The sequence below is a fragment of the Oreochromis niloticus genome, linkage group LG14 (assembly GCF_001858045.2).
Source record: "Oreochromis niloticus isolate F11D_XX linkage group LG14, O_niloticus_UMD_NMBU, whole genome shotgun sequence".
Classification (NCBI taxonomy): domain Eukaryota; kingdom Metazoa; phylum Chordata; class Actinopteri; order Cichliformes; family Cichlidae; genus Oreochromis; species Oreochromis niloticus.
The window spans coordinates 39,146,205-39,287,808 of NC_031979.2; the positions used below are offsets into that span (position 1 = coordinate 39,146,205).

Here is a 141,604-nt window from a genome sequence, read left to right on the forward strand (position 1 = left end):
TTTAAGTTGTTTGTTGCTGGTTTTTAGTTTGTTTGTTGTCTGTTTGGGAGCTGACACAGTCTCTATGGAGATGGGTTTTTGGGGGGGTAGCAGGAGGAGAGAAGCTGCAGAGAGGCGTGTAAGACTGCAACTCTGCTTCCTGGTCCCAACTCTGGATAGTCATATTTTGGGGGGTTTAATAAATTGGTCCATATTTCTAGAAATGAGAGCTGCTCCATCCAAAGTGGGATGGATGCCGTCTCTCCTAACAAGACCAGGTTTCCTCCAGAAGGTTTGCCAATTATCTATGAAGCCCACATCGTTTCTGGGACACCACTCAGACAGCCAGCAATTTAAGGAGAACATGCGGCTAAACATGTCACTCCTGGTCTGATTGGGGAGGGGACCAGAGAAAACTACAGAGTCCGACATTGTTTTGGCAAAGTTACACACCGATTCAATATTGATTTTAGTGACCTCCGATTGGCGTAACCGGGTGTCATTACTGCCAACTTGAATTATGATTTTACTGAATTTACGTTTACCCTTAGCCAGCAGTTTTAAATTTCCTTCAATGTCGCCTGCTCTGGCCCCTGGAAGACAATTGACTATGGTTGCCGGTGTCTCTAGCTTCACATGTCTGAGAACAGAATCACCAATTACCAGAGTTTGACCCCCGGCGGGTGTGTCGCCGAGTGGGGAAAAATGGTTAGACACATGAACAGGTTGGTGGTGTACCTGGGGCTTGTGTTTAAGACTATGCTTCCTCCTCACCGTCACCCAGCCGCCCTCTTTCCCCAGCTGCTTGGGGTCTGCCGGGGAACAGCTAGCGGGGCCTATGCTACCTTCGGCTGCACCAGCTACAGGGGCCTGGCTAGCTACGGGTGGATGAAGGGTGCGAAGCCGAGTCTCCAATTCAGTAATCCTGGCCTCCAGAGCTGCAAATATGCTACATTTGTTACAGGTATCATTACTGCTAAAGGAGGCTGAGGAGTAGCTAAACATCTGACACAATGAGCAGGAAAGTGCAGGAGGGACAGGTGAAGAGGCCATGGTGCTAGCGAGTTGGCTACAAGCTAAGCTAAGCTAACGAAACAGTAAAAACACAGTGAGTGAATACTTTGGCTATAAATTAAGTAGTGAGTACACAGAAAGTGTGCTTCGGCTGAAGCACGTGAAGATTATACTATGAAAAAAGAAGTTATCTAACAGTTTTTAAGTAAATTGCTAAGCAGATAAGCTACTCAAAAGCACCACTGTGTTTGAGCAGGAACAGGAAGTGATACTCTACCGCAGAGCGAGCGAACACCAAGTGACAGCGCCACGACTCTCACTTCGACCACACCACAAATTAACTCCAGGCCTTTTATCTGCTTAACTGATAAGGACAGGAACTGCCTGTTCATGAAATTATCCAATAACTTAAGGTCCATTTAAAAAGAGGGTGGCACATGTTAAGCAGCTGAAACTCTTAAACCTTTCATCCAGTTTTAATGTGGATACCCTCAAATGATGATGAAAGCTCAGAGTCTACAGATTATGTCCATGTCTATTATATTCAGTAATATGATGAACATGGATATTACTGAATTGGAATATGTTTCAATAAACAAGTAAATAAACAAAAGTTCTATCATTGTCCGGATATATATGGACCTAACTGTATCTTTGGCAATGGGAGGTGTGTAGTTGTTCCAATGACCTTTCCTGCCTTTCCAACCTGATCAACCTGAAACAAACCAGCTGTTAATGTAACATCACTCACTGTAACACTTCAAAATGAAACAGATTACCAGAGTTACTTTACCACATATAAAAACTCTTATTTGTAGCACACCTGCAGAGTTTTGCCTGTTTCTGCTTTGTTTTTGTTTTTTTAAATATGAAGACATCAAAGGTTTTACTGTGTTCAGTTCATGAAAACACAGAAATCTGTTCATACATCGAGATTTGCTGCAGTTAGTTTTACTAATAGCACAGATATAATAACAGTGTTGTTCTACATGTCAGCACAGAGTAGTTTTTTTACAGGTGAGAGAGATTTTGGACAGGGTCAGTCCATACATTAAAGGGTTGAATAGAGGTTGACATGTTAGAAAGTATAATGATAAAAATATTCTCAGCATGCTGGGTACACTGCTCATGTTAAACCTGCTCTGCAGAATTTCAAAAAAGCAGCCGAAGGAAAAGTTGAGCAGAGAAGCAAGGTGAGGCGTGCAGGTGCTGACGGCTTTCTGTCGGGTCTGTTTGGATCCAGAAAAACAGATTTTAAGGATCCTCATGTAGGTGTAGAGAATCAGAGATACAGGGCATAGGATCGTGAGACAAGTGGCAATGAGGCCATAGATGTTATTGACTGTGATGTCAGAACAGGCCAGTTTAACAATGGAGTAGTTGTCACAGTACACTTTGTTAATGATGTTCCCACACAGCTGCAGAGGGACAAGTAAGGACATCAGAACAACAATTGCAAGAAAAGGAGACAACCAACTTAGAGCAATAAGCATGGCCACCTTGCAGGATGTCGTTCGCATGTTATATTCCAAAGGATAACAAATAGCAAGATATCTGTCATAAGACATGACGGCTAAGCTGGCAAATTCCACAGAGCCATAAGAGTACACAGAGAAAACCTGCAGGAAGCACAAAGGAGCAGAAACAGTGTGAACATCAGAGAGGATCTGAATCAGGAGGGACGGAAACAGCCCTGTACTACCATACAGCTCATTCACAAACAGGCTGCACAAAAACATGTACATAGGTTCATGTAAGCTTCTGTTCACACAGATAACAACAATCAGCAGGACATTGGCAGTAATGGTTAAAAAATATAAAGACATAACAATCACAAAAAATAAATATTTCAAATGCCCGCAGTCAAAATAGGCGCTGAACACGAAGAATGAACTCTGAGATGAGTTTACTGTCATCCTCCTCTCCACTCAAAAAGCAAAGGTAATACTGTTTGCAGGATCCATATTATTAATCATCACATCACATAACCACAGGGTTTCAAAACAGTGAAACTCCAACAAAGCAACAGACATGAAACAGTTCGGGAAGAATTTCACTGACGATAATCCATCATAGTAAATGTCCAGCACTTACCATTCAACAGAGTGCTTAGGCAACATGGGTTATGACATTGTACTCAGACCCCTGAGCTGAAGTTCTGCTTCTGCTTCTTCATAAACTCTGTTCTGAAAACACGCCCACTGTGGCACACTGACCTCATCACTGAAAGAATGCCCCAAGAGTCAGGAAAAAAAAATCCTTCATGAAAACACAGGCGGAAAAATTATCAGGTCGCTCAATCAAGAAAAAGTATAAACCAAGAGAGGCTGATTTTCCAAATTCTGATTTTGTTCACTAATTTAACACTTTTAACATCACTTTTAAGCTGTGAGTGTTTACTTCACCTCCTCAGAGACTGCATATGATCACAAGAAATCAATGTGTAAACTACAAATCAATAAATATTTAAAACTAGATAAAACACATGTGAGACTAGGAAAAGTCAAACAATCAGCTGTACTCAGAAATAAAGGAACAAAAATGAATTCACACAGGTCACTGAAGATGACATCACGACATTTGCATATTTATTGTACAGACTTTTTTCGAAATGGCGCCATGAAAGAATACTTGCCTTTTCATTTGGTCTGAACATGCCATTCAACCTCAGTCACCTGACCTCTCCGCTGATGCTGTTTCACTATAGCTTCAGTGTTTTTAATGAAGCCGTGCAAAACACTCAGAACACATTAGAGCATCTCCAAGGAATAATTTTTACCATTTGTGACATCAGGATCATCTTCTAGCAGTGGATGGTGGTCGAAAAGCTGGTGCTTTGCAAAGGTAGGAAAGATGGCAGAGAAACTGGCATCCTGATGCCGGAAGGGTTTGCTGCTGCATCTTGTGGAGGAGGGAACAAAAAGAAAAAACTGGTGTCAGGAATCGTTACTGCTATGTTTGCAAATGACTGATGTGGATACGATGTCTGGCAACATGGTGCCGGGAATGTGCACTGTTATATCTTGTGAAAGATGGATAGATGCAGGGAAACTGGCATCTCAGTAGGGAAAGCTTGCTGCTACATTTGTGGAAGAGGGATAGAGGGAAGAGAAACTGGCATCCCAGTGCCAATTTTTCTTTCTACAAATTGCAAAAGAGAAATAGCAGAAAAATAAAGTGGAAACCCGGTGACAATAAGTTTTGTATTTTGGGGGCAAATGGTTGATGGCAGAAGCTGCCAATCCAGTGCCAGAAGATCAGGGAAGAAAGAACCTGGCATCCCAGTGCAAAAAGATTTCTTTTGCATTTGCAAATGAGGAATAGAGACAGAGAGCCTGACATCTTAGTGCCAAAAGAAATGTCTGCTGCTTAGCATATGTGGGCTAGATGTGGAGAAACTGGCAACCCAGTGGTAGAAAAACTTGCTTCTGCATTTTGCAAATGAGAAACTGGCATTCCGGTGTCAGGAAGTCTGCATATTGCAAACATGACATCCTAAAGGCAAAAGAGTTCCCAGCTGCTTTTTGTAATGATAGATGCAGAGAAGCTTGTTGCTGCATTTTCAAATGATGGATAGAGAAAGAATCTGGCATCCCTGTGCCGGAAGGGTTCACTATGATGGACCAATGTGGAAAAACATGCATACCAGCAGCACAAAATTTGCTGCTGCATATGCAAAGGAGGGATAGAGAAAGAACCAGATGTGAACCCTTCTCAGTGCCAGAAGGGTTCACATCTGCTTTTTCCAATGACAGGTGCAGGGAGACTGGCAACTCAGTGCCAAAAGCATGCTGCTGCATTTGTAGAAGATGAGCTTTTTTTTTTTTTCCAATCTATGCAGAGAAACCGGCAATTTGGTGATAGGAAGCTTGCTGCTGCATTTGTGAATGACGGATAGAGAAGGAGGGATAGAAAACATCGAAAATGGCATCCCGTGGCTAGCAGAGATAAACTAGAATGGAGGAGCAGCAGAGCATGGAACTAGCAACTGATGTCCAAGCTCCACATTAAATGGTGTTAGGAGGCAGGTGCACAGAACTGAGCTTGTCCATGCTACCTGGCACTGACGAGTGAGTGGAGCTACAAAGTACGCAGTAGATTTTGCTATTGGAGCTGCTGTTTGCTTCTGCATGAAGAAGACTTTGGATTAACATTTGGTTAAGTAGGTTAAGAAGCAGTTGAAACCGTACTAGTCTGGAGATCTTACGTAAGCGTGGGTAAAGCATGGCTTCTGGGTCCTGTGCTGACATCCGTTGGCTTTTCGGCTAACTGGCCCGGCCAGTGGGCCTTTTTCGGAGCAACGTGAGTGGAGCTGTGAGCTTTGCTGGTGGTTGATCTTGCTGAATTTCATGGAGGTGGTGAGCAGCTGGAGTTACTTCATAACTGGATTTAGCAGAGAGAAGATGACTAGATGGAACAACGAAGCAGCTTGGTGACATTTTCTTGTGACACTACCAATAAGTTTGATGTGTCACATGGCCCTCTTCCTATTGAAAAAACAAAAGTTGTATCCAAGATGGCCGACTTCTAAATGGCCACCATGGTTACCACCGATCTTGAGGAGTTTGCCCCCTCACATATACTAATGTGCCACAAACAGGACTTTAATATCACCAACCATTCCCATTTTATTACGGTGTATCCATATAAATGGCCCACCCTGTATAACTGGTACGCTTGCGATGACCATCGGCCCAGGAGCTTGATTAAGTGATCGGGGATTCCTTTGTGGGAGGAAGAAGTCGCAGCACCGATGCGAAAGGAATGGCCAGAGAAGAGATTTGGAGGAATCCCAGAAGACGAGAGCACTTGGCAAAAGTGTGAGAGAAACCATGTCCTGGTTGGGGCGTGGCCAGATTCAGTGATGAACAGTGGATCTAAAGGTAAGGCGTGCTGAGATTTTCTGAGGTGGAGGTAATGAGTTAGCGATTTGAAGTGACTTAAAGGTGAATTTATTTTGAAGCAGTATATAGGTGTGGGGCTGCCCGATTGATTGGTTTTGCTTTGTTTGAGGGTGAAAATGAGGCAGTCTTCGAAGACTGGGTGAATGTCGCTCAAGCACGGGTGAAGATCTGGATGGGATTTCAAAGATGAGGAGGTGAATTCGGAACAGCGTAAGAAGCCAAAGAAGGCGAACAGGAACATGGCTTCGAGTGTGCGTGCCAGGAAGTAATCACTTTACTTCAGCTGGAGGGTAGAGATGCAGCGATGTAGATGATCTGAAGTTAGGGGTAAGCGGTGTAGGGCTGCGGCAGGAGACTGACGCTGGAGACCATTGATGAGTAATGATATCTGGGACAACGGAATTTTGATGCTCAGAAACCGGAAGGCATGAGATATGAAGCTGGAAACAGTTGCTATGTCGAATGACGGGAATGGCAGGTTGAAGTTATTTTGGAACGAACGGAACGTGTTCCAAGTGGTCCAATAGGAGGACAATGTGCTTGCTGCAAGACTATTTATAATCACTTCTTGGGAGATGCTGATGAGTTCTGCGATGCTAGGGTTTAGATCTCAAACGTTGTTGCTGAAAATGGAGGAACTGGGGTTGGAGCTGCCTCTACATGGGGGCGCCAAGGCTCTGAATGTCTGGAGGGAGAGACGAGACAGGGAGTCAGCAATGGAATTGAAATGGCCTGGAATATGTTCTGCTCTGATTAGGAACTGGTGGGTGACTGATAGCCACGTGAGCCGCCGCATGAAGGGCATGAGGCGAATGAGGATGAATCTTCTTGACCATTCGTGGCCCCAAAGGCAGGCAAATGAACTGAATCATTTCTTTAATAGATTTGATTCATCCATGAGGCAGTCTTCAACATCGGCTGCAGACTCATCCACCCCCACTACTGCTGTTCCACCTCTGACACTTCACACCTCCTCTACTCACCCTGCTCACTCCTCCCCACCCCCAACAACAGCATCCAATACACGCTCAACACAAGGCTCCAGCCTGTCTCTCTCAACCACCCAGGTTAGGAGGGAACTGAGGAGGATTAAAGCCAGGAAGGCAGCGGGTCCAGATGGCATCAGCTCGAGGGTTATCAGGTCCTGCGCGGATCAACTGTGTGGGGTGATGGAGCACCTCTTCAACCTGGGCCTGAGGCTGGGGAGAGTCCCACAGCTCTGGAAAACCTCCTGTCTTGTACCAGTTCCAAAGACTTCACGCCCCAAGGACCTCAACAGCTGTAGGCCGGTGGCTCTGACATCCCACCTGTTGAAGACCCTGGAGCAGCTGGTCCTGGCTCAGCTTCTGCGCCTGGTCAGCTCATCACTGGACCCACTTCAGTTTGCCTACCAACCTAGCATTGGAGCGGATGATGCATTCACCCCATGCATCATTCCCTCTCTCACCTGGAGAGCACTGGGAGCACTGTGAGAATCATGTTCTTTGATTTCTCCAGTGCCTTTAACACCATTCTTGGACCATCACCTCACTACATGGATTCTGGACTACCTCACCGACCGACCACAGTATGTGAGGACTCAGGGCTGTGCGTCGGACAGGGTCGTCTGCAGTACGGGTGCCCCACAGGGAACGGTTCTGGCACCGTTCCTCTTCACCATCTACACTGCAGACTTCTTCCACAACTCCACCCAGTGCTTCCTGCAGAAGTTCTCGGATGACTCTGCAATAGTCGGCCTCATCACTGATGGGGACGACAAGGAGTACAGAGAACTGACCCAAGGCTTTGTGGACTGGTGCCAACAGAACTTCCTCCAGATCAACACTAGTAAAACCAAGGAGCTGGTGGTAGACTTCCGCAGGCACAAACATCCTCCACTGCAACCATTGAACATCCAAGGTATGGACATTGAGGCTGTGGACAGCTACAGGTACCTTGGTGTTCATCTGAAGAATAAACTGGACTGGACTCATAATTCAGACGCCCTCTACAGGAAAGGGCAGAGCAGGCTGTACCTGCTGCGGAGACTCAGGTCTTTTGGCGTGAAGGGCCTACTCCTGAAGACCTTCTATGACTCTGTGGTGGCCTCAGCCATCTTTTACAGTGTTGTCTGATGGGGCAGCAGCATCTCTGCTGAGGACAGGAAGAGACTGAACAGGCTTATCCGGGGGGCCAGCTCTGTTCTGCCCTCTGGACCCAGTGGAGGTGGTGAGTGACAGGAGAATGGTGGCTAAGCTGTCGTCCCTGTTGGACAACATATCCCACCCAATGCAGGAGACTCTGACAGCACTGAGTAGCTCCTTCGGTGGCAGGCTGCAGCACCCACGGTGTGGGACGGAGAGATTTCGCAGGTCTTTCCTCCCCACTGCTGTCAGACTCTACAACAAAGACTTCAAGTGATCAAACACACACATCCACACATGTGCAATAGCAATAACAGTAAGTGCAGTACTCTTTTCTGGGATCATTGTATTATACTCAATTGTATATAGCATTTGTATTCTATTTTATTCTATTTTATTCAGTTGTATATAGTATTTTATTGTATTCTATTCTATTGTGTACAGTTGTGTAAAGTATCTTATTGATATCTTATTCCAGTTTTTATTTTATTTTTTTCTAATCTAATTGTGGGGCGATCGTGGCTCAAGAGTTGGCGGTTCGTCTTGTAATTGGAAGGTTGCCGGTTCGAACCCCGGCTCTGACAGTCTCGATCATTGTGTCCTTGGGCAAGACACTTCACCCGTTGCCTACTGGTGGTGGTCAGAGGGCCCGATGGCACCAGTGTCCGGCAGCCTCGCCTCTGTCAGTGCGCCCCAGGGTGGCTGTGGCTACAATGTAGCTGCCATCACCAGTGTGTGAATGGGTGGATGACTGAATGTGTAAAGCGATTTGGGGTCCTTAGGGACTAGTAAAGCGCTATACAAATACAGGCCATTTACCATTTAATTTTTCTCTGTAACTTTGCACTGTCCAACGCTGTAACAAAACTAATTTCCCATGTGTGGGACTAATAAAGGTTATCTTATCTTATCTTATCTTATCTATTGACAGAACTCGGGAGGCCAAGCTGAAGAGAACCACCTTCTGCAGTAATAGTCCCCAAAGACTGCAGAAGGGGCAGCATCTGTGTAGAGCTGAATGTCGTCGAGGTGGTACAGCTGATCGTCATAGAAGAAGGTAATGCCATTCCAGTTAGCGAGCAGAAGTTGCCAGAGATGCAGTTTGGCCCTGGCAGAGCTATCCAGTGTGATGGAGTCAAGAAGTGACGGTTTAGATGCAGCAAGTGAAAGCAAGTGTGAGATAAAGGAGCGGCCTTGAGGCATTATGCGTAGAGCAAAGTTTAAGTGTCCCAAAAGGGAGAGCAGCTGCCATTTGGAGCAAGTGGGAGGAAGGAGAACGTTTTGGAGGAGAAGGGTGACGTGATTGAGCTTTTCAATGGGCAGGGAGGCCTCTAAATGTTCGGTGTCAAGGGTTATGCCAAGGAACTCCAGGGATGTTGAAGGTCCCTCTGTTTTCTCTTCCGACAATGGAACGCCAAGTTCGGAGAAGACTGAACTCAGAGTGGATAACCCGTGAGCATGTGGTGACGTGGGAGGGAGAGATGACTAGGAAATCATATAGAACGTGGACCAAAAATGGCAGCTTTTGTTTGTTGGAGAGGATCCAACATAGAGCTTCAGAGAGTGAGTCGAAGAGCTTGGGGCTGCTTTTGCAACCGAAGGTCAGCCTGACTGCGAAATAATAGGCATATCTCCACTTGACTCCGAACAAGCACCAGAAATCGGTGTGAATTGGCAAGACCTTAAAGGCACTTGTGATGTCGGCTTTAGAAAGCCATGCGCCTCTGCCGGTGAGTTTAATGAGAGAAATGGCGTGATTCACTGTGGAGTATTTGAGAGAGTAGTCGTCGCTGGGAATTAGGCTATTTATGCTTGGAATCTGACTGCCGTGAGAAGCAGAAAGATTGATGATGTGCTCTTTGCCTGGATATTTTCTGGTAGCGATGCCCAGAGGGTTGATGCAAAAGAGGGGAAAGGGAGGTTCAGGGAAGGGTCTGATCATAAAACCCTAACCCTCTCGGTCTTTGAGAGGGTTAGGGTTATTGTAAGTGATGCGGCCTCCAAGATGCATGATGGGCCTGCCCCGCTTGTGTGAACCTTGAGGCAAAGGCATGCTGGGGATAGAGGTTGGAGGTTTAAAAAGTTCTTGTATGGGAGCTGGGGTCAAGCGGGTAAGAACGGATGAGTGGCACGAGGGCTGTGAATTGTTTTGGGCTGGGACGATGCAGGTGGAAGCAGGATATGACGGGGCACCGCACGTTTTGCAGGAGAGAGAAGACCAGGCGGCGAAGATGCAGCAGTACCTTATCGAGACTACCCCAGAAGGTGTCTTGGTTAAACTGCTGAAGGCGAGCAGCTGCCTGAGAAGCAAACTGGATGTGGTACTGATAGAAGCTGGTGCCGCCAAATCGTAACGCAAGATCGAGAATAATAGTCAGAAAGGAGTCGAACTTTTGTCTTCAGGAGGGAAAGGTGGTGCAGAGAACGTCTCTGTATAACGAGAAAGCAAAAGCAAACTCGAGTGGAGTGAGCTCTTTTGCCCGAGGAGTGACCGATTGACCTGATTCCGCCAACACTGTACTCAGCAGGCCGTGCCATGTTGATAGACACCCAACAAGGCAGGGTTCGGAGTCATCATATGGGACCGAACATTCTTTGTCAAGTCACCGATCGGTGTCAAGTGACCCATCGACGGATGCAGAATCCAACGCCGATTCAAAAAGTGTGATTCCTGTGCGTCTCCAACTTTCCTGGATGGAGATTTAACATTGTAAGGAGGTGGGTCAAGGTGTCATTGTGTGTCCTAAAGTGTAAGCCTGTGTTCCGAGTTTCGTACGTGACTGTGTAGGGCATATTGTACGAGGTCAGAGTGTGCTTGAGAGTGTGTGGTGCAAGTGTGTGTATGCGAGTATGTGTCAGTATAATTCCACAGGCCTTAAGGTAAGAGAAAAGGTCATGTCAAGGTGTAAAATGTTTAAAATGTGCCAGCATGAGTGGGTGGAGATGTGTGTTTGTGTGTGTGTGTTGTGTGACTCTGAGTCAGATGGACCCTAGTGTGTGGGACCCTAGTGTGTGATACCCTAGTCAGTGGGACCCTAGTGTGTGGGACACTTATCAGTGGGACCCTAGTCTTGTCAGTGGGACCCTAGTGTGTGGGACCGTAGTGTCTGATACCCTAGTCAGTGGGACCCTAGTGTGTGGGACCCTAGTCAGTGGGACCCTAGTGTGTGGGACCCTGGTTCCACCGACCTTAGGGTAAGTGAAGAGGTCATGTCAGGGTGTAAATGTGGGGCAATGTGTCAGGATGAGTGGCAAGAGAGTAGGCCAGTAGTCGTGTCAGGAGTTAGGTGAAATCTGACCGAATCAAAAGTTGCAGACATGGCAGAGTTTGGAGTCACTATTATGGACCCATTTTCAAGTATCTGATCGGTGTCATGTGACCCAACGTCGGATGCAGAATCCAACCCCGATTCTAAAGGTGTGACCCCTGAGTGCCTGCGACTTTTGTCTGTCGAGATAAAGTTGTACGTTTGTGGGTCAAAGTGTCATCGTGTGTCCAAAAGTGTAAGTCTGTGTTTCACGTGTTTGTACGTCACTGTGTGGGGCTTATGGTGTGATGTTTCTGACTTGTTTCCCCTAGTGTTTCCCACTTGTTTCCCACTTGTTTCCCCTAGTGTTTGGTGATGTTTTATGGGGGTTTCCCACTTGTTTCCCCTAGTGTTATGGTTAGGGTTTGCCACTTGTTTCCCCTAGTGTTTCCCACTTGTTTCCCCTAGTCACAACGGTTCCACCAGGTATGATGATGGAACTGCCGTGGCCGTCAATTAGCCTGGGAAGAGCAGGCTGCATGAGAGGAGGGAGAATGAGCTCAGCCAAATCTACATATTTACCAGTGATGATTTGTTGGTGAAGATTAGCAGATACGGGAGAAGGTTTTGGGGCCGGTGAGTTGGGAGGAGGAATTGCCGAGGCCAGCGAAAACTGGGCAGTGCTAGCTTGAAAAAACTGAGCCTAGGCTAAAAAGCTAGGCCAGGTGCAGCTCAGAGCTTCACCAATGGGAGGAGGAAAGATTGCTGGGTTGGAGGGATGAATGGTCGGACGGATAGTTGTAGGGATGTTGGCAGAAGTATATTGGGAAGGAGTGGTGGCAAGCTGTGGCCGTGGCTGGCTGGGTGAGGCTGAAAGGAGCGAGGAAGCATCATTAATGGAGGCGCTGGCTTCATTTATGCCCGGAGGAGGATTAGCTCTGTTCGGTGAATGAGAGCAGGAGCGCTGAGATGTTAAGAAGAAACTGAATAATGTAGCCTTGTTATCGGATTGGCGAAAGCTGATACCTCTCTTTCAAAACTCGTTGGAGACGGGTGACAGTCCAGTCATAGATCTCTGTCGGCAAAGAATCTTCAGGAGACCTCACCGGAGCGTGGGAATGGCGGTACGACCTTGGAGTTGACGCTGAGATGGGTCGGATTTCCAGAATGCTCCGTGGGGCTGGAGATGTGCCTCAGGGCTGTGCGGAGTGGAGCTCTGCCGTGAACTTTTGCTGGGAGTAGATCGTCCTCTAGTAGCGAAGGTTGTAGTCTTGCGGGGATGGGGACCAGAGCTGCTGTATTTTTGAATGGAGCGGAGAGAGGAGTTCCGGGGGATGGAAACGGCAGGCCTGGCAGCTGCGCGGAGACAGCGGCTGCTGGAAGGCACCCCAGAAGGGCCGGCGGTAATCAAGCTCTCCGCGGCGGCTCCACTAGGAAGTTTAGGTGGCGGACTGCCTGGGGGAGTGAAGGAGGAGTGGTCCCGCTCCTGAAATTCAAATGATATCTCTACTATAAAATGAGTAAAAGTAGGGTGGACATTAGGTAAGGCTGCACTTTTTGCAGCGATCTCGTACAGAAAACTATTTCTGTATAAGTAATATGTTTTCTTTCTGTCTGTTAATAATCATGTGGAACTGCACATGATTATTTGCAACTAGCAGGTTGTTAATGCTATCCATCAAGTCTAAAAACAGCACGTTAATACGTGGAGATCCTGAAAGCTGCTCCAAAAAGGATCAGATTATATTTGAAATATTTGTTCAGGGCAATCGTGGCTCAAGACTTGGGTGTTCGTCTTGTAATCGGAAGGTTGCCGGTTCGATCCCCGGCTCGGACAGTCTCGGTCGTTGTGTCCTTGGGCAAGACACTTCACCTACCGCCTACTGGTGTTGGCCAGAGGGGCCGATGGCGCGATATGGCAGCCTCGCGTCTGTCAGTCTGCCCCAGGGCAGCTGTGGCTACAACCATAGCTTGCCTTCACCGGTGTATGAATGTGAGAGTGAATGAACAGTGGTATTGTAAAGCGCTTTGAGGGGTCCCGAAAAGCGCTATTATAAATGCAATCCATTATTATTATTGTTCGATTCTCCTCCAAACCCCAGCAGCTGTCTGCTATAAGTTTTGACTGTTTACTAAAATAATAATAAAAGTGTTCCAACATCTCACTGGTTTTTGTTCAGGCATACATGTGTACCGTGTTTATTAAAAGAGATGAAGCTTGCATTTCTGTCATGTAGTGATTATGCTTAGCTGTATGACGCTTATTAGACATTATTAAACGGATGATATAGAAAAGTGAATTTTGCCAAAGTGCTTAAGATTCTTTTTTAAATTATCTTTTTTTTTCTTGGGGAAATCTACTACATCATGTGTATTTTTTTTTTTTTTGCCATGTGTAATTTCCATTGCAAATATTAATCACAGTTAAATTGAGAGGGGATGGAGCTGTGATGTCATCACGTACACTGTCGTTCCAATTATATAAGGATTACGCTACATTCTCGGGAAGTACGGACTCCCATGTGAACTTACGGAGTCTGGACTAGCGAAAACTCAAGTACGGACTCACGGACACGAGTATTTAGAAATGCCCTAACACTCTGCAGTTTTACCTCCTCACTACGTACGACTCTGGATACTGTAGCTCCTGTGAAAACTAAGGCCTCAAATCAGAAGTACCTGACTCCGTGGTATAATTCTCAAACACGTAGCCTAAAGCAGATAACTCGTAAGCTGGAGAGGAAATGGCGTGTCACAAATTTAGAGGATCATCATTTAGCCTGGAGAAATAGTTTGCTGCTTTATAAGAAAGCCCTCCGCAAAGCCAGAACATCTTACTATTCATCACTGATTGAAGAAAATAAGAACAACCCCAGGTTTCTCTTCAGCACTGTAGCCAGGCTGACAAACAGTCAGAGCTCTACTGAGCCAACCATCCCTTTAACGTTAACTAGTAATGACTTCATGAACTTCTTCACAAATAAAATTCTTATCATTAGAGAAAAAATTACCAATAATCATCCCACAGATGTAATATTATCTACAGCTACTTTTAGTACCATCGATGTTAAGTTAGACTCTTTTTCTCCAATTGATCTTTCTGAGTTAACTTCAATAATTAATTCCTCCAAACCATCAACGTGTCTTTTAGACCCCATTCCTACAAAACTGCTCAAAGAAGTCCTGCCATTAATTAATGCTTCAATCTTAAATATGATCAACCTATCTCTAATAATCGGCTATGTACCACAGGCCTTCAAGGTGGCTGTAGTTAAACCTTTACTTAAAAAGCATCTCTAGACCCAGCTGTCTTAGCTAATTATAGGCCAATCTCCAACCTTCCTTTCATATCAAACATCCTTGAAAGAGTAGTTGTCAAACAGCTAACAGATCATCTGCAGAGGAATGGCTTATTTGAAGAGTGTCAGTCAGGTTTCAGAGCTCATCACAGCACAGAAACAGCTTTAGTGAAGGTTACAAATGATCTTCTTATGGCCTCTGACAGTGGACTCATCTCTGTGCTTGTCCTGCTAGACCTCAGTGCAGCGTTCGATACTGTTGACCATAATATCCTATTAGAGCGATTAGAACATGCTGTAGGTATTACAGGTACTGCACTGCAGTGGTTTGTATCATATCTATCTAATAGACTCCAATTTGTACATGTAAATGGAGAGTCCTCTTCACACACTAAGGTCAATTATGGTGTTCCACAGGGTTCAGTGCTAGGACCAATTCTGTTTACATTATACATGCTTCCCTTAGGCAGCATCATTAGAAGACATAGCATACATTTTCACTGCTATGCAGATGACACGCAGCTCTATCTTGTCAGTTTTGGCCGGCGGTCACAGGTTCTGTCCAATAATATGACGCGAGACTGGAGTAAAATACATCCATGGATTGGCACTTTATTCAAGAATGAGCATGATAACAGCACAAAAAACACTAACCTCAACTAAACAAAATGGCTTCCTTTTATACTCTACCTTTTCAGGTGAGCATCCGGCATAGTCCAAGTATTGGGGTTAACTAATCAAAATGAAAACACAACTCTCCACACAAACAAACATACAATAACATTAAAGCACATCACAAACATATACATATTTCCAACACGTACTATAAACAAACCAATAACATAAGCTTCACCCATTACTATATAAATTAAAACCCTCTTAATCCATACTCCCTAACCTGGCACACTGGTCTGCTCCAAGAGCTCTTAAACAGGTGATCGAGCTGCTTTCAATCTTTGCTCCACATCCTGCAAGAAGCAACCCGGACAGGTGAGTACCTTTATAAGTTCTCATTTCACATATATTTAGGTTGACAAATGATTAACTGCAAGCAGCTCTAACTTTGGCTCTTCTCTGACACAGGTAGGATGGCCAGTCCCACTGTCTCTTCACCGTTACAAGCTGTCAATTTAATCGTATGTCAAATAAACCCAATAAAGACTCCATAAGAACTAATGTGTTTTTCTTTATTATACTAATTTAAATTCCCAATCCATCAATTAATTACTAACAATACAAACAAGGTAATGGAACCCCTGGTCTCCATTACACTGTCCATGAAGCCAGGTAACACACACCAATTAGTTAAACTGCAGGAATGTCTTAAAGACATAAAGACCTGGATGGCCGCTAACTTTCTGCTTCTTAATTCAGATAAAACTGAGGTTATTGTACTCGGCCCTGAAAATCTTAGAAATATGGTATCTAAGCAGATTCTTACTCTGGATGGCATTACCTTGGCCTCCAGTAACACTGTGAGGAACCTTGGAGTCATTTTTGACCAGGACATGTCCTTCAACGCACATATTAAACAAATATGTAAGACTGCTTTCTTCCATTTGTGCAACATCTCTAAAATTAGAAATATCCTGTCTCTTAGTGATGCTGAAAAACTAGTTCATGTATTTATTACTTCCAGGCTGGACTACTGTAATTCTTTATTATCAGGATGTCCTATAAACTCCCTGAAAAGCTTTCAGTTAATCCAAAATGCTGCAGCAAGAGTCCTGACAGGGACTAGAAAGAGAGAGCAGATTTCTCCTGTATTGGCTTCCCTTCATTGGCTCCCTGTTAAATCCAGAATTCAAAATCCTGCTTGTAGCCCAGTGGCAAACAGATGCAATTAGAGACTGTTTATTGTAATTATTATTAAAGGTGTTTTATTCTGTTCAGTTAAAAACACTCATAATTGGAGAGAGACTCTAAAGAAAAAAATCCAAATGATTTTGTATGGAATTGCATTATTTGTGTTATTTATTTATTTTTGTTTCTCAAAGATTATTTTTTGACCTGGATACAAATGCGGTCCAACCAATGGGATTGTTTGTCCCGCCTTGTGTTTTCATGTTTGGTTGCGCTGCTAAGGCTGCTCAGACCACGCGCCATAGCTGTACCTGTGGGGAAAACGTGGTAGCTGTTTAAACAGCGAAGCTGTTGTCTGCTTGATTAGCGCCAGATTTGGATAGCCGAAGCTAGTTTTATGAATACGAAGTGCTTTGCACTGGTGAGTAACCGAACTGTTATAGCCGCTGATCAGCATCCTGAAATGTTAATGTTGTTCGCTTCAAAAACAAACGCTAATAGTGACGGTACTATGCAAGTAGCTAGTGGGTACTAGCTAAACTCACACTCCCGTTGCTAAGTGTTAGTTGAAAACTTATTAGCTGTTGTTAGGTTAAGGAAAAACAGTATGTCTATCCGTTGTATTGAAATATTTTATTGTTACTTTTATTCATCAGTGTTGTTACTTGACAGTGAGCAGAGTATATTGAGTTTGCTGCTTTTAATGAGCAGTGTGTATTGCTTTAATGATTGGTGATAGCTACATTGCCATGTAATGAAAACCCTTTTGAATTTGATCAGTTGTACAAGATTAGAAATAGGACTTGAATTTGAAATGGATTTTGTTCATGCTTTATACCTTAAACAGAAGTGTTGTTAGTTAAGTGTGAACAATGTTCATCTGAAGTAATTCTGACCTCACTCTTAGGTCAGGTTTTTTGAGTTGGAGAAAGGAGCCGAGACTCCCCGGAGAACTTTGGATTACAGACTTTGTGGAAATCCGCAGAAGAGGAATAATTTTCCATTGCAATGGATGGCGAGCCACAGCCCATTTGGAACTGAATCTTGAAGTCTGGTTGCCTGAACTGTGGTAGGACAAAACTGTGCAAACCATACACCGATCGTGGACTGAACTCACACCAATAACTCACCAGATCACCAAACAGGCCTGGGGTCCGTTCTTCGTACCTCGCTAAGTAAGTTAGCCGGATTTGATTGTTGACGATTTCGCGTGATCTTGGATCGTTCGGTTCTCCGAAGCTCATCTGGGACTTGCTGTCATAGCAACAGATCCGTAAGCGTAAACCTGCTCGGGAGCAGGTTTACTTTATGTAAACAGGATTAGATCGCGGCCACTCAGGTATGTCCGCTGCAGTTATATGAAAGCAACAGCGATATGTCGCCACTGTTTTACCATAAATAAATATTATCAATGTAACTAAAGATAATGCAGTATTTGATTCTGTTATTGATTTCATACAGATACATACAGGTCATTTCCGAAAAAAAGGGAAATGTACTATTAATCATTCTATTTCATGTATTTGATTATTTCAGATGTAATTCATATTTTAGAGTAGTAATAGTAAATTACTACGTGCAATCAAGATGAGAGACCACGGCTATAAAAGCGAAGGTGGATTTGGGAAGTCTGTCGCAGCCATGTCCTGTCCGTTTGTACGCAAGCAAGGAAGGTGCAAGATTGATAAGGAGAGTTTACAGAATTTAGCGTAGATTGCGGGATAGACAGGATCCTTTAGCTCAGCGCGACGGTGTGCTCATAGAGAGATATCGATTCTCCCGTGAGGGTATTATTTACTTATGTTACGGGTTCGAAATTGAGGATGAGAGTAAAACAATGATAGTCCAGAAAAGGTCAATCAAACAATTGATTTTTAATGAATGCACGCAGCGTGGAGAGGTGTAAACTGCCAAACAGTTGTACATCTCTGCCCAAAATACACTCTAGATTGCTTTTATAACATCAGGGTATTGTAACGCCCCTTCTTGCGTTTACAAGCACATAATTTGCATGTACAGAACATTCATGTATTTTAAGAATTAAATGCAACATAGAGGTTCCTCCTTGTGGCATACTCTTCCGAATATGGTGATGACCTAAGGCCTTTGAGGTCACCATGGACTGGACATCCTTACGTCACCTGTAACTAAGCAAACTCAAATACCACAAGAAGCTGAATACATTCAGGCCTTTGCTCAGCTACTATTTTACTGTAACCATGTACTCAGCCTATGAGTTATGATACATATATTTAACTCAATCATTTTAAAGTAGTTATAACTGCACCTGTAATAAACATGTTAATATTTGATTATGATAACCCCTATAATATAAATTATAACATAATGCCAGCAGCTTCAATAAACACTTTGATGAAATAATAATTACTGCAATGATAAGATGATGGTTATGTAAAATAATCCCTGTAATTCCACAATTAATACTCTCTCTCTCTCTCTCTCTCTCTCCATATATATATATATATATATATATATATATATATATATATATATATATATATATATATATATATACTTACTGTACTGTATATACTTACTCCCGACTTACTGTGCATGCTTCAGTCACCCCTTGCATGGGAACAGGTAAAAGTGATGGAGTGTTATGTCAAACTACACACAAAAAACCCCACAATGTCAATAAATGTCACAGTACAAAAAGGGGTGTGACGAGGGGGTGCAGGACCACCACCTGTCTTTATTTGCTCTGCCCTTTTCTTGGTTGCTGTTATAAACAAACAAACAGATTATTCCAGGGTCTCTTGTCATAGACTAAAAGCAATATAAGTGATAAATATTACCATTCTGTAGAATATTCTTATATTTCACTTTTACTTTTTCCCATGTTCTAGTGGGTCCTGTTGTGGCTCTAATGTGAAAGAGGATATGATGTAATATAATATAATGTGGTATAATATAATATCACATGATATAATGTAATATCATGGATCACTTACGAGTTTAATTTGTCAGCAACTTTCTGCCAGCCCTCTCTCCTTGCTTTTGCAGCCTTTGCAGTGTTCCCCTGCGTTTTAATTAAACTCTGAAACTCCTGAAATCCCTCAATCAAGAGTTCTTGCTCTGCTGCCGTAAAATACTGAGCGCGCTCCTTCGACATCTTCGCCGACCAATCACAGGGTTGCCGATCAATGTTTCTACTATCGATGCGTAGCCCCTTTTAAGCCACCCAGTGATCTCAGATTACTTCATCCAGCTATACTAATCGTCAACAACAGGTGTGTTCGGAGAACCGGATTAGCGAGCTCAAAGTTAGCGCGATGATTTGATCTTGGATGTGTCATTTGATCTTGGATGTAGTAAGCGAGGTACGAAGAACGGGCCCCTGATCTGGATCCTATTGACACTTTAAAAGACCCAGGTATAACATTCTTTTTTTTTATTTTGGGTATCTGTGCGCGCACACACAGTTTTGGGTATTATTGTAAATGCAATACACTGCACAAATTTCAAATACAGTTGAACCATTGCTTCATCATTTGTGGTTGTGTTTTCATTGTGGTTACCCATCCTCTAGGCTCCTGTCGTTCCTGGGGCCTGTTCTTCGTACCTCGCTTACTACATCCAAGATCAAATCATCGCGCTAACCTTGAGCTCGCTAATCCGGTTCTCCGAACACACCTGTTGTTGACGATTAGTATAGCTGGATGAAGTAATGCGAGATCACTGGGTGGCTTAAAAGGGGCTACGCATCGATAGTAGAAACATTGATCGGCAACCCTGTGATTGGTCGGCGAAGATGTCGAAGGCGCGCGCTCAGTATTTTACGGCAGCAGAGCAACCTCTTGATTGAGGGATATCAGGAGTTTCAGAGTTTAAGTAAAACGCAAGGGAACACTGCAAAGGCTGCAAAAGCAAGGAGAGAGGGCTGGCAGAAAGTTGCTGACAAATTAAACTCGTAAATAATTTATTATATCATATTCCATTATATCCTCTTTCACATTAGAGCCACAACAGGACCCACTAGAACATGGGGACAAGTAAAAGTGAAATATAAGAATATTCTACAGAATGGTAATATTTATCACTTATATTGCTTTTAGTCTATGACAAGAGACCCTGGAATAATCTGTTTGTTTGTTTATAACAGCAACCAAGAAAAGGGCAGAGCAAATAAAGACAGGTGGTGGTCCTGCACCCCCTCGTGTGTGTGTGTGTGTGTGTATATATATGTGTATGTATATATATATATATATATATATAAGGAGGAGGAAGGACAGGAAGGATCCCGTCTATCCCGCAATATACGCTGAATTCTGGAAACTCTCCTTATCAATCTTGCACCTTCCGCAATGGGTTGCTCGCGTATACGAACAGACAGGACATGGCTGCGACAGACTTCCCAAATCCACCTTCGCTTTTATAGTCGTGGTCTCTCATCTTGATTACACGAAGTAATTGACTATTACTACTCTAAAATATGGATTACATCTGAAATAATCAAATACATGAAATAGAATGATTACTAGTACATTTCCCCTTTTTTAGGAAATGACCTGTATGTATCTGTATGAAATCAATAAAAGCATCAAATGCTGCATTATCTTTAGTTACATTGATGATATTTATTTATGGTAAAACAGTGGCGACATATCGCTGTTGCTTTCGTATAACTGCAGCGGACATACCTGAGTGGCCGCGATCTAATCCTGTTTACATAAAGTAAACCTGCTCCCGAGCAGGTTTACGCTTACGGATCTGTTGCTATGACAGCAAGTCCCGGATGAGCTTCGGAGAACCGAACGATCCAAGATCACGCGAAATCGTCAACAATCAAATCCGGCTAACTTACTTAGCGAGGTACGAAGAACGGGCCCCTGAAGTCTTCTGATTTGCCCATTGTTTATATATTTTGTTACATACTGGTTACATGCTCCTCACATACAAGGTCTTAAATAATCAGGCCCCATCTTATCTTAATGACCTTGTAGTACCATATCACCCTATTAGAGCACTTCGCTCTCGCTCTGCAGGCCTACTTGTTGTTCCTAGAGTATTTAAAAGTAGAATGGGAGGCAGAGCCTTCAGTTTTCAGGCCCCTCTTCTGTGGAACCAGCTTCCAGTTTGGATTCAGGAGACAGACACTATCTCTACTTTTAAGATTAGGCTTCAAACTTTCCTTTTTGCTAAAGCATATAGTTAGGGCTGGACCAGGTGACCCTGAATCCTCCCTTAGTTATGCTGCAATAGACGTAAGCTGCCGGGGATTCCCATGATGCATTGAGTTTTTCCTTTCCAGTCACCTTTCTCACTCACTATGTGTTAACAGACCTCTCTGCATCGAATCATATCTGTTATTAATCTCTGTCTCTCTTCCACAGCATGTCTTTATCCTGTTTTCCTTCTCTCACCCCAACCGGTCGCAGCAGATGGCCCCGCCCCTCCCTGAGCCTGGTTCTGCCGGAGGTTTCTTCCTGTTAAAAGGGAGTTTTTCCTTCCCACTGTCGCCAAAGTGCTTGTTCATAGGGGGTCATATGATTGTTGGGTTTTTCTCTGTATGTATTATTGTAGGGTCTACCTTCAACAAAGTCCCAGTTCGTGGGAAGGACAAAAAAGAAGGAAGGCACATGTGATATTTTAGCAAAGTGTTTAATTAAGATATCCACAGCAAAATAATCTTTTTTCAAACCGTGTTTATTTCTGTTGTTCTGATTTATCTGTTTTTGTTTTACCATAATTCAGTGACAGTAACTAGATCAGAAAGGATTCCTCTCTGGCTTACGTTTTTACCTAATGCTTGTCTTTTTGTGAGATTTATGTCAGTTCACTTCATAAAAACAAATCTTTAACCATTAAGATAAAAAGAACTTTATTAACATGAAACTGATATGACAGTGGCGTGGTTATGTATTAAACTGAACATCTTAGACATATATAAAAAAATCACAGCTACACAGACGGCTTAAATTTTAGAGGAAGGAGACATGATCATATTGTTTTCAGATGCTGGGCATTTGTATACATGATCAGAAGTACAGAGTGATTCAAAACACAGTGGATGCACTTGTCGTGTGAAGTCTCCTCAGCGAGTTTTTCAAAATCCAAAAGAAAAGTTTAGGACTTCAAACTTGAATTTAAACATCCTACAGGTGTAAGAATCACAGCTACATTTTATAGCACAGCACATGTCTTATTTTAGACATTTGTGTCCCATACATGATCGGATTCAAAAGCGGTTGAATGATGAGGAAATACAGAGACAGAAAGATTCGCAGAGCACTGGGTACACTGGTCGTATCAAACCTGCTCTGGAGAATTTCAAATAAACACCCAAAAGAAAAGTTTAGGAGGGAGGCCAAGTGAGGCGCACAGGTACTGACGGCTTTACATCTCATCTCTCTGGACCCAGAAAAACACACTTTGAGTATTTTCATGTAGGAGTAGAAGATTGGAAGCAGAGGAACTAAAACAGTGATGACAGTACCAAAAAGCCCAAAAAGATTATTCAGGTTGGTGTCTGAACATGCCAGTTTTACAACCAGGTAGTTATGGCAATACAGCCCATTTATGATTTTCCCACACCACGTCAGACGGAGGGTTAAACACAACGTGATCGTGAATTTCACAAAAGAGTACAACCATATGACGACAATGAAGATAACTACTTTGTTATCTGTCATATGTGATTTGTAGTGCAGGGGATAACAGACAGCGAGATATCTGTCATAAGACATGACAGCTAAATTACAAAACTCTACGTGTCCATACGTGTAGAGACAAAAGATCTGCAGGAAGCACAGAGGAGCAGAAACAGTGTGAACATCAGAGAGGATCTGAAGCAGGAGGAACGGAAACAGCCCTGTACTACCATACAGCTCATTCACAAACAGGCTGCACAGAAACATGTACATAGGTTCATGTAAGCTTCTGTTCACACAGATAACCACAATCAGAGATGTGTTCACAAAAACTATACTAAAGTATAACAGCGCAATTAACACAAAGAACAAGTATTTCAAACTTCCTACATATATATATGTGCTGAGGATAAAGTAAGGCACAGTTGAGTTCACCATTGTTCTTGCTTTAAGTGACAAAGCAAATGTTTGAAAACTAGAAACAGGTTTGCTTCTCATGTCTCATCACACACTCAATCTTCTGACAAATGCTGCTTTGCTGGGTTTGAAATGTTCAGGTTAAAGTGAAACAGTGAGAGCAGAAATAATCCAACATTTACCCTCATGCCTGCCTCCAGTACTCTGAACTTGTTTCTGCACTGAGGCTTCAGTAACATCAGCTGCTTTATATTTCCCATAATAGTCCCCATGAGAGTATCATTAATGCATGTCAGGCCAAGCAATCAGTACAGCACAGAGTTTCCTGTAATAGATGTCTGTTACTATTCTGATGTTAAAATATGATGGTAAAGGTAAGGTAAACTAGAAAACTGTGATAATCCTGTGTGGAGTTTTAAAAGTACAGTGTTCGAACCAAAAGCTGAGTTTTGATATTTAAAGGATGAAATAAAAGGACAGTGTGTGCCCATTTGTTTCTACTTTGAATTTTTCTGCCAGAAAACACACTCATACAAATATATGATTGCTTCAAGGATTAAAAAAGCATCATTATTATAAGTATTACTATACAGTGTAAGAGGTGCGAACCATTAGAGAAAAAAGCTACAGCTACTTTTAGTACCATTGATATTCATTTAGACTCTTTTTCTCCAATTGATCTTTCTGAGTTAACTTCAATAATTACTTCCTCCAAACCATCAACGTGTCTTTTAGACCCCATTCCTACAAAACTGCTCAAAGAAGTCCTGCCATTAATTAATGCTTCGATCTTAAATATGATCAACCTATCTCTAATAATCAGCTATGTACCACAGGCCTTCAAGCTGGCTGTAGTTAAACCTTTACTTAAAAAGCATCTCTAGACCCAGCTGTCTTAGCTAATTATAGGCCAATCTCCAACCTTCCTTTCATATCAAACATCCTTGAAAGAGTAGTTGTCAAACAGCTAACAGATCATCTGCAGAGGAATGGCTTATTTGAAGAGTTTCAGTCAGGTTTCAGAGCTCATCACAGCACAGAAACAGCTTTAGTGAAGGTTACAAATGATCTTCTTATGGCCTCTGACAGTGGACTCATCTCTGTGCTTGTCCTGCTAGACCTCAGTGCTGCGTTCGATACTGTCGATCATAATATCCTATTAGAGCGATTAGAACATGCTGTAGGTATTACAGGTACTGCACTGCAGTGGTTTGTATCATATCTATCTAATAGACTCCAATTTGTTCAAGTAAATGGAGAGTCCTCTTCACACACTAAGGTCAATTATGGAGTTCCACAGGGTTCAGTGCTAGGACCAATTCTGTTTACATTATACATGCTTCCCTTAGGCAGCATCATTAGAAGACATAGCATACATTTTCACTGCTATGCTGATGACACGCAGCTCTATCTGTCCATGAAGCCAGGTAACACACACCAATTAGTTAAACTGCAGGAATGTCTTAAAGACATAAAGACCTGGATGGCCGCTAACTTTCTGCTTCTTAATTCAGATCAAACTGAGGTTATTGTACTCGGCCCTGAAAATCTTAGAAATATGGTATCTAAGCAGATTCTTACTCTGGATGGCATTACCTTGGCCTCCAGTAATGCTGTGAGGAACCTTGGAGTCATTTTTGACCAGGACATGTCCTTCAACGCACATATTAAACAAATATGTAAGACTGCTTTCTTCCATTTGTGCAACATCTCTAAAATTAGAAATATCCTGTCTCAGAGTGACGCTGAAAAACTAGTTCATGCATTCATTACTTCCAGGCTGGACTACTGTAATTCTTTATTATCAGGATGTCCTATAAACTCGCTGAAAAGCCTTCAGTTAATCCAAAATGCTGCAGCTTTCTATCTGTCTATCTATCTATCTGCTTTAGGCTACGTGTTTGAGAATTATACCACGGAGTCAGGTACTTATGATTTGAGGCCTTAGTTTTCACAGGAGCTACAGTATCCAGAGTCGTACGTAGTGAGGAGGTAAAATTATTAACAAGATGATCGACCTCTGTTGGAGTAGCGTTCAGATAGCTGCTCTGCTCTATGTTGGTACAGGGCATTGAAGATGATAACAGTGGGTGGATTATATTCTTAAACTTAGTTACAGCACTTTCAGAAAGACATCTACTGTGATAAAGTCTACTCTCCACTGCTGTGTAATCAATTATTGTAAATGTAAATATTATCAGGAAATGATCAGACAGCAGAGGGTTTTCAGGAAACACTGTTAAATGTTCAGTTTCTATGCCATATGTTAAAACAAGATCTAGAGTGTGATTAAAGTGGTGGGTGGGTTCTTTTCCATTCTGAGAGAAGCCAATTGAGTCTAATAACAGATTAAATGCCATGTTGAGGCTGTCATTTTTAGCATCTACATGGATGTTAAAATCACCCACAATAATTATTTTATCTGAGCTGAGCACTAAATCAGATAAAAAGTCTGAGAAATCAGAGAGAAACTCTGTGTAAGGCCCAGGTGGACGATAGATGATAACAAGTAAGACTGGTTTCTGAGTTTTACAGCTGGGGTGGACGAGGCTAAGCATCAGCCTTTCAAATGAATTAAAAGTCTGTCTTGGTCTTTGGTTAATTAATAGGCTGGTGTGAAAAATTGCTGCCACACCGCCCCCTCGGCCTGTGCTTCGAGGTTTCTGGTAGTTAGAATGACTCGGGGGTGTTGATTCATTTAAACTAACATACTCATCCTGCTGCAACTAGGTTTCTGTAAGGCAGAGTAAATCGATTTGTTGATCAATTATTAAGTCATGTACTAACAGAGACTTGGAGGAGAGAGACCTAATATTTAATAATCCACATTTCACTGTTTTACTCTTTGGTTCAGATGTGGATACTGTATTGTTCTTTCTTTGTGATTTTTTATGTTTAAGTTGTTTATTGCTGGTTTATAGTTTGTTTTTTGTCTGTTTGGGAGCTGACACAGTCTCTATGGAGATGGGTTTTGGGGGGGGTAGCAGGAGGAGAGAAGCTGCAGAGAGGCGTGTAAGACTGCAACTCTGCTTCCTGGTCCCAACTCTGGATAGTCATATTTTGGGGGGTTTAATAAATTGGTCCATATTTCTAGAAATGAGAGCTGCTCCATCCAAAGTGGGATGGATGCCGTCTCTCCTAACAAGACCAGGTTTCCTCCAGAAGGTTTGCCAATTATCTATGAAGCCCACATCGTTTCTGGGACACCACTCAGACAGCCAGCAATTTAAGGAGAACATGCGGCTAAACATGTCACTCCTGGTCTGATTGGGGAGGGGACCAGAGAAAACTACAGAGTCCGACATTGTTTTGGCAAAGTTACACACCGATTCAATATTGATTTTAGTGACCTCCGATTGGCGTAACCGGGTGTCATTACTGCCAACTTGAATTATGATTTTACTGAATTTACGTTTACCCTTAGCCAGCAGTTTTAAATTTCCTTCAATGTCGCCTGCTCTGGCCCCTGGAAGACAATTGACTATGGTTGCCGGTGTCTCTAGCTTCACATGTCTGAGAACAGAATCACCAAATACCAGAGTTTGACCCCCGGCGGGTGTGTCACCAAGTGGGGGAAAACGGTTAGACACATGAACAGGTTGGTGGTGTACCTGGGGCTTCTGTTTAAGACTATAGCTGTGTCCCAAAACGTCGGCTGCATCCTTCGGAGGACCCGGCCTTCGCAGTCTACGTGGGCCGGGTCCTTCGAAGACCGAGAAGGCCGGAAGTGCGAGGCTGTGAAATGGGACGGTCTAGCCTTCAGATCTGCGTCACCGCTGTCTCGTGGAGTTTAATAAACTCGGCCGTCTGCTCCTTGCTATCTAAATTATAACAGGACACTGTCGTAAACTCTCGACCGTCTCACACGTCTGTTTAATCAGTTTTCTGTTTGACGTTTATTCAGCTGTGTGAAAATCCCGGAGGAACCCACCCGATGGATTAATAAAGTTTTATTTATTCTAATAATCTAATAACTTTGATCTCAGCCAAACCGATTTACTCCGGAACAAATAAAACACCGAAAAAAGGCAAACAATTACATTTTTAAGTTATCCGAGTGACTAATGTTTAACCTGAGTAGCGAAAGAGCGGGGGTCTGAAAACGATGAAGCCGGGAGTCCCCCCCCGGTCTGCTATCGAGCGGGTGGGTAACAGACGTCTCCGAAAACGTCGGCGCACTTTTGCTATAAATTAGGTAGTGAGTACACAGAAAGGGTGCTTCGGATGACGCACGTGAAGATTATACTATGAAAAAGAATGTATCTAAAAGTGTTTAATTAAATTGCTAAGCAGATAAGCTACTCAAAAACACCACTGTGTTTGAGCAGGAACAGGAAGTGATACTCTACCGCAGAGCGAGCGAACACCAAGTGACAGCGCCACCAAGAGTCAATATGTATTTTAAATACACAAACGCTAGTACATGTATTCTGTTACTCCCCAACACTGGTAACAGTGCAGTGTGAAGAAGAGCATCACTTAATTCAAATCAGTTTTATTTATATAGTGCCAAATCGCAACAACAGTCGCCTCAGGGCGCTTTATATTGTAAGGTAAAAAAAACATACAATAATAATTTGCATTTAACTCGATCAACACTTATGAGAGTGAAGTCTGATAACAGCAAACTTTTACCCTTCAACACTCGAACGTCGTGCTGAGAAGGTTTTCTAGAAAAAAGGACTTTTAAAACAAAGACAAACACTGTTTGCTTCATTTTGTGTCGGATCTGATGGGATGTGACATGATGTAAGAATTTCCTTCAGGATAAATAAAATTCTATTAAAATGAATGATTTTTTTATAACTCCTGTAAAGAAGTTGACCCCTCCCTGCCATGTTTCCAGGGGAATCTGAGATGATCTGAAGTCACGTAGAGTAACCAAACTAACTTGTTGATCCCTATTATACTATATAATCTGTGTGTGTGTGTGTGTGTGTGTGTGTGTGTGTGTGTTTATTGCCTGAAAGATACATTATATTACAGCATATATTTCTGTGGCACACAGGTCCTCTCTGGTCTCGGCAGGTGTTTTTCTTCTGTTTTGGTTAAATACAAATCAGCTAAACATTAATTCATCTCCACAGGAAGACACTTTCTCATAATTTAACAAACACATTTCAAGGTCAGCTGCTGTCAATCACTCTGTGAAACCTTACTACACCTACATGAAACTTTAGAGGACAGCACATGTTCATAAACGCCTCTGATCTTTGACATCTGTGTTCCATACAAGATCGGATTCATGAGCGGCTGCATCATGAGAAAATACAGAGACAGGAAGATTCTCAGAGCGCCGGGTAAACCCGTCGTATCGAACCTGCTCTGAAATATTTCAAAGCAACAACCAAAAGAAAAATTCAAGAGAGACACCAGCTGAGGCGTGCAGGTGGTGAGGCTTTTTTGTCTCATCTGTTTGGATCCATAAAAACACACTTTGAGGATTTTCATGTAAGAGAACAAGATGATAAGTGTGGGGACTATGATGGTGATAATAATGTCAAAAATCCCATAAACATTATTCACCTTTGTGCCAGAACAAGCCAGCCTAACCACCAGGTAATTCTGACAATACAAACTGTTTAAGAAGTTTCCACACAGCCTGAGACGCAGGTTTAAGGATAAAGCAATAAGAAATTTTACTAAAGAGTACGCCCACGTCACCATAATCAGAACAGCTGTACTGTTAGATGTCATTCGGGTGTTATACTGTAGAGGACAACAAATAGCGAGGTATCTGTCATAAGACATGATGGCTAAGTTTGAAACTTCAACACTTCCATAAGTGTGAATGCAGAAGATCTGCAGGAAGCACAGAGGAGCAGAAACAGTGTGAACATCAGAGAGGATCTGAAGCAGGAGGAACGGAAACAGCCCTGTACTACCATACAGCTCATTCACAAACAGGCTGCACAGAAACATGTACATAGGTTCATGTAAGCTTCTGTTCACACAGATAACCACAATCAGAAACGTGTTGGCAGCAATGATCAGGATGTATAATATTAGAGTTAATAATAAATAGAAGAATTTTAAACTTCCAACATTCATAAAAGCTCCAAGAATGAAATAAGACAGAGGAGGCGTAGTTACATTTAACATAGTTCACAAAGTACAAATGTCCCAAATATGTCATGTGCACAGTTGTTGTGTCTGATCTGACAAACACTGCAGCTCACCTGTTCACCTGTGACGACATAGTCACCTCTGCAGCCTTTTTATACCTTCTCAGCACAAATCCGCCTTCGTCGTTCCATGTGACGGACTAATGAGTTTAGTGATTGACAGGAAGGTTTGGATTTGTTTTGTTTTGCGTCTGTTGATGATCAGCACGTCTGTGTGGTTCAGTGTAACAGCCTGTCTCCTGAGCACTTACTCACTTTCAGAGTGAGCTAGCTCGTTGCTTTAATAGCACAGGGTGAGCAGGTGACCAGAAGCCTCGAGGGCCCGGGTTTGACTCTACCGGAGGCCCTTTGTTCAGCTTCAGAGGACTATCTCACAGTCACGCAGCAGTCCTCCTTTGAAACCTGGTTAGTTGCTGCCTCGCTGCATCTCGACTGGGCGGCTTGGAGTTGACCTGTCAGTAAGCAGTCATGTGTCTCACACTGAACCTGCTCAGACCTTTAGATGCTGGCCTCGGCTCAGACTGCGCCACTAATATTGCAAACATGCATCTGCGGCAACACGTCACGGACACACTGATGAATATGGGCCCACTTCAACAACAGCCCAGGCTCAGCATGAGTCGAAATTTCTGCACTTTTCGATTATCAACATGAAAGTTTTTTTGTTTTAAATAAGATATCACAGGCAAATCCAGCCTATTTCACACCGACCACTTCCTGCTCAGCAGAACATCACAGTTCAGAGGTTCCGATGAAAAAAAATCACTTTTATTATGCTGTGGGTGTCATACTGTGGACAATGGATGACTCATTCTGATCCAGTCTGCTACATCTAAATCTGAGTGTTTCAAGCAGGTGAATAATGAGTAGTAGGTTAGCTGAGCCCAAACCCTAACCTCAGATGGGTCACCTATGACCTGGTAAATGGATTTCATCCCGATACCCAGTGACAGTCAGGGTGTCGCTGCCTGTAGAGGTCTGTGCAGCCCTCTGGATATGCCTCCCCAGACCATCACTGACCCCCCACAAACGATGTTACAACGTTCTCCACAGCTTCTCCAGACCCCTTCACATCTGTCACATGTGCTCAGAGTGAACCTGCTCTCGTCTGTGGATGTCTCAGGCACCATTGGTGGACCTGCCAATTCTGGTATTCTATGGCAAATGCCTGTCGGGCTCCACGGTGCCAGGCAGTGAGCACAGGGTCCACTAGAGGACGTCGGGGCATCAGACCACCCTCGTTAGTCTGTTTCTGATTGTTTGGTCAGAGACATTCACACCAGTGTCCTGCTGGAGGTCATTTTGTAGCTCTGGGAACGCTCCTCCTGTTCCTCCATACACAGAGGAGCATTTACCGGTCATGGGTTAAGGGCCTTCTATGGCCCTGTCCAGCTCTAACTGCTCAACTACTGAAAACTCCTGCACGCTCCTGAGACTGTGCTGGAAGACACAGCAAACCTTCTAGCAATGGTACGTATACATCATCCTGGAGGAGTTGGGCTACCTGTGCAGGGTCCAGGTATGGCCTGAAGCTTATTAACACCCCCCTCTGATCCTTACCTGACCAGTTTAGCAGACTCGATGCTGTAGTCTGATTAAAGTGCTCCTTTAATTTTTTAGCAGTGTGTTTTGGTACCACCGTTTGGCCTGACTTTGATCAAAGTGGGTCATTTGATTGTATTATTGAGGAAGTGCTTACAATATGAAGCACTTGAGAAAAGGTCGGTCATCCCGAGCCAGCCGACAGTCATGCTCACAGTCTTCATGGTGGCGCTTCTGAAAACATGTCAGGTGGTAACAGGACTGATGGACGCCCGAGTTTGGTGCACGTGAACACTCCCTGCTTTTAACCAAGAATAAACTCAGAAGCTTTCAATCAGATTGTTCCGCTGAGCTAAAATTAAACTTAAACTAATCATTAAAAATAGTTTTAGATTCATGAATCTGGACATTCACCAGTACAGCACATCTTTATCTACCTGAGGTGTCTGACTGTGTGTCACATATTGTATTTTTTGTATTTCCTAATGTATTATAATCTTAAAATGTGACAGAGACCACCTGCTACATGTTAGCTCACTATAGAAAGTGATATGAGTATAGATTACTTTTTTTTTTTTAAATAGAACAAAAATAGAAAGTAGTCTTTATAGTTTTTTATGTTTATATGTTGTAGAATGCAGTGGATGGTAACGGTACAGAGAGGAAGAAGGTAAGGACCAAACCTTTCTTGTGGAACGTTTTTCATGGACTGTTCATGCGATCCACTTTGATTTTCAGAATTCGCTCAAAGTTTTACAAAAGTTCTTCAGATTGAACATCAGAGTTAAAGTTCATATTAGTTTATTGAAGAAAGCAACTAAAATCCGTCCTGGGGGGGGTCATTACAGAGCGGTCTGAGGGGATGTCGTTATCATCCCGAGTCCTCAGCGGACCACTGAGGCCAGAGCTCAGGTCCGCTCACTTTGATTGGTCGGCTCGGGACCTCTCTGGTCTCTTTGGTCTCTCAGGTTTCCAGCTCTGATTTGCTTCAGAGGGAATTAGAGGAAACTATAGCTAATGTGAAGATGCCTCAGGGACAAACATGATGACACACTGAAATGACCTTTGACCTCAGGGACTTCATTAATGAGCCACAGTGATAGAGAAACAGTTCAGTCTCTGAAGGGTTTACATTAATTACAAGTTTCTCAGGTTCCTGATTTTCCAGTGAATCCAACAGTACAGTTTGAATTAGAACTTTATCAGTAATTAACATTCGTCTAACACCTGCTGAAGTCACGCACCCTCACATCTAAAAACAATCGTACAGTTTCAGAGTTTTCCAGTTAGTCTCGGTGCCGGAGGGAAATCGGACTGATCTGGAAACTAGCTTTTCCAGATCAGTCCCTCTGATAGAAAATGGATTTGGACTTTCACTCCTTCAGGAATCCAAATACAGCATAAACTAAACCAACCACAAATTTTCTTTTGTGGGAAGGTTAAACAATCACCTATTAAATGAAGTACAAAGTTCAAAGTCCAGCATCTTCCACCAACCCTGAGTTTTCAGTTCCAGTAAAGCTGATCAGAGTTACCGTGGTAGCTTCACCCTGAGGGTCACCATGGTCTCAGGATGGGGAATATGGAGGAACATGAATGGTCCACTTTAAACCACTGTAGTTCACTTTAAAATGTTCACATCGATGGCATTATTGGACGGATTTGTGACATGTATTTTTTCAAAACTAGCTCAATATTTCTGCATTTTTACATGCAAATAAAAAGATCTGACCAATCAGAACACTGCATTTGGTCCAAGTCTGTTTAAAGGTCAAAATATGCACATGTACTGAATATCCCGTGAGATGGAAACAGTGAAATACTCTTGTTTTCCTCAGAAATATGCAAACGTATATGTATGTTACAGGAGAATTTGCCTGTAAAAACTTTTTTTTGGCCACACCAATTTTTGATAAATCAGTTTTTACTGACCCTGTGAGTGTTAACCCTGAGTCTGCCCATTCAAAGATAAAACTATCTTTGCCTGCTCCTTCATCTACCTTTGTTACTGCTCCCAGGGCAGCTCGGGCCCGGCTTTTCTCTGCACCCGTTTCAGTTCCTCGGGTGGGGAAAGGTGAGGTTCAGCTGGTCCCTACTCCGGTTCCCAGGCCGGCTGAGGCTCTGTTGGTCCCTGCACCCGTATCAGCTCCTTGGGTGGGGGACGGCAGCTGCCCCGCCGTTGCCGTTGCCTGTTCCAGCCCAGGGCAGCCATGACTCAGCTGCGTCCTGCACCCGTTCCTAGTCCTTGGCTGGGAGTGGTTCGTGTCCAGCGGGTGCCAGCACCTGTTCCTGTCTCTGCTGGAAGCTCAGGCAAGTCAGTCCAGCCATCTTCCTTGTGTTTCAAAGGCTCAGGAAGGTTAGCTCAGCCACCATCCCAATCCCCACCACTCCCATCACCACAACACCCACTAAAACATGTATTACGGTCCTTTGCTCAGTCATTAGCCCAGTTCTTAGCTCAGGCATCAGCTTTCCCACCAGTTCATACTCCTGCTCAGCTCCCCGTAGCTCAGTTAGAGCTATGGGGAGCTGAGCAGTCAGTTCTAGAGACACACTCTGGACCCAGTGTTTTGAGTTTCTTGTGCCTCAGTGTTTTTGTATTATAAATTTATGTTCTAAGTTTTCTTTGTTGCCCTAGTCTATTCAGAACCTAGTGTCCTAGTTTGAGTTTCTTGTATTCTGTTTGGTTCCCTGTGTATTTAATAGGGTTCCCTCATGTAGTTGAACTGTGTGTCTCCCTTTGTGTAACTGTGTTTATATTGTGATGTTAGTTCTGGTGCCTTGTGTTCCGTGTTTTCCTCACCCCATCATGTGCTGCTCCTTATTCTCTCTCTCCCTCCAGGTTGCCTCTGTGTAAGTCCTGTGTTGCTTGGAGGTTCGTGTCTGGTGTCAGCATTTTCAATTTCCATGTCTTTCCCGTCCTGTCACTTGTAATTATCCTCAGCTGTGTTCCCCCGTGTGCTTCCACTTTCCTTGTTACCTTCTGGGTATTTATGTCCGAGTCTCCCTCTGTTCCATGTCGCGTCGTCCCTCATGCTGTGTGTTTCCCAGTGTCTCTTCGTGTGCATTAGTTTTATTAGAGTTTCCCTGTTTAGTTTAGTTTTGTATGCTTTTTCCGCTGCCAGCCAATAAAGCTGTGGCTTTTTGAGTTTATTCCAATCCCTGCCTGCACACAGCCATAACATGACACAGACAGAAAGGGCAGCACTTAATGCTCAGGAATTCCAGATGTGGCGAGCAGTCACTGGGGAGAGCAGAAATGCTCCTGGCATCACACCGGAATCCGACGGAGTTACGACCTGGTCCGGCTCGGTGGGGGTCAGCCATGTCTCTGTGAATCACAGAATGTTGCAGTCCCTCATGTCACGTTGGAAGGTGACTCTTGCTCTTAGGTCATCGAGCTTGTTCTCCAGCGATTGTACGTTGGCCAGTAGGATGCTGGTAAAAAAGTGTCAAAGATTACATGATCAACCTTGTCACCAATGTTTAGAAGTGATCTGCTGTCGTAGACTATAAAACTAGAGGATTTGGGGATGTAAAACAGAGCAAAAAATAAGTAATCAGCGGAGCGGTCAGGAAGGTGTCTGGACGTGGCCGCGCCATCTTATCCAAATGCCCCTCCCTGATCGTGGTTATGGTGAACAGAAGCCCCTGCCTGATCGTGATCATGTTTGATGGATGCCCCGCCCTGATCATGGTCGTGGTGGATGGATGCCCCGCCCTGATCGTGGTCATGGTGAATGGAAGCCCCTCCCTGATCGTGGTCATGGTGAATGGAAGCCCCTCCCTGATCGTGGTCATGGTTGATGGATGTGTCTACCTGATCGTGGTCATGGTGGATGGATGCCCCTCCCTGATCGTGGTCATGGTTGATGGATGTGTCTACCTGATCGTGGTCATGGTGGATGGATGCCCCTCCCTGATCGTGGTCATGGTTGATGGATGTGTCTACCTGATTGTGGTCATGGTAGATGGATGCCCCTCCCTGATCGTGGTCATGGTGAATGGAAGCCCCTCCCTGATCGTGGCCATGATGGATGGATGCTTCTACCGGATCATGGTCATGGTTAGGATGTGTCTGAGTACAGAATGACCGCTCAGGTCTCATAAACTCATAGGAGGACACAGGAGGCACTGTAGAGGTTCAGTGCTTGGAGGATTGGGTGGCAGTCAGGGGCAGAGGTCTTGGCATTCTGATCCCCAGATTACAAAAATGGCTTGTGATACATGGGTATCATGTCACTGGTGTGGAAGGAGGCTGAGCTGGTGTGTGAGGTTGGGAGATCAGGGTGATCATGTGGATGGAGGGCTTCCTGCTGGCGCTGACCTGTTCATCTATGACCTCAAACTGCCGACGTCAGCAATAGCTTGAGCGTGCGTGTCCTCTGACCGGCCCGACCCTCAGGGCTCTGAAACTGTTTTATCTTGTCCGGTCCCTCTGCATGCTCTCTGTCTCTGCATCACATCTAAACTCTGATTTTATTTTCCTTTTTTCACTCTCTGAGTTTAAATCTGATTTTTATTTAATCAAGTTTCAAAAATGAACATTTCCACTTTTGTGTTTTAAATTTCTGCTGTTAAATCAGAGTTGTGACACAGTTATTAGAGCAGACGTCCAGCAGGATGAACTTCTTTATTTCCCAGTAAACAGCTCTACCTGCTGGTCACAGAGACACAGTGCAGTTGAGCGAGCTGCTGTGAAGCGTGTGCACTCAGTTGCTTTTAGACTGTGAATATGTGAGAAAAACATCTGCTGAGTTTTTCAGACAAAGCTGTTTGCCTTCAGTCGCAGGTACATACACAGTTAACCTGAATATTACAAGCAGACAGTGTAATGTTCCCATAATTCAGTTTAATTAGTTCTGTCACAACGAGTAAAATTATCAGGAATAAACAACATCTCAACATGACAAACACTTGATTTTCATCGTTTTGTTCATCCTCCCTTTCAGAACACGCTGTGGGTAATTGTTGTTGTTGTTTTACTGTTTCATTGAAATATCAGTTTTTCTGTTTTTTCACAGGAAAGTTTTCTAAAATTTCTTTAATGTGAATTTTGTCAAAGTAAACAGATGGAACATTTTTTGCTTAAACAGGTTTCAGACAATTATTTTTTTTCATATTTATTGTAAAGCTTTTATATCTGAATCATGTAGATTTACTCCTAAACACTTTCTGCTCAAATGTTTGATTTTTCATCGCTTTTATCCCGTTAGCTTTCACCGGCAGCCCATCAAGTTTTGTATTAGACTCAAAAGAAAAGTTTCCAGGATCTAGAGAATGTTTTGTTTGAAATCATGTGTCTTTGTGTGTGAATGTAGGTCGGGTGGATGTTAAGAAGATTTTTTTTTTTAAAAAAAGTTTAAATGCACAGCTGAAAACTTCATCCTGCAGTTTTCCAGGATTTGCAAAATCTGAAACGTTAAGATAAGATAAGATAAACTTTATTAGTCTCACACGTGGGAAATTTGTTTAACGTTCCTGCGTCACTGCCTTCGGTGGATCTGCAGAGGCTCGCAGGATGCTTAAACGTGAAGAACAGAATTCGAGCGTTTAGTCAGGGAATCAGGCCCTCTGTGCTGCTCTCACCTTTGACCTCAGCAATAAACTAAAAAGCAGAAATGTCATCATCCTGCGATAGCAGAGGCTTTTATTATGAAAAGTAGTCAGGATGTGGCATGGTGATACTCCCAGGATACAGAAGACCAGCTCCTGGTCCCGTTGCGCCTCCATGAGACCATGAAATCTACCCCTGTGGGCCTGTGGCGTCCTCACACGCCATCTCTTCTTCATGTGTTTTTTAAGAGAGAGTCAAAGTGGAAACAAACTGGACAGCTGCTCTTCGGCGTCAGGGCTTTTACTCTGCAACTCCTCCTCTTCCTCCCGGCCCCGCTCTACCTCTCAGAGCTGATTTTGTACCGGAGGACAAAATAAGCAATGAGTCTCAGAGAGAAAAAGAAGATGGCGAGGACAATGAAGTCTAGGTAGAGTTTGGCGTCCAGCATGTCCAGCTCCTTGAGGATGGCCTCAGACTTCTGGAAGTGACACACCTCATCTTCATCGCAGTGAAGATCTACACGGCCCAGGCCGTAGATTGACAGGATGACGCCCTCAAACCCGTACCTGAAACACACAAACATGTTCAGAGAGTGCAGCAGCACCCCCTGCTGTGTGGATACAGCCGCAGGCTCACCAGCTAACAGCTCCCCCACCTGACGTAAGAGATGTAGGACATCCACTGCAGGTACCAGGGGATGGTATCGAAGCTGACGAAGAACCCGGAGAACAGCAGAACCGGGATCGCCGTGACCGGGCCCACAAACGTGGCCACCTGTGGGAAACAAACACACCTGAGTGATGTCAGCACCAGAACACACCTGTGAGCGGACAGGAGGTGATGATGGAAATAGTGAGCGGACCTGCAGGGAGGTGGAGGCGGCTCCGATAAGCAGACCCAGACTCTGAGCCACCAGAGATGTCAGAATCCCCAGAGACAGGAAAAGGAAGAACCGGCCGGCATCCGGAGGCTGAGCCGTCATCCAGTAGACGATACTGCAGTACACCACCGGGAACACTACCTGTACAACAGCGACACTGCAGGTCAGAGGGTTGATACTGCCAGGTCTCAGTGTGCTACTTTAAACTGAAGCTTTTAAATCTAGCGCTGGGTATTGTCACTGATTTCTACAACCAATTCAATTCTGTTTCACAAGGTTCGATTTTGACTCAGAAATATTATATTTCTGATCAATTATCTTGGATATGTGCAGCATGTCCGTGTACGTGCCGTCGTGTTGACATCGCTTTGTGGAATCTGTTTGTTGCTGTTTTCAATGTTTGGTTATTGTTGAAATGGTTTTGTGAGACTGTAGCTGAGATTCTGACATTTCTGGCAAAATACATCAATTTCAGGATTTCATGAGTCGATATGGGATTATTAAAATTAAAAGCTACTTTTTAAACCCACCCCTACTTAAATCTACTAAGGTTTAAGTCTTGCATTATTAGGGGCGTGGCCTCTTAGACTGACAGGTAGCTGTAGCTGCTAGCTGTCTGCTAGCCTTCACCTCAGCTAACTGGAGTCCCTGAACTGGACCTCTGGACCATTGCTGTTGCAACTTTTTTTTAGAACATTTCTAATGACATTATCAATATCATTATCAGTTACCAGTAATATGGCTGGGGTGAAGTTACTGTACTAACAGACCATCCGTGAAGTGTGAGCTCCAGGTTTACTGAGAACCAGCTGATAACTTGTGGCTGACGCTCCAAAATCCAGAATCCAGAAATCAGTTCAAAAGTAAGTGGACGGATAAAGTTTCTAACAAGACAGCACAGTTGTCAGAAAAATGACAGTAAAACAAGATCTTTCATCATCTTTCATATTCTTCTTTTTTTTTTTTTGCCTGTCCCATTTGGATCTTTAGCCATCAGAATTGTTGTCTGAAGGCCAGGAAAGATGCCAAGCAGATTTACTTTACCAAGTGGATTATCACGGCCTTGCCATATTGGTCCATGTGATTGACCTTTATTATAATTATGTATTTATTTGATTTGATTTTTCGGTTGTTACAGACGGGACAGACATGACTGGGGCATAGGACAGGGAGAAAAAATGAAAGGAAGAGAGGGAGAGAAAGAAAAATAGAGGGGAGAAGAGATGGTGAGAAAGGGGAGAAGAGAGAAAAAAAAGAAAGAAAAACAAACAAAACACCTGGATCACCTGTATGGGGATAAGAAAAAACAGACGAGAAAACAAACAAAAAAGAGCAACATAATAAATACAACACCATCACAATAAACTAGCTAACAGTAGATACTAAATATTACATGTTATTGTGCAGTAAGCAAAATCAACAGGGCACAATGTGCTTTGAGGTAGCAGCCAAGAAAGGTGTAGCTTGTGTCTATGAAAACCCGTGTGTACACCTGTGTGCACACCTGTGTGGATTGGCACGCTTGTATTCAAAAGGTTTCTCCATGTAACGATCTGCTAGGAGGTGTGGGGAGCCACAGCCCCGTCCCCTAGGGCATGAAGCAGGTATGGAGGAGATCCAGGCCCCAGACATCCAGAGGGCCCAGAATACAAGGACCCAAGGAGGACCACCGGGGGGCAACCATGCCACCCTCCTGGGAAGAGCTGAGGAGAGCCCCAAACGAGAGGTCATCCAGCAGCCACGGAGCAGAGGCCAGAGGGGGTTGCAGTGACGTGCCCGCGGGCTCTGCCAGCAGCCAGCTGTGCCAGAGAGGACCGGGCCTCAGGCCCAGAGGCCAGAGGCCTGAGGGCACCCCACCCCCGGAAGGGGCCCCGCCAGGCCACAGGCGCCAGGCCCCGCCAATCGGCCACCGGGAGTGTGCCAGTACATACATGAGCGCCCAGCCCCAGACACCAAGAACTGCCAACACACCAACGTCTGAGGGCATCAGCCACTGGCAGGCAGTGTGGTGAGGGGAGATAGGCCTCCATACCTCGGAGAGCCTGAGATGTTCCCAGAGAGGTGAAGTCTAAGACCCAAGCTGACATATAGACACAGACGAACAGGCGCACGCAGACACAAACGTGCATTCCCACCCCCATATACACAAACAAATACTGGGCACTCACCCGACGTGGAGACAGACATAAATAGACACTGTACACACAATCACACTCCCCAAACATACTCTATATCCCAGGTCCGGGTACCCCTGCCCCCAGAGGGGTAAACCGTACCCGGACCCAGGAGATGTAACCCTTCTTTCTGGGGTGGAGGAAAGCAGACCACCCCTGTATCTGCAGTAGCAGGGAGGCCCCCAGACCCCAATCCGACGGCCAGCACCTCCTCCCAGCCCCCCAGCCCCGACGGTTAACAGAACGGGGGTGAGTGAGGACCCCAAACCTCCCTCCGCCCACTCATATGTAGTGTTGCTGCGTGCTGTTCTAAAGTGCATTTAAAACACAGGAGGGCATGGTGCTTCCTGCCAGAGAGCAGCACGGCTCCTTCCGAAAACCCTCAGTGTCTATATGCATTTAAAATTGAGGATAGGGCACCAGCGCCAGAGGTGGGTTTGAATACACAGACCATCCTCTGGACACTGTATAACGTGCCCACCCCCAAGGCCCTATATGTATGTGTTATGAGAGTATGAGTAATGTGGATGTCTAGGTTGCGGAATAAAATTGAGGCACAGGTGGCCAGAAGGGGACAGAGGGGGAGTGCCTCCCCTGCACCCTGGTGACAGACCTGCACCCCAAGCCCTGCGTGTGTGTGGGTGTGGTGGAGCGGGAAGAGGGAGGCAGCTGAGGATGGGGAGGGAAGAAAGGGAGGGACAAGCGGCCTCCCTGGGGCCAGTGCCCCCGCTGACCCCAGTAGGCACCCCCACACTGTGGAACCCACCAGGGCAAGGGGGCCCAGGCCCATCCGGACCGGGGCCCACAGCAGCAGCACCACCCCGCCCCACAGAGTCCGGTGCAGCCCACCCGACCCCACTGCAGAGAAAACTGCACCCACTCCATCATCCAATCTTCTCCCAGACTACACAAGACAATAGACGCCCAGGTTGAGTTCATTCTCCACCTCTCCAATATCTCCCCCTCCTGCAGAGTGAGTTCCTGGAGAGAGGAGACCTCCTGCAAAGATATAACAGCCTCCCCACCAGTTAGAGAGCCTTCCAGTTGGGCCGATGCACCAGAGGTCCCCGCACCGGGGCTGAGCCCCATTCACCCACCCACCCGCCCACCACCCCAGCGACACAGCAACCAGGACCCAAGGCCCCAGGGCCAAGCCAGAGCCCCAGCCCGGGGCAGAGCACCCCCAGACCCCCAAGCCTCCACGCCCGTCCTGGACCCACCCAGGGGCAGCCAGGCTACCAGGCCAGTAACAAACGTCTGGCAGCACAGACCCTCCCCCATCGCCGCTGTACGCAGCCACAAGGAAAACACCATCTAAGAGCCACCAGAGCCCCTAACCAGGTCATGGCCACAACCCCCGTGTTAGGCCCTCCAGGGAAAACGTCCCTAGGGAATCCCCAGACACCTTAAGGCCGTCCCTATCCCCATATCAACCACAATAGCGAAGGCAAACCATGACCCCCCAACCCCACTAGGTGATGGAGCCGATCAAAGGAGCCCAGAGGGATTGATCAAATGTGGTGGCAGAGGCTGTATCAAGACTAATGTGATCTATTAGATGGTTTTTATATTGGTTAGAATTAAGATTATTTTTATTTTTCCAGTTAATGAGGACCATTTTCTTGGCAATGCAATGTGGGCTGTGTTTATTTCTGTAGTGACCTCATCCAAGCTGCCCAACAAGCACACTAAAGGGGAAGTTGGAATGTTGCATTTCAGACACTTTGATAAGTCTTCACATATCTCACGCCAAAACTTCTGAACTGGTGGACAGAACCAAAGAGTGTGGATATAATTGTCCGGTGTATTTGTTTGACAGTGTGAGCAGTTGTTGGAAGACGTAAAGCCCATCTTGAACATCCGATGACCTGTATAGTGCACTCTATGTAATAATTTTTATTGTATTAATTGCAAATTGGGATTCTGATCCATTGAAAGGTTTTTAAGCATATCTGAGACCAGAAGTTTTGGTCTAAGCTGATCGATAAATCCATTTCCCATTTTGCAATAGGAAGTGATATTGATTCATCTGTTTTAGAAAGCATTCTGTATATTTTGGAAAGTAATTTTGGGGTTTTAAGAGTAAGAAATTGAACCACACTTGGTGGTGTTTGTAGTTCAACTTGACCCGGTTGAAATTTCTTTTTTAATATGGATTTAATTTGTTGACATTCTAAAAATCTTTTCTCGTTGATCCCATATTGTGTAACTAGTCTGTCAAATGGAATAAATTCTGTTCCTTCTAATATATGTTCTAAGTATTTGATTCCTTTACAACTCCAATCTGAAAAGTTGATCATATTATTGTTTTGTAATATGTCAGGGTTATTCCAGATAGGTGTACGTTTGCATGGGATTAATGAAGACTCTGTCAACTTCAGAAACTCCCACCATGCTGTCAGAGAAGAGCTGATGTTGATGCTTTTAAAGCATTCATGCCGTTTGATGTTTGAGCTGAAAAATGGTAGGTCTGAAATCTCTAGATTATTGCAAAGTGCCTGTTCAACATCTAGCCAGGGTTCATCTAAGAAGGTGTGTTTTAACCATCTAGAGATGAACTGAAGCCTGTTGGCTAAAAAGTAGTGATTAAAGTTAGGCAGATCTAGTCCTCCTTTATCCTTGGTCCTTTGTAATGATTTTCAGCTGATATGCGGGGGTTTGTCTTTCCAAAGGAATTTAGAAATATACGAGTCTAGAGATCTGAACCAATCTTGTGATGCTTACTTGGGATCATTGAAAACAAATAGTTTATTTTTAGCAAAACCATCATATTTATAGTGGCGACCCTTCCCATGAGTGATATGGGTAGAGATTTCCATCTAGCCAGATCGCCTTCTACTGTCTTTAAAAGAGGGATGTGGTTTAATTTAGTTAATTCTGCAAGCTTAGGAGAGACATTAATACCTAAATATTTAATGTTTCCAGATTGCAGTCGAGTAGATGAAGAATTATGGAAGGAGCAATTAATCGGAAGAACTGTAGATTTTGACCAGTTAATTGAATAATCTGATATTCTTGCAAAAGAGTTTATAGAGATTGGTTTGTGAGTTTTGGAGAAAGAGTAACACATCATCCGCATAAAGGCTGATTTTATGTTCCACGTTCTTGCATTTTATGCCCTTAATTACTGAATTCTGTCTAATTGCTGCCGCTAGTGGTTCGATAAAAATTGCAAACAGTGAAGGGGAGAGTGGGCATCCCTGCCTGGTGCCCCTCAGGAGACAGAAGCTGGAAGATGTTTGGTCATTTGTTCTGACACAAGCTGTTGGGGAATTATATAATATTTTTAACCAGCTTACGAAAGAGTTTCCAAAACCAAATTTGTGTAAAGTTGCAAATAGAAATTTCCAGTTAACTCTGTCAAACGCTTTTTCTGCATCAAGAGACAATATTATGGTTTCAATGTTTTTACTGCATGAGTAATCTATTAAATTAAGTCATCTACGTGTATTTGTTGATGAGTGCCTACCTTTTATGAAACCTGTTTGTTCAGGATGGATTAAAAGGGGGGTTATTTTCTCTAATCTCTTTGAGAGAGCTTTGCAGATTATTTTAAGGTCTACATTTATAAGGGATATTGGACGATAGCTTCAAGGAAATACAGGGTCTCTGCCTGGTTTTAGTAAGAGACTAATATTTGCAGAGTTTATATTTGGTGGTAGTCTGCCATTTTCTTTGATTTCCAACAACGTTCTGTAAAAAACTGGTGCTGGAATCGTCCAGAATTCTTTGTAGAATTCTGCAGGAAAGCCGTCTGGACCTGGAGGCTTATTATTGGGCATACTTATCAGGGCTTCCTGGAGTTCACCTGGTGTCAGTGGCGAATCCAGTGCAATTGCTTGAGAGTCTGATAATTTTGGAAGAGTTACGTTGTCAAGAAATTGATCAATTTTGTTTTTAGATGGGTTTATTTGTGGTGTATATAAAGTTTCATAGAAATCCCTAAAAAGTTTGTTTATTTTTTTAAGGTCATATATTGTATTCCCAGATAAATCTTTAACAGCACATATAGTTGCATATCATATTTCATCTTCAAATGTGTCATTAAAGAAAGAGATTTAGGAGCTGGAACCAGGAGCTACCACTCTAGGTGCCTGATAAAGCTGTGTCTTTGTTACCTGGAAGGGGACATCAGCCATGGTTTTGGCCAGGTAGTACGCTTTCAGGCTGTACCAGTAGTTGAGGTGTTCTCTCAGAAAGACGCCCATCTCCAGAGGAACTGAAGCACAACAACACAGCAGCAGTTTTTCAAAAGTTGAGATGAATAAAACTTGTCCTTATTACAGAGACATAGTCTGATGTTCTCTGACAGCAGCTCCCAGACCGACTGCTGGCTCATTAAATCCCAGAAAAGCTCAAATTTAAAGACACAATTTTACCTTCATTAATCCTGACATTTGTGGGTGTCAGTTTAAGGATTTTCCCACTGCAGCCTGGATAGGTCTGGCCCTGAGAACATCAATAAAGGTTTTATTGTGTATGAGACGGAGCATTCCTGAGTCGGAGCCGGCACCTTTGGTGCTGTTCAGGTAAAAGTGACGCACCTGTTGCTGAGCTGACATCTGAACACTCAGCTCTATGCTTGAATCTCTGTGATGTCAGAGAGGCTAACCCGTCAGAACCTCTGTTTACAAGAGGAAGCCAATCAGAACAAAGTTGTCTTTAAGGGGGAGGGGCTAAAACAGGTTGTATTCCAGGTAAGATAAATGGAGGTCTGTTGTTCTGTCCACCTTTGTAACAGCAGACCTCATGTCACACAAGCCGATGAAGGACAGATAACAGCTGCTCTCCAGCTTGACTCTGTGATGTATTTGTTACGCCGATGACACCCCGATCTCACTCAAACAAACGTCACCTGTGTGCAGGTAAAGTGACACAGCAGCTTGAGGCGGACTCACAGGTGAGCACCGTGGGCATCAGAGCGGCGAACATGAGGAACAGCATGGAGAAGAACAGGAACCCTGAGTTACTCAGAACCTTCTTGGCTTCGTTCCCGATGCCCAGATACAACAGACCAATCAGAACGCCGATCCCAATGTGAGACAAGATCCTCAGGTGAGTCAGCACCTGCCAATGACAATGCCTTACTACAAACTGCAATACTGCACACTAATGTTACCACACTGACAGCATGTTTTATTTAACAAATCTGTGCTGGAAACCGTCACCACGTGTTTAAGTTACAGTGAAAAACTTGTTTTTGTGATTGAAAACTAGTCAATAAAATGATGTCACTATATATCCGACCAATCAGTTAGCTCAGACCAGAGGTTTAGGAAATTAGGAAGAACATTGGCAAGAAATTATCTGTAAACTAGTCTAAGAAGCTTGGAAAGAAAAGCATCTGGACTTCTTTAAGTTTCTTGAAGACATTTCATCCGGGAAGCTTCTTAAATTCTAAGAGCAACTGGTGGAGAGTCACAGATTTTTACGCCCAGCGCCCTGTATCAGGTTTATCAGAAAAACTCAAGAGATTCTTCCCCACCACAACATCCCAGTGTCCTTCAGACCTAGACAGAAACTAAACAACATAGTGTAGCTGTGAAGTGCAGCGAGGAGTGCTCAGACCTCTACACTGGAGACACCAAACAGGACAAGACTAGGTTGTTCATCTGCATCTAAAGGTCAAAGGTCACTCTTTGAGAATGCCAGTCTTCACATTTTGGACAGAGAAGACAGATGGTTTGAAAGAGGAGTGAAAGAAGCATCTATGTCCACTGTGAGTGACCATCTTTGGACAGAGGCGGTGGCTTGCCACACCAACTATCTGCCATCTATAATCCAGTTCTGAGATCCTTCCCAGACGCCTTAACGCCCACGCACATCCTGGGCCATCTGACATCAGGAAATCACATGATAGGGTGGGGCTAGGTTTCACATTGGGTTCACCCAAAACCTTGGCTAATTGTGACTCACACCTGTTTTCACACCTTGGCTCATGTGATTAGGTAGAGGATCAATAGGGAGTCCATGACCCTCTTAGGGACACTCCCAATAGGGCTTAAAATCTGGGAGTGTCCCCCGATTTCTCTTAAAACTCAAGAAGTTTCTCGGATGAAACGTCTTCAAGAACCTTAAAGAAGAGCCAGTTGCTTTTCTCTCCAAGTTCTTTAGATTACCATGACCTAGATGACTGCCTACACAGACATACAGTAGATCATAAGATCCTTTAAGACATCACACTGTAATCCAATGAAGTTCAAGAACAAATGTGGAAACAAAGTAGTTGAGATCTCTCAGTCTGGATAATGTTTAAAGCCATTTCTAAAGCTGTAGGAATCCAGTGAACCACAGTAAAAGCCTTTATACACAAATGAAGGTCAGTGCTCATGACTCCAGAGTTCCAAGACAAAAACCCCTGCTGAGCAAAAGGAACATAAAGGCTTGTCTCATTTTTGCAAGAAAACATTTGATGATCCTTAAGGCTTTTGGAAAGTTGTCCAAAATTCCTCCACAGCTGTAAATGACTCATTTCCACTTATCGCGAATACTTGTTTGCAGTTGTTACCTGCAATAAATCAAGTTATATTTTATCAGCCCATCACAGCACAGAAACAGCTTTAGTGAAGGTTACAAATGATCTTCTTATGGCCTCTGACAGTGGACTCATCTCTGTGCTTGTCCTGCTAGACCTCAGTGCAGCGTTCGATACTGTTGACCATAATATCCTATTAGAGCGATTAGAACATGCTGTAGGTATTACAGGTACTGCACTGCAATGGTTTGTATCATATCTATCTAATAGACTCCAGTTTGTACATGTAAATGGAGAGTCCTCTTCACACACTAAGGTCAATTATGGAGTTCCACAGGGTTCAGTGCTAGGACCAATTCTGTTTACATTATACATGCTTCCCTTAGGCAGCATCATTAGAAGACATAGCATAAATTTTCACTGCTATGCTGATGACACGCAGCTCTATCTGTCCATGAAGCCAGGTAACACACACCAATTAGTTAAACTGCAGGAATGTCTTAAAGACATAAAGACCTGGATGGCCGCTAACTTTCTGCTTCTTAATTCAGATCAAACTGAGGTTATTGTACTCGGCCCTGAAAATCTTAGAAATATGGTATCTAAGCAGATTCTTACTCTGGATGGCATTACCTTGGCCTCCAGTAACGCTGTGAGAAACCTTGGAGTCATTTTTGACCAGGACATGTCCTTCAATGCACATATTAAACAAATATGTAAGACTGCTTTCTTCCATTTGTGCAACATCTCTAAAGTTAGAAATATCCTGTCTCAGAGTGATGCTGAATCCCCCCTTAGTTATGCTGCAATAGGTTTAGGCTGCTAGACCTATAGGAGACTCCCATGATGCACTGAATGTTTCTTGTTTATTCACTTTGGTTTTATACACCTCTCTGCATTGTGTTATCATTAGTTATTATTAATCTCTGTCTCTCTTCCACAGCATGTCTTTATCCTGTCTTCCTTCTCTCACCCCAACCGGTTGCAGCAGATGGCCCCGCCCCTCCCTGAGCCTGGTTCTGCTGGAGGTTTCTTCCTGTTAAAAGGGAGAATTGAAGTTGTTGTTGCTGAGGGTGGCCCAAACTGGTTGTTAAGTTTAGGGGGCCATCACTTTTTCCACACAGGGCCATGTAGGTTTGGATTTTTTTCCCCTTATAATAAACACCTAGATTTAGGTGTTTATTATATTTGTTTATTATTATTTGTGTTAACTTGTGTTATCTTTGTCTAATATTTACATTTGTTTGATCTAAAACATTTAAGTGTGACAAACTTACAAAAAATAGAAAATCAGGAAGGAGGAAAACACTTTTTCACACCACTGTAAATGTTAATGATAATTTTTATGTCAGAGTGTTGGAAAACGGGGTCATCAGTGTGAATCTGAGGAGACATGTGCAGAGGTGTTTGTCACCGAGTCTCTGAGGATGCTGAGAAAGGTCCTCCTGAACAGGATGGAGAACTGCGTCATGCAGCTAGCAGAGAAGCTGTGACAGCCTTCAGACGATGAGCTCTCCTGACGGGAGATCACCACAGGTACATGTTAATTTTCAGAGAACTAATTTGTCGTGAAACATTCACAGGAGGTAATGCGAAAATCTGCATCTCATGGACCAATCACAGCAGAGGGCGTGCTGTTTTTTTACCTCCTCGGTGCGCTGCCACAGGAAGGGGTGGAGGGTGCTGTCTCCATTGAGCTCGGGCTGATGGTCTTTCTGAGACTTCCTCTCCTGAGCTGCTGTCACCAGCCTGATCATCTGGTCCCCATACTCTCCGGACGCCACCTCCATCACTGTGCATAGAACATGTCGGTCAGTCTGAAGCCCTGACGGCAGAGGGGGAACGGCTCGCCGGGTGAGTCTTACCGAAGTCAGCGGGGTTGTGGTACGTGGGGCAGTTCAGCCCGAGGTCTCTCAGGTACGGGACCAGACTGGACACCTGTCCCCTGTAGATACACTGACCCTGACTCAGCACGTACAGCTGAAACACGCACAGAGACAGACACAAGTGAAACCCGTACCGAATCATGTTTATCATTTTATAGACCCACACCAAGTTTTTCAGCCCCAAACACTTTTGTAGAGCACTTCCTGTTCTTCTCTCCATCCTTAAAACCTGAGCAGGAGGAAACTGATTTCATCCCATCATACAAACTGTTACAAGTGCTCATTCGAAGCTTCTTTACACCACATTTACTCCTCTACACAAATTTGATTTTATCCCCTTTAAAAGCTCTTTGCCTGCCTCACACACTGATTAGCAGATGACCCTTTAATCCACTGAAGGAAATGTTACCGTTCATTTATTGCTTCTGACATTAGAGCTGCTTCTGTAAATGTTTCAAACAGTTTCAGATCTTAGGAAAAAGAACCGCTGCTAACACTTCTGTGCATTGTCCAGCCACATGTTCATGTCATACCACTTTACACCACTAGATGGTGTAGTGAGTCAGTGTAACGTGGAGGAGGGTCACCTTGTCGAAGAGCTCGAACAGTTTGGCGCTCGGCTGGTGGATGGTGCAGATAACCGTCCGTCCTCCTCGAGCCAGAGCTTTGAGCAGAGACACCACCTGGAAACATGACGAGCTGTCCAGGCCACTGACACACACACACACACACACACACACACACACCTTCGTAGAAGCTCAGCATGAAGCAGAAACATGACTAAACATCACTCACATGTAGAATTTGAAGTGCAGCTTGTTCTGATCGAATGTCTGAAATAGTTCGAGTAAAATAAAACAGCAGTGCTTTGGCACGACTGATCTCTGAGGCAGCGAAACCATTTCACACAGGTGAGTGGCGGGACCAGGAGTTGAACCACAAATCTCCGTGCATGATGCCACGTGTCAGGTATTATGTTTAAAATGAGTCTCCACAGGCTGAACATCTCTAAAAGCGTTCCGCCTGTGCGATTCAAATGTTGCTTTAGTGCAAAGATTTAAAGCTGCTTCTCATTGGCTGAGGACAGAGCACCGTGGTCAGGACTGATATCTGACCTTCTGCTAGCTCGGGATGAACCATGGAGAGGACCTGGAGGTCAACCTGATTTCTTACCTCGTGGGTTCATCGAAGAACATGACCGGCGGATTGTTGACAAGCTCCAGAGCGATGGCCAGCCGCTTTCTCTGCCCCCCCGACAGGTGAGACGTCCTGGTTTGAGCACATTCCAGCAGACCCAGAGCCATCAGAATGTCCTGGACCTGAAGGAGCAGAGATCCGAGTTCAGCCTGATGGTAGACTCTGAGATCAGGGAGGTCAGGAGCGATCAGCTCACCATGTCTCTGCGCGCCTCCTCCTTCTCCTGCAGCTTCAGGCTGGCCGATACCTGCAGAAACAGAGAGCAGGGTCTGCGACTGCTGCGGTCTGATGCAGGCTGAACGCTGAGGCTCAGGAGCACCTACCATCATGGCCTCATGGACACTGAGGTGAGGCAGCAGCATGTCGTCCTGCATGATGTAACAGGAAACCTTCCGGAAAGAGCGCAGGTCTCTGGGCTGCCCGTTGATCAGGATCTCGCCCTTCATCCCCGTCTCCCTGTATGCAAAGACAGACTCGCACTGAGCGCGCTCTGGACAAATCCACTGACCTACACAGTAATCAGATTCCTCACTAGCATTTACTGACACACACAGAGGTACAACAGGCCAATGTGAGGTTGTGGTAAAGCTCTCAGACTGAGATCTAACATGATCTGAAAACATTTTTAAAACATCTGCCGCTGAGAGCACCATGACCTCAACCTCACACTCAGTCATCATCTCTGCCCTGATGGATGCACCCACCTGTACCCGGCCAAGATATTCATGAGCGTGGACTTTCCGGCTCCCGAGGGCCCCATGATAGCCACCAGGTCCCCGCTGGTGAATTTCCCAGAGATGGCTTTGAGCAGAGTTTTGTAACCTGAGGCGAACAGAAACAATCAGTGTGCAGGTTTCCCAGCTGCTCACAGAGCCGCTCTTTGTGCTCGAACTCTCGGCTCAGGTTTCACATCAGTTTGGAGTTTTTATCTCATTCATGCACACCAGCAGCTGCTCTCACACTTTAGCTGCTCTGCTCGGTTTCTGTGCAAAACACAAACACTACTGCTCCTCCTAAAAGCTCGCTGCTTATGTTTCAGTGCTGACGGTCTGGACTGTATTCAGGTCAGTTACGGAACTCGGTGAGGCTCGTGCATCATTCCGAAACAGACCACGTTACTCCTGTGTCGGGGGCCCGTGTCAAGAACGATGAAGAACGTGCTGACACCTGAAATCCTGTCTCAGAGACCAGGTTTCTGAGGTTGTTGTTATTAAATATACATAAAACTGAGAAGTGTGTTACACGTTACACACATCACTGTGGGTCATAGCGATCATGACAGCTGCTCTGTAAAACAGGGCGTTACCATGGAAACACAAAAGGATGACAATGATATTTGCTGATGAAGCCTGAACGCGCTTTAACGAGATTATTAGATTTAATCTGACTGGCAGTACCCTCCACACACACACACACACACACACTGTACACCCAGATGAACGTCCTCACCACAGTACATCTATGACTGTACATCAACCCACCAGCCAACATCATCGTCATGTATGCCGATGACACCGCCGTTGTTGGGCTCATCTCTGATGGACATGAGACGGCATACAGGGTGGAGGTAGAGAACTTGTCCTGCTGGTGCTCAGAAAATAACCTGAAGCTGAACATCCCTCAAACCAGAGAACTCATCATGGACTTCAGGGAGCACAGACAGGTCCGCTCTCATTATAAATGGAGAACGGGTGGTACTCGGGGGCCACGACTGAGAGCAGAGAGGCTGCACAGAGAGTCATTAACACCACCCATCACTGGCTGCCTTTGCAGCCCCTGGAGGTCATCGCCAGATGCTCCTGTTTCAGGTAAACCAGGGCCATCACAGGTGAGCCCTACACCACGCCCACCACCTGTTTGACCTGCTGCCCTCTGGTCAGCACCTCAGGTCCACACCTCCAGACTCACTAACAGTTTCTTCCCCTGGGCCATTCAGACTGTTAACAGCTATTACAACTATTCTAGCCTGTTAGCGCCTCGTACATGTACCATTACATCAACCCTCACGTCTTCATCTGCTCCTCTGCTTCATGGATCCATCTTTCTGGCATTTAATAACATGAGATCGCATGTTAACAGATTCTGTTGGTCTGAAAACCATCAAAAAACCAATCAAAGGTTTTGTGTGAAAATTACAATGGAAAATCTGTAAATGTTTTCAAACCCACACCCGCCCGTCAGCACGCTGTTTTTGTGAAGCGGCATGTTCCCGGCTGTGATCACACCTGAGCAGGTGTGAAATGTTCTCACTGAAACTCAGCTTTTCTAATATGAACAAAGAGTTTAGCTGGAACTGGATCTGTTAGAGACTCTGATAGCCTCACGTTACAGACCATTATTATGGAGCTCAGCCAGAGGTCCCCGGCACAGCTTTACACAAGCACCGTGTTCAGTTTCCTGTTCAGGACCAATCAGAGGTAAGATGAGAACGCCCTCACTGCCTCCACAGAAATTCAGAGTTTGATCAAACACACTGATTATCATCATCATCAGTGCGAGCAGCGTTCAGGTAAAGGCCATACAGTGATAAAAAGAAAACAGAAAAACCTGAACAATCATATGACCCCGTATGAGAAAGCACTTTGGCAAAAGTGGGAAGGAAAAACTCCCTTTTAACAGGAAGAAACCTCCGGCAGAACCAGGCTCAGGGAGGGGCGGGGCCATCTGCTGCGACCGGTTGGGGTGAGAGAAGGAAGACAGGATAAAGACATGCTGTGGAAGAGAGACGGAGATTAATAACAAATGTGTTTCAGTGTAGAGAGGTCTGTTAACACATACTGAGTGAAGAAGAAACACCCAGTGCATCATGGGAAGGGATTCCCTAAAATAACAATCCGACCCATTCTCAGGCCTGAGCAGAGCACAGATGTGGGCGGGTTCACAAGCGGTGACATCATCATTTGTTTTCTTCTTGTTGCTTCTTTATTTTCAGGCAGCAAGCGACGGCGCGTCCTCCAATCTGACCTGCAGCTATTTACAGCAGGAGACTCGGCTGAGATTAACAGATTACAGCCGATAATCCAGCGAGCACACAAACACACAGCAGCCGAACCGAGAGCACCTAACAGCTGCCTGCTGACGCACAGCCCATCATTAACATTAAAAAAGTCAAAAGAATGACATGAACCCTGTGAGGTTGGCCATCACCTTTGACCTCTCCAACAGGAAAAATAAAGCCCTCACATGCATAGATCTATACACACACACACATACACACATACATATATACGGAAAAAAAAACTTCTGTCCAGGGTCATAAAATATGAAGCTGTCTGAGATTAAATCTGTGGGTTTATGGGTCGGTCAGAAGCGTTCATGTCAGATCTTCTTTTGCGTTCTGCAGACTCAGCATCTCTGTGAGGTTCAGAGCGGCTCTGATGTTGGTGTTCAAAGGTCGACGGTCACTGTGACTGTCTTTAATCAGTCTTAGGTCGGCCTGATCCACATCTCTGTGAAAGCCTTTTAAAATAGAAGCATTCAGACCAGCTGATGCTTTAACGCTGTGTCTTTTTGAGGCCACTGCCAATCATTGGCCGACAGTAACCTGAAGAAGACCCAAGCACCACAACACTCTCAGGTGAGCCTTCAGGAAATGTGACCACACACCTGAGGGTTGATTTGGGGCTACAGAGCATCAGAAATAACCTCACACAGGCATTCACTGTGACTTTTAACTTTTAGGAGATGGAAGCTGTGAGATAAATGTTTGTGTGGCTGCACTGGAGAAATCTCCTCTGAAGCTCCTCCTCCTGTCCTGATACTTTTTGCTGTTATAGGAGCGTGACTCAGGATCTGTAATTAATAAACCAGCTACAACACAAGGCTGAATCGTGCTCTGGATTATTTTCCACCCTTCAGGCATTGGCTGGCATCGAATTTACAGTGACAGTCTGTTTATTTTCTGAACCTCTGCCATCTTTGTTTTGTGTATGACTCTACCTTTCTTCCTCCACCAGGGTCCCTCTGTGACCACGAAGGAGACGTCTTTGAACTCAATGTTGACCGCTGGTCTGCGAGGTAACGAGGAGAACCTCTGGGCCTCCGTCAGGTTGTTGTCCAGCTTCTTCAGGTGTCCCTGCAGCAGTGGCGTCTGCTGGCTGCCCGCCGGCCGCTTGTTGACCACCTCATCCATACAAACACATACCGTCCGGGGATCCAACATAAGGTCCGGGGGCCCGTTGGTGTTCTGAAGGTGAATAAGAGAAATCCGGGTTAAAACAACCACAGCTAACCCTCTGAGAATATAAGCAATCCATCCACATCATCATCCATCCATCCATCATCCATCCACATCATCATCCGTCCATCCATCATCCATCCACATCATCATCCGTCCACATCAAGGGCGTAGATTTGGTTTTGGCATTGGTGGGGACGGATGATTCAACCACTGAACCCTGCCCTGTTCCTTTCTTTGTTTTCCTTTTTGTCTTTGCTTCTTGATAAAAAAGGAGAAATATACTTGCCTACATATGCTACTCTACCGTGGCTCAGGGGGTTGGGAAGCGTATCCCCAACCCTAAAGCGCTTTGGGTGCCTTGAAAAGCGCTATATGAAATCCAATCCATTATTATCATTATTATTATGACATGCTTTTAAACCATTTAAAATTACAATTCATAGTTTTATATGTGAATTATATAATGTTAAATTACTATTAAACAAATGACTGACTAAGTATTTTAGACTTTAGTTTACTTCAGCCATATTCCATATAAATCAGGTATCATACAAAAATAAAAATAGCTTCAAATACAGTCAAGACAATAAAAGAATATGACTTTAAGGACTTAAATGTGGGACGGAGAGATTTCATAGGTCTTTCCTCCCCACTGCTGTCAGACTCCACAACAAAGATTTTTGCAGCTGATCAAACACACACAAACCCACACATGTGCAATAAGACTAAGTGCAATACTCTTTTCTGACAAAGTTGTATTTTTACTCAGTTGTATATAGCATTTGTATTCTATTTTTATCCTGTTGTATATAATACAACTGACTGCACTAGGACATATTGCCACCTGATAAAATAACACTTTGATTCGTGCCATATAAAAAGTGAGACTTGTCAATTCAGATTCTTTGCCAAATATACACCAATGAATCAATTTACATCAGCAGCCTAACAATTGTCATGATAATAAATACTAGTTAATCTATAGCACCAAATCATCAGTCAGTCACCTGTGACCTCGCCTCTCCACCTCTGTCCGAGCTACAACATGGCAGAGCTGCCTCTGTCAGCTGATGAATAACAGTGAGACATTCCAAATACATGCAGTCACGCATGTGCTTCAAATACAGTAATGAACCATCAAGTCATCATCCAATGTCACCTGTGATCTCGTATCACCCTATGAATATGTCAGTGCCATTAGGATGAAATTATTGTGTCACCAACATTTTAACGTTAGACATATAATTTTAACAGCCTCTGTAAACTAATATCCTGGCTGCTCGAGGCTGCAGTTTTCTCTGACAGTTTCAATCAAAATTAGAAATGCTGCTCTGAGACTGAGATAACTAATAGTGCTGCCTGTTGTGCAGTTAGTTTCCAAAACACGTTATTCATGGTTACATACAATTTTAGACTGATGTGGGCCAAAGCCTAGCACAGCCTGTAACGTTATGAAGACGGACACATTTTCTGAGTGAACTTGACTTTAAGTGACTTACAGGTTTCTTTGAAAAATACTTTCTTATATCAGGTTCTTCCTTTTTGCTGCCATCCTCATCTCCTCCTTGCAGGTCCTCGCAGCGCAGGATTGCTGCTGCTAAAACTAAACAGAGCTCCCTGAAAGGCACAGCCAATCACATTGGCCATATTTGTCACATGAGGTAGGACTCCAGTAGAGAACGTAATTTAACTCTTTCTGCACCGCTGGGTGAATGAGACGCTGACAGATCGTTTTTTTCTTTCTATCTGTTTTATTTTTATTTACTCGAAGAGATCAAATTATTGGTGGGGACGATTCAATAATCGCTGGATATTGGTGGGGACATGTCCCTTCCGTCCATGTCAAATCTACGCCCTTGGTCCACATCATCATCCATCATTCCATCCATCCATCTACATCATCATCATCCATCCATCATCATTCATCCACGTCATCTATCATCCATCCATCCACCCATCCACCCATGTCATCCATCCACCCAGATCATCATCCATCCATCCATCCATCCACATCATCCATGTGCATGTTTTTTTCAGTGTGTGGCTAAAATAAAAGCTGAACCTAAGCTGTACCACAGAGACTTCATAGATGGTAAAAGCATACAGATTTTGGTAAAGCTGGTCCTGTATACACAGTATCACAGACTCTCGCCTGGATGATGCACTCACATATTTCTACAGGGAGTGCAGAATTATTAGGCAAATGAGTATTTTGTCCACATCATCCTCTTCATGCATGTTGTCTTACTCCAAGCTGTATAGGCTCGAAAGCCTACTACCAATTAAGCATATTAGGTGATGTGCATCTCTGTAATGAGAAGGGGTGTGGTCTAATGACATCAACACCCTATATCAGGTGTGCATAATTATTAGGCAACTTCCTTTCCTTTGGCAAAATGGGTCAAAAGAAGGACTTGACAGGCTCAGAAAAGTCAAAAATAGTGAGATATCTTGCAGAGGGATGCAGCAGTCTTAAAATTGCAAAGCTTCTGAAGCGTGATCATCGAACAATCAAGCGTTTCATTCAAAATAGTCAACAGGGTCGCAAGAAGCGTGTGGAAAAACCAAGGCGCAAAATAACTGCCCATGAACTGAGAAAAGTCAAGCGTGCAGCTGCCAAGATGCCACTTGCCACCAGTTTGGCCATATTTCAGAGCTGCAACATCACTGGAGTGCCCAAAAGCACAAGGTGTGCAATACTCAGAGACATGGCCAAGGTAAGAAAGGCTGAAAGACGACCACCACTGAACAAGACACACAAGCTGAAACGTCAAGACTGGGCCAAGAAATATCTCAAGACTGATTTTTCTAAGGTTTTATGGACTGATGAAATGAGAGTGAGTCTTGATGGGCCAGATGGATGGGCCCGTGGCTGGATTGGTAAAGGGCAGAGAGCTCCAGTCCCACTCAGACGCCAGCAAGGTGGAGGTGGAGTACTGGTTTGGGCTGGTATCATCAAAGATGAGCTTGTGGGGCCTTTTCGGGTTGAGGATGGAGTCAAGCTCAACTCCCAGTCCTACTGCCAGTTTCTGGAAGACACCTTCTTCAAGCAGTGGTACAGGAAGAAGTCTGCATCCTTCAAGAAAAACATGATTTTCATGCAGGACAATGCTCCATCACACGCGTCCAAGTACTCCACAGCGTGGCTGGCAAGAAAGGGTATAAAAGAAGAAAAACTAATGACATGGCCTCCTTGTTCACCTGATCTGAACCCCATTGAGAACCTGTGGTCCATCATCAAATGTGAGATTTACAAGGAGGGAAAACAGTACACCTCTCTGAACAGTGTCTGGGAGGCTGTGGTTGCTGCTGCACGCAATGTTGATGGTGAACAGATCAAACCACTGACAGAATCCATGGATGGCAGGCTTTTGAGTGTCCTTGCAAAGAAAGGTGGCTATATTGGTCGCTGATTTGTTTTTGTTTTGTTTTTGAATGTCAGAAATGTATATTTGTGAATGTGGAGATGTTATATTGGTTTCACTGGTAAAAATAAAGAATTGAAATGGGTATATATTTGTTTTTTGTTAAGTTGCCTAATAATTCTGCACAGTAATAGTCACCTGCACACACAGATATCCCCCTAAAATAGCTAAAACTAAAAACAAACTAAAAACTACTTCCAAAAACATTCAGCTTTGATATTAATGAGTTTTTTGGGTTCATTGAGAACATGGTTGTTGTTCAATAATAAAATTATTCCTCAAAAATACAACTTGCCTAATAATTCTGCACTCCCTGTATAGTCCTTGCTCTAATCTCAGGCTCAATCACACTGAGGCACTAGAACTAAATCTTCACTTCGCTGAATCTTTGTTTTTTTAAGTCTCATGGTAAAGCAACTGATAACAGCACAAGACAGAGAAGACCACTGATGGCTGGAGAGCCACAAAGGTGAATGAAAGAAATATGACTGTGTACAGAGTTTACAGTTTAAACAATTGAAGCGTCTGTTGGTGTGAAGAGAAGCTGAATGAATCCACTCAGCAGGGCAGGTATGTTTCCTGCATGAAGGCTTAGCTCGTGACTGTAACCTGATTGTAGGTGCAGAGGTGAGATCAATAAACCTTTGAGGGGTCGGTGGTCAAAAAAGTACTCTAGGAGCCATTTTTTGTTGTTGTTACCTTATGTGGTCACTTTTTGTGTTTTAACGGTGTGGTATGTTTTTATTGTAGACACATGTAATCAGAGTCAGGTGTTGTTGGTCAGAAGGAGCAAACGGTTTGTGGCCGCTGATAAGAGACTGCTGAACAACAAATGCAACCAATGGAAAGCAATAAAGGTGTTAAACAGGCAAGATAACTATGGCTGGAGTTATTGGACCAAGTTTCATTCATAATAGTGGCATCGTCTCACCCCTGCCAACGAACACCTCAGTAGCTTCAAGCGTAGGCTTAGCCTCTTGTGATGGCCAAATCCATGGCCACACTAAAACTCGGCAACTCTTACGTATTTTAATTCATTCCTTCATCTAAACACATTCAGACACTTTGGTTTGCAGTAAGTTTATTGTTTGGATTGAACACATTCTATTCACATGCGCACACATTTAGTTTACCTATATATTCATACCAATTCATTTCTTATTTTTAGTTTGATTGCGACTAATCTTTGTCTCTTTTACTGGTTTTTTACCTGCCATCATCCCTGGCATCTTTTGCTGCCAGACAAAAGATGTTGGCCAGTGTTTAAAAACTTAAATACATAGATGGGCTGATTGGACCGCATCACCACTTCCTGTTGAAGGGGGGAGAATGTGTATTTTCTTTAGTTAAACATGTTTTTGTAGTTAAATAAATCTTTGAGTTTAATGTTTTTGATTTTCTTCTTTGCTGTTTAGTTTATTAACAAACTGAACTGCATCGTTTTTGTGGTTTGTGACTGTGTTGTGTTTAGTTACCGCTGTTGTGTCATAGTGGTCTCATCAGCCATTATACAGTGGCTTGCAAAAGAACTTTTCCACATTTTGTCACATTACAGCCACAAACATGAATCAATTTTATTGGAATTCCAGGTGAAAGACCAACACAAAGTGGTGTACACGTGAGAAGTGGAACGAAAATCATACATGATTCCAAACATTTTTTACAAATAAGACAGATCAGGGATAAAGTTATTGAGAAATTTAAAGCAGGCTTAGGCTCCAAAAAGATTTCCCAAGCCTTGAACATCCCACGGAGCACTGTTCAAGCCATCATTCAGAAATGGAAGGAGTATGGCACAACTGTAAACCTACCAAGACAAGGCCGTCCACCTAAACTCACAGGCCGAACAAGGAGAGCGCTGATCAGAAATGCAGCCAAGAGGCCCATGGTGACTCTGGACGAGCTGCAGAGATCTACAGCTCAGGTGGGGGAATCTGTCCATAGGACAACTATTAGTGGTGCACTGCACAAAGTTGGCCTTTATGGAAGAGTGGCAAGAAGAAAGCCACTGTTAACAGAAAACCATAAGAAGTCCCGTTTGCAGTTTGCCACAAGCCATGTGGGGGACACAGCAAACATGTGGAAGAAGGTGCTCTGGTCAGATGAGACCAAAATGCAAAACGCTATGTGTGGCAGAAAACTAACACTGCACATCACTCTGAACACACCATCCCCACTGTCACATATGGTGGTGGCAGCATCATGCTCTGGGGGTGCTTCTCTTCAGCAGGGACAGGGAAGCTGGTCAGAGTTGATGGGAAGATGGATGGAGCCAAATACAGGGCAATCTTGGAAGAAAACCTCTTGGAGTCTGCAAAAGACTTGAGACTGGGGCGGAGGTTCACCTTCCAGCAGGACAACGACCCTAAACATAAAGCCAGGGCAACAATGGAACGGTTTAAAACAAAACATATCCATGTGTTAGAATGGCCCAGTCAAAGTCCAGATCTAAATACAATCCAGAATCTGTGGCAAGATCTGAAAACTGCTGTTCACAAACGCTGTCCATCTAATCTGACTGAGCTGGAGCTGTTTTGCAAAGAAGAATGGGCAAGGATTTCAGTCTGTAGATGTGCAAAGCTGGTAGAGACAGACCCTAAAAGACTGGCAGCTGTAACTGCAGCAAAAGGTGGTTCTACAAAGTATTGACTCAGGGGGCTGAATAATTATGCACACCCCACTTTGCAGTTATTTATTTGTAACAAATGTTTGGAATCATGTATGATTTTCGTTCCACTTCTCACGTGTACACCACTTTGTATTGGTCTTTCACCTGGAATCCCAATAAAATTGATTCATGTTTGTGGCTGTAATGTGACAAAATGTGGAAAAGTTCAAGGGGGCCGAATACTTTTGCAAGCCACTGTATGTACCCTTTGGTGTCATTTCCTGTTTGGAACTCAGCCACATTTCTTTGGCTGAGTTGAGTTTTTTTTATGAGATCAACATTTATTGTTTTGTATATATAACTTTTTGGGTTTAATAAACGAAACCCTGTTTTTCTAATAATTCCTGTGGCGACTCCTTGTGCAGTACACTGAGAATGCGCCGATAATACAGTTTCGAACCTCTGTCCCTCCTTTAAAAAGCTGACTGAGGAGCCCGCTGGTTGTGATTGTCAGCTCTCATCCTGCAGAGCCGAGAGTTTGTTGTCTGGGTTTGTTGATTCTCTACATGTTTTCCAGCAGGCCTGGTCGCAGACGTGGATGTTGTCAGATTAGCCGTCAGCTAGTCCGGTGTTGTTCCTGTAGGACGGCCATGTGTGACTGACCTGACCCAAACGAGGCACTAATCTACCTTCGAGCAGGAGGTAACTGTCGGGCAGAGCTTAGTCACTGAGCTGAAGAACAGGCTGAGTGCAGGATTTAAACTGAGCACCCTGCTGCTGTGATTCAGCAAAACCATTGCCATGGTCACCATGGTAACCCTTATCATTGATTTTTTCACTCTCAGTACTGAGATTAAATTACAATTGAGGATTATCTGCGGGTCTTCACAAACTGAATATAAAGGTCAGAAAGGTCAGAGGTTTCCCCACTCCGCGTGATGAAGATGCTGTGTCTGCCACCATGTTGGTTCTTGTTTTCAGGAAGTGACCATATTTGGATGAGAGGAAGGAGTGCTAAGTTATGAGCTAGTTATCAGTCTACAGATACAGATACCTGCTAATCAATAACAAAATCCCAGAGTTTCCCTCATTAACCCTGGAGCTCAGTCTGTTACTACGGCAACCTCACAACAGACATATTATTGGTCACATGATGTCATTAAAAATGCTCCAACAGCACAAACACGATCCAGAGGTCCAGTTCAGGTGACGCTAGCAGCACAGCCACCTGTGTCACCATCCACCTGTCAGTCAAAGAGGACACGCCCCTAATAATGTCACTATCAGGTCATTTAGAAACATCCTCTCCCCGTGCAGGTGTTACGAAGGAGGGAATAATCCACGGAGACCAAACATATTGTGTATCAGGCTGTAAACAAGTTTGTTTCTGCTGTAAAGTTTTAACATGGGATTCTATGGGGACTGACTCACTGCTGCCTCTGCTGGACGTCAGCGGAACTGCAGATTCTGGACTGAGTGAAACAATGGCAGAGACAATGTGGCATCCGTGTTTAGGAATACTTTCACTCCATTCAAAAACCTGCCGAAACTCATCACTCTGGGTTCTCTGGGGAGAAACACCTGATGCCTCCATGTTATTGTCAGTTTAGCCCCGGCTGAGCCAGAGCACTGACTGTGACAGTGAGGTTTCTGGGAAAAGACATGAAAGGTGTTTGATGTCACCTGTCAGCCAAAATTTGAGAAAACAATTTAAAAACAAAAATGATTTCCTGGCTTGGAGTTTTTTCTTCTTTTTTACTTTAATTTTTAGGCTTTTTCTGCTTAAATTCAGAAGATTTCAGGATGTTTACGAGGAAACTTTGTGTGTGCAGCAGTGAAGGAAGTACAAGTACCTGAGGATCACCTCATAAAATGACTGCAACGTAAGTATAAGCTGAAAAATGTACTTAAATTACTGCATTTTATTCCTCCTGCACAATTGTACTGCTGGAGCATCGAGCCACCTGAAGCTACAGATTAATGTGTTCCTCCATTTGATTTGTAAAAGTTCTTAAAGTAGTGAGAAATCTTTGTTGTGACTCATCGTTTCAGCCCATAAACTACAATTTTAAAATCATCCCATTTTTATAAGATTTACATGGTTTGTGTAAAAGTCTTAGTAAAAGACTCAATGGAGGTACAAGTACCACAAATTTATACTCAAGTATTAAGTAAATGTACTTACATATTTTAAGAAAAGAGAAAGGCTTCTATCCTCCCAGCATGATTTCGCTCTGTGAGAGCTACTAAACTATCAAAACTTCCAGTCATGGGCGTGGCTACTGGACCACCGCCCATGATTGTCCCACCCCAAAACAGTGCGGTGACATCATCACAGCCCAGGCAGACAGGGGCCACAAGGAGGTCTCGATCATAACTGCAGTTCCTCCAGCAGAGGCAGCAGTGAGTCATGTTCGCAGCCTGATGTTTGGTCTCTGTGGATAATCTCAGCCTTCATAACACCGGTACGCCGGGAGGATGTTTAAATTGTAGGAAGTCTTAAAGTTTGCATTATCAGAGGCGTGGCCTCTTTGACTGACAGGTGGATGGTGACACAGGCGGCTGTAGCTGCGAGTTTCACTTGAACCTTTTGGAGCATTTTTAATTATATTATCTGACCAGAAATATGGCTGCTGTGAGGGCACTGTACTAACAGACAGTCCACGAAGGCTGCGCTCCAGTGGCGGTGAGAGAAATTCTATATTTGGATGTTACTGAATTAGCATCATGTGTGTCTGCGTGACGCTCCATACAGTGTCACCAAGCTGGCTAGCATTAGCACGCCACCCTCTTGTTTACGTCTGGGTAAAGAACAACAACGCTGTGGTGGTTAAACACTAAAATGTGAATCCTGAAACGAATGAGTGAGTTCAATGTGCTTACTGCCATCTATTATATACAGTCTTTGCACCTGCAGATTTACGTAAAACTGGAGATCTGAGCATTATTTAGCAATGTTAGAAGTTTTGTTTTACTATGCATTTTGAATTCCCCTCATTTAAAAAATCCTGTAATCACCTCGTCTGTCCACCCTGACTCCATTTTCACTATAGCCCAACATTTCATGCAGTACGTTTCCAGTCTTAGCAGTCACTGTCTTAGAGAAACATTCCCAACAGAGGCACTAACACCCCAGCACTACAGAACCGCCCCATCAGTGCGTGGACACAGACACTATGAGGATAACCCTGCAGCATCATTCAAGTTAAAACCATATTATCATCATGAGAAGAAACTCTGCTCATATCTTCAGGATTCTCCTCTTCCTCCCGGAGGAGCTGACCTTGGTGCAGAGTGGAGCTGCAGGACTGTGAACTTCTTTAAAACCACAAACATGTGAGATTTGCTGAGACTCACAGAGCTGACCGTCACATTCAGGCTGATTCCCACACAGATCTTGTTGCTTAGAAAGGTGTTTCCTTTCCTTAAACCAGCAGGAGACACAGAGGGTCACCCCTCATCCTACCTCTGGAGTCCTCGTACTCACCATGATGATGGAGTTGGTGACAGTGGGGTTGTGGACGGACCAGGCAGCCATCAGACAGGCCATGGCCGAGAGACAGCAGCACTCTGACACACACACACACACATCTGATCAGCGCCTCACTGACAGGCAGCAGCCTGCACTCATGGCCCTGCCCCCTAACCACTAACCCCACCCCTGTCCGGTGGTCACGCCCCTCTCTGCGAGCAGTGATTAACATCAGTGGTGCTGCCTTAAAGAGAACAATTTAAAAACAGGTACAATAATCTGCCAGAATTTTTTTTATTATTTGTGCTTGTCACCAAAAAAAATAAATAATAATAATTTTCCACAACTTCATTTATGATGAAGGTCTTTAGACTGATGATCCCAAATACTCACAGCAGAGCTCGCTCTGAGTCTGCTGGAGGCTTCTTCCTGTCGCCAAAGTGCTTGCTGTGGGTTGGCTGATTGTTGTTGTTTCTCTGTGTTATTTAGACTAATGCTAACCCGGCAGCCGTGTTAGCGTGCCAGGCTGACTCCAACAGTTTAAATTTGAACCAGTTTGACCTCATTGTGGTCAAAAACTCTGAAGTGTTTCAGATCAGTTTTGTGTTTGAGCAACTTCAGCCTCTTTGACCCTGAGCCTTTTAGCTGCCACCATCTTGGTTTTTGGGTGGAGTCTCAGAGCCCACCTACATCGTCAGCAGGAATGCTGTGTACTATTTTATTTGACATAACTTTATTGTTCAATTTGGTTTCTGCAGACTAAAGCCAAACACGAGGTTTGGAGTTTGAGATGTTTTTATCAGGAAATCTTTTAGAGCTTTGATTTCATTGTTTCACGTTGTGAGTGAGCTCTGAAATGTTTTATTGTTCAAAGAGCAACTTTAGTTTAAATCTCTGTGCTGCAGACTGACCAAATCTCACCAGATCGCAGGTTTAGATTTGTTCACACTGGTTCAGGTGAGTCAGGTTTAAATGTAACTGCATCCATCCTCTTATCCTTGTCAGTGTCATGGTGGGGGTGGAGCCTACCCCAGCTACCACAGAGCAGGAGGCGGGGCACACCCTGGACAGGTCGCTAACACAGAGAGACAGACAACCATTCACACCTGTGGGCAATTTAGATTCACCAGGCCCGGCCAGGTGGGTGAATCGAACTCAGGACCTTCTTTAAATTGAATCAGCATCATTTTGCTGTCAGTTCAGACATCGCTGCTGGAAAACTGAACCTCATCAACGCCTGACGCTGCTCAGAGGACGCAGACAGGAAGTGCTCAGAACCTCCACACACGTCCCATCACTGACTCTGTAACAGAAACCGTGTGAACAGTGTTGGAGTTTCACGCCGGCTGCCTGTGGATGCGAACCTCAGCCTGAGTTCTCCACCTGCTGGTCGGACAGCGGTACTGCACAACAAACACCTCCACTCAAACCAAAGCCACACCCAGAGGTTGCTGACCAGGTTCACCTGTGCAGTTGACCTCGTGGGGGCTGAGAGCTGAACTCAAAGTGAGACAAACATCCAGATGTTTCTGTAACAAGATCCAGGTTTATTATCATTATTATTATTATTTTACACAGAGAATTAAAAACTTAAAGGTCTGATCAATGTCCACTTCCTTTTGTACAGCACCAACACCTCAGCCTGTGAGGCAACTCGCCGGTTAGCTCACCTGTTCAGACACCTGCTGCTGCAGTTCAAACTGGTTCTCACATCACAGAGGAAAAATGACAAACTTTTTTTTTTTTAAACACTGAAAATATCACATTTTATTTTTAAACCATTGGCCATCATCAGCTGCTTATTCCCCACCTCCGTGACCCTTACGTGAGGCTCCGACCACCACGGCCATGTCACACAGCGGTCTTTAAACCTTTAATACTCTGAGACCCGGTGAAGATGCATTGAGTCTCTGGATGTTTTTAAATTGCTGAAATGTTTCTAACCTGCTGACAGAACACCTGACCTTTGACCTCTGAGTGACAGTCAGCTGTGACAGTAAAATAAACCCTTCAGAGTGGAGCTGAGCCTCTGACTCTGGTCTCTGTCCCTCCTGAAGTTCACTGGTTTCCGATCATTCCCACTCTCGGAGCATCACTGGGCAACACGGACCTGTGACTCAGCCTGCTGCCGAGTCTGACTACTAAAGGAGCAGCCGCCCGTTTGCGGCCGAGCGTGCTGACCTCTGGGGTTGGTCAAAGTGTGGCGGTAAAAACAGACAGACTGCAGATTTCAGATTTTTAATATGAAAGCATGAATAAGTTTCCTCTGGCAGCTCCTGATGGAGCTGACGCTGAAACCAGTGAACTCTGAGGAGGAACAGAGGAGGCAGACTCACACCACGTTTGCTTCCCGTCTTTTATTTGGTCTTCTTATCGGCGGCGAGCGTGTCGTGCAGTTTAGAAACGCTCTTCTCAAACTGGTCCATCACCAGCGTCCCGTGTTCGTCGAAGAACACCGACACCGACTTGGTGAAGTCCGCCTCCCTCGACTTCTTGGACTTCCCGTCGGTGAAGGACACTCGGAGCGTGTACTGGTCGTCAAACCTGGAAAACACACACGCAAACTGATCCACTCAGAGTCCATCGCAGATACGGAAACGTGCAGACTGCTGGGGGTTGCTGGTTTGATTCCCATACTCACTGACCGTTTGAGGGAGGAGGAGAGCTGCCAGATGTGGTCTGGATCCATCCCAGCTGGATCCTTCTGCATGGCCACCAGGAAGATGTTCTTCTCTTTGTAGGAGGTGTACAGCGTGAGGATGCCCATCATGATGAAGTACGTGAGGAAGAGGAGTTAGGGAAGGCCAACACGCCCACCATCATCATCATCATCATTTTTACTGATTCTCCTTCATCTTTCATTTCTGAATTCTTAATCTTATTTTAAACATTTTTTCCCCCACATGTTTAACATATGATGCACTTTGAGTTCCCCATCTTATTTTTTAAAAACACAGGTGAGATGTTTCCAGGTGAGTCGGCTGAAGGATATGAGATGACGCAGCAGGCGAGGACGGGTCTGGACTCGGGGAAGGGGTGCAGGTAGTCCCAGACCAGAGCCAGCATGGCGAACAGACAGGACACGGTGCAGATCAGCAGGCGCCCGTCGACCAGCTGGAAGTTCTCCAAGTAACCGTACTTCTCCAGCAGCACCTGCAGAGGGAGCAGAGGTAACAGATAGGTCACATTGATATGAAGTTTAGCCAAAGAAGATGAACAGCAGCTTTCCTTCACATGCGTTCATGACTCATCACGATGAGTGAAAAATCCCAGCTGACAGTGAAGCCCTCACATGCACGCATCTGAGTGAACCTGCAGACGTTTTCTGTTTTACTTCAGTTTTCAGTGGAACTTCTGTGGAACCAGCTTCCAGTTTGGATTCAGGAGACAGACACTATCTCTACTTTCAAGATTAGGCTTCAAACTTTCCTTTTTGCTAAAGCATATATTTAGGGCTGGACCAGGTGACCCTGAATCCTCCCTTAGTTATGCTGCAATAGACGCAGGCTGCCGGGGATTCCCATGATGCAATGAATTTTTCCTTTCCAGTCACCTTTCTCACTCACTATGTGTTAATAGACCTCTCTGCATCGAATCATATCTGTTATTAATCTCTGTCTCTCTTCCACAGCATGTCTTTATCCTGTTTTCCTTCTCTCACCCCAACCGGTCGCAGCAGATGGCCCCGCCCCTCCCTGAGCCTGGTTCTGCCGGAGGTTTCTTCCTGTTAAAAGGGAGTTTTTCCTTCCCACTGTCGCCAAAGTGCTTGCTCATAGGGGGTCATATGATTGTTGGGTTTTTCTCTGTATCTGTTATTGTGCGATCTACTGTACAATATAAAGCGCCTTGAGGCGACTTTTGTTGTGATTTGGCGCTATAAAATTGAATTGAATTGAATTGAATTTTACTTAAAACATCTTGCTCTAAACCAGATTCATTCATGTCTCTGAAACGTGGACGTAAACTGCTGGAACGTTTCAATAAGAACAAGTAACACATGCGGTTTATGTTTGAATGGAAGCTGGGATCTTAAAAAAAGCTTCTTTCTTTATATTTGCTGTTAAAATGTGGATAAAAATAATCCATTAAACCTTCTTCGCAGCGTCATCGAGAGAGTTCTTCACCGCCGCTCCGTCCCATTTATCGATCTTCACTGGCTTCTCATCGATCCTCCACTGAAACACAAACACAGCAGTTTAATCGACAGTTTCCATCTGAAGATCAGGTTAACATAAACACGGAGGCGGCGACTGCAACTCTTCTCAGGGAGCGTTCATGTTGAGGGCGGAGACATCGTCTTCCTGTCATCATATGATGGAAGTTAAAGAAATCTGAGCCTTATAATGAGTTTCTAAAAAATGGGCTTAAAGACTAGTTGCCTGTTAAAAATTTGGAGGGCACGAGAACACCTAGAGAGGTTATGGAGGCTCGTCGCTGTCCAAAAACTGAAAGAAAACAAAGACCAGGGCACCATCAAACACACAGACCATCAGACCTGAAACTAGATAGATGCTCTTACAGTGAAGGGCGCTTGATCGCAGGTCAGTTGGTGACTTCCTGCTTTATGCCCCCCACTGTTTCTGATACCAGCAGTTTAAAAGCCACGTTTACTTTAATGCAGCAGGAAGTGAGCCAGAAACGCGCTCCAGGAATTACTACCCACCCCGGTGCAGATGTTTTACCTGTTTCATGTGTGGAACTTAAAGCTTCATTCTGAAGCACACCTCCTGACCTGTTACTGTGCTCGTGCACTCCCACATCACCTGTTTAACAGACGGGTAGGTTTAGTTTAACTGTCTGTTTCCGGTTTGGTGCAGCTGTTTAACAGCTGGAAGCAGGAAATAGAACAAACCGCTGAACTTTGACCTCTAATAACGGTTTATTTCCCACGCCAAGGTTAAACTCGGCTCTGAGCTTCATCCTCAACTTTGTTTTTATTTTGTTTTCATTCTGACTTTATCCACTTTAGCTCGTTAGCATTAGCTTAGCCTGCTAGCGGTGGCTCACACAGACACACACCGAGCCGCACAGCAGCTGCAGCGGGGACACAAACCTCCGAGCTCCGGGACACAGACCCTCCCCGCAGCGGTTCTTCCCGCTCAGGAGAATCAGTTCACGCTTATACTCACTTTCTCCAGCAGCCCGCTCTTTCTGTTCCCCGCAGCTGCAGCCGCCATCTTCTCTTCCGCTACAAACACGGCTCTGTGACCTGGATGCAGCTGATTGGCTGTCCACCGAAATCAGAGCGCTCGACGCGCATGTCGTCACCACGTCTGCAAGCGTGGCCGAGGCAGCTGCGGCGTGCGCGCTCATGTGGAAAATACAAACGACTCAAAAATGAAATGGAAAAAAAGGTACGAGGTTGAGTTTTTAGCGAACAACCAGGAGGCCTGTTGTGGCCATTTTTTGAAGGTTTATAAATCGCAATTTGTATTCATTTTTGTTTTTTCTTTAAAGTTGTAAGAATATGCTGACCTAGTTTTGTTATGTAAATTCGTAATTAATTTTATTTTGGGGAAAGTTTTTGGAAAGTGATTGGTTTATTAGCTTATGGACCCGCCCATTAATCAAGGGATTAAGAGCACCCTGGAGGGGTGTGATAAAGAGGTTGTTTTTTTTTTTTTGTTTGCCAAATGTCAGATGGGAGGACGGGAGGGTTTAAAAATGATTTTTTGACCACTTTTGAAGTTATTAAAGCAAATTAAGTTAACTTTCGTTTAATTTTAAGTTGTAAGAAGTTATTTGGTTGAGTTTTGTTTATAATTTTCCACGAAATAAACGCCATATAATTTTTAAACAATGGAGTCAGAAGTGCGTTCCAAAACAAACCTCCCGTTGCCACCCACGGCCTTTTCTTGGACTTTTTTGGTGTTTGGACCATAAAAGGCAGTGACAAGGCCTTTATTTAGAAAATCTGACACCTTAAAGCATGCTTAAAGCATGCATGTTGTGTATATAGTGTATTATCTTACTTATTTTAAATTTGTTTGTATTTTATTTGTATCTTTTTGTATTTCCGTCTGATATCTGTACCTGAGCTGAGGTAACACAAGAATTTCCCTGCCGTGGGATCAATAAAGTCTTATCTTATCTTATCTCTTATAACTTACTCAAGGCCTCTATTTTGAAAATCTCAAAGTATTTTTTTTTGTCAAAAACCACATGTGCAGATCATACTCAGGAAGTGTACATTGCAGTGCTCCCACAGCCCTCAGTGTTACACTAAAACAGATAAAAGTACACACAACAGAGTCCAACACAATCCAAGAGTTTGTGTGCGGTGTGTGGGGGGTCAGAGGTGGATGCAGGTCTGGAGTTGGTGTATGTGAGAGTTCAGCATCAAAGTTTGTTTGTATTGTGTTCAGGAAGTGGGGACAGTAGGAGGAAGTTTGACTTTAAGCATCAGTTTGCTAAGACCACACAAAGGCAAATGTGTCCGACAGTCAAAGGTATAAGAATATGGAATTCTCTCGAAGATAATCTCAAGAGTTGTACAAACATGCACCGTTTTAAAATGTGTTACATATTTAAAAGGATAAATCAATATGAAGAACATGAAAGTAATTTGGGATAAATGTGGAAGAAAAATTTTTCATTGCCATTTAATGCTGTATATTGCTGATTATATTGATTTGTTGTTTAGTTTTGCATTGTTACATAAAGATACATGTTAGAGGGTTTTTTGGGGGGTATTGGCGCCCTCTTGTAAGAGTATTTGGATTGCAGATAAGGGGCAGGTGCTAACAAGAATTTATTCTTCTTCCTGCTCCTTTTCACCCATGGGTGCAGAGTTATATTAATGGGAAGGAGGTTTTGTATGTAGGAAAAGAAACACTGTTGAACCATGTGTGAAATAAATAAAGAAATGAAATCCTGACAGCCATCCTGATGGATGAAGCCGTCTCTCAGTCTGCCAGTTCTGGCCCGGAGGCTCTTCAGTCTCCTTCCTGATGGCAGCAAACTGAAGAAGCTGTTGGACGGATGGGTGGAGTCACCTGTGATGCAGAGAGCTTTCCAGATTAGGCGGGTGCAGCAGATGTCCTGGAGGGAGGAAAGAGAAGTTTCCACGATCGTCTCCACTGCTCTCACTACCTGTTGTAACTTTTTCAGCAGGACCCAGCAGCCACACCACACAGTGATGCAGCTGCTGAGGATGCTCTCCACGGTGCCTCTGTAGAAGGTGCTCATAATGGGGGTTGAGGCTCTCGCTCTCCTCAGTTTGTGGAGGAAGTAGAGTCGCTGTTGGGCTTTGCTGACCAGTGATGCTGTGTTTTCTCACCAGGAGAGATCTTCTGAGATGTGCACACCCAGGAACTTGGTGCTGCTTACCCTCTCCACAGCAGCACCGTTGATGGTTAGTGGGGTGTGCAGGGTGTGAGTTCTCCTGAAGTCTATGATAATCTTCTTAGTCTTCTCCACAGTCAGGGACAGGTTGTTGTTGCTGCACCACTCGGCCAGATGGTTAACTTCACTCCTGTCGTAGGGGAGCCCCCATATTCAGTGTTCTTGTGCTGAAGGTGAAGCTAAGAGAAACATTAGCACTGTTTTAACGGCACCGTCTTCCAGCTGCTCCCAAATGCAGCAATTCATTTACTCAAACTCATAACAGAAAGAAAGAACAGCAGCAGCCGATGTTCAGAAAAAAACAAAAGCATTTTATTTAAATAAAAAACCACAATGGAAGGGAAATAAAGAGAAACTGGCTTCTATTTTCTACTATAACCATGTTTATCTGTCTTACACACTCAACAAAATTCAGCACAGAGTAAGTTAAAAATCAAAATGTCTCTTCCAGCAAACATTAAAAACAATCTCAGATGTAAAATTAAGTCTTTTGTGTGATTTGGCGCATCTCTAATAAATAAATTAATAATAAAGTAGCTATATTAATACTAAAACAAACAAGGAGGTAAAACATTCCCTCCAAACAAAACGTATACATCTAAAGGCGCAAATCAGTCCGTGCATGATTACATTGCTCTGTCCATCAAAAAGTTTGCACCTGCATATCATCTATTGTCGGACTGACGATTGTCGGCTGGAAAACTTTTACATATGCATAAGCACGTTTGCTGGTTGAATTGAACGGTGCTGTCAGGATTGTCATTGTTAAGATCTGAGATATTTCTGAGCACCGTGTTGGATTTTTTAAAATTAACTTGGGGCTTTTATTTTTGAAAATGTTCATTAACACATGTTGGTAACGTCCAATAAGTAACTGGAGGGCTTTATTTTGAAAAAAAGAACTTTTGCAAACCACATCTCACACTGATACTTCCTGTCCCACAGGGGGCGCTGTGGAGCTCAGCCAGAATGAAACACTGTTTTGAATGATGTTCTATTGTTACAGGCTTCGCTGGTTTCTATTTCAGTAAACACCTCTCTGTGAATATCAGACTTCACAGCAGCTGCTTTACGGCATCCTTCATTGTGATTTGGGGAATGAAACGTGGAGTAGCAGAGTTTGTAGCATCACCTTCAACCTGCTGATGTTTTTGCTGGAGTTATTGTTTGCAGTCGATGGAGGACGTCCTGCTGCACTTTCTGCTTCTTGCCAATCAACGGCGAGCTGCAGGACGCCCAGGTGAGCGTCTCAGGTGAGCCCTGGGCTTCAGATCACTGAGTGAAGAGAAGACAGGACACGAGCCAGCGTTTCAACTCTTTTACTTTTTCTTTCAGCAGCCGCTCATACAAAACTAGTCAGTTACAAAGGATCAACATCATCTGCTCATTTGGCACTCAGCGTGACCCCTGACCCCATCCACCCACCAAAGAATACAAAACAGAAACGTGCACATCTTTGATGGAGTTTAAAAAAACATAAAAGCCCTTCAGCTCTATCGAGACTTCAAATTAAATTTTAACAGCTGATGATGATGATGAAGGCCAGGAATCAGCGAGGACGGAGGAATGTAAAAAAAAAAAAAAAAAGAAAGAAAAAAGAAAAAAAAAGACGAAACAGCAGGAATGTTATTATTATCTAAACCAATCACCTAAAGCTCCAACGCCTGCAGTCCCTCCACTGTCCAGCAGAGGCAGCAGACTCCCGTGTTAAAATGAACACGACTGCAGCCTGATACACACTGTTTGGTCTCTGTGGATCATTTCCCTTCATGACACCTGCTTTTAAAGCTCACCTGGTTTGGATTCGATTCACTTTTATTTATTTAGCACCAAATCACAACAACAGCCGTCTCAAGTCACTTTATATTGTAAGCTAAAGTAATAATACAATTATTAGGGGCGTGGCCTCAGGTAACTCCAGTCCCTGAACTGGACCTGGGTTTGTGCTGCTGGCAGATATGACAGGGAGAGAGAGACCACAGGTAGCCCCGCCCTAACCCCTAACCTGCTTCCTGTGACTCTGACGGGACCATCATCTCCAAAATGATGATCAGCCAATCAGGAAAGTGTTAGTGAGCTCAGAGAGCAGGTGAGTGAGCAGGTGAGCATGAGTGTCTCAGACTTTTGAGTTGCTGGACATCAGAGAGAATGCAGGTTTAAGGAGCTACACCTTTATTTTACATCCAGCCTGTGAGCTGCAGTCTGGTTCTAACTCCACCCAACCTCATTGTGTCTTTACAGGTGTTCAGGTAGAACAGGTCTCCCCCTTCTGGCAGACAGAGTAACTACACCAACACCTTCCATGTTTGTGGACGCGTCCTCAGTTTGTCCCCGCCCTCACATCTTCTTTAGTGTTTATCATACATACGACCCCCGGAGTGAATCATGACATTACTGAGGTTCAGTGTGAGTACGGCTTTTCTAACAGCGACCCGTCGGCGCTCAGCATCGTTCAGACTACCTCTGATCTGAGCGCAGTGTGAACACAGCGTGGCGCTGCACTCAGGCGAACCACTAACATAGCTGAGCACGGAGAAAAAAACGTGTTGGTTGAGGAACCAGACATCTGGACGGCCTGCAGGAGCTACAGCATCACCGATTCATCACCGACAACCTGCAAACAGAAGCCGTGCGGCTCCTTTGTAACTCTGAAGCAGAGTGTGAAGGTGAGCTCAGACCAAGCACGTGCACACCCAACTTCAGTCTCAGCTTCAGGCTCGGGCTGAGGCTCCTGCAGGGGGCGTGGCAGCGAGCTGCAGTTTCTGACAGCTTAAACACTGTTTCAGCCTGAACGCTTCGTGTGGACTTCTGCTGCACTGACAGAGCAATCAAAACCATTAAAAACATCCAGATTTGGAACCTACCTCACGCACTTCCTGTAACTCTGACAGTATTCACAGCATGAAGGTGGTTTCTGCATAAAATATGTTTACATTGCAGACAGAAAACAGCTGACTGTGAGGGGTGAAGGGTCAGGGTGAATTTTGTCCCCGAAAGCTTGAACTCACTCACTGATTGGTTCAGCTTGACCCAATAGTGGAAGTTTGTCTGAAACAGAAGAACTCTCGTCTCTGCATAGAGATAGGGCTCTAACCTCACTGCTGATTGGCTGTCGGCTCTACAGCCACCTGCCTCACCTGCTTCCTGTGGACCACAGGTAAAGTTCTAACTCTGTCTCCAGCGTGATTTTTATTAATGAATAATTATTAAAAGTACCACAGTCAGAGCTCTGTGACCACAGTAACTTCACATTTGGTCTGAGCACACCAGCATCTGACATCACAGGCCAATAAAGCTCGTCCAATCACACGGCTCCTCGCTCCTTGAGAGTGACCAGGTGAGTCTCCTGATCCGAATTCAGGTAGAAATCCTTCCTGACCAATCGGGTTCTAAAGACTGCAGTCCCCACGAGCCTCGGCGGGTCCAACTGGAAGACTGGAAGACCAGGATGACACCAGCAGCTATACTAGAGAAAGTTTATGTCCCATGATTCTCAGCTGCTGGGAGAAGTCTGACTCAACACCTCCTTATATTTAGAGCGGGTTCTGGTTTCTCCTGCAGTCCCAACACATGCAGGTCGGCTGGACTTTGATTAACCCGTGGAAAGTTCTCATGAGGATAACCCAGGGGCAACTTCCACCTGCCCGGGGCAAAGATGTGCTGCTGACCCCCTCTGGCCGACAGAAACCTGCATCACAGCGACCGTCAGTGCTCCAGGTTTCTGCAGGTTTCTGTCCACGTCTGAGGGTAATACCAGGTCCATGTCACACTCTCAGGGGTGGAGGGTTACCTGCACACCCAGAGGGACCGTCAGGTAGGAAGCGATGTTTGAATCATTTCAGATATGAATGAAGAGACGCGTGTCACACTCTGAGATACCAAAATACATACGAATCATGATTTTGGACTTTTGGAAAGTTCTGACAGTCAGGAGTTCCCCTCTACAGCCCAGAGTTTTAGAGCCAATAAAAATTCACTTTTAACCATTTTGGTCAAACTGGGCTTCATAAACTGTCACAAATACAAAGACAGATTTCTGTCCAACAGCAGCTCAGGCCAACACTCGCACTAACAGCAAAGGAAAAGTCCTTTATCTCATTTCTTTCCATAAAGTTCCTTTTAGATTTTTCTCGGCCTCTCGGAGATCACTGTGAGGCGGGTGAGATTTAAATGAACTATATTAACAGACATCATCATCATCATCATCATCGCATGGAGCGCACCGGACCTAACCGACAGAGTCGTGTTCGGCCCGGCAGCGTGCAGCCTGCCTTCATCTGAACCTTTACAACAGTTCATTTTCAGATGATGCGCAGGCCGCTGTGTTTGGAACGCAGCGCACAAATACGGATAAAACACTGCTGTCGCCTTCAGTGGCGTCAGGATGCGAGGCAATGTTCAGCTCAGACATCGTGACCTTCAGGGCCTGACATCCACCCTGGATCTATAACAGGAAGCTCAACGTAAACACTCTTTGCTCCGGGCCACGTGATTATGGTTGAATCCGTGAAAGGTTTCTTTGTTCCAGCCGCAGAGAAACGACTCGGTCATGCGATCTGTAAAGAAGCTCTGATTAAGCCTCTGAGTTCAAAAACTTCCAGGACGTTTCCTGTGGTGATGACTGTCGGGCCGTTCTGCAGCTGAAGGCTGAGTTCAGTTTTTGGTGATCTGCTGGTGTTTGGAAGAAACGTCTCCAGGTTACAAACCCGTTTGTCAGACGAGTGAAAACATTCGTACGTTCGTTAAACCTTCGCCTTCGCCTTTCGTGTCTTTGCATATATGAGCTCCTTCCCATCTGTCTAGTGCTTCTTGTTGATTCGTCTGGACCTCCTCAGGCCACGCCTCCTGCGGCTCTGACTAGACATCCAGGACCGCAGGAAATACTTGTCGGGGCTCCTTCTACGGTTCTGGTTCTCGCGGTCAAACTGCCTCTGCAGCTTCAGGGCGAGCGCTCGATCCTGCCGCTCCTGCTGAATCTGGCAGATGTACCGTTCGTCCAGCGCCTCCTGGCTGACGGGTCGGCTCCTCTTCAGATCCAAATCGCGGCTCGAGTCCAGGTGTTTGGTCTTCTGCTTCCTCTTCTTGCCCCTCCGTGAGGTAGTCTGGTTGTGGATGCTACTGTCGGACTCCTTCCTGGGACTCGGAGAGTCCTTTGGCACTAACTTACAGGACTGCAACCCGGAGTTCTTGGTGTAGGGTGAGAACGACTGTTTCCGACTGAACAGCGCCCCCGTGCTGCAGGACTCAGGAGTGCCGGCCGGCGGCTCAAAGCCTCCTCTGAAGGCTGCCTCGCTGCTGTAGCGGATCGCGGGGACGCGGATCTTCACCGACTGCTTCTGGAAGTTGTCCGTGTCGCCGGCCGGAGAGTCGAACAGCAGCCTCCTCTTGTTTGCTGATGTCACTGCGTCTCCTGCCGGGGACTGGCGCATCTTTGCACCCCCGCCACCCCCGCCGAGCTTGTTGTGGTTTACCTCGGAGACGGGGCTCGTCAGCGTGGCCTTGGAGTTCACCTTGAGGCTCTGGCGGTCCAGCTCGATCTGCCTCCACTTCTGCAGGACAGCAGGGCTGGCCTCGTAGCTGGTGGCCTTCTGCAGGCCGCGGGTCAGGTTCCTGGGCGTGGACTTCACGATGGTGGGCTCCATCAGGCGGCCGTCCGGGAGGCGCTTGGGTGGCGTGCATGGCGAGCAGACGATGGGCTTGAAGTGGTTGAGCTCCTCGGAGATGCTGTCGTTGCTCTCGGGGCTGATGGAGCGCTCCGGGCGGGGGGGGGCATGCACAGGAGAGCCGAGGAAGATGATGTCAGCACAGCTCGCCAGGTGAGCCTCCGATCAGGAGCAGTGATGGGGGCGGAGATAGAGCGGCTATTCTCAGAGGAGAGGAGGATTCCTGCCGCATAGCTGTGGCTGATGCCAACCTGGCGGAGGACACAAGAACACAAGTCAGAAGACCTTTAAAAGCCAGCGACCACACAGGTGTTTAACACAGGTGAGATATAAGAATAAACGCCGTCACCAGGCCCGTCCTGTTTTATACACTTGTATGGATTTTGTCTGTAAAACTCGACACTTCCTTCTGATGGATGCTCAAACATACTCACAGCTGGACCTGTGAGTATGTTTGAGTAGAAGGAGACTCCTTTTAGAGTTGTGATGTTTCACCAGGTATTTGAGCTGTAGTGGGGTGGTATCCACACATGCAGACGTGTCAGGCAGACGAGGAGGCAGTGGTTTGTCACTCCAATGTCTGCCTGATGGTGAAAGCACACAATGAAAGTTCAGGATGCGGATCCCAAAGCACTCTATAGACCAGGGGTGGGCAACTCCAGGCCTCGAGGGCCAGTGTCCTGCAGGTTTTAGATACCACCCTGGGTCAACACACCTGAATCACATGATTAGTTCGTTACCAGACCTCTGGAGAACTTCAAGAAATGATGAGGAGGTCAATTAGCCATTTGAGTCAGCTGTGTTGAATCAAGGACACATCTAAAACCTGCAGGACACCGGCCCTCGAGGCCTGGAGTTGCCCACCCCTGCTATAGGCCTTTTTGCATTAGTACCTACTCAGATGGACTGGTTTTCCATTACAACCCTGTGCGCGCTTGACGAACACTACAACAAAGGTGGACGTCGAAGTGAATATATACCTACAGCTCGCTCTGTGGCTTTTCATCACACTCGGGGAACACGGCGTTGTTTTTGTAGCCATTTCCTTTGATGTAGCATCTCAAAAAATGGCGGTTTTGCTTTTCTTGAACGAGAAGCTCTCACAACTCATCGAGTGACGCTACTGACCAGCCAATTGGTGGCATGCAGTCTGATAAAGTCAGATTTTATTACCTGCTCGGATCACTTGGAACCCCGACCAGGTACTATGACCTAAAGGTAAACCCTGAAAACTGCTGTGGCTAATCGTGCCGACCCGAGTAGGTACTAATGGAAGAGGGGCTTAACGATCCTTCTCCCCACAGGCTGAACCTGGACAGCTCCTGAAGCATGCAGTAATCTGATTACACTCTCTAACACAGCCTGATAAAACACTATTTCTTCTAAAGTTCCCACAGATGGAGTCTTGATCACGTGACACAACTGTCTCACATACACGGTCCATCACGGCTGCCGGCTGGGTGACAACCTTCATCTTTCCTCCTCCGTCCTCCACAGGGTCAGTGCAGCTCCTGCTCCTCTGACAACTCCTAAAGAATAAACACAGAGGTCAGAGGTCACACCCCTGTAGTCTGTGGTACGTTCACTGTCTGTAAAAGATTAAGACAGGGTGGTTGTGCTCACCCAGCGGATGAGTTTTTGGTTTTCCTGATGAAGGCTGAGATGTTTCGGATCCTCCTGCTGATCGGCTCCTCATTCTCGGAGTCAGACAGGACGCCCTGAGGAGGGACAACAGCAATTTAACGACAGCTGCTGCAGGATGAAAACATTCAGCCTGTCATCACTCACCGGATCTTCATCACGACGGACTGACTCGTCTTTACAGTTCAGAGAGCTCTTCCTCTTCACCTCCTCTCTGTCGTCACACAGCAGCAGCTGAAACACGGAGGGGTTAAAGTTTATTTTGAGGGCTAAAACACAAAGATTCTCCTGTCTCCACGAGACGACGCAGCGTCTGCAAGGGTATATCGAGACTCACAGAGAAAAATTATAATGAGCTCAAATTAAAGCCAAAGCTCTCCCAGTTTGATATCGGCAGCCTGCAGAGCTGTACTTTTCTTCCTCAGCAATAAAACACTAAGCAGGCTCGGTCGACTGTGACAAGCTTAACCACTCACAGGTGATCACAGGTTTACCTGCAGCTCTCTGACTCACCTTGTGTTTCCCGCTCGGGCCTGAAGGAGCGTCGGCAGACTTCGGGATGAGCGCTGGAGAGACGAAGAACTCTAAAGAAACAGCCAAAGAGAAAACAGTCAAAGAGGCCACGCCCCTAATAATGCAAAGGCTTAATACAATTTAAACAGGTGACTTTGACTACTAAAATTCTTCTGTTCACTTCCTGTCTTCAAACTTTGTAATAACAAGCTCAGTGAACGTGCAGTAAACCTGTGAGCTCACAGCTGGGGCACAGTTTGCTCTACTCTTGGCTATCTGTGATGTCAGAGAGACATGACAGAAGCCCAGCATCAGACAAACAGGGATTATTGTGAACTGTGAATCACACAAAGCTGCTCAGATAGAGGCTAAAAGGAAAAATGCTAAAGGTGTCAGTATTGGGTCAATGAATAAAACATTAACCACAAGAGGTGGTGATCACCATCAGCACCTTCTGACTTCATCCAACAAACATGAAGCCAGTGAGTCTCACCCAAGCTTTCTTATGTAAGAACTGCTGTTCACAGTGGTCAAGTCAAAGAGTACTTACAGTATTTATGGTTCTCCTGCTGTGTCCTGCTCTAAGTACTAGTAATAACCCCCCTAGGCCAGGTCCAGCCAATCACTGCTAACCGAGTCCATGCAGTAATACCTCCAGTACTACTAGTACTGCAGTAACAAAACTCCTCCTCCAGCAGTACATGTCTGGACACATTCACCATTTGCAGACCTGAGCAGTGCAACATGACATGTGACCCTGCTGCCTATACCTGTGATTAGGTGAGGTCACTGTGAGCAGTCACGTGTCCTCCGAGGGCTGTTTCCATGGTTTTCTCATTGATTTGTGTCCACACGTTGACCTGTGATTGATCCTGCAGCTCCATACAAAACTCCATAAGGAAAGCGGGGATTTTTACGCCTGCAGCTCTCTCACTTCATAGATGTTTTTCACATAAAACGAACCTTTAACATTCTTAAAACCACCCGCTGCTCACGTTAAACTTTATAAAAGTTGATTTAATTTAAATTCCCGCTGTTTTCTGCCGTTAAACAAACACCCTGCAGTGGTGCTGATACAGCGAAATATGCATGGGAGTTTCCCCGAGAAGCTCACCGACCTCTCCGGCTGTCGCAATCCCTCCTGCCCGGCCTACTGCTGCTACTCTCGTGGTCGCTCCTCCCGCGGAGCCGCTCCTCGCTGCCGGAGTGTCTGCGGGCCAGGCAGAGCAGACAGGCAAGGTGTCCGCCGGTAGGGCTGCCACCGGGCTCCGCGCACGCCGTGCACTTCTTGGATTCGTACTCGGGTGGGCTGGACCCGGAGCGGCACCGAGCTGCGAGCCCGGCCCGAGACGTGCCGGCGGCCGTGGCGCTGGCCGGTCTCCCAGGCCGTTCGGCAGACCCTGCGGTCGCCATCTTCCCTGGTGAGTCTTCTCTCTCCGGTCCGCTCTCAAAACAAACCCCGCCCTGCCGCCGCCGAAACAGCGCGAGCGCAGCAGAATGGACGCGCGTGCAGCCCGCCAACCGGAGCCGCTGGATCACAGCGGCGCGAGCCTCCTCTGACGTCAGGTCTCGACTTCAAAATAAAACAAACTCGTTGCATTTTATTGTGAATTTTCAAATTTAGAAAATGGAAATAACTTGATGGTAGTCTGTAAAAAAAACATTTAAAATATGTAGCAAAATGTGCTTTGAAAATCAAAGCTGCTAAATATGTCTCTTTTTATTGGGGCTGAGTTTGTGATTGTTAGTGTGTGGTTAAACGGCATTATTTTCAATAAACATAAATTGCAAGACAAAAAACATTGCTACTTAGAAAGTAAACATTTACAAAATAAAGACGGAGGGATGAGAAGTAATAAAATTAAAAACAAGACGGCCAACATATTGTAATTTACCTGTTGTGAATTTATTTTCTAATGAAAGAGAGCATATCTTTGGCAATTTAGATTTTATTGCCTTAATATGACTCTAATTCTTCAACTCAAGAAATTATATTTATTAATCTGACAAAACTGCGAGATTAAAAAATAAGACGATAATATTCAGTTTTATTATGAAAGACTTTAGGTTCCGGTTAATGACTCGCGGCACCACAGCGCTGTACAAACCGGAAGACGTCATCAGTCTCATAGCTGTAGAAGAAGAGCGAGTCGTGGTAGAGGAGCGTGCAGAAGTTAGACAGGTGATGGTTTTGATAAAGTCTTTTGATAAATTAATAAACCGATGAAATGACCACGTAGAGACACGGCGGAGGGATTTGCTTCCCATTCAGAGATGTACTGCGGTTTGCTTTGACCGTGTCACTGAGGTCAGAGCGCTCAGTGCCCCCAAGCAGAAACTCTTGCTCGATTTTTTTTTAATTTTCTGCTGTGTGAGTTTATAATGTGTGAATTGAAGCAGCCGATTTGTCTGTGAGCAGCTCAGGTTTGTATCGTTTGGATTATGTTCAGAGAAATGTCCCAGGATCTCTGCTGAACTGAGGAAATCTAAAAACTGTGATATTCTAAGGCAGGCTCTGAATTCTCGGTTCAGGTCCTGTGAACATGAACATGCATGTACATGTGCTGTGACACTTAAGATAATGTGCTACTGGTTTCAGATAACCAGAGGATCTTTGCTCCTGACAGAAACCATCCACTGTGTAAGTCACAGCAGACACCTGTGTAACCATCCACCTGTCAGTCAAAGAGGCCACGCCCCTAGTCATGCAGTTTTTAAGACTGGATACATTTTAAACAAGTTACAAAACTAAACATTTGTGCAACTAACAGTCTGGATTGGTCTGGTGTCAGTCCCAGATGCGGGGCGGCCAGCCGTTGGTGGAGGTGGTCCGCCTGGGCCTGGTCTCCTACCAGGAGGCTCTGCGACTGCAGCAGGTCTACGTGAACCGGCACCGGTCCAGCCCTGCTCACGCTCTGCTGCTGTGTGAGCACCCACCAGTCTACACCACCGGGATCCGCCACAAACCCTACCCCGAGCCCCTGCTGGACCGACTGCGCCTGCTGGGGGCCAATGTGCACCGGGCAAACCGGGGAGGACTCATCACCTTCCACGGGCCGGGACAACTGGTCTGCTACCCAGTCCTGAACCTGTGCAGCTTCAAGAAGGTCTGAGCTGACGTGGGAGTGAGATTGGTGTGTTTTTATTGGAGCCGAACATGTTTTAATGTTTCCTGTGTTCTCTCAGAGCGTGCGGTGGTACGTCGATCAGCTGGAGCAGACCGTCATCGCACTGTGCAGCAGGTTCGCCATCCAAGCTACGACGTCCCCTCACACGGGAGTTTGGGTCGGAGACAATAAGATCTGCGCCATCGGTACGACTGCGCCACTCTGAGCCTGAATCACCAACCATGTGTTCACTGACTGTGTGACTGCTTTTTAAAACCAATAATTACCAATAATCAGACATGAGCAGCTGAGTCGTAGTCCTTTCTCTTAACCACAAGTGTGATTTATGGTTAAGTTATTGTGTCATTAGGAGAGCGGACCATACGTGTGACGGGAAAAAGATCGAGATAAGAATGAAACCACCACCGTGAAAAAACCTCAGTCTAAAAATTTTCAATTCAATTCAATTTTATTTATAAAGCGCCGTCTGCTGACCGGTTGGCGTCGCAGCAGACGGCCGACCACCAATCTCTGCAGGCGCTGTTCACCTGTTAAAGGCTGGCAGCGAGCGTGAGGTCTGAGGTCATGTGACTTAAAGGCCGCTGGCATAGACTGAACAGTTTTACTGGCTGTACTCAGGTGTGGTATAACAGTGGTCTGGCCCACGGAGGTAAAGAGGTGATCCATGCTCTTCATGTCTGTTGGTCAGGTGTGAGGTTGGTAACATGTTTCATTTATATAAAGACGTTCATGTCAGTGTGTGCGTGCTTCATTTAATCGCTGCCATGTTCAGCAAGACTCCAACCCAGCTGCTTGCTCTTCCTCGCTCTTCCTCACGTCCTGTGTAAGAATCGCCTGAATGACGGCTGTCGTGTTTTCAGGAATACACTGTGGCCGCTACATCACGTCTCACGGTCTGGCGCTGAACTGCTGCACTGACCTGTCGTGGTTCGACCACATCGTTCCGTGTGGGATCGAAGGGAAAGGCGTGACGTCGCTGAGCGCCGAGCTGCGGAGACACGCCAGCGTGGAGGAGGTCGTTCCTCACCTACTGCACGCCTTCACGCAGCAGTTCAACTGTCAGCTGACCGAGGCCGCGTAGGACAGCGGTGAGTCACTGACGCCTGTGACATCAGCAGGAACCTCAGCACTCACTAACCTGAGGGATAACTGAGCACAAACTTTCTGATAATGATTGATCTGCATGTGCTGAGGAGTTTTGGGCATCATCATCATCAGTGCCTGACCTGTAACTGACGGAGAGCATGTAGGCGGAGCTTCTCAGAGCTCTATTCTGGTCTTGGTGTTGATATTTTCAATATTAGGCTCACAGGGTGAAAGGGTAACACCCTGAAAACTCACTGCAGTGCCCTCAGTTTACACTGCAATAAAAAACTGAGTGAATGAAAAGTTTTCATTTATTAAATTTTCCTTCCAGTGAATCACAGAGCCCCTCTCCACTGAAACAAAGGTCTCAGACATCACTTTGAACTGGCCCTGTTAATGCAGCCCACACCTGTCCAGGTGTGCTGCTCTGGTCTGGATCAAAGCTCGGTTTGACTTCTTTTGGTCACATGATCTAACAGCTGTTTTTATAATGCTGAATGAAGGAGGTCTGTTCACATTCATCTGTGTTTATTTAATGAGTTCACACCTCATTTGCATATTCACACCTGAATACAGTAAAATGTCAGGCAGCTGTTACTCGCGGCGTCTCACTGATGGCCGAGGTGAGTATTTATAACAGGACAGGTCAGCTTTGCATGATTTACAGTTCAGAATAATCCTTAATCTGACAGTGGACGTCGGTTCAGCTTCTCTGTCTGAAACAAGCTGTTTTATCTCATCCCCCTTTAAGAAACGTTTCTTCTGATTGGCTGCTCCTCACAGAGGTTTAACCTCTACGTCTGTGAGAGTACAAAATCTGTGACAAACGTTTAGAGCAGCCAGAGCTTCACTGCACATTATTAGATCCAGAATTGAATTCAAAATCCTGCTCCTCACATGCAAGGTCTTAAATAATCAGGCCCCATCTTATCTTAATGACCTTGTAGTACCATATCACCCTATTAGAGCACTTCGCTCTCACACTGCAGGCCTACTTGTTGTTCCTAGAGTATTTCAAAGTAGAATGGGAGGCAGAGCCTTCAGTTTTCAGGCCCCTCTTCAGGCAATTTTCTTTGCTAAGCATAGACTATATGAATCTTGGAACAAACCTGGCCGTCTCTTAGCAAAATTGGCAAAAGGCAGAACAGATGCAAATGTTATATCATCACTGTTTGATAATAAACACGTTAAGCACTATAAAACAACGGATATCAACCGAATTATGAAGCAGTTCTATATAAACTTGTACTCATCAGAGTGTAGTAATACAGATGGGGAATTGTGGGAATTTCTAGATAAGGTGCCTGTTGTATCATTATCAGAAAATCACAGGGAAAGTTTAAATAACCCTGTGACAGAGGAGGAAGTGCGACTTGCTATTAACTCTCTTAAAGGAGGAAAAGCATCAGGGCCCGATGGTTTCTGCCCAGGATTTTATAAAAAACTAAGTCACCTTCTTGCAGGACCATTGACTGATATGTTTTTAGACTCTTTTAAGAACGGATATTTGCCCCCAACACTTAGACAGGCTAATATTTTGTTAATTCTAAACAAAAATAAATCACCAGATAGGTGTGAATCATACAGGCCGATCAGCCTCATCATTGTCGATGCTAAATTACTCTCCAAGCTCTTAGTAAGGAGGCTTGAGGGCATTCTCCCACTGCTTATAAACCCTGATCTAACAGGCTTTATCCAAAATCATTTCTCATCTACAAATATTAGACGACTATTAAATATTATACAGTACTCGAATCAGACAAATTATAAAACCTATGTTATATCCTTAGATGCCGAAAAGGCATTTGACAGAATCGAGTGGACATATTTATTTAATATATTAGAAAGATTTGGCTTAGGCGAGGGTTTTATTGAATGGATTAAAACTATTTGCAAACTTCCAGAAGCTTGTGTCATAACTAATGGTGTACAATCATCAGCATTTCCACTGCAAAGATTATATATGAGTTCAGCTCATTCTCTGGTTACAGAATTAATTTTGGGAAATCAGAGGTTTTTGCCGCTGGGTGACCAGATTAACCAGATATTTCTAATCCCTTTCAATGGTCCCCCAGTGGCTTTACATACCTTGGGCTAAACATTCCACCAGTTCTTAAAGACTTATGGTACTGAACTTATCACCAGTTACAATAAAAATTTAAAAAGATTTAGATAGATGGCAAAAATTGGCACTTTCTCTTATGGGGCGTGTGAGCTTAATTAAAATGAATATTCTCCTGCGTTTATTATATCCCCTACAAATGCTGCCTCTATGGATCACCCAGAAAGTTTCTTGTGATATGGAAAAAGTCTTTTCAAAATTTATCTGGCGTGGCAAGAAACCTAGATTAGGAATTAGAACTTTACAAATGCCTACAGATAGGGGAGGCTTAGGGTTTTTATATTTGGGCATGTCATAGCCATTTTTTATGGGAGTGTCTAAATTCTCATTCCCACCTAGACTCTTGGTCTACTTCACCTTCTTCCCTTTGGAGCTTTGTTGTCTGTGACAAAAAACAATTACAAATGGAAATTAAGAATAACCCAATTATTTATAATACAATAAGGGTTTGGAGGGAAATGCGTAAAAGGTTGGGTAGAGAAGACTGCACTTCATTCTTGACTCCTTTACTGAGAAACAAAGACTTTGTTCCAGGAATGTCTCGCAGTATGTTCGATACATGGCATAAAAATGGATTAAGGGTAATTGGCGACTTGTTTCAAAACAACACACTGACGAACTTTGAGCAATTGCAGTGAAATTTTAATATTCCTAGAGACCATTTTTTGGCTTTGTCCAGGTTCGTAATCTTGTTCATTCCAAAATTCCACAGTCTTCAGAAATTGTTTTATAAGATGATATGGAGACATTTCTTATTAAGCGAAAAGACAGAACTCATTTTATCTCTGCCTTTTGTTTTTAGCAGCAACAAGTAACACTGAGTGCTATTCATAAATGGGAGAGAGATCTTAATATTCGATATACCGAAGAGGAGTGGAAAGGAGCCATTAACATAGCTAGATCCACTTTTACTTGCAACCACTTGCGAAAAACCCAATACGAAATCCTACACCGCCTATACATAGCTCCTAATGTTTTGCATAAGATCACACCTCATATTTCCCCCCTCTGTAGTAAATGTCAAAAAGAAACTGGCACTTTTTTTCATTACTTTTGGGAATGCACACTAATCAAAAGATTAGAAAAGACCTACCCTCAAAATTACTCGCAGTGCAAACTTCCAGAAGCTATCTCTACTTTTAAGATTAGGCTTCAAACTTTCCTTTTTGCTAAAGCATATAGTTAGGGCTGGACCAGGTGACCCTGAATCCTCCCTTAGTCATGCTGCAATAGGTGTAGACTGCTGGGGGATTCCCATGATGCACTGGGTGTTTCTTCTTCACTCACTATGTGTTAATAGACCTCTCTGCATTGAATCATGCTTGTTATTAATCTCCGTCTCTCTTCCACAGCATGTCTTTATCCTGTCTTCCTTCTCTCACCCCAACCGCTCGCTAAGATGGCCCCACCCCTCCCTGAGCCTGGTTCTGCTGGAGGTTTCTTCCTGTTAAAAGGGAGTTTTTCCTTCCCACTGTCGCCAAAGTGCTTGCTCATAGGGGGTTATATGATTGTTTCTCTGTATTATTGTAGGGTCTCATTATAAAGTACTTTGAGGTGACTGTTTGGTGCTATATGAATAAAGTTGAATGAAATTATCAGAAACTTTTGTCATGTTTAATATGAACATCCACCTCAGGAAAATGACATATATAATGGGAAATAAGAAAAAGCAAACTTCCGCTTTGGAAAACACTTTGTATTCACACGCAGTTTTCATTTCACTTCATTTCATTTAACAAATGTAGTTTTGTACTGTTCAGGTTTCCCCAGTCTTCTCTTTAGGGATGGGTACCGGTGTCCAGTGCCATAGTTCTGACATAAACGGTAGTAACCAGACCGAAAAGCAGCGCACATTTCGGTGCTTTATTTCGGTGCTTTTTTTTTTCCTGAGCCAATTCTAGCCAATCATTTTACGTTTCCGAGGATAGTAGGCGGGGCCAGGTACGTACGTTCTTTTAGAGCAGAGCTACAGATTAAAAATGCCCAAGGCAAAGCGGTCAAAAGTCTGGCTGTACTTCACAGCAAAAGGTGCAAACTCAGCAGCCTGCAACAAGTGCTTTAAGCTGATACTGTGATACTGTCAAAGGAGGTAACACCTCAAATCTGATGAAACACCTGGCGACACATAGCGTTTTTTTTTTTAAAGCCGAGAAATGGGCCGTGTTTGATAGCTTGCTGCGAGACCTCACACCGTGCACATCTGCTGCGGGTGTGGTGCCTGTTATCGGACCCGGAGTTAGCAACATCCCCCAAAAACCCGAAGAGTAGAGTCCTGGCCCCTAGCCCTGTCAGCGTAGCAGAAATGATGAGGATGATGATGGCAGCAGCAGCCATTCTTCTCTGCGTGAGTAGCTTCATGTTGTTCGTGTGTAATTAACGTTGAGTAGGCTAACCACATTATTACATTAATGCATGTAAGGTGAACTAGCAAACACCGTGGTAGTTGCATGCGGCTGTCTTCTTGTTTGATGACAGATACTCCCTTCACCCTGGCCAAAAAGGCTAAAATGACCAAAGAAAAAGTGGAAAACAGTTAAACATGAGAGGTTTTTGGACAAAGTTTGTGTTTTTTCCATTGATTAAGCACTGCTTCCAGCCAAGAGTGAGACCATATATGTCCTATAGCTGCAGAAAAGGCTAACATTGTTATCTTTTTACAAAAAAAACAGCTAAACATAAGAGGTTTTTGGACAAAGTTTGTGTTCTCCATTCTTTAAGCACCGTTTAAGCACCGGCACCGTTTCAAAAGTACCGGTTTGGCACCGGTATCGGATAAAACCTAAACGATACCCATCCCTACTTCTCTTAACTTGAAATTTCTAAAGTATGGTGCCTCATTTGGTAAAACTGGAAAAGAACTCTGTTGCACAGCACATCACCAGGACTGAACTGCCAGCCATGCAGGATCTCTATAGGCAGCGCTGCATGAGGAAGACGCAGCGGATCCTCTCCGATCCCAGCCACAGTCTTTTCACACTCCTGCCGTCCGGCAGGCGGTTCATGAGCATTCAGACCCGCACTAGCAGACACAGAGTCAGTTTCTACCCACAAGCCATCAGACTTTGGAACTGCTGACATTCCATACACACTCACTACAATTACAGGACTCTGCACACTGTCACTTCAACAAATGCCACTTAAATGCTCATTGCACAACTTTTGCACAACCTGTAAATACCAACTTGTCTTAAATTTTCTAATATTTAATACTTTTTTCTGTCCTTTTCTCCTTTTCAATGTTATTATTATTATTATTACTGCCAATTTCTGTTATTTTCTTCTTAATATAACTGCACACTCTCTATATGCTCATGTAAACCTGAGGAGCACAAGCCAAAGAATTTCATTATGGATAAATGTGGCTACACTGTTTATCTGTACATGACAATAAAACTTGAAAGTTGAAACTTGAACTTGCTCTACAATTATTGCTCATAAAGCTGGCGTTAGTTGGGCAAAAATGTATCGGAAATTAATTTTTTACCTTGAATTTTAAACAGATTTTTTAAAACCCCAGAGCATATTAATCATATCACAGAATGCTGTGAAATATTTAAAGAACAACATAGACGCTAACAAATGAAAACAAAGGTTTTATTCTTTTGTGCCGCTTCATGTGAAGCTTTTATTTTATTAACTAACCGGAAATGAGGAGTCCTGCCTCTGCCGGTCTCTGTGAACTTCCGTGTAACTTAAGTAGGAAAGAAAATTCTGGGCTGTCGCCCAGCTTCTGTCGGCCTCCAGCGGTGATCTGGCGTTATTGTCGCTAACGTTTGGCCTCGGTGTGGGAAGTTAGACACGACTCCGGAGAGAGCTCAGCCGCAGCAGCCATAACAGGCAGGCAGTGTGTGTGAGAAGTCCGAGCCGGAGGCGCTAACCGCCGGGGAGCTAATAGGCTCTAACAGCGGACAGACAGATGGCCGTGCGGCTCTTTGAGCGTTAGCTGTCAGCATGGAGGACAACAACGGACTCGACGGAGACCTGAACGCCAACGTCAGGTGTCAGAGGACCGGCGACCCGAAGCTTGACAAGGCGGTGCAGCACTGGTTAGCCTGGGACAGGGTGAGTCTGTGCCCGTTAGTCAGAAAGCCAAGCCGGGTGTAAGCGGGGAGCGCTGCACCAGACTTCCCTGACAAATCCGTCACTTTAACATATCACCACTTTTGGGCAGGGACATGTCACAGAAACAGGTTTATGAGTTATGTTTTATAGATCATTGTGGTTGTGTGGAGAAATCGGCATACAAACTGTTTCATGAAGCAGCACTGTTATTCATTAAACATAAACTTCATACAGCCTGAAGGCGGGAAGCCGGTGTTGCAGCAGGTCTGAACTATAACAGTTAAGTTAAGACTAAAGCCTTTAGGTTGAAACTGTGAGCCGAATGAACAAGTAGAATGAGCTAGCCCCCAAAAAACCTAGCAAGACGTATTTCCTTCTTGAATTATTTTCCGAAACAATAAAGTAAAGTTAAAATGAGCAGTTTTTAAAGGGGAGTTCTGTGGTGGCGGGAGGCGAGTCTGTCTCCGGGTCAGAGGGTGTGTGGTGGCCGCAGTGCGGAGCTGCAGGTCGGCTGGCAGGAGCACCGCGGCTGCTCGGGGCGTGATGGAGATTAATTTTGTGGGTTACCGGAGGATTAACCGGCAGCGTGACTCAGCATGACTCAGCAGATAGAGTCAGAAAGGCCTTTCCGGTCAATAAACATTCATCCATGGGTGAATATTGATCGTTTACTCATCTTTATTCAGGAACCAGGTCACTGTGAGCTGCTGGATGATGCTCAGATCCAAACATATTTTAAAGCCAACGTGTTTTACAACCATTTTAATTTTAAATGCAAATTAAAAATAAGCTTCGTGCCACCTCATCCATACGTGGTCACTCCTGGCCCCTAAACCAGCATGGTGGCATTGTGGAAGAGCCAGCCATTTATGACATCTAGCAGGTAATTATTGTTGTAATGTGCACAGTGAGAAAAACCTGGATGTTTGATGACGTCTGTGAAGGCTGCGCTGTAGCTTCAGCTCTGACACCGTGACCATCCGTGCAGGTCCTTCACATGAAGCTGTTTGTTTCAGTTTTCTTTAATCTTAGACTCGTTATTGTGGGTCAATCTTGTGTATGCGTCAGCAGCAAAATATACAATCAGAAGACCTGGGATCGATCCCTGAGGAACTCCAACTCCTGTGGTGAACAGTCACACGAGTTTAGGTTTTGGATGCTGGCGGAGGATTTGGATCTGGGACTGAGTCACCATGGGTCACTGGTTCAGGCTGGTGGAGCAGAGTCCCGTCTGCAGAAGAAGGCAGAGGGAGGACTTCTCTAAAACACCTCGGCACCTCGCTGGTTCATCCTGTTGCAGAACAAAGACATGGTGCAACTTTGTGCAAGATCTACAACCGTTTGACTGTGAGCAAGACCTGCCTGTGCTCATTATTGCTAATGTCTTGCTTCAGAAAGGTCAAAGGTTAATCCCAGCCACACCGTTTTATCCTTGCTGTTTGAAACTTTGGCCATGTTCAAGAAGAAACTCGGAGCTATGCTGCGTGGCAGGAGACCAGAGGAAGTCTACTGTGACAGTGTTTCAGACTGGACTGGGTTTGAACCTCCCATCGCTCCCCAGCGTCGCCCTCCCAGTGTTCAGAGCTGTGCAGTCTCTAAAGGTCACGGCTGTCTTGAACTCTGCTGTAAATGTCAGCAGCCGGGAAAAGATTCCCACTCGCCATTTGGACTCTATCTTTATCCTGTGTGCAGAGAAACATGAATGAGGTCCATCCTTCTGCCTCTCAGGGCATCAGCTGCACATCAGCTGATGCTCCGAGGCCCGTGAGCCTGCAGGGACTCCTTCACTCAGAGTGCATCCTAATGAAGACAGGAAGTGAGCACCCCACCACAGAGTACAGCAAACATGCACCGGGCACCTTTTCTAAATGTGTTAGATATTTTATCACCCACATAGTGTGACGTCAGGTGATAATCTTAATCTCATTTAATGTTTTTAATGAAACCTTTGTGAAGGTTCAGCTTCCTGTGTTTGTGCCTGTCGGGTGTGAGGAAACCTTATTTCCACACAGTGCAGATATTTATTTGTAAAGAGCAGGAACTCAGTGAGACAGTTAAACGCTCTAACAGGCTGATGAAGGCCGTACGCCAAATCATTCCTGACCCTCCACTGTGACACGTGGATCACAGATTATGATTATTATATCTGTGGCCTGCTGGAAATGTGCAGAGAGGACGATGACTGCACGACTAATCTCCTGACAGGTTCCTGAGGCGTTCCCACGCTTAGCTTCACAGTATGCTTCAGGTTGGCATCAGGTCCAAGACTGAACACCCTGCACCTTCTGAGGGACGTGACCTCAAATGGGTCGTCATATCTCTCTTAGACGTGTTTAACTGAAGATACGAGGGCTGGGGCCGCCTGTCCGTGACGTGTCCACATACGGCACTGTGCAGCTGTCTGCTGTGTGCTGCCTTATATGTGCCTGATTTCTGTACATGCAGCTCAGAGACAGAAGCTGAGTTTGTACGTTTCTAACACGCTTCAAAGTGAATATTTATCCTTCAGCACAGCCTGAATCTCTCCGTTTCCCTTCTTTATCAGTGGCTTCCATGCAGCCGTCCCTCCACTGAGACCTTGGCTGTGTGTGAGTACAGCGCGTTCACGTCCCTGTTGGGGGGTAGTTTAAAAAGTTGAGTCCAGAGTTTTCAGGCTGCCGAGGTCAGACTGTTCTCAGAGCTTTGATTAAAGAGCGAGGCTGAAAAACAGCAAACAGTGCAGCGTGAGAACGTTTCCGTCCTGGTGTCAGCGGTCGGCTTAACGAGGCCCACGAGACGTCCTTACTCCCGTGTGTCTGTAAGCACTCTGCACGTGCTCAGTTTGTGAGGTGAGGCCGAGCAGGCGAAGGCTTTGGACAAGTGTGATTATGAAAAAGGGCTGAAACACTGAAGACACTTGGGCAGCTCACCTGAGCCAGGTGATGTGACCGTATTCACCTGGACTTCCACAGGTGTTTATGGTGGCCGTGCAGTTTAGTTTGAATGTTTAGAGAAGTGTGAGAGGGTCATCCCCAGATATCCATGTCCTCACCACGGGGACGAGACGTCTGCGCCTGAATCAGCTTCAGTGATAAGTGTGTGTGCGTGTGTCACCGTGTGCGTGTGTCACCGTGTGTGTGTGTGTCACCGTGTGTGTGTGTGTCACCGTGTGTGTGTGTGTCACTGTGTGCGTGCGTCACTGTGTGACTGTGTGCGTGTGTGTCACCGTGTGTGTGCGTGCGTGTCACCGTGTGTGCGTGTGTGAGGTGTGAAAGGCGCTGTGAGTTGAGGGCGTGGTCTTACCTGTGCAGGTATGGTCAGAGGTGTGATGGGTTTCCATGCTGTGCTGCAGAACCAGTGGACCCGGGCTCAAGTGGAGTCTCTGGTGGGGGCGGGGCGTGTCGATGACCTGAGTCGGAGACTCTGCAGCAGGATGAGCTTCGGCACGGCCGGACTTAGAGCGCCGATGGGAGCAGGATTCAACCGGATCAACGACCTCACCGTCATCCAGTCCACACAGGTGAGAGAGAGGGAGGCAACATGACCGGCTCAGGTAGGCCGATGTCTGACCCGAGCCACTTCCTGTTTCCTTTGCAGGGCCTGTACTCCTACCTGTGCAGGTATTTCGCAGACTTCAGCAGCAGAGGTGTCGTGGTGGGCTTCGACACCAGAGGACAGGAGGAGAGCGGCTGCAGCAGCCACAGGTGGCACACACACAGACACACATGCGCTGACGACCCAGTCCAAGGACGTCCCTCGACACACAGACGACCATCACCACTGTGCAATATTTAATTTATGTGGAATCTTTCAGGCATTTTTCTTTAAAATTCTTCATTATTTACTTAAAGAACATACATATTTATAAAGGTTTTCAATGTTTTGTTTTCTTTGGATATTTTCTGACATAATTTCCAGATTTTAAAAACTGTAAAATATTAAAGTGTCAATAAATTCAATAAATTATGGACAAACATCTGAGTTTATGAAGCAGAGTTCACTTTGAACCAACACGTTTAACCTGTGTGTGTGTGTGTGTGTGTCTGTGTCTGTGTGTCTGTGTCTGTGTGTGTGTGTCTGTGTGTGTGTGTGTGTGTGTGTGTGTGTGTGTGTGTGTGTGTGTGTGTTTCAGGCTGGCAAAGCTGACAGCTGCTGTGCTGCTGAGCAGAGACGTCCCCGTGCATCTCTTCTCCTCCTTCGTCCCCACGCCGTACGTGGTAAGGAAACATTAACACATCACTTCCTGCATGCAGCCGGCTGTTCACTGTGACCTCACTAATGTTCACGTTGTCACGTTTTCCGGGCTGTAATGAATGAGCCGACCTCGCGTCGGCGTCAAACTGTCCTGAGCACAGAGCCAGCAGCAGCCTGACAGCTGACTGTGTCACAGACACGCCACAGATATTTAAACACTTATTAAAACTGAACGTTCACTGAGTTTCACACTGAGCGCGCTCTGTTCTCCTTTGGCAGCCTTACGCTGTGAAGAAGCTGAGGGCTGCAGCCGGAGTGATGATCACAGCGTCTCACAATCCAAAAGAAGACAACGGATACAAGGTCAGTAAGGGCGCGCTCGCAGCTGCGCCTCAAATGGGAAGTAAAAGTGAGGGAGCTCGGCTGCAGACTGAGCTGGGTGCGTGTCTCCCCCTGCAGGTGTACTGGTGTAACGGCGCCCAGATCGCCTCGCCTCATGACAAGGAGATCCTGCGATGTATAGAGGAGCAGCTGGAGCCCTGGAGCGCCTCCTGCTGGGACGTAGGGCTGGTGGATCGCTGCTCCCTGAGGACGGACCCACTGACCCAGATCAACAGCTGCTACATGGATGAGCTCGCCTCCCTCTGCTTCCACAGGTAAGCCCACCTGTTCCTCCTCTCGGTGTACTCCACAGGGATGCTAATGGTTCTTCTACAGCACGTTTTCGATGCCTCAGTGATTTCTGTCCAACTCATTCATGCTCTGATTTATAGCATCAGAGAGAAACCTGGGGTTAGTATGTTGCCCAAGGGCATTTGGGCAGCAGGGATTGAACCACCAACCTTGTGATTAGTAGATGCCTGCTCGTGATTTTTATAATATGTGAACAGTCATTTATATTTTCCTCATTTTCACAGCCTGTGTTGTTCTGCTGATGTCAGAAGCTGTTTGCCAGCAATGATTGAGTGAAAACGGAGGACGATGTTTGTGACCGCAGGCTGAGGCTTCAGCGTGATGAGTTCAGGTGTTTCGTTGGAGGACTGCAGCGCATGTTTCATGAGTCACATCTGCAGTTTGTCAGACCGCCTGCTGTTTCCACTGCTGCATGAATAAAGATGATCATTATTTCTAACCGCTGAGCGTTTACAGCGGAAATAATATTTTTTTTTCACGTTTAAGTGAAAAATCAGTGACGTTATCGTGTGGTTGGCGTTGGACATGGTGATGTCACAGTAAGGTGGTCTGATCTGAGTCCCCGGTTTTAAGTTTCACGGCGTGATTGTTTGTGCCATTAAAAGAAACGTTAGTGAACCTGCAGTAAGAGTGACACGCTCCCCTGATGTTCTGCCAGGACGTGAACGTATAAGGACGTCAGGAAATGTTGAACTTTGACCTTTAAAATGACCCTGAGCACCAACGTTAGAACATGTTTCCTGATGCGTCTCAGGGACCTGAACAGCAGCTCCCCGCTGAAGTTCGTCCACTCCTCCTTCCACGGCGTCGGCCACGCCTTCGTCCAGCAGGCCTTCCGGGTGTTCGGCTTCCCGCCACCGATCGCCGTCCCGGAGCAGAAAGACCCCGACCCCAACTTCTCCTCGGTGCGCTGTCCCAACCCTGAGGAGGGAGAGTCTGTGCTGGTGGGTCAGGTTCCCGTCTCGTTTGCTCACAAATGACCGAATCCTGTCATTCGCTTATCCGGTGTCTTGTTTTCCAGGAACTTTCTCTCCTTCTGGCAGAGCGGGAAAACGCCCGCGTCGTCCTGGCGACGGATCCTGATGCTGACCGGCTGGCTGTAGCAGAGAAGTCTGACGGGTATATTTGCTCAAAGGCACTTCAGAGCTTAAAGTATTTGGCAGCGCTGCAGGTTCACCTGTATCGACCTGGTTTCAGGGTCTAGTTTACCTGTGTTTCAGGTGTGGCTGGAAGGTGTTCACAGGTAACGAGATGGCGGCCCTGCTGGGCTGGTGGATGTTCTTCACGTGGAAGGAGAACCACCCTGAACCAGCAGACGCTCAGAGCATTTACATGTTGGCGACCACGGTGTCCTCGAAGATCCTGCAGGCCTTCGCTCGCATCGAGGGGTTCCACTTTGAGGTCAGATGCTCAGGCGTTAGTGAGCACGCCAGTGTCTGGAAGTAAGACGACGATGATGATGAAGGTTTCTCTGTGCTCAACAGGAAACTCTGCCGGGCTTTAAATGGATCGGGAATAGAATCCACGAGCTGTCCAAAACAGGAAGCAGAGTCATCTTTTCCTTTGAGGAGTCCATTGGTAACTAAGCTCCTCTGTGACGTAGAAACTGAACAGTTAGCAGTGTTTCCTGGAAACTCTCTCCTGTCTGACTGTCTGATTTAAATTTACAGTAACTCATTACACAGCAGTGGGGAGTAGACTTCATCACAGTAGATGAGTTTAAGGATAATCCACCCACTGTGATCATCTTCAGTGCCCTGTACCAACACAGAGCAGCCACCTGTGTTGCTGCACAGTCCTTTACAGTATAAAGGGTCTTTGATGGTTATTGGAGAACTGAATTCATTCTGTGTTTTAAAGGTTTATTTGAAGGGAAACTGTCAGGTGTCCCTTCATCTCTTCAGGGTTCCTCTGTGGGGACACGGTCCTGGATAAGGACGGCGTGAGCTCGGCGGCGGTTGTGGCTGAAATGGCCGCTTACCTTCACAACAAGAACCTAAGTCTGATCCAACAGCTGCACAACATCTACCAGACGTAAGACTGCAGGGCACCGCTCTAACATCACGATCACAACGTGTCATTTAATGTTGAGCCGTGTGATGTTTACTGACCTGCTTCAATAAGTAAAGAAGATTCTATGCTGGACTTCATTGTGTGTCCCTTAAAGCCCACGCGCAGCTTGGTCCCCCCCCCCACACACACACACACACACACTGGTGTCCGTTACTCAGTCCAGATATTTCAAACAGTATGCCATGAACATCGACATTGGATTCAAACGCTCTGTTTGTTTGCATGACCCTCCAAACAGAAACGTCACCAGCAGGGGGCAGCAGGCATCCTCCAATCAGGCTTAAAGTACATCAGGGACACTGACAACACCCAGGACTGTGCTTTTATTAAAACCTTTACAGGGAATCAACAAAATAATCCAGCTGAATTTATTTACTTTAATTTAAAGACAGAAAACAGGAAGACTTAACATAGACAGAGGAAGTGTTGATACAAGGACACAGAACTCTGTTTTTTATTTTATACTGGTGCATTCAAACATGAAACATTACAGGCTGGTGTCATATTATGGATACGTCGCTCTTTGATCCGCATACTTAAAAAAAAGTGGATTAAAAGTAAAACCAAAAAGAAATAGAATTAATTCTTTGAAAAACATCTCCACAAAACTACTACTAAAACTACATGGCACAGAAAGCTGTGCTCTGCTCTTATGTTGACAGTCATCCCCGGTGTGACTTCCTGTCTGCAGGTACGGGTATCACGTGTCTAAAACCTCCTACGTCGTCTGTAACGACCCTCCCACCATCCAGAGGATCTTCAGCCGCATCAGAAACTTTGACGGCAGCGGCTCGTACCCGAAGACGTGCGGCGGCGTCCAGATCGTTCATGTAAGAGACGTTACCACGGGATACGACAGCAGCCAGCCGGACCTCAGATCTGTGAGATGCAGTCTTGTTCTTCCTCAAGTTCCTCCTGTTCAGTTCAGGTGTGTTCAGGTGTGTTTTCCCGTGCAGGTTCTTCCCGTGTCCAGGAGCAGTCACATGATCACCTTCACGCTGAAGAACGGCGTCGTGGCCACGCTGAGGACAAGCGGCACCGAACCGAAGATCAAGTACTACACCGAGTTCTGCGCAGCGCCGGGGCAAAGGTCAGCTCCTCGTTTCTGTTTGTCTGTGATGGAGATGAAACGTTAACGACAGCGAGCAGCAAGTCAGACGTGTGTGTACACAAACGCACATACATGCAGGAGACATACAAACAAACAGCAAAATCAAGCTGAGTAGTTGCAGAGAAGGATAAACTCCAGGCCACCTAAACACAGCAAATGTGAAGGCACGAGATGAAATCCCCGACACTTGTTGGTCCAGTTAATGTTGAAAGTATTATTTAAAGAGCTGAAATCAATGAAAGTTAAGCCACCATTATTATAACTGTTGACAACAACAGTTCTGTGGATGTGATGAGCTTCGTTTTCCACAGGAAATGATAGAACAGAGTTATCACCAAGACTGAGCAGCACAGACGAGACGGACTTTCAGCCCCCCTCACACAGCTGTTAAGAACATTTAAATTCAAAGTGCTCCTAAATGTCCTGTCTTTGGTAATGTGTATTCCTACATAGGTTACACAGCTTTTTCCTGGAAGACCAGAAACGCAGGTCACAGCACACTCGTTCTCCGGTAACAGTTGTTGAGATTAAGTCCTGATTCCCTGGAAGAAGACTCCATGGTGCCTTTCTCACTTCCACAGCATGTCTTTTATCCTGCCCCTCGCTGAGCCAGAGGTTTCTTCCTGTTAAAAGGGAGTTTTTCCTTCCCACTGTCGCCAAAGTGCTTGCTCATAGGGGGTCATATGATTGTTGGGTTTTTCTCTGTATGTATTATTGTAGGGTCTGCCTTATAATATAAAGCGCCTTGAGGCGACTATTGCTGTGATTTAGCGCTGTGTAAATAACGCTGAGCTGAATTGTGGTCTTCCAGCTGACTGATGGAGCTTTCTTTCCCTGCAGTGCTGATGCCTTCAGCTGAACAGGCTCTGATCTGTGAGCTCAATAACTGTGCTGCTAACAGGAAAAGATCCACAGACGTTTCAGAGAAAATCTGTTGTACCACAAGAAAGTTTGATAGAACCATGATGTTTGTACAGAGTTCTGACACGTTTGCTAAAAAAGCACCAAAGCCAAATTTATTTAGAGCAGACAGGATAAAGTCCAAGAATAATCTACGTCAGGTCCTCGTGTCACTCTAACAAACTTCATGTGTGACCTCATGATGTGTGGGCGTGGCCTCAGTGACATCATCAGCCTCTCTGTGTTGCAGCGAGGTGTCCACCCTGGAGGAGGAGCTCAGGAAGGTCACCACTGCCCTGGTGGATGAGTTCCTGGAGCCCGAGAAGAACAGCCTGATCCGCCGCCTGGTGTAGCACCGCCTGCTCGTACCTGCTTACTGTTGATTACATCACATCCTGTCATGTGTGAATCAGAGCAGCAGCTGCCTCACTCTGGTGTTGGTGAACTATAACCCTGAAGAGGTTAAGAGAGCGAGTCTTCAGATTCTTTCGTGTGATTGGCTGTGATGGAAGCTCGTTATGACAGACAAACCTGACGTGATGTTTGTGTATGAGAAACATTTAAATCTTATTTTAAGATTATTTTCATGTTCTGGTGTTTGAAAAAGCAACAAATTAATTTTCTTTAAAACAAAAAGTTGACTAAAAAAACAAAATGAAACAAAAGATAAAAACTAAATATCGAAATGGGACACGTGTGAGCAGAGCACTTTAGTTTGCTTAATTCAGCAGTAGTGCATTCTGGGAGTTGGCCCTGAATACTCTTTTCGTGTGGATATTTTGTTGTTGTTGTTGTTGCCATCTGTTCTTTTCAACCAAATTTAAATGAATAAAATCGGCAGGCAGGACAATTAAATTATTTTATTTATTTTTGTGTAAAAATGCCAAATATTTGTTGTAGCTTTTTAATTATTTGTGACAGTAAAATCTGCTATTTTTTATTTTTATCCAGTTCTTGATGTTTTATGTTAAACAGATTGTAGAAGCAGCTGTTGCTGATATTTATTTTGAATAATTTCATAAGCGAAGGTGAGAAATAAAACAGAGCTGAGTTTGTTCTGATGTCACATTGACTGTTCGTTGGCCTGAGGTAATTTATTTTTCTACTCAAGGAGATTAAAGATGTTTATGTGAGAGGAGGAGCTGCTGTTTCTGCTGTTGCGCATTCGGCTCCATGCAGATGCTTTTATTTTGTTAAAGAAATGGTTGACGACAGCGTGACGCCTCATCTGTGAATTACTGTCACAGCTTCATTCGTACTGAAAATAAAATAAAAATACTCTTATGTGGTTCTCTGATTACCTTCATGTGCTCTTCACTTCTCCTTACCAACCAAATCCCACACGGATATGTGAAGAATGAAGGGACCCTGCAGCGAAACGGAGAGCCAACCTCTGACTGAGTGCCTGTTTACTCAGTCTGACCACCTGTGAAGGTAACGTGCTAACATGGCTAACGCTAGCATCACCGCACGTAGCCCCGTTATTTTAAGGTCATCTTAGCTAATGAAAATTTTACGTCGCAGCTGTACGAGCTCGCTACGTGTTTTGTAAGCTGCTGTGCTCTTCACAAATAAAGCTGGAAGCAGCTCAGACTGTTAGAACCAGCACTGAGCCCTGTTACATTTATACGGTGTTAGAGCAATGGCTGCAACCTACAGCCTTTAAACTAGCGATTAAAATGCTGACAGTAAACTCGTCAGTCCAGATGTTACCACATTACTTTGTGATACTTAGAGTTAAAACAACTGAGACAGGCTGATTAAAATAACAGCTGTCAGTTCTCTCATTCAACATATCAAGACTGGAGATCACACTACTGATTTCAGTTCATTTAATATGTGAGTGCACAGATTCATTCTCAACTGGACATAAGTGATGATCAAAGGTTGTATATATGATGAAGTCATCAAATCCCAGCCTCTAACACTGTTACGGTTTTTGACTCAATCGCAGGACACCAGGATCAGATTCACATGAGAGAGTTTTATTTACAAGTCCACCAAGTGTATATACAAAAAGGTACAGGGGAAGTGCTTTGTACAACAGGGTGAGGGACGGGGCTCCAGGGAAATCCAAGGGGAAGGCACTTGTTCTCCAAACAATCCACACACACACACACACACACACGATAGCAGGCTCTCACTCCAACACTCGCAACTCGGGAATCACACGGGGAAGAATCCAGGAAATCTGTAGACAGGGAGACGTGGTTAAATACAAAAGCACAAAGAAACACTCAACTTGCTGTGGCTTGACTTTCACTAACGCGTGGCAGACAAGGATCCAGTGAAGGACCGCGTCACCTCCTGGCTTAAATGCTGATAACCTTGATTAGGCTCAGGTGTTTCCTTTCTCCGAGGGCGTGAACCCACAATGAGTTCCGCCCCAGCGACAGAAAGGAGGAGAGAGAGAGTGGAAGTGAGAGAGAAAGATAGAATACGCTGACCAGCGTCCAGCTGATCCTCCTGGCCATGACAAACACAGTGCGCTGAATCTTAGCTTTGGATGTCCAGTATATTCTAATCAGTGCAATGTAAGCATTCACTGAACCTACAGTATCTACACCTGTGTGGCACATGTGTGGTAAAGATACAGATAATGAAGTTTAATTATTAATACAATATACATCATGAAAAACAAAAGCTGAAATTGATTCAGTTTAGTACTTTTCTCTGTATGCTCTGTGATTATAAAGGCCTTAAATTCTGTGATATATACTGTAAATGATTTTCACAGAGGTCTTAAAGTAGTTAAATCACTGCTGATAGTCTGGTGGTTTATATTTTCACATATTTTTGTGTCTGTAGGGCTGTTTGATGACGATTTGGACTCCTCTGGGAGATGAGGACACACCCACATCTGTTCCACCAGCCTATTAATCAACAAAGACCCAGACAGACTATTAATTCATTTGAAAGCCTGATGCTTAGCCTCGTCCACCCCAGCTGTAAAACTCAGAAACCAGTCTGACTTGTTATCATCTATCGTCCACCTGGGCCTTACACAGAGTTTCTCTCTGATTTCTCAGACTTTTTATCTGATTTAGTGCTCAGCTCAGCTGTGCTTATTTCTGAGACATGATTTTTTTGAATGTGTTCATATTTAGACAGTGTGCATCTGTATGCTGAAACTGTAATGGTGAACCTGAGGTGATGGTAAACACAAGGCAAATATATATAAATATAAAACAATATTGAAGTAATGTCTTTACCCTGTGCAGCGTGTGGACGCTGTGCACACATACTGCTGTATCCACCGGATTCCAGCCAGAGTGGATTCTGGAGTCTTCCCACACTCCTGTTAGTGATCCTCCATCTGGATGGATGATAACAACCTTGTGAACAATCTAGCAGGTGGAGATGGCCCATATCTATGGGACTGATTTGTGCTAATAACGCCCATTGTATGGACTGATAACAGCCGAAGCGGATGATTAAAGTCACCCAGTTGCTAGTTGTGCGATTACCCAGCATACATCACTCCCTCCATAAATGCAATAAACGATACAAAAGTAATGGCCTATAATTAATTTATCTGCTGTATTTTGCTGTTTCTCTGTTTCTCATGGACTTCATGCAGGAGAGACGGCCTCAGTGATGATGGATTCTGCATCCTCTGCTTTACCTCCTAATCTCTTTCTTCTTTAACATACAATTAAAATCACTCCGAAAGCGTAAACGTACTGACGAAGTCTGTAATTTTTAAACATTTGCACTTTTACTTGTTTTATGAGTTATATTTAAGAAGAGTAAAGTTGTTCACATAAAGTTTTTATTCTTTTGTATCATGTACCACATACTGAACTTTACAGCCCAGGTGAAAGGAAGGAAAAAAAACAACAACAACAACAACAAAAAAAAATATATATATATATGTATATGTTAAAAAAAAAACACCCATCTCGCCCTTACGGGTGGTTTATCCTTCAAGCTCGGGTCCTCTACCAGAGGCCTGGGAGCTTGAGGGTCCTGCGCAGTATCTTAGCTGTTCCCAGGACTGCGCTCTTCTGGACAGAGATCTCCGATGTTGTTCCCGGGATCTGCTGGAGCCACTCGCCTAGCTTGGGAGTCACCGCACCTAGTGCTCCGATTACCACGGGGACCACCGTTACCTTCACTCTCCACATCCTCTCGAGCTCTTCTCTGAGCCCTTGGTATTTCTCCAGCTTCTCGTGTTCCTTCTTCCTGATATTGCTGTCATTCGGAACCGCTACATCGATCACTACGGCCGTCTTCTTCTGTTTGTCTACCACCACTATGTCCGGTTGGTTAGCCACCACCATTTTGTCCGTCTGTATCTGGAAGTCCCACAGGATCTTAGCTCGGTCATTCTCCATCACCCTTGGGGGCATCTCCCATTTTGACCTCAGAACTTCCAGGCCATATTCGGCACAGATGTTCCTGTACACTATGCTGGCCACTTGGTTATGGCGTTCCATGTATGCCTTGCCTGCTAGCATCTTGCACCCTGCTGTTATGTGCTGGATTGTCTCTGGGGCATCTTTACACAGCCTGCACCTGGGGTCTTGCCTGGTGTGAGAGACCCCAGCCTCTATGGATCTTGTACTCAGAGCTTGTTCTTGTGCTGCCATGATTAGTGCCTCTGTGCTGTCTTTCAGTCCAGCTTTGTCCAGCCGCTGGTAGGATTTCTGGATATCAGCCACCTCCTCTATCTGCCGGTGGTACATACCGTGCAGGGGCCTGTCCTTCCATGATGCTGCCTCCTCTTCCTCTTCTTTCTTGGGGTATTACCTGAGGTATTCACTGAGCGCTCGGTCGGTTGGGGCCATCTTCGTGATGTATTTGTGGATGTTCGTTGTCTCATCCTGGACTGTGGTGCTGACACTCACCAGTTCCCGGCCCCCTTCCTTCCGCTTAGCGTACAGCCTCAGGGTGCTGGACTTGGGGTGAAACCCTCCATGCATGGTAAGGAGCTTTCTTGTCTTTATGTCAGTGGCTTCTATCTCCTCCTTTGGCCAGCTTATTATCCCAGCCGGGTACCTGATCACGGGCAGGGCGTAGGTGTTGATAGCCCGGATCTTGTTCTTACCGTTCAGCTGACTCCTCAAGACTTGCCTGACCCTCTGCAGGTACTTGGTGGTTGCAGCTTTTCTATCGGCCTCTTCATGGTTCCCATTCGCCTGCGGGATCCCCAGGTACTTGTAACTGTCCTCTATGTCTGCAATGTTGCCTTCTGGTAGTTTGATCCCCTCAGTTCTGACTACCTGCCCTCTCTTTGTTACCATCCGACTACACTTCTCCAGTCTGAATGACATATATATATATATATATTGTAGGATTAAAGAAATTATTTTACGGTTACTGTTCATAACCATCATCTTTATCATTGCATTAATTATCATTTCATCAAAGCATTTATTGAAGTTGTTGGCATTATGTTATAATTTGTATTACAGGTGTTATCATAATCACATATTAACATGTTTATTACAGGTGCAGTTATAACCACTTAAATCGTTGAGTTAAATCTATAATCTTAAAAGCTTATATGCTGAGTATATTGTTACAGTAAAATAGTAGCTGAGCAAAGGCCTCAGTGTATTCAGCAACATGTTGCACTAGAGTTTACTTGACAACAGGTGACAGACGGAGGACAAGTCCATGGGGACCTCAAAGGCCTGAGATCATCACCATATTTGAAAGAGGATGCCAGAAAGGGGAACTTCTGTGTCTGCATTTATCTCTTAAGATTGATCATTATCTGTAAAAGAGGCAAATAATGTTCTTAAGATGCAAATTATGTGCTTGTAAACGCAAGAGGGGGCGTCATAATACCCTGACAATATAAAAGCAATTTGAAGTGTATTTTTGGGCGGAGATCTGATGCTGTTCGCATACATCTCCCCACGCTGCGTGTTTCATTAAAATCAATTGTTTGACCAAGCTCTTCTGGACCATCGTTGTTTTACTCTCGTCCTCAATTTCGGACCCTTAACAATATGTATATGTATGACTAGGCAGCTGATAGGCCTATCAGCTGCCTAGTCCCACGGGCTAACCAAGCCTGATATGACTCCTACTTCAGCTTGGTGGCTCCCTTCACCTATGGAAGGGGTGGGCAACTCCAGGCCCTGGGTCAACACACCTAAATTAAATGATTAATTCATTACCAGGCCTCTGGAGAACTACAAGATATGTTGAGGAGGTAATTTAGCCATTTGAATCAGCTGTGTTGGATCAAGGACACATCTAAAACCTGCAGGAGACCGGCCCTCGAGGCCTGTGTCCTATGGTGTCTGCCACCATGACAGGGACCAACCACCTTGCGGCCGCAGCTCAGTGCAGCAGCTTCGGCAATGGAGGTGCTGAACATGGTCCATTCGGACTTAATGTCCCCAGTCTCCCTCGGAATGCTGTTGAAGCTCTGCAGTAGGTGTGCATTGCAGATCTTGCAGACCAGGGTCTCTGCTAGGCTCACCACCAGGTGGTGATCAGTTAATGGTTCAGCCCCTCTCTTTACCCAAGTGTCCAAAACATATAACCGCAGGTCTGGTGAAACGATTATAAAATTGATCATTGACCTGCTGCCTAGAGTGTCCTGGTGCCACGTGCACTTATGGAACACTTATGATCAAAGATGGTGTTTGTTACGGCCAAACTGTGGTTTGCACAGAAGTGCAACAACAAAACACCGCTTGGGTTCAGATCCGGGAGGCCGTTCCTCCCAGTCAGTCCCCTTCAGGTCTCACTGTTGTTGCCCACATGAGCATTGTTGTCCAACTGGGAGACTTCAGAGTCCCCAAGCCGAGCACCCTCCAGCACCCCACCCAGGGACTCCAAGAAGGCTGGGTACTCTGAACTGCCACTCGGCAAATAAGCGCAGACGACAGTTGGGACCCATTCCCCAATCCAGAGGAAACAAACCTTCTCCTCCAGTGGGAGAAACCCCAACGTACAGGCAGCAAGCCGAGGGGATACTAGAGATACCCACCCTAGCCTAGCCTGCCGCCTCTCACCAAGGGCAACTCCAGATTGAGTCCAGCCCCTCTCCAGGAGACTGGTTCCAGAGCCCAGGCCATGCGTTGAGGTGAGCCCGACTATATCTAGCCGGTACCTCTCAACCTCACGCACTAACTCAGGCTCCTCCTCCAGTAACAATGTGAGGACACTTGGAGTCATTTTTGACAGGATATGTCCTTCAATGCACATATTAAAGAAATATGCAGGACCCCTTTCTTGCATAATATTCTATGTATTATTGTATGGTCTACTGTAAAATATAAAGCACCTTGAGGCAACTGTTGTTGTGATTTGGCGCTGTATAAATAAAATTGAATTGAACTGAACTGAACTGAACTGAATTGAATTGAATATCAGTAAAAACAGAGATAGTGTCTGTCTCCTGAATCCAAACTGGAAGCTGGTTCCACAGAAGAGGGGCCTGAAAACTGAAGGCTCTGCCTCCCATTCTACTTTTAAATACTCTAGGAACAACAAGTAGGCCTGCAGTGTGAGAGCGAAGTGCTCTAATAGGATATTATGGTCAACAGTATCGAACGCTGCACTGAGGTCTAGCAGGACAAGCACAGAGATGAGTCCACTGTCAGAGGCCATAAGAAGATCATTTGTAACCTTCACTAAAGCTGTTTCTGTGCTGTGATGAGCTCTGAAACCTGACTGAAACTCTTCAAATAAGCCATTCCTCTGCAGATGATCTGTTAGCTGTTTGACAACTACTCTTTCAAGGATGTTTGATATGAAAGGAAGGTTGGAGATTGGCCTATAATTAGCTAAGACAGCTGGGTCTAGAGATGCTTTTTAAGTAAAGGTTTAACTACAGCCAGCTTGAAGGCCTGTGGTACATAGCCGATTATTAGAGATAGGTTGATCATATTTAAGATTGAAGCATTAATTAATGGCAGGACTTCTTTGAGCAGTTTTGTAGGAATGGGGTCTAAAAGACACGTTGATGGTTTGGAGGAAGTAATTATTGAAGTTAACTCAGAAAGATCAATTGGAGAAAAAGAGTCTAACTTAACATCGATGGTACTAAAAGTAGCTGTAGATAATATTACATCTGTGGGATGATTATTGATAATTTTTTCTCTAATGATTAAAATTTTATTTGTGAAGAAGTTCATGAAGTCATTACTAGTTAACGTTAAAGGGATTGTTGGCTCAGTAGAGCTCTGACTGTTTGTCAGCCTGGCTACAGTGCTGAAGAGAAACCTGGGGTTGTTCTTATTTTCTTCAATCAGTGATGAATAGTAAGATGTTCTGGCTTTGCGGAGGGCTTTCTTATAAAGCAGCAAACTATTTCTCCAGGCTAAATGATGAGCCTCTAAATTTGTGACACGCCATTTCCTCTCCAGCTTACGAGTCATCTGCTTGTGGTATTACAGTACTGAATACTGAAGGGAAGTTGATGAGCAGCGTTCATACATAAGTGTCACTGCCCTCTAATGTGTGACGGCAGTATGAAGGGCAGCACTGACACTAATTGTGTGTGTGCTGCAGGGTGCCCAACGTGGCTGGGATGGTGTTTTTCATGTGGATTATGACTATTATTTCATAACATTTTTTCATCCAATTTCATTACAGCCGGTGTGAGTACAACGGTTTAAAGGAGGGAAGTAACAAGGAGTTCTAACATTTACTAGAATCTAACCAATCTTTACACAGATTCCTTTAAACAAATGAAAGGAACAGAGTGATAAGAAAGAGACACTTAAAAATTCTTTGACCCTTTGATCACTGGACACTAAAACAATGAAACATAAACTTTAATTTAAAGTACTGAGAACCAAAAGTGATATTTTAGGATTGGATTTTATTAGTTTTAACTGAATTCTATCCACATATTTTGGTTGACTTGAACAGAAGATTAGACAATAACTTCATCTTCCTATGTTTTCTTCATGTTTGATTTCATTAACATTGCTTAGTTTTTCCTGAATATCCCAGTCCTATGGGTGAACCTCTGGAGCATCCTGGACCTGATCTGCTGCAGGTTCATGCCATAGATGATGGGATTGACGAGGGGTGGGACCACCAGGAACTGAGCAGCCAATGCATTCTGCAGTGCCTTCATTGTACTGCCGCCACTGTAACGAGAATACATGGTATCAAACATCAGTGAGGTGGTGAAGAATAGCAGTGTGATGAGGTGTGGCAGACATGTCTGCATGAATTTCCTGCGGTCGGCTTGAGATCTGATGGCAGCTTGTATCAGGTGGACGTATGACACCATGATAAGTGTAGCCTGTGACAGGTGTGAAAATATCAACATGAAAGCATAGACATTGTTGATGGTTGAGTCAGAGCATGACAGTTTGACCACCTCCCAGTTAGTGCAGAATATCTTGGGGATGTGGCGTCTGCAGAGTGGCAGCCTGGCAGTCAGGACAGTGCCCACGGCCGTTTCAAAAACTGAGAAGCACCAGGTGAGCATCAGAAGCTGTGCCACCTTCTGAGCTGTCATCAGCATCCGGTACTGCAGTGGTTTGCAGATGGCGATGTAGCGGTCATACGCCATAACAGTGAGACCGGTGAACTCAGAGAAAATATAACTATAAGAGACAAACATCTGACCCAAACAGGCCGTGTACGTGATGACATAAGAGTTGGTCAGAAGGTCATGAAGCAGCTTTGGGTAGAAACTCGAAGCTCCACAGATCTCGTTAAAACAAAGGCTGCACAAGAAGATGTAGATCGGCTCGTGGAGCGTTTTATCCAGGCTGATGGTGATGATGAGGGTCAGGTTTACAGACACGGTGAAGAGGTACGACATCAGAGCGAAGGCAAAGTAGATCTGACGGTTTGCCAGTGAATTGTTCAGACCCTGAAGCACAAACACGATTTCAAAGTTATTCTCCATCCTGTAACGAGCTGCTAAAGGATCAGCAACTCTTCATCATGTCAGAGTTTAAGCACAAGCTGCACTGAGTCTGTATTCAGTTCAAAACTATTCTTTAAACAGAGCAACCATAGAAAAACACAAATTCTATCTAAAGGGAGGCAAGGAAAACAAAACTCAATGAATTTCACAGTGAAGGATGGGAACTTGAACTTGTTTCACTTCAGAAAGACTAAAAAGAGTTCACATTGAGGAGCTCATCCTGTACAAAAGTGAACCACAGTGACATAAAAGAGATCCACATTTAACCTCCGTTCTTCATGTTTTCTGACGTCATCTTCATTCAGATCTGCTTTAGACACTTAAAGAAGCTCTTAGATAAAGAAAAAAGGCTAGACAAAGAGCAGACATGATCTCAGGTGCCACCTTACCATCAGACATAGAAACATAAAGCACATGAGGACCTAACCTTAGTTTTTAATGTTTTCTTTTTTAAACAAAAACAAAGATCCAGCTGAGGTGGAATACAAAATTATAATTTTAACATCTTCAGAAACAACCTTATTTAATTGCTGTGATTTCAAAGGAAAAAAACTACTTTTAATCTTATGAGTAATTTATATACAAAGTTCTTTCTATTTCAACTGTCAGGTTGTCAAACAGGGAATCAGCAATTAAAACTGCACACAGCATTTCTGTCTTTACCTCTCAACATAAAAAGTCATTAATTAATACAATCAACAGTAAACAGATGAGGTTCTTTAAACATCTTAAGCTTGCAGCATGAGGAAAAGAAGCACTTCTGTGCAATAAAGCTGGACTCAGCGACTTATTTAATAAACAACAGAAACTGCCTGAGGCTCTGTCAGTCTGCTCTCACTGAGGTTAATGAAAGAGATTGTTATCACTGGAGTCAGAATCTGTTGCATCCTTAAGTGTGAAACAGTCAAATCACCAAAATGAAACCAAATTCACAAGTGAGAAAAACAACTTCAGGTCATCAGCACAGATTCCTCATCAACAAGAGCATGAAAGTCAAATGACAGCAGCAGTCATCCTGTAAGAGGGACAACAAACATCAGCTTCACAGAGCAGTGTGAAGGTGTCTGTGATCCACACGGGAAGCTGCTCTTATACACCTGACAAACGGACAGACAGGTGGAGAGAGAAATCTGCTGACATCACAGAGCTTGCTGAGGCCACGCCCTCTCCTCATGAAAATGCCCAATAATAGAAAAACAGAATTGTTAAATTCTGGGCAGCCAACTGTTCAACTGGGGCCCAAAACCTTTTATAGTAAAAGTTAAGTATTTAGAGTTTATTCCTGCAGATTCCAGGAAGGAATCAGTATAAGATTATGTACTAGCAACCACCACAACTGGCTTCATTAAATGTGGAGAAGTACTCTGATTCCCTCTCAAATGAAGGAACACCTTACCCTGTCTCTAAGTGAGAGGACAGCCCAAAAGTTGCACAACCTGAACCCTGCTGTATGCCAAGAGTGAACGAAACATCGATTCACTGATCCACACCACCAGGATATACAGCAATGACATTGGAAATGTAATCGGATGATAAAAAAGTGAGGGAAGGTAGTCAGAACTGAGGGAATCAAACTACTAGAAACACTTAGAAGGCAACATTGTAGACATAGAGGACAGCTATAAGTACCTGGGGATCCCACAAGCAAATGGGAACCATGAAGAAGCCGCTAGAAAAGCTGCAACCACCAAGTACCTGCAGAGGGTCAGGCAAGTCATGAGGACTATCAACACCTACGCCCTGCCCGTGATCAGGTACCCAGCTGGGATAATAAGCTGGCCAAAGGAGGAGATAGAAGCCACTGACATAAAGACAAGAAAGCTCCTTACCATGCATGGAGGGTTTCACCCCAAGTCCAGCACCCTGAGGCTGTACGCTAAGCGGAAGGAAGGGGGCCGGGAACTGGTGAGTGTCAGCACCACAGTCCAGGATGAGACAACGAACATCCACAAATACATCACGAAGATGGCCCCAACCGACCGAGCGCTCAGTGAATACCTCAGGTAATACCCCAAGAAAGAAGAGGAAGAGGAGGCAGCATCATGGAAGGACAGGCCCCTGCACGGTATGTACCACCGGCAGATAGAGGAGGTGGCTGATATCCAGAAATCCTACCAGCGGCTGGACAAAGCTGGACTGAAAGACAGCACAGAGGCACTAATCATGGCAGCACAAGAACAAGCTCTGAGTACAAGATCCATAGAGGCTGGGGTCTCTCACACCAGGCAAGACCCCAGGTGCAGGCTGTGTAAAGATGCCCCAGAGACAATCCAGCACATAACAGCAGGGTGCAAGATGCTAACAGGCAGGGCATACATGGAACGCCATAACCAAGTGGCCGGCATAGTGTACAGGAACATCTGTGCCGAATATGGCCTGGAAGTTCTGAGGTCAAAATGGGAGATGCCCCCAAGGGTGATGGAGAATGACCGAGCTAAGATCCTGTGGGACTTCCAGATACAGACGGACAAAATGGTGGTGGCTAACCAACCGGACATAGTGGTGGTAGACAAACAGAAGAAGACGGCTGTAGTGATCGATGTAGCGTTTCCGAATGACAGCAACATCAGGAAGAAGGAACACGAGAAGCTGGAGAAATACCAAGGGCTCAGAGAAGAGCTCGAGAGGATGTGGAGGATGAAGGTAATAGTGGTCCCCGTGGTAATCGGAGCACTACTTTACTTTATTTATATAGCACATTTAATAACAATGAAATGTTGACCAAAGTGCTGTACAAAGATTAAAAAAAATAATAAAATTACACAGTACCAAATAACAACTAAAATCAATCAAAAATACCTGGTAAGTGATGACTAGGTAGATAGATAGGTAACTCTCATGCGGTGTTGAAAGCCAGTGAGAATAAATGTGTTTTAAGATGGGATTTGAAAAGACTGACAGTCGGGGCCTTTCTAATGTGGAGAGGTAAATCATTCCACATTTTCGGCGCCACAACCGCAAATGCCCGGTCACCTCTGTGAACCAGCCTCGACTTAGAAGCGGCCATGAGCGAGAGATCACTTGATCTTAGAGCTCTAGGGGGTATATATGGCTGCAGTAAGACAGACAGAGATTCTGGAGCCTGACCGTTCAGAGCACTCGGTGCGGTGACTCTCAAACTAGGCGAGTGGCTCCAGCAGATCCCGGGAACAACATCGGAGATCTCTGTCCAGAAGAGCGCAGTCCTAGGAACGGCTAAGATACTGCGCAGGACCCTCAAGCTCCCAATATACGCACGTATATATGTGTATATATATATATATATATCTATATACACACACACACACACTAGGGGTGGGAATTTAATGCGCTAATCGTGATTAATTAATTTGAAAAAAAAAAAAAACATGTTAAAAAAATGCATTTATTCACACTTTGCCTTCCAAGCAAAGGGGAACTTTTGTCAATATGTGACCAATTACACTAATGCACACTATTACACTATTGTTAGGACTAATCAGAGGCAAATTTCATTTCCAAAGACTAGCCAATGGAAGCATTGATACAAGTGTGGTTTAGCGCAATCTGTGCAAAAAGAAGTTTGCATACCACTGAAGCACTTCAACCTTATGGTACCAATTAAATGCAAAACAGCAAGCACAGAAACTGTGGCAACTGTTAGCGCTAGCAGTTCCAGTTTGGCAGCCCAAACTTGATGAAATACAAGAGGTCACAACCAAACCAAAAACCAAATGGTGGACACCAGAGGTGACACGAGCCACCAAGCTGAAGAAGGAGTCCTACCGGGCTTGGTTAGCCTGTGGGACTTTGGAGGCAGCTGATAGGTACCAATAGGCCAAGCGGAACATGGCTCGGGTAGTGGCTGAAGCAAAAACTCGCGTAACACTGATGAAGTGCTAAAGAATTAATACACGTCAGGTATTAAACGGAATATTGGGCTATTATTAATCAGAAGGTTTAGGAACGGCTACTAGAGCTGATGGTCAGTAGTTAATAAATACATACAACACAAAATACTTTTGCAGGTACCATGTATTTAAACAAAACCAAAGAAAAATAACAAGGAAAAAAAGGAAAACCTAAATAATCAAACCTGCTGCAGTGGTTCAATCAATCAAAAACCTAGTTAAGGTACATAAAGACAACTAAATAATCCTGTAGCTTATTTCAAGCAATATAGATTCTCGAGTCCAAAAATGTTCTCCATTAATAATACACAACAATATCAAAAACACTGGTCCACACTGTAGAGGACAAGTCAATGAATTTTATCTGAGTGTCCATGAGAGATATCCAAGCACTATTGTCCATAAACGGGGGGAATGATGTGTATGGTTGTGGAAATCAGTGTAATTGAATAATGAGTTCAGGGAGGGGGGCAGAGTGTCATCTTTGACAACTTCCTACCAGACCAGTGAAAGTGGAAGCTTCAATGCATAGGGATTCCTGCTCCTAGCCATTCGTTGGCTCGCCATCCCTTTAAACCCAAAAAGGGTCACCTGGTCTGTATTAATTAATGGGGCCAATAAGAAATCACAAACATAATAAGAAAATGTCAGCCAGTTAAGCTTAATACATTAAGTTATTCTTGTTCTTGTGTACACAATGACTCATAAATATATAAACAGTATATTTATTCGATAAAGACTTAACTAAACAGTTCAACTGCGATATACAGATTGCATAGCTTTAAAACATTTGCTACCCAACAAATATCAGTCAGACTCAAAACAATCCATCAAATTGTTTGGAGCATCAGCAGCCAATTAGCATCAGCTGCTAGCATCACAAACATTCAATTAAGAATTCAAACTCACCAATTCTGTTCCGTTCAGTGTACGATAACACTATATGGCTCTGGCTCACACTAGTCAGTGTCTAAGTCATATAATGCTATACTGGGTTTTAAAAATGCATTAAAAACAGGAAAATCAAGTGTTTGCAAATATGAACCTGCAACAGCTCTGTCACCTAGCTTGCCTCCACGCTTCTGATGGGAGAAAGCTGTGCCATCTGATTGGCTGAGCATAGTCATGTGATTGGAGTCATGTAAGGAAGATGTTGCGTTCAATGGCAAGAAAAGTGCATGAAACATGAAACAGATTTTACTCTGGGTTACACTTGGATGTCGGAGGAGTTTCGAGAGGCCATGGAAAAAGACTTTCGGGCTGCCTCGAAGAGATTCTGGCAAAGTGTCAGGCGATTCAGGAGGGGAAAGTGGTGCTCTACCTGCACTGTGTATAGTGCGGGTGGAGCGCTGCTGACTTCGACTGAGAAAATTGTCGGCCGATGGAAGGAATACATTGAGGACCTCCTTAATCCCACTGGCACGTCTTCTGTGGAGGAAGCAGAGTTTGGGGATGAAGGGGGTGGCCTGCCAATCTCCGGGGGCGAGGTCACTGAAGCAGTTAAACATCTCCCTGGTGGCAGGGCCCCTGGGGTGAATGAGGTCCACCCCGAGTTCCTGAAGGCTCTGGATGTTGTAGGGCTGTCTTGGTTGACACGTCTCTACAATGTTGCGTGAAGATCAGGGGCAGTACCTCTGGATTGGCAGACCGGGGAGGTTGTTCCCATCTTTAAGAAAGTGGACCAGAGGGTATGTTCCAACTATAGAGGGTTCACACTCCTCAGCCTCCCAGGAAACTCTATGCCAGGTTGCACAGAGTGAACCTCAGATACAGGAGTAACAATGTGGTTTTCTTCCTGGTCGTGGAACACTGGACCAGCTCTTTGTCCTCTCAAGGATACTTAAGGGTGCATGGGAGTTTGCCCAATCAGTCTACATATGTTTTGTAGACTTGGAGAAGGCATATAACCGTGTCCCTCAGAGTGTCCTGTGGGGGGAGATCAACAGGATCCTAAGAGCCTTCATCAGTAACTCAATGGGAATGTGGCATACAACATTGGAGGCCAACTTCAAGCCCATGGCACAAGTCACCATCAAGTGCAGGATCTACCAAGGAGATGCTCTTTCCCCACTGCTGTTCTGCATGGGCCTAAACCCCCTCAGTGAGTTCATTAAAAGGATTGGCTATGGATACCGACTATGGAATGGAGCAGTTGTCAGCCACCTTATCCACATGGATGACATCAAGAGACTTAATCACAAACAGGCCAATAAGGGTAGGGGAGGGTTTCTTTGATTCCACTCTGAGTGGAATGAACCTGGTTGATAGCCTAACCTTTTGTCCGGGTGTGTAAGTCGGTGCCGGGGTCCTATGACGGTCCGCCAAATGCTTGTTCCAGTCTGCCATGCGGAGTAGGGCGGCTCGTGTGGCTCTCCATGCGCGCCGACACCTCCAGACATGCTGCTGAACAGATAGCACAATATGCTCATCTTCGACGGTGGGAAACTGGGGTGGTTTGAAGCTCAGGGATGCCTCGAAGGGGGATATTCCAGTGGCCGAGGAGGTGAGGCTGTTATACGCATACTCAATCCAAGGGAACTGTTTGCTCCAGGTGGTCTGGTGGGTGGAGGCCACGCATTGGAGGGCCTCCTCAAGCTCCTGGTTGGCCCACTCCATTTGACCGTTTGACTGTGGGTGAAAGCCGGAAGAGAGATTGACCTCAACTCCCAGGATGGAACAGAACCAATTCCAGACGTGGGAAGTGAACTGCGGGCTTCTGTCAGAGAAGATATCAGTGGGGATCCCATCGAGACGGAAGATGTGGGTTGTTAGGAGTCGGGTGGTTTCCAGAGCGGTGGGGAGCTTAGGGAGGGCGACACAGTGTGCTGCTTTAGAAAAACGGTCGATAATGGTAAGAATGACTGTGTTACCTGAAGAAGGCGGCAAGCCTGTGATGAAGTTGATTGTAATATGTGACCAGGGTTGAGCTTACCGTCTTGCTTTTAGGAGAGCACGACCCCCACCCCCGAATCTGAAGCGTACACCTCCAGGATGAACTGCAGACCGATGTCCGGTTGAACAAGTTTGGGTGCAGAGCCAAAACATTCCTTAACCCTCTGGGGTCGCCGGACGCGCCGGCGCGTCAAAATCACATGACCAATTTAAGACGACACAGCTACAAGATGCAGCGACTCAGAGTCTCCATTTCAACTTGGGTCGAAAGTGCGGACTTCAAACTATATACCAGTTTTTGAATTGTGTCGATGGGCCAAGTAAAACCAGAGTTATAATAGAAAATACACGCGATGTTTTTTTCTGAACAATACAGCGGTGTTTACAGCGGGAAGAACGGGAAGAACGGTAAAAACGGCGTTTTCTACAGACAGCGCTAGCAAACACTCTCTGCTTGCGAGTGAAAAAAGAAAAAGAAAAAACACTCCTTCCCTATTGGTGTTAGAGTTTACCATGTTAGCCAATCAAAAAAATGATATGGCAACATGTGACATTTGGTTGTTTAGGGAGGAGGGGAAGTTTTTAGGAGTGACACCCGCGACGGAAAGCGGGCGAGCGAAAAAAAGAGAGAGAGAGAGTTTTCATATGTCAGACATTAGTGACGTTTAGTGTGTTTGGAGGCTGTAGTTAGTTTGTTGTGTAGTTATTGTTTTGTATTGTGTGTCAGTTATACTGCTGAATTTCATATTTTCTCCAAAAAAAGCCGTCAAAGGTGGATTCCAGTGTAAACACTGTTCCCACGTGGAAAACAGGACTGTTGCACCTCCTGCAGTCAGACCTGCAGGGTTTAGGCCTGTGGTGTTCTCCTCTGTCTTATACTGAACACAAACTACATTTTTTGGACTGGCACAAATAATTTGTGTGCCTTCTTATTTGATGCAGCACACCTGATTGTTCTGTAAATAGATTTAAATGGTTATATAAAAAACGCCTGAGGCCTTGGCTGCATTTTTAGGTAAATAGTACCATATAACTTTGTTGTTTGCAAAACTTGTGCATAATTTTTAGAAATGTACAATTTCTATTTGCATTTCAAGTTATGAAAATGATTCGTTAAACATGTTTGTGGGTTTTACAGTAAAAAATATAACTTTTTCTACTCGGATTTTGAATTTTTTGTCTGAATTTAGATCAACTGTGCTAATATAGTATACCAAAATGAAAAAATAACTCAAATTTCAGATATTTGAGGTTGTGCTGAAAATAATGATACCAAACAAGGCAAGATAAACATATTTTAAAGGTGAAATATAGAAGTAAAATCAAAAGTAGTCAAAAACGGCCAATTATACCCTGGACCCCAGAGGGTTAATTCAGATCAAACTGAGGTTATTGTACTCGGCCCTGAAAATCTTAGAAATATGGTATCTAAGCAGATTCTTACTCTGGATGGCATTACCTTGGCCTCCAGTAACACTGTGAGGAACCTTGGAGTCATTTTTGACCAGGACATGTCCTTCAACGCACATATTAAACAAATATGTAAGACTGCTTTCTTCCATTTGTGCAACATCTCTAAAATTAGAAATATCCTGTCTCAGAGTGACGCTGAAAAACTAGTTCATGCATTTATTACTTCCAGGCTGGACTACTGTAATTCATTATTATCAGGATGTCCTAAAAACTCGCTGAAAAGCCTTCAGTTAATCCAAAATGCTGCAGCAAGAGTCCTGACAGGGACTAGAAAGAGAGAGCAGATTTCTCCTGTTTTGGCTTCCCTTCATTGGCTTCCTGTTAAATCCAGAATTCAAAATCCTGCTCCTCACATACAAGGTCTTAAATAATCAGGCCCCATCTTATCTTAACCTCCTAGGACCTGGACATCACATTTTGGGTTATTTAGACCAAAATACTCAATTTGGGCCTGATATCCACTTACGAGGACATTATACTCCTACTGTTCTATCAAAATTTTAAACGAAATTTTACGAAAAACTGTAAGGAACAGGACTCCCTTACTACATTTATTTATATTATATTATCTGTATAGCACTTTAGAGCACACCTTTCACTTTATTAAAAGCACCTTATCAAGCACTTTATTTAGCATTGCACTTTAAGCATGGATTTGCACAGTAAAACATTTGCACACAAGAAGTTTAATTATTTATTGACTATTTATTGGGAATTTTAAAATCAGTTGGTAGCCTTGTTTCAGATCCTGCACAGCTGCTCCTCATCAAGGAATGTGGTGGTTGTCTGTGAGGAGAGAGGAATGGTGATTGAGATTGTGATTAAGGTTTACCAGTAAGGAAAACTAATGCAAATGTGTGTGTGGGAAATCTAGGAATACAAGTGGTGCAAATAAGTGTTTGTAAGATATGATTACTCACCTTTCTTGCCCGTGTCCTCTTCAAGGTGTTTGGGCAAATGTGTCCCTGGGGGTCCAGACACCATTTAAAGGTTCCGGGAGAGACCATGGGTCAAGAGAGAGTGGTGAATCTTTTTGTGATTGGGTTTTTGGGTTTTTATAATATTGGGTTTGGTGTTGTGGAATTAAACAAATTATTTTACCGCTACAATATAATCTACAGTATTAATATTGCATTAACAATATAACATATAGCTTTAAGACGGCATTAAGACGTTTAAACATACTAACACCATATTAACCTTTATTACAGATGCAGTTATGACCATATTCTACACACATTGCAGTTCTGTGCTTATTAAAAGAGTTGAAGCTCAGTCAATTAATTGAAGGTCAGAAGCTTTGTTTGGTGCGATGTCCAGACAATCTATTGTGTAAGTGACGTGGAGCTGTAGAAGGTAAAATTGAGTACACGCTTACAAAACACACATACCACATATGATCTAGAAACAGGCCTGAGCAAAAAGGCCTGAATGTATTCAGCAACCTGCTGCGTTGGAGTTTGCTTAGTAACAGGTGACAGAAGAAGAGGACAAGTCCATGGGGACCTCAAAGGCCTGAGACCATCGCCTTATTTGGAAGGAGATGCCAGAAACAGGAACTTCTGTGTCTGCATTTATCTCTTAAAATTGCTCATTGTCTATAAAACATACAAATAATGTTCTTAAGATGCAAATTATGTTCTTGTAAACGCAAGAGGGGGCGTAATAATACCCTGATGTTATAAAAGCAATCTGAAGTGTATTTTTTGGGCGGAGATCTACAGCTGATGTTGCAGTGTTCATCTCCCCACGCGTGTGTTCATTAAAATCATTGTTTGATCCAACCGTTCTGGACTATTATTGTTTTATACTCCTTCTCAATATTTGAAACCCGTAACAGTGTAAAATTAAAGTGTGAAATATTTATTAATATAAAAATGTGAAATGTATTTATGTATTTATTTATTCAAATTGGTATACTGTATACTGTGGTGGAAGGTTGGGATTTAAGAATTTACCTGAGAGTGGAATAATGGTTTAGTCTGTGACAGCTGAACATATTTAAGGCTGCCGGTTGTTCAGTTCAGTTCATTTTATTTCAAACATGTGCCTTCACAGTCATTACAAAATATCATTCCATTATTTGTTTGAAAAGGAGTAGGCAGAAGTATTTACTTATTTGTCCCTACCCCCTCAAGTTTTGCCTGTCATTCATTTAATTTTCTTTCTTTACAGGAAGAGATAAAAAAGAACTGTGCTGCGTGCAGGCTTCCTGTTGAGTCTGCACAGAGTGTAACTTCCCCATTTAAGCTGAATACTGAAAGAGCAAACACATTTAGATAATGAAATGTACTTTTAAGCACAACATAATAAAAATCCCAAAATCCTGAAATCCCTTGACAATTGGCATCCTCAAAGAGTGACCTTTGTCCTTTAGATGCAGGTGGACTGCTGAGTCTTGTCCCGTGGAGGTGGCTCTTCTATGTTGTGCCATGCGTTTATGAAGTGGCTGTTTGGTCTCTCCGATGTAGAGGTCCGGGCATTCCTCACTACACTGTACACCACATTGTTAAGTGTGTGTTTAGGAGTTTTGTCTTGGGCATGAACCAGTTTTTGTCTGAGTGTGTGGCTGGGTCCGAAGGACACTGGGACGTCGTGCTTGGGGAAGACTCTCCTGAGTTTCTCTGATAAATCTGCTACATGAGGGATGATGTTGTTCTGTTTGTCCTCCTGATCCTCCCTCGTTGGTCTCTGACCTTCTCTTCTCTGCATCTTTGCTGACTTGATGAAAGCCCAATTAGGATAACCGCATGTTATCCTAATGAGCTTCCTTTACATGTGTGTGTTCCTTCTTTTTCCCTTCAGGCTTAGAGGGAACACTTTCTGCCCGAGGTTGTAGGATCCTGATTACTCCAAGTTTGTTTTCCAGAGGGTGGTGGGAGTCAAAGAAGAGGCGCTGGTGTGTGTGTGGGCTTCCAGTAAACTTCAGTGTTGAGGTTTCCGTCCTCCTCAGTGCGCACGGCACAATCCAGGAATGGCCAAAGGTTATGCTTTGTGTCTTCCCTGGTGAACTTTATGTTCTTATCCACAGTGTTGATGTGAGCAGTGAAGGACTCCACTTTTTGGGTTTTGATTTGTATCCAGAGGTCATCAATATATCTGTACCAGTGGCTGGGTACTGTCCCTTTAAAAGATCCAAGAGCCTTTCTGGCACATCCATGTTTGTGTCTGTAGAAACCCTCGTTGTATTTAAAATATGTGGGGGTAAGGCAGAGGTCTAACAGTGTGCAGGTCCGATCGTGGTGTTTTCTAAGCAGGGGTTTTCTTGTACTTGTTTTCTGACAGTCTCCACTGCCTCTGTTGTAGGTATGCAAGTGAAGAGAGAGACCACATGAAAGGACACCATGGTATGATCTGGGTCAAGTGTAAGTTTCTGGACCTTGTTGGTGAAGTCGTGGACTTTTTGATGGGATGGGGGTGTTCCCCAACAGGGGAGCTAGGATGGTGGCAAGGTGTTTAGAGATGTTGTAGGTGGCTGAGTTTATGCTGCTGACAGTGGGTCTGAGTGGGACCCCTTTGTGGATCTTAGGAAGTCTGTAAATACAGGGTATGGCATCCCCTGGGTACAGACGGTGGTATGTAGGGCGGTCAATCCTTTTCAAGTTTTTGGAGGCAACTGATAACTTTCTTTTGTAGCTGCTTGTGGGGTCTCGTCTTCAGGCTTCATAGGTGTTGTTGTCACTGAGGAGTGTAGTAATTTCCATGTGATAATCCGTTGTGTTGAGAGCAACAGTGCACCTCCCGTTGTCAGCTGGTAGTATGGTGATGTTATGGTCTTTGCTCAGGGATGTGACGGCCTTCTTTTCTTGTACTGTGAGCTTAGACAGAGGGACTTTAGCACTGGAGAGGGTGGCTCAACCCTTCATCCTGATTTGTCCTGCTCCCACCCGCAGGGGCAAGAGGGGAATTAATTATCATCTCTAATTTTACTGTACACAAAAAATGGCATGATCAAAAGCATTATATAAAAGCATTCATCATTATACAGGCGCTGTATAAATAAACATGAATTGAAAATTGAACTGAATGCTCAAACTTTGGACCACAACATTTTATGGCACATTGGAGAAGTTTATGACTTGAGATGGAGTGACAAATGAATTAAAAATAAAAATTATGCTTAAATTGTTTTTCTGAGTTATAATTTAAAAGCCATCTAGTTTTGTTCTATTTGAAGTAGACTATCCACTGATATTTCTGTTTTTGTGGTACAGCCTGTGATATCTGCTTGATCCTGCATGAAAGCTAAATCGAAATAGCATTTCTTCAAGAATTTCTTCTTTAAAGGAATTAATTTATTTGTCGATGTTTTGAAAATACACTATATATTATTTAGAAATGGTCACACTTCTTATTTTAACAAGCCAATATGATCTGTCCCAAATTACACATCCTGATTTATTTTGATGGTAAGAAAGAACAACAAAAATTTCAAGCTTTTCACATTTAACATTCATTTGTAAACATTGCCACAGATTTCTGTGTGCAAAACCAACAGCATGAAAGTGGATTGATATACAGTTTTTGAAAATATATTGTGGGATTAAAGAAATTATTTTACTGCTATTATTCATAACTATCATCATTACCATTGCATTAATAACATAATCTACAGCATTGATATTGCATTAAGATGTTTAAACATATTGGCACCCAATTAGCCTTTATTACAGGTGCAGTTATAACCACTTTAAACTGTTGAGTTTAAATTTACAATCTTAAATGCTTTTGAATGCTTTTTTATAATCTTAAATGTTTAGATGCGGATTACATTGCATTATATAACAAAGGCCTAACTCTGAGTACACTCAAACAAACAACCTTCATTTGTCACATACACAATTATACAGAGTACAACACGTAGTGAAATTCTTGTGTCCGAGCTGCAGACAGGCTGCAGACATAGCCGCGCCATTCCAGGGCTTTGTTTTTAGCATGAGGGGTCTAGCCAGGACCCTTACTGGATACCGGGTGGGAATCGAACTTGTGACTCCCGCTCCGAAGGTGTGTTGTCTTACCACTACACTATCCAGTTTATTTACTAGCCAGCACTCTGTGCCAAAGTAGAGAGGAAACTGCATGCTTTTGCAGAGCGTGCTTGCGAAAGTGAAACTAAGCAGAGTATGAGTGATGTGGAGCTTAGAAGGTTAATCTTACAGTAAAATAGTAGCTGAGCAAAGGCCTGAGTGTGTTCAGCAATCTGCTGCGTTTGAGTTTGCTTGGTAACAGGTGACTCAGAATAAGTCAGGAAGTATACTTCTGCAATGTCTTTGTTTCCTCTGTAAAGTGTGCATTTTTTGGGTTGTTATTTTGAGGAGCTGTTTGAATGATGCTATTTGAATAACCAGGTTATTCATTATTATCTTTTATTCATTTATATCTTTTGATTAAGCTTTTAATAGAGGTTCTTGATTAAAACATTTATTCAACATATTACATATATAGTTTCAGTTAGGTTATTACACATATTAGGATGAGCCTCTGTTCTGGTGAAAGGTCAGAAGCTTTAGGTGGTGAGATGAGACAGAGTTCGTGTGAGGTCGAGACACACGCATACACACACACATACACAGTAGTTAGACTCAGGGGAGGCGAGAGTTCAGATAATAGTTTATAAGCTTGCAACTGCAAAATTGTGTCTGCATAAGTGAGAGTGTGCCTTAAGACGCGCTGTTGATGTTCCAGAAGATAAGCAGAGTACGGCAGCTACAGGAAACACCTGGCTTGGAGAGGAGAAAATGTTCTTTTTAAATGTGTCACAAGTCATCAACAGAACATTTTTGGTTTTGAAAATGCATGTATTGTATCTGTGTTGACGTAAAGAGGGGGCGTCATAAATCCTACCCTGATGCTATAAAACAATTGCTGTGTAGTTTTTGGGCGGAGATCTACAGCTGGTGTGTGCAGTGTACATCTCCCCACGCGTGTGTTCATTAAAATCATCGTTTGACCAAGCTCTTCTGGACCATCATCCAGGTCATCGTAGTCTAAGGAGCTTGGAAAGAAAAGCGTCTGGACTTCTTTAAGTTGCTTGAAGACGTTTCACCTCTCATCCGAGAAGCTTCTTCAGTTCTAAGGTCAAATGGTGGAGAGTCCCAGATTTAAACCCAGTGGGAGTATCCCCCCAAGGAGGGACAAAGGACCCCCTCATGATCCTCTACCTAATCACATGAGCCAAGGTGTGAAAGTGGGTGTGAGTCCCAATCAGCCAGGGTTTCGGGTGAGCTCATTGTTAAACCTGGCCCCACCCTATCATGTGATTTCGTGAGGTCAGATGGCCCAGGATGTGAGTGGGCGTTAAGGCGTCTCTGAAGGGATCTCAAAACTGGATTATAGATGGCAGATAGTTGGTGTCGAAAACATAGTGAGCAGGAAGCCTAGGTCATAACTCCGGCTCACTGAGAGAGAGAAAGAATGTGAATGCTTAGTTTGGAGGGGGGCTGAAGCTATAAGAATGTGAGAAATGGTCAGACACTTTGAGATTTTGCCAGACACCCTCCTGTGCAAATTTCCCGTCCAGACATTTGTAATGCTCAAAATGTTGTATGGAATAAAGAGAACTGTTGATTGAGTATTAAACACCGAGTGTTGTTCTTCCTTCAGCCCGAGGATCAAAGAGTTTGGGTTTTTAACAGAGAACAAGGTAAATACAAACTCTATGATTAGCAGGTCTAACAAGAGGCCACTTGTTTGCTTGCTTGCTTTCTTACTGCTGGTCTGATTGTCATCAGGTGGGAGTCCAGGGAGGAGCCAGGAAGACTCCACCCAGAGGAGGAGAGCAGAGGCTGTGGAATTTTAGTCTGACTCACCCAGATCATGACATTCGAGCCTTTTCAAATCCAGACAATCCACGTGGACTTTTTTTCTCAAGTGTTTTATAACTGTGGTGAAATCGATTTTGTGACTGCGGAATTGCGTTGATGATTTCTGGCCTGGAGTTCTCTCTCATCTTGTTTTAATCTCTCTATGAATAATTTTGTAAGGACAACAGATACGTTATTGAAACACGAGTAAACACTGTAGCTTCATGTTTGCTGATCAGTTTTCTTGTATTTTGACATGTGACCTGAGGTTTGTATTTTACTGTTGTTGTTCTCTTTACTTCCTGATAACACGCCTCAGCCAACTTATCTGAGGAGTCTTCAGAAAAATCAACACCCAGAAACTTTCTGAGGTAAAAAAAAATCTCCAGGAACTTAATGCTGCTGTTATAAAACAGCAATCAGAGAATAGAAGCACAATTTACTCATCAGAGAAAAGTAAAAACAAGCTTTGTGAATGATCCATGTTGATGATGCAGCTCTCAGATGTTACAAGCAGGTGTATTTGGGAAAACTATCCAATAAAATAAATGCAGAAATGTAAGCTCTGTGATCTTCATCTAAACTTCACCATATCACGCTCAACTCACCTGGCCTGATGTTGTTGGGCTATGGTTTTCATGGTAACACATCCAAAAAAGACCCACTCAGGGGCAGATTTATTCAGTGTAAACCAGGTTTAGTTTTACTTCTTTATTAGTTCAGAGAATCGGTGATGTTCATCAAACAGGATCTCTCGGCAGGAAGCCCATCAGCTGATCCTGGTGTCTGGGTTTGATTTGTTTCATGTGGTCTGTGAGCAACAGAGTTTCAAATACAGATTTGAGTTTTCGTTCTGCAAAGGGCGTCAGAGTCTCAAAGGCACAAGTGTTGAGCCTTCTCAAACTGTTTAGAGGTCCAAATCTTTTTGCTCTTCCTGCGCCACAAAACTGCTCGCCTCATATTGAACCAAAATGAGAAAAATAGTTTGTTTTTTGTAGACACTCTCTTTGTTTTTGACTAATTTTAATGAGTATGTTTGTTACCAGTGTTGGGCAAGTTACTTTGAAAAAGTAATTAATTATAGTTACTAGTTACTTCTTCAAAAAAGTAACTGAGTTAGTAACTGAGTTAAAAGATTCTAAAAGTAAATAATTACTTCAAAAGTAACTATTGCGTTACTTTAAAAAAAAAAATGTTTACCCCTCTGGGGTCCAGGGTATAATTACCCATTTTAACCACTTTTGATTTTCTCTCCACATTTTACCTTTAAAAACTATTTGCTTTGCCTTGTTTGGTATCATTCTTTTCAGCACAACCTCACGTGTCTGAATTTACAGTTATGTTTTCATTTTGACATACTGTATTAACACAATTGATCTAAAATCAGGCAAAAAACTTAAAATCTGAGTAGAAAAAGTGATATTTTTTACTGTAACAACCACAAACATGTTTAATGAATCATATTTCACAACTTCAAATGCAAATATTAATTGTCAATTTTAAAATCCTATGCACAAGTTTTGCAAACAACAAATTTATTTGCAGCCATTTACCTTTTACCCTTTTTTTAAATAACCATTTCAAACTATTTACAGAACAATCAGCTGTTCTTCAATAAGATGCCACAAATTATTTGTGCCACTCCAAAAAATTCATTTCTGTCCACTATAAAGGAGAACATCACAGCCTGATACCTGCAGGTCTGACAGCAGCAGGTGTATCAATGCTGTTTCTACCTGGAGACAGCAGTCGCCTCATTGTTCTGACACACAACACAAAACTATCCACAACACTACACACTAACTACACAAGACAACACATTAACTACACACAACAAATACGCTAAACGTCACAAATCTCACATCTCAGAACTCGCTCTCTCTCTCTCGCCGTCACTCCTAAAACTTCCTCGTCTTCCTAAATAAACAAATGTCATGTTGCCATATCAGTTTTTTGATTGGTCGACATGGTGCATTTTTCCACCAACACGAACGGGCAGTTTTTTGTTCAGTTTTTTTATTTTCTGCTCATAAGCAGAGAGTGCTTGCTAGCGCTGTCCTTAGACAGTAAACGTGACGAAACTGTTGAGGAAAAATAGTAACACGACCGCATTTTCTTGTTAGTAACGGTAACGGCGTTGTAATGATAGAAATAGTAATTAGTTAGATTACTCATTACTGATAAAAGTAACAGCGTTAGTAACGCCGTTATTCCCATCACTGATTGTCACTGTGTCAGAGTCACATCATCACAGAGGAACATAATCTGTTGAAAATCGAACACTGCTGTGCAGCCAACAATGCAAACCCCAGCAGTCGAGGCACATGTTAAACAGAAATGAATGAAGCCTGAACCAACGTGTTGTTGGTGGAAAAATATGAAGCAACTTTCTTACTGAGACAGGCAGCCAGCTGAAGCATCACACGTGCTTAACATGTGCTCAGTCTTCAGACACTGTTTCTTTGTGAATGTGAATGAATTTTTGTCGAGGTTTACTTTGTAGAGACACAACAGACAGCTCGGGTGGACTCGTCTGGAGTCCATCTCTAAAGCTGACATTGTTCTTGTTGAATTTGCAGTTAGTTTTCATTCAGACATGAAATGACAGATTCCTTTCTTTCTTGTTTTAATAGAGGATTGTTAAATTTAACAACACAAAAGTATTCATACAGAGGACAATCACAAACCGAAACCCACAACATCTCTAATATTTGATTTTTATTTCAGCATGAACTAGAATCACCCGACCTGCTAATGATTCAGTTTCTAATGTGGACCACAAGAATGAAGCTCTTGAAACTGTTTTGTTTGAATAAAGACGATAAGAACAGCGAAACGTTACAGCTGCAGTGACCGTCAGCATGTTGCATGTGTTTCAGGCACTTCCTGTAGGCAGGGCTGGGACTCACTGGCTGCTACATATACTGGATGATATGGCAATGACCCTGTTGCCACTAGGTGTCACTGTCACTGTAACTGAATACTGGCAGGTAGCTGTGCTCAGGCTGGGACTCGCATGTGATGGGGTCAACTGAACAATTTATTAATCACAGCAACTTAAAATTTCATATCTAAATATCAAAATTCGCCACGGTGCCCCTGACACACCTCCATCAAAGCATGAAGAGGTCGGCACATCAGACTCTTCAAAGTCTTCTGAAAACTGATCTGTTACAACTCAAGCAGGAGTTTGTTAAAATGTATCTTGATGGACAGAACTATGCATAGAAACATTTAAACTTTAATTAACTTCCTGTTAAATAAAAGTTCAATTAAGAAAACTTTATTAGCAAAGATGCCAAAATGGAATTCAAAATGACTGATTTCCTGTTGGGTTTGGATGCGGGAGACTTTTTTACATGGATGTTCTGAAATTAATGTATTTATTAAATAAGCTGCGTTTTATATATTGAGCTCCCAGATTATTTATTCTTAGCTTTGTGTGAGGAACCTGATGACACCAACACCCGAACCTAATAACACACAGCGATACAAGCTTTTCTTTTAAAAGACTCATTGCCAATTAGCACTGACCAATAAACTCTAAAAGAGAAACTGTGTGATGTTATCTGAAGACAGCAACATGAGCTCCCAAATCCCCTTAGCTTTCACTTTAAGTTTTAAGTAAATCATCCTGCAATGCAAGTGTTCCAATATTAAAATATAAGTTTTTTCTTCTGGGAATTTTAAGATCCTGAGCTGTTACTGAGCTGTGCGTCTCACAGAAATCTTTGCATGTGAAGATGCTTCAGAGCTGATGTTTCTGATGCATGTCTTGTTGGAAAACAGAGAACAGCTCTGGCTGAGTCATCAGGGCGACAGAGACTTGTGTTGTCTCGGTTTCATTGTTTGGAGCAGAGCGGAGCTGTTTTGGGGGAACCCGCCCAGTCGGGTCGGTGTCAGGGGATCATCAGGTAACTCGCTGCCTGTAAATCTCCAACAGAGTTTGGAGCTCACACCAGTTTACAGACAAAGACAGAGAGATAAGAGGGGAGATAAATACTCCAGCACGACTGAAACCATGGGGGAAACGAGGACACGCCAACAATACAGGATGTTATTACAGCAGAGGCTCGGAGAGAAACTTCCCTATCAGATACCATCTGTAATTTTTAGAAATACAAAGAAAACAGAAAAGCTCCAAAATTAATGAGACCACAACACCAGAAGTCACCCTATTGGTCTAAAACATAAGGTTTCTAAAGGATGATTCACAAAGTGCAAAAACCTGACGGAGCATTTGATGTTCAAGCACACCGTCTGTGGTTACGCTGTGTTTGTGTCGGTCTGATTGGTGGGAAATATTTTTGTCTTGTGTAACATGAGTGTAACTTGATCAGGGTTGGGGGGGTGCTGGACTCAGGCGTGCCGCCCCCAGGTGTATCCATCATCGGGAACCTTCTTGTGGGGCATGGGGGATCTGAGTAAAGCCAAATCACATGAATCTGGGTGCAGCAAGAAGCCAGAGAAAACACTGCTGGCCTCATTGCTGACATACATGCCGTTGGTGACCATATCCTTCACCTGAATCCACACCCAATCTCCCCTCAGCAGGTGAAGGACAACCGACTGTGAGGTGGTCGCTAACTGGCTGGCCTCCGTGGTTTTAATAACCGGCATGAAGTTACGAAAGAGGCCGATTTTCAGGACTTTGTCAAAGACGGTGACGTGGTAGCTGAAGACGTAGGTGCCATTGATGGGAGCGATGTAGATGCCGGTGCTGGGGTTGTAATTCTGCTGGATGTTGTAGAAAACATAGGAGAAAACCACGGGGGTGTCGGGTGAGGGAAAGCTGGTCATCAGGCCTGCAGCAAAGGCCGACTGGATGGCGGGCATGCAGGGACCTGGAGGACCCATCATCCCTATGTGCCCCATGTCTCCTTTTATCCCCCGAGGCCCTATTTGGCCCACGAGGCCCATTGTTCCCACATCACCTTTGACTCCTTTATCTCCTTTTTCGCCTTTATGTCCATCAGCTCCATCTATACATCTGCACTCCCCCTGTGGCCCCAGCTCTCCTTTCTCACCCACAGATCCAGGAACACCAGGGGGCCCAAACTCTCCCATCTCACCCTTGACACCTTTGGGACCCGGCATCCCCGGGGTGCCAGGCAGACCTCTGGATCCTGCAGGGCCTATCAAACCAGTTGGTCCCTGAGTTCCAGCGATGGACTTGCAATTATCAGGACAGACATCATCATCTCCTCGAGGACCCGGATCCCCATGAAGACCCGCAAAACCTTGCTCCCCTTTTTCACCTGCAGAGCAACAAAAACAGGGTGAGGAGGTGTTCTGAGGCTCGATGGGCTGAAGCACCCAATGACTGCCTCATCGGTCACCTTTGAAGCCCTGCAGTCCTCTGAGTCCTGCAGGCCCCTGAGGTCCGCAGTCGCCCTTATCCCCATCATCGCCTTTCTGTCCTAAAGTTTGAACACAAAACAGATGAAGTCAGGTGACTCACACCATGATAAACATTTAGTTATAGCAAAACAGAAAACCACAAGTAGAGTCCAAGCAGTTTAGGGCAGTAAGAAGATAACACACATTTCTTTTTACTACAGCAGCCCCTAGTGTGAAATGAAGTATTTTTCAGACAAGTTCATAAAGAGAAGACAGTCAGTGATGCAGAAAAAGGAGCAGCTTCAAACCTCTTTTATGATTCTCACTGCTGGTAACAGGAACTGATCAGCTATCGTCCAATAATTTAACTTCAGCCTCTCACAGCAGCTTTCGGGGCAACTAACACAGTCAGCATGTATGAATATTTTTTAAAAGAGCTAAACCAGGAGTTTGTGTTTCTCTTTGCTCTCATGGTAAACGCTATAAAAACAAAGAGATTCAAATTTGAAGTGGTGTTTTTGACTGGCTGTAGGCATTTTGGGTAAAACTGTTCAAATAAAATAAAATAAAGTAAATAATAATAATAATAATGGCTGTTCACACGATACAATGTAATAGATAAACAATTAAATGACAGAAGAGTTCCTGATTTTTCATGATCTACTAGAGAAATTATTAATTATATAATAATAGGACACTGTGGGCAATGAGCTATCAGAACTCTTTCTGTAACATTTATTTATTATAATTTAAGCCCAAACAGTCGTGCTGACAGTCATTTACTATGGCCACGTCTTTGTCCTGTAGAAAAACTGACACATACAGTTAACCAGTCCCCTGTCTTCACCTTGACACAAATTAACTTATTGTTCTCATATTAAGAAAATTAACACAAGTAAAGGATTAAATGTGCAGTTAATCTTCTTTAAACTGAGAGAAAGAAAAGCTTCTCTTCTCGGGAGCACTGAAACATAATTTAACATAACATAACATAATTTCCTAAGGGATTAATAAAGTATTCTTATTCTGATTCTGAAATTCAAATCGTCCTGTTTGTGGCTCACAGTGTAAAATAGTTTGACATTCCTGCACATAAAAATGTTTTTTTAAATCCCATTTAGATTTCCAATCAAAGGAATCAGATGCTTGGCCAGGACCAAAGATTGCTTTGGTGAAAAGAATCAGTGCCCAGTCAGTGAGCCACATCTTGCAAAATTAGTTTTTTTCTACCTGACAGAGACTCTTAAAGAAGGAAAAATGGAAATATTGGGAATACTGAGCCTGCTTCACAGCATTCCCCATCAGGGAGCAGTAACCTTTGGCTCCTTGTCTGCCCACGAAACCTGGAGGACCTCTGAACCCAGACATGCCTCTTTTCCCAGGACTACCAGGAATACCTGACGGGGAGAGCGACAGACTGATTAACCAACGAAGCAGCAACAGCTGCAGTTCATTCACTGTCCAGCAGAAGCAGCCCCATGTTAAAATAAGCATGTGTGCAGACTGATGCACAAACTGTAAGCTTCTCATATTCATCATGTTTTTCTTTATTTATTTTTGGTCTGATGGAAATAAAATAATATAAAAATGTTCTGTGTGATCTGTAACGTCATGATATAGATCCAGGTTACCTGGAAGCCCCTCATCTCCGCGGCTTCCTTTGGGCCCTCTGGTGTTCTGGCATCGAGTGCAGACGCAGAACCAGGGGATCTGCTGCTCGGGGACGCTGGACTGAAGCAGCATCTGGCAATAAGCATCGCGGTCACTGACAGCTGCTGGGTCAAAGGTGAGGACAGGGGACTGGGTCCCATTTCTTAACATAACAACAGGGAGGGACATCACCGCCAGCAGGGCATGAAGAAGAAAGGTCACCATGGTCTGCAGAGACAAAGGAGATGTTTGAACTTCCTCCTGCTGCTGATGTCAGTTTCTGCAGGGCTCTGAAGCTGTGTTTGAGAGGAGAGTTTCCTGGAAGGGGACGTTAAAGCAAGGTCAGCCAGCGACGGAGGTCAGGAGCTTCCATGAACTCTGGTTAACTCACCGATGAGGGCTTGTACATTTGCCATGAAAATAAAGAAAACATCTTCATTTTTATTTAAAAAACAGTGCCCTGGAGTTCTCAGGTCACTTTTAAAATAAGATTTTATCTTCTGGAAACTTTCTGTCCTTTCAGATCTGTTCAAAGAGGGTTTCATTCAGTGCAATCTGCCTAAAATCTGTCCGTGTTATTAGATTATATCACGTTTATATTTAAACGTTTTAGTGTTTTAGTGTTAAATATTATTTAGCTAAGCCTGGTGTTGTTCCATTAATTCATTTTAATCTGAATGTTAGAAACATGCTTTGGTGTCCTGTGTTTCTCGTCTAGTGTTTGAAAATGCATTTTATACAAATTAATAAAAATAGTCACTCATTTTTTCCTGGTTTAAAGTTTTTAAAGAAACTCACCTTGTCGTGTTTCACGCCTTCTGCCTTTTCTCTGAGTTCACCTCTCACAGCAGCTAATAAAACACCTGGACCACACCCACCTGGTGCCCCACCCACACATGTGTGTGTGTGTGTGTGTGTGTGTGTGTGTAGGTGTGTGTGTGTGTGTTAGTCTGCATTTCATGTTTTTGACTGTACTGAAAAATGTGACCTCATTGCAGCCTCACAGGTGTCACATGACTGGACACACACACACTCACACACAGACACACACACACACACATAGACACACACACAGACACACTCACACACACAAACACACACTTACAGTTTGAATTCTTTTCTGTTTATTTTTGCAGCTGTTTGTGATCAGCAGAATGATGTCAGACCCTCGTCTCCTCCTCCTTCTCTTCCTCCTCGTCTCAGTGGTGCACGACGGTCTCCTCAGCGTGTGCGGTTACAAGTACAGTTTTTGCACGTTGTTACTGAAACATCAAACCAACAACACGAAGGAGAAACATCATTTAAATAAAACAGAATATGAGAACAAAATCAGAATAAGTCAGTTAAAGCCAAAAAAGAAAGCTGCTCAGGTGAGTGGAGGAGGCCCTGATAGGCCCAGGTGTAACTGTAATCCTTCTCTGATGTACGATCCAGCAGGTCGACTGAAGGTCGTCATCGTATCCCGCACAGACAAACGCTCCATAGGCGGGACCTTATTAAAGCCGCACCCTGGGAATCAGGATGTGGGTCAACTATACAGCAGAGCGGGTGATACGCCCACAACGTGATGGCTCAGTTTCAGGACCAGACTCTTCCCCAAATCCCCAAAACTCCCAGCTTCACATGCAAGGACAAAGAAATATAGGCTACATGGGTGGAAATCAATCCCTCCCGATGGCAAAGGCCTCCATCTGTTCTTCCTGCTGTTTTACTGGCACAGGCATTATAGTATTATCAACGCTGTAGTGACATCATCATAATATGACCTCAGAAAGAGGAGAAGTTTTAGGGCCTGAGTGAACTTCCTCTTTTATGGGCAACAAGACACTTTATACGAAGGAGATAACAACATACAAGATCTATACGTTACAAACCTCCGTGATGCCATAAAAGGCACATGATACAATACATTTTCCTGTTTTTCTTTAACTGGTTTACTTATTTCAATTAATCAACGTATTTGTTTTTTAACTAGATTAAAACTGTCATTTATTAAAGTGTGTTATTAAACTGCCCCAACTGCCTCCCTCTTCCCACTCCATCAAACCCCCCAGGCATGCAGGGCCTTGGGGTACAGGTATGTCACTGAGGTGCAGTGGAGGCCACCTGTTTTACATGCGCTTTAGAACAGCACGCAGCAAGACCACATATGAACAGGCAGAGGGAGGTATGGGGTCTTCATAACTCCGTTCTCTGTTCGCCATCGGGGGCAGGGGGCTGGGAGGAGGAGTTGGCCGTCTGGTCTGGATCCGGGATGCTGGCTTCCTTGCTGCTGCAAGACCAGGGGTGGTCTCTCCACCACAGGGAAAAGGGCAACATCTCCTGGGTTTGGGGGCAGATTGCCCCTCTGAGGGTGATGGTGCCTGGACCTTGGGTATAGAGTATGTACGGGGAGTGTGAGTGTGTGTACAGTGTTCATTTCTGTTTGTCTCCATGTTGAGTGAGTGCTGAGTGTTTGTATATGAGTGCATGAGGATGGAAATGCACGTTTGTGTCTGTGTGCGCCTGTTTGTCTGTGTCTATATGTCAGCTTGGGTCTTAGACTCCACCTCTCTGTGAACATCTTAGGCCCTCCAAAGTATGGAGGCCCATCTCCCCCCATCACACTCCCTGCCGGTGGCTGATGCCCTCAGGCGTCGGTGAGTTGGTGGTTCTTGGTGTCTGGTGCTGGGCCCTCAGGTATGTAACAGCTCATTCCCGCCAGCTCATGGCTGCTTGGAGGGGCCTGGCGCCTATGGCTTGGTCGGGCCCCTTCAGGGGATGGAGGGCCCTCAGTCCTCTGGGCCTGGGGCTCAGTCCACTCTGGCACAGCTGGCTGCTGGCAGAGCCTGCGGGCATGTCCCCCAGCAGCCCCCTGTGGCTTCTGCGCCGTGGCTGCTGGGTGACCCCTCATCTGGAACTGTTCACAGCTCTTTCAAGGAGGGTGGATTTGCTGGCCCTCTGGTGATCCTCCGTGGGCTCTCGCACTCTGGACGGCCTCTAGATGTCTGGGGCCTGGATCTCCTCCATGCCTGCTTCATGTTCCTGGGGGCAGGGCTATGGCTCCCCACACCTACCTACCTACTATTAGACATTTACATGGAGAAACCTTATGAATACATGTGCTCTCACACACACAGGTGTACAAAAAGGTACTCACCGACACACTCTCTTGGTTGGCTGCTGCCTCCAAACATATCATGCGTTGTCAGTACGATTCAGTATTTATTATTTACTGTTACCAATGCTTATGCTAGTTGTTGCTGTAGTTTCCCTACTCTGCTGTTTTCTTTTTGCTTGTTTTTTTTCTCAGCAGGTTGTGAATAAGATTTTCAGTGTCTTTTCTCTCTATCCCTCTTCTCCTCTAGTTTATTCTTTCTGATTGTAATAACTTAAAATAAAAACAAATAATAAAGAGTGAATCAACTATGACAATCAAGTGGACGAGTATAGGAAAAGGTCCACTTGGGGAAGTAAATCTCTTGGGCCTTTTTCTTGGCCTTCAGACAACAGTTCTGATTGCTACAGTGCTGGACAGGACAGACATAAAAAAAAGAAAAACGAAAGAAATGTTAAACACACCAACGCCAAACAGAAAGTGGAAAAAAGTTTGGATCCAAAAAGGAAAATCTTTAAAATGAATCAGAATATTAAATTTTACCGGCCCTAACCTCCGAAAATAACCCCACTCCACTCTTTCTTACATCTTCTTCCACCTATCAGTAAAAAGCTGCACTTTCAATATAGTTACTGCATTACTGCATTAATGCTCGCTGCTCTTCACTGCAGCATCAGCTGTGTAAGACATAAATAAAGCTCAAATACAAAGGTTTGGACACTGTTTTGCATGTTTCCCTACTGTAGGGGTCTCTGCAATCATACAGGGCTCTGACAGGGTACAAGATGACAACTTTGGAATTCTACTAGAAACAGTCGATCATATTTGTTTGTCAAAGCTAAATCCAGGGCAAACTAGGCTAAATTAGCGTTTTTAGCTAACAGCTACAATAAGCATAAAAGTTACTGTACGACTATCAATTGTTAACATGACGCTTGTTCTTATACATGTAATACATTTATTACCAACCTGAGAGTTTATCCGCTGGTCATTCGACATGACGAATGACTTCTGAAGTCTTAATTCAGCTCCAGACGCTGTAGATTCCCGTCAGTAACACTTTCGGTCCGCTAGTAAAACGTAGTTCTATTAATCTGCGCTCGTTTACTCTTGAACCGGAACCGGATGTAAGTTCCAAAAAACTGAATTGTAGAACTGAAACCGAAATTATTCGAGAGCTGAATTTTTAAAGGATAAAATGCAGTTTCAAAGCAAATGAATTCATTTTCAATATATAAAATTCAATTTCAATTTAGTGACGATCATTTTCAAACCATAAATTCAATTTCAAATTAGACTCATTCAAATTCAGTTTTCAAAAGCATTTATTCAAGTTACAATTCAGATTCAATCTGAGCAATTCAAATTCAAATTTAACTTATTCAAATTCAGTTTCTGATGGCATAGATTTCTGCCCATACTCCATTTTACAAGAACTTTGAAGAGTCACTCTGATTCCACATGAATAAAACATCTGATATTATGAACACAAACACTGCCTGCTGGGTCAGGTTTAGGTTTGTCTGGCTAACACTTCTGTGACGCTAACATGAAACATCTTACAGGAGGCTAACATGGCACTGGGATCAGTGCAGTCTTGGTTCCAGAGTTAACTTTTAGTTATTTCCACAAAAGACAAATTTAAGACTTTGAACAAAGTGAGAGAACTTTTCTGTTAAAGTCAACCTGCAGAGGCTGCTGTAAGAGTTACATCATCTCTGTAACTGGTAGATTAAAGGTCATCTGTGCATGTAAACATTTCTGTCCCTGAGGTGTCTCCTCATTAGCCACAGTTTCCTCCAACTCCCTCTGATGCAACTATCTGTGAGTGCTTTTGACCAGAGAGACCAATCAGCCGGAGCAGACCTCAGCTCTGGTCTCAGAGGGCCGAGGACGGTAATGACCCCCCTCAGAGGATCCATCCATGAAAACACATCCTGCAAACTTCATACAGACTTTCTGAAACACTGCTCCAGCTTTTTCCTGATGTTGTAGAATGTGTGTGTTGTCCATATGTATGTGGACACCAACTCTGAACATCCACCAGCTCACTGCTGATCCATTTAATTCAATTCAATTCAATTCAATTTTATTTATATAGCGCCAAATCACAACAAAAGTCGCCTCAAGGCGCTTTATATTGTACAGTAGATTGCACAATAATAAATACAGAGAAAAACCCAACAATCATATGACCCCCTATGAGCAAGCACTTTGGCGACAGTGGGAAGGAAAAACTCCCTTTTAACAGGAAGAAACCTCCGGCAGAACCAGGCTCAGGGAGGGGCGGCCATCTGCTGCGACCGGTTGGGGTGAAAGAAGGAAAACAGGATGAAAGACATGTTGTGGAAGAGAGACAGAGATTAATAACAGATATGATTCGATGCAGAGAGGTCTATTAACACATAGTGAGTGAGAAAGGTGACTGGAAGGGAAAAACTCAATGCATCATGGGAATCCCCGGCAGCCTACGTCTATTGCAGCATAACTAAGGGAGGATTCAGGGTCACCTGGTCCAGCCCTAACTATATGCTTTAGCGAAAAGGAAAGTTTTAAGCCTAATCTTGAAAGTAGAGATAGTGTCTGTCTCCCGAATCCAAACTGGAAGTTGGTTCCACAGAAGAGGGGCCTGAAAACTGAAGGCTCTGCCTCCCATTCTACTTTTAAATACTCTAGGAACAACAAGTAGGCCTGCAGTGTGAGAGCGAAGTGCTCTAATAGGGTGATATGGTACTACAAGGTCATTAAGATAAGATGGGGCCTGATTATTTAAGACCTTGTATGTGAGGAGCAGGATTTTGAATTCTGGATTTAACAGGAAGCCAATGAAGGGAAGCCAAAACAGGAGAAATCTGCTCTCTCTTTCTAGTCCCTGTCAGGACTCTTGCTGCAGCATTTTGGATCAGCTGAAGACTTTTCAGAGAGTTTTTAGGACATTCTGATAATAAAGAATTACAGTAGTCCAGCCTGGAAGTAATAAATGCATGAACTAGTTTTTCAGCATCACTCTGAGACAGGATATTTCTAATTTTAGAGATGTTGCGCAAATGGAAGAAAGCAGTCTTACATATTTGTTTAATATGTGCGTTGAAGGACATGTCCTGGTCAAAAATGACTCCAAGGTTTCTCACAGTGTTACTGGAGGCCAAGGTAATGCCATCCAGAGTAAGAATCTGCTTAGATACCATATTTCTAAGATTTTCAGGGCTGAGTACAATAACCTCAGTTTCATCTGAATTAAGAAGCAGAAAGTTAGCGGCCATCCAGGTCTTTATGTCTTTAAGACATTCCTGCAGTTTAACTAATTGGTCTGTGATACATGGCTTCATGGATAGATAGAGCTGCGTGTCATCTGCATAGCAGTGAAAATGTATGCTATGTCTTCTAATGATGCTGCCTAAGGGAAGCATGTATAATGTAAATAGAATTGGTCCTAGCACTGAACCCTGTGGAACACCATAATTGACCTTAGTGTCTGAAGAGGACTCTCCATTTACATGTACAAATTGGAGTCTATTAGATAGATATGATACAAACCACTGCAGTGCAGTACCTGTAATACCTACAGCATGTTCTAATCGCTCTAATAGGATATTATGGTCAACAGTATCAAACGCAGCACTGAGGTCTAGCAGGACAAGTACAGAGATGAGTCCACTGTCAGAGGCCATAAGAAGATCATTTGTAACCTTCACTAAAGCTGTTTCTGTGCTGTGATGAGCTCTGAAACCTGACTGAAACTCTTCAAATAAGCCATTCCTCTGCAGATGATCTGTTAGCTGTTTGACAACTACTCTTTCAAGGATTTTTGATATGAAAGGAAGGTTGGAGATTGGCCTATAATTAGCTAAGACTGCTGGGTCTAGAGATGGCTTTTTAAGTAAAGGTTTAACTACAGCCAGCTTGAAGGCCTGTGGTACATAGCCGATTATTAGAGATAGGTTGATCATATTTAAGATTGAAGCATTAATTAATGGCAGGACTTCTTTGAGCAGTTTTGTAGGAATGGGGTCTAAAAGACACGTTGATGGTTTGGAGGAATTAATTATTGAAGTTAACTCAGAAAGATCAATTGGAGAAAAAGAGTCTAACTTAACATCGATGGTACTAAAAGTAGCTGTAGATAATATTACATCTGTGGGATGATTATTGGTAATTTTTTCTCTAATGATAAAAATTTTATTTGTGAAGAAGTTCATGAAGTCATTACTAGTTAATGTTAAAGGGATTGTTGGCTCAGTAGAGCTCTGACTTTTTGTCAGCCTGACTACAGTGCTGAAGAGAAACCTGGGGTTGTTCTTATTTTCTTCAATCAGTGACGAATAGTAAGATGTTCTGGCTTTGCGGAGGGCTTTCTTATAAAGCAGCAAACTATTTCTCCAGGCTAAATGATGATCCTCTAAATTTGTGACACGCCATTTCCTCTCCAGCTTACGAGTTATCTGCTTTAGGCTACGTGTTTGAGAATTATACCACGGAGTCAGGGACTTTGGATTTGAGGCCTTAGTTTTCACAGGAGCTACAGTATCCAGAGTCGTACGTAGTGAGGAGGTAAAATTATTAACAAGATAATCGACCTCTGTTGGAGTAGCGTTCAGATAGCTGCTCTGCTCTATGTTGGTACAGGGCATTGAAGATGATAACAGTGGGTGGATTATATTCTTAAACTTAGTTACAGCACTTTCAGAAAGACATCTACTTTGATAAAGTCTACTCTCCACTGCTGTGTAATCAATTATTGTAAATGTAAATATTATCAGGAAATGATCAGACAGCAGAGGGTTTTCAGGAAACACTGTTCAATGTTCAGTTTCTATGCCATATGTTAAAACAAGATCTAGAGTGTGATTAAAGTGGTGGGTGGGTTCTTTTACATTTTGAGAGAAGCCAATTGAGTCTAATAACAGATTAAATGCGATGTTGAGGCTGTCATTTTTAGCATCTACATGGATGTTAAAATCACCCACAATAATTATTTTATCTGAGCTGAGCACTAAATCAGATAAAAAGTCTGAGAAATCAGAGAGAAACTCTGTGTAAGGCCCAGGTGGACGATAGATGATAACAAGTAAGACTGGTTTCTGAGTTTTACAGCTGGGGTGGACGAGGCTAAGCATCAGGCTTTCAAATGAATTAAAAGTCTGTCTGGGTCTTTGGTTAATTAATAGGCTGGTGTGAAAAATTGCTGCCACACTGCCCCCTCGGCCTGTGCTTCGAGATTTCTGGTAGTTAGAATGACTCGGGGGTGTTGATTCATTTAAACTAACATACTCATCCTGCTGCAACCAGGTTTCTGTAAGGCAGAGTAAATCGATTTGTTGATCAATTATTAAGTCATGTACTAACAGAGACTTGGAGGAGAGAGACCTAATATTTAATAATCCACAGTTCACTGTTTTACTCTTTGGTTCAGATGTGGATACTGTATTGTTCTTTCTTTGTGATTTTTTATGTTTAAGTTGTTTATTGCTGGTTTTTGGTTTGTTTTTTGTCTTTTTGGGAGCTGACACAGTCTCAATGGAGATGGGTTTTTGGGGGGTAGCAGGAGGAGAGAAGCTGCAGAGAGGCGTGTAAGACTGCAACTCTGCTTCCTGGTCCCAACTCTGGATAGTCATATTTTGGGGGTTTAATAAATTTGTCCATATTTCTAGAAATGAGAGCTGCTCCATCCAAAGTGGGATGGATGCCGTCTCTCCTAACAAGACCAGGTTTCCTCCAGAAGGTTTGCCAATTATCTATGAAGCCCACATCGTTTCTGGGACACCACTCAGACAGCCAGCAATTTAAGGAGAACATGCGGCTAAACATGTCACTCCTGGGGCCCGTTCTTCGTACCTCGCTAAGGAAGTTAGCCGGATTTGAATGTTGACGATTTCGCGTGATCTTGGATCGTTCGGTTCTCCGAAGCTCATCTGGGACTTGCTGTCATAGCAACAGATCCGTAAGCGTAAACCTGCTCGGGAGCAGGTTTACTTTATGTAAACAGGATTAGATCGCGGCCACTCAGGTATGTCCGCTGCACTTATATGAAAGCAAGAGCGATATTTCGCCACTGTTTTACCATAAATAATATTATCAATGTATCTGCCCCAGCGGCTTTACCCTTGTAGTCCCGTCTCCTCCAGTGAGTCCAAGCTCACTTAGGGACCTAGGTTCAAGCAATCGTGACTGCGCCTTGCCTTAGGTTGTCCCAGGGTTTCGAGGTGGGATCTTACCCGTCATGGGCTGTCCAGCCTTCCATGCTTCGCCTGATACGGGGGCCAAGTGGGCACGGGTGCTATGAGGGGAGGGGACACACTGACTCTGGAAATCAAAGGAGTGTAAGCTGCTTTCTTCATTTCATCAGTATATTAAGCTATCTCACTTCTGATTATTCCCAACATTTCACCTGTAACAATTTGTGTACGTGTGTTTTCTATTCATTAATGTAATTGTTAGTTCATGTATTTATTTTCTCAGTCTTTCTTTTTCTAAACATGTAATTAATATATTTTATTACTTTTTCTTAAGACATTCAGTCTCTAATTGCTCTGTTTTCATGCTGCAACGTCTCTCCCCAGCTATAATCAGACTTCCTGTTTGACGCACACACACTCTCTCAGGCCTCCTCTATTCACGCACTCCCCTATGAGTTATTATTACTTATTTATTATTTTGTACAAATCACACAGAATCATTCAAATCAAGTACTCACAACATTCACACACTTAGAAGCACTCAAAATACGCTTTCCTAAGAGTATTTTATCAAACATGCTTGCTTAGAATCAGAAAGAGCAAGTAGACAACACTCAGTGCGTCTGTCCTCTTAAAAAGAAGACAAATAAACACATATGGGACAATTCTCCCCATCTTAGACAAAATGTGACCTTTAATGTCCGTTTCTAAGTCATGTTCTTCTCTACACACGACTCTTGGCCTCCAGGGCATAAAACTTTAAACCTAAGTTTTTACTTTTACCAGAACTAGTACTTTACCAGAACCCTCATACGTGCAATAAGACTGCTATATGTGCAATTCTTTCTTTGACAAAGTTGTATTTGTATTTTCTTACTCAGCTGTATATAGTATTGGTATTCTATTTTATTCTATTCTACTTTATTTTATTGCATTCCAGTGTTTTCTAATTTCTGCTGCATAACTTTGCACTTTTGCTTTAACAAAACAAATTTCCCACCGGTGGGACTAATAAAAGTCATCTTTATCTTTGACTAGCCCTAACCTAAATCCTGTCTCATCCACTGCTGAAATTCTAGTTCAATGAACACGTGTTGCAGTTTAAAATTAAAAGAGGAAGTAACTCACACCCAAGTACTGTGTGTGTGTTAATGTCTGTGTCCCTTTAAATGAAAAAGGTGAACACATGTGGTGAGTTTTCCTCAATTTACACAAAATATGACATTAAATATCCTTTTCTAATTCCTGTTCTTCTTTAAACACCATGAATGACCTCCAGGTCATAACCTTTGGACTTATAACTCTGATATAAGTCCACACAGCGCACCAAGCACAGAGAAAATTCAACCTCAGTGCTTCAGAATTCTCCTCAAAATTCAGAAACTGTTTCTGTCATTTACGTGCCCAAGAACTTCATCATATGGACCTCGCCGGGTCCAGTAATCTTCAGCACACGTATCTCACTGTTTTGAAACCAAAAAGAGGAAGGAACAGCGCCCAATTTTAAACTGTGCATGTTGTCACTGAACAACACACACACACACAGACACAGACCCAGGGCAATTCTTCCTGGATCGTTTACCAACACTCAAACCAACACAGTCCGCATTGATTATTTTCTGGACCTCAGCAGAGCCACCAAAATTCATATAAATATATCAGCCATTAACCGATTTATTTCTTTTCCTCAGACCACGCCGGATCTGTTAATATCAACAACACTGCACACTCAGAATTGTGCAGCTGATTCTTCCCGTCAGACCGCGCCGGATCTGTTACTTCAGCACAATAAACACTGATTTTCCTTCAAAATCAGTTTACCAAAAGCCACAAAACCATTTCTGACTCGGTTTTCTGAACTTCTGTGTCACTTAAACATCCTGACAGCACCAGGTGTTTTCTGTCGGACTTCCTCGTCCGAACTTAATCCTTTTACTTACAAATAAGCGTCTCCCAAAATGATCCTCTTGATCATTAGCTATTCACCGAGCCCAAAACTCTCGGCAACACCACCTGACATATGCCCACGCCGGAGCTCCTCTTTGAAGTCTCAAAGAGGTACAGGATTCTCCAATCCCGTGAGTTTGACACTTATTAAACCATAAGCTGACCAATAACTCTTATATTCTTCTATTCTTAAACATGCATTGGTCTCTTTTTCTCTTTTACCATGAAATACCATATAACCTTTTAACTCAGTACTGTCTGTTTCTCAAAGTTTCATTATCCTTGCTTCAAAGCTTCTCATTACTTCCAAGTTACTCATTCATTACTTCGACGTTTTACTTTATTCTCGAGAATTCAGTTTTACCCCTACTGCGCCAATTTAGTAGTTAAGACCATCTACTCAGCGAACAGATAATTTAGAATTCAGCCAATTTGCACAAATTTGCTTATTGAACAGGTTTGTGCTTACCTTTTAATCTTTTTAGACCGGTCCTCTGTTCGCCTCATATCAGATCCAACCTTCGGCCACATTAGTTCTCTCTGATTTAATCTAGAAACTTCACGGTCTGCCGTACACAGAATCTCTTTTCCCTTTTCTTTAACAAGAGATACTCAAAAATTCTGCAAATTCTCTCCACTCAGGAGGAGGCTCACAGCTTTATTCTTACTCTGTTTCTGGTTGGATTAAAATAACTCTTATATTAGAATCACCCTGTCCAGTGATACTGTATTTCAAAATCACCAAAGGCACGCTCACAAAACAGGAAAATGCTTCAGCAGCCTTAATGGGATCCCCGTGGGCCTCTCACTGTCTATTTCCAAGCACCTATAATGAAACAACGGCACAATGAGCATGCCCTTTATCCACCCCTCATTTAATCAATGTATCTATTCTTTGTTAAAATTAAAAGGGGAAGTGACCGCACCCAAATTTTAACTGCGCACTTTTCCCCAGCAAAAAAGAACGGAAAAAGAGACTTTTACAGCCTCTCTCACACACAGCCTGCAGCCGGCTGGCACTTAAATCATTTCAGACAGTTTCTTACGTCACGGTTTCCAGCTGTATG

At 44.2% G+C, this 141,604-nt stretch overlaps 11 protein-coding genes across 22 annotated transcripts in view; 3 read left to right on the top strand and 8 right to left on the bottom strand.

Moving 5' to 3' along the window:
• Positions 1-1,937: 1,937 nt before the first annotated feature.
• Positions 1,938-2,909, bottom strand: LOC100690882 (olfactory receptor 11A1-like). Its single transcript, XM_025897929.1, has one exon. The coding sequence runs from the start codon at positions 2,907-2,909 to the stop codon at positions 1,986-1,988; it is 924 nt and encodes a 307-aa protein (XP_025753714.1). The 3' UTR covers positions 1,938-1,985.
• A 19,326-nt stretch (positions 2,910-22,235) lies between these two features.
• On the bottom strand, positions 22,236-23,422 carry LOC100690339 (olfactory receptor 142-like). The gene has a single exon (XM_005462722.2). It carries the CDS (start codon positions 23,420-23,422, stop codon positions 22,511-22,513), a length of 912 nt encoding a protein of 303 aa, XP_005462779.1. The 3' UTR covers positions 22,236-22,510.
• Positions 23,423-28,537: 5,115 nt separating this feature from the next.
• Positions 28,538-29,503, bottom strand: LOC100690074 (olfactory receptor 4D1-like). Its single transcript, XM_003457815.1, has one exon. The coding sequence runs from the start codon at positions 29,501-29,503 to the stop codon at positions 28,538-28,540; it is 966 nt and encodes a 321-aa protein (XP_003457863.1).
• Positions 29,504-35,900: 6,397 nt separating this feature from the next.
• abcg1 (ATP-binding cassette, sub-family G (WHITE), member 1) lies at positions 35,901-63,130 on the bottom strand. 3 transcript variants are annotated; one of them, XM_005462719.3, is made up of 15 exons: positions 62,938-63,126; positions 53,177-53,423; positions 49,942-50,059; positions 49,561-49,693; positions 49,434-49,484; positions 49,214-49,359; positions 48,628-48,751; positions 48,020-48,134; positions 47,801-47,946; positions 47,569-47,670; positions 44,578-44,746; positions 43,798-43,898; positions 37,488-37,646; positions 37,281-37,399; positions 35,901-37,191 (listed from the first exon to the last, which is right to left on the bottom strand). In XM_005462719.3, exons 1-15 carry the CDS (start codon positions 62,998-63,000, stop codon positions 36,963-36,965), a joined length of 2,022 nt encoding a protein of 673 aa, XP_005462776.1. In that variant the 5' UTR covers positions 63,001-63,126; the 3' UTR covers positions 35,901-36,962. The 3 variants fall into 3 exon arrangements, with proteins under 3 accessions (XP_005462776.1, XP_005462778.1, XP_005462777.1); XM_005462720.3 differs by having other exon boundaries at positions 37,104-37,191; positions 37,262-37,399; positions 62,938-63,130; XM_005462721.3 differs by lacking the exons at positions 43,798-43,898; positions 44,578-44,746.
• A 2,066-nt stretch (positions 63,131-65,196) lies between these two features.
• On the bottom strand, positions 65,197-68,208 carry spcs2 (signal peptidase complex subunit 2). The gene is made up of 5 exons (XM_003457814.5): positions 68,052-68,208; positions 67,014-67,097; positions 65,915-66,075; positions 65,568-65,702; positions 65,197-65,466 (listed from the first exon to the last, which is right to left on the bottom strand). Exons 1-5 carry the CDS (start codon positions 68,097-68,099, stop codon positions 65,280-65,282), a joined length of 615 nt encoding a protein of 204 aa, XP_003457862.1. The 5' UTR covers positions 68,100-68,208; the 3' UTR covers positions 65,197-65,279.
• Positions 68,209-75,770: 7,562 nt separating this feature from the next.
• Positions 75,771-79,504, bottom strand: rnf169 (ring finger protein 169). 2 transcript variants are annotated; one of them, XM_005462718.4, is made up of 6 exons: positions 79,202-79,504; positions 78,084-78,154; positions 77,718-77,804; positions 77,553-77,647; positions 77,365-77,458; positions 75,771-76,180 (listed from the first exon to the last, which is right to left on the bottom strand). In XM_005462718.4, exons 1-6 carry the CDS (start codon positions 79,494-79,496, stop codon positions 75,908-75,910), a joined length of 915 nt encoding a protein of 304 aa, XP_005462775.2. In that variant the 5' UTR covers positions 79,497-79,504; the 3' UTR covers positions 75,771-75,907. The 2 variants fall into 2 exon arrangements, with proteins under 2 accessions (XP_005462775.2, XP_019223167.1); XM_019367622.2 differs by having other exon boundaries at positions 76,002-76,180; positions 77,325-77,458.
• On the top strand, positions 79,380-85,829 carry lipt2 (lipoyl(octanoyl) transferase 2). Of its 9 annotated transcripts, XM_019367619.2 has the most exons (6): positions 80,146-80,265; positions 80,683-80,724; positions 80,855-81,190; positions 81,270-81,396; positions 82,072-82,299; positions 85,772-85,829. In XM_019367619.2, the coding sequence occupies exons 1-5, from the start codon at positions 80,161-80,163 to the stop codon at positions 82,290-82,292; spliced, it is 831 nt and encodes a 276-aa protein (XP_019223164.1). In that variant the 5' UTR covers positions 80,146-80,160; the 3' UTR covers positions 82,293-82,299; positions 85,772-85,829. The 9 variants fall into 9 exon arrangements, with proteins under 9 accessions (XP_025754321.1, XP_025754323.1, XP_019223164.1 ...); XM_025898536.1 differs by lacking the exons at positions 80,146-80,265; positions 85,772-85,829 and adding an exon at positions 79,380-79,504 and having other exon boundaries at positions 80,876-81,190; positions 82,072-83,745; XM_019367618.2 differs by lacking the exon at positions 85,772-85,829 and having other exon boundaries at positions 82,072-83,745.
• Positions 85,830-88,078: 2,249 nt separating this feature from the next.
• On the top strand, positions 88,079-98,728 carry pgm2l1 (phosphoglucomutase 2-like 1). Its single transcript, XM_003457813.5, has 14 exons — positions 88,079-88,481; positions 91,813-91,980; positions 92,058-92,164; positions 92,593-92,677; positions 92,934-93,017; positions 93,114-93,310; positions 94,102-94,291; positions 94,369-94,466; positions 94,568-94,748; positions 94,832-94,925; positions 95,252-95,381; positions 96,112-96,301; positions 96,377-96,510; positions 97,682-98,728. Exons 1-14 carry the CDS (start codon positions 88,371-88,373, stop codon positions 97,782-97,784), a joined length of 1,872 nt encoding a protein of 623 aa, XP_003457861.1. The 5' UTR covers positions 88,079-88,370; the 3' UTR covers positions 97,785-98,728.
• Positions 98,729-106,264: 7,536 nt separating this feature from the next.
• LOC100712156 (putative gustatory receptor clone PTE03) lies at positions 106,265-107,269 on the bottom strand. Its single transcript, XM_003457812.5, has one exon. It carries the CDS (start codon positions 107,267-107,269, stop codon positions 106,334-106,336), a length of 936 nt encoding a protein of 311 aa, XP_003457860.1. The 3' UTR covers positions 106,265-106,333.
• A 17,680-nt stretch (positions 107,270-124,949) lies between these two features.
• On the bottom strand, positions 124,950-130,172 carry LOC102077236 (inner ear-specific collagen-like). Its single transcript, XM_005462755.4, has 5 exons — positions 130,116-130,172; positions 129,299-129,545; positions 128,984-129,064; positions 127,667-127,747; positions 124,950-127,585 (listed from the first exon to the last, which is right to left on the bottom strand). Exons 2-5 carry the CDS (start codon positions 129,540-129,542, stop codon positions 126,687-126,689), a joined length of 1,305 nt encoding a protein of 434 aa, XP_005462812.2. The 5' UTR covers positions 129,543-129,545; positions 130,116-130,172; the 3' UTR covers positions 124,950-126,686.
• A 1,294-nt stretch (positions 130,173-131,466) lies between these two features.
• Positions 131,467-141,604, top strand: part of LOC109204944 (olfactory receptor 51G1-like) — an 18,301-nt gene continuing 8,163 nt past the window's right edge. The window contains exons 1-2 of the mRNA XM_019367196.1: positions 131,467-131,691; positions 131,997-132,347. Of these exons, the coding sequence (XP_019222741.1) occupies positions 131,467-131,691; positions 131,997-132,347 (576 nt within the window). The remainder of the gene's footprint in view (positions 131,692-131,996; positions 132,348-141,604) is intronic.

Coding starts and splice junctions, on each gene's coding strand:
- LOC100690882 (XM_025897929.1), bottom strand. CDS start 2,909: ATGACAGTAAACTCATCTCAGAGTTCATTCTTCGTGTTCAGCGCCTAT.
- LOC100690339 (XM_005462722.2), bottom strand. CDS start 23,422: ATGGTGAACTCAACTGTGCCTTACTTTATCCTCAGCACATATATATAT.
- LOC100690074 (XM_003457815.1), bottom strand. CDS start 29,503: ATGTTAAATGTAACTACGCCTCCTCTGTCTTATTTCATTCTTGGAGCT.
- abcg1 (XM_005462719.3), bottom strand. CDS start 63,000: ATGGCCTGTCTGATGGCTGCCTGGTCCGTCCACAACCCCACTGTCACC. Junction 49,694..49,941: donor AATATCTTGGCCGGGTACAG/GTGGGTGCATCC, acceptor CTTTGCATACAG/GGAGACGGGGATGAAGGGCG. Junction 37,192..37,280: donor TCCTACATCTCTTACGTCAG/GTGGGGGAGCTG, acceptor TGTGTGTTTCAG/GTACGGGTTTGAGGGCGTCA.
- spcs2 (XM_003457814.5), bottom strand. CDS start 68,099: ATGGCGGCTGCAGCTGCGGGGAACAGAAAGAGCGGGCTGCTGGAGAAA. Junction 66,076..67,013: donor TCGATGACGCTGCGAAGAAG/GTTTAATGGATT, acceptor CTCCCTCTGCAG/GTGCTGCTGGAGAAGTACGG. Junction 65,703..65,914: donor CTCGCCTGCTGCGTCATCTC/ATATCCTTCAGC, acceptor CCTCTTCCTCAC/GTACTTCATCATGATGGGCA.
- rnf169 (XM_005462718.4), bottom strand. CDS start 79,496: ATGGCGACCGCAGGGTCTGCCGAACGGCCTGGGAGACCGGCCAGCGCC. Junction 78,155..79,201: donor GGATTGCGACAGCCGGAGAG/GTCGGTGAGCTT, acceptor CTGTTTCTTTAG/AGTTCTTCGTCTCTCCAGCG. Junction 77,805..78,083: donor GCCCGAGCGGGAAACACAAG/GTGAGTCAGAGA, acceptor TCCGTGTTTCAG/CTGCTGCTGTGTGACGACAG.
- lipt2 (XM_019367619.2), top strand. CDS start 80,161: ATGACTCGCGGCACCACAGCGCTGTACAAACCGGAAGACGTCATCAGT. Junction 80,266..80,682: donor AGCGTGCAGAAGTTAGACAG/GTGATGGTTTTG, acceptor TACTGGTTTCAG/ATAACCAGAGGATCTTTGCT. Junction 80,725..80,854: donor TGACAGAAACCATCCACTGT/GTAAGTCACAGC, acceptor TGCAACTAACAG/TCTGGATTGGTCTGGTGTCA.
- pgm2l1 (XM_003457813.5), top strand. CDS start 88,371: ATGGAGGACAACAACGGACTCGACGGAGACCTGAACGCCAACGTCAGG. Junction 95,382..96,111: donor CTGCACAACATCTACCAGAC/GTAAGACTGCAG, acceptor TCCTGTCTGCAG/GTACGGGTATCACGTGTCTA. Junction 96,302..96,376: donor GCCAGCCGGACCTCAGATCT/GTGAGATGCAGT, acceptor TTTCCCGTGCAG/GTTCTTCCCGTGTCCAGGAG.
- LOC100712156 (XM_003457812.5), bottom strand. CDS start 107,269: ATGGAGAATAACTTTGAAATCGTGTTTGTGCTTCAGGGTCTGAACAAT.
- LOC102077236 (XM_005462755.4), bottom strand. CDS start 129,542: ATGGTGACCTTTCTTCTTCATGCCCTGCTGGCGGTGATGTCCCTCCCT. Junction 129,065..129,298: donor CGGAGATGAGGGGCTTCCAG/GTAACCTGGATC, acceptor TCTCCCCGTCAG/GTATTCCTGGTAGTCCTGGG. Junction 127,748..128,983: donor GGGCAGACAAGGAGCCAAAG/GTTACTGCTCCC, acceptor TTCAAACTTTAG/GACAGAAAGGCGATGATGGG.